At 47.3% G+C, this 144,179-nt stretch overlaps 1 protein-coding gene across 1 annotated transcript; it reads left to right on the plus strand.

The window, feature by feature from the left end:
• Positions 1-16,348: 16,348 nt before the first annotated feature.
• On the plus strand, positions 16,349-114,220 carry LOC138294076 (aquaporin-5-like). Its single transcript, XM_069233315.1, has 4 exons — positions 16,349-16,711; positions 17,130-17,294; positions 113,474-113,554; positions 113,875-114,220. Exons 1-4 carry the CDS (start codon positions 16,349-16,351, stop codon positions 114,091-114,093), a joined length of 828 nt encoding a protein of 275 aa, XP_069089416.1. The 3' UTR covers positions 114,094-114,220.
• Positions 114,221-144,179: the final 29,959 nt, after the last annotated feature.

Consider the following 144,179-nt stretch of genomic DNA (forward strand, 5'->3'; position numbering starts at 1 on the left):
CAATTTTGAATAGTCTAATCATGGCATCCCTTCGAAGGTGGGTTTAACCATGATACAACCTGGCTAATTGATTCAAAAGACTGTCCGGCAGAACCAATCTCCCTTCACTTTAAACCCACAAATCATCTGGTTTCTTCACGCATTGTAATTTGCTCCATGAGAGTTTCTCATCCTTACTAACATTATTTTGTAGGAATTTCAATTCTTCGATTGTATCTACAACTTTAAAAGCAAAGGCTTCACTTGGTTCAAGTTCTGGCTCATTTATTAAGTTCCATTCGTCTCTGAGCAATATACAGTTCAATGCGCAAAACCTTGCGACTTGATCTGCATATCCGTTTCCCAAAGAAACGAAGTTTTGTGATTTCGAGTGTGCACTGCATTTTACCACTTCTACTTCTCCTGGCAACTGGATGGCATGTAACAATTCTCTTATTCTTTCACCATTTTTCACTGGTGATCCTGAAGAGGTCATGAAGCCTCTTTGTGACCACAATTGTTCAAAATCATGCACTATTCTAAATCCGTACTGACTGTCAGTGTAAATGGTGACTTTCATTAATGCGGAAAGTTGACAAGCTCTAGTAAGGTCTACCAGTTCCACCACTTGTGCAGAGTAAACCCCTGAAGCCAAGATGCTTCCAGAACACCTGTTATTGTACATACAGCATATCCTGCTTTCAATATTCCTAGTGTGTCTCTCAAACATGAACCATCAACAAAAATAATTTGATCATTTTCTTCCAATCGGGTGTCTTTGATATCAGGTCTTGGTTTAGTACAAAATTCAGACACCTGAAGACAGTCGTGCTCGATGTCTTCAGCGTTCTCAATTTCGACATTTTCACTGGGAAACAAGGTTGCTGGATTCAACGTAATGCACCTTTTCAGCTGCACATTGGGTGATCCCAAAATTACTGTCTCGTACCTTGTAAGCCTAGCACCGGTCATGTGCTGTGTTCGGGAATGTGTCAAAAGTATTTCGACTGAGTGAGGGACCATAACTGTTAAAGGATGTCCCATCACTATTCCTTCACTCTGATTTAGGCTTATACCAACTGCTGCCACAGCGGGCAAGCATCCTGGTAAGGCTGCTGCGACTGGATCCAAAGTATCTGAAAAATATGCTACTGGTCTGTTTATGCCACCATGGGCTTGAGTAAAGACAGACAAGGAACATGCATCACGTTCATGACAAAACAATGTGAACGGCTTTGTGTAATCAGGCATACCTAAAGCTGGAGCTCTGCACATGCATTCCTTTAATTCAATAAAAGCATCCATTTCATCTCTTTTCAAAACTATTTCATCCAGCGCATCTTTCTGGGTCAGTTTCAGTAAAGGTTTGGCTAGAGTTGAGAAATTGGGAATCCATTGGCGACAATAGCTCACCATTCCCCAAAACTTTCTCACTTCTTTTCTCATCTTGGGTGGACTCCTTTGAAGTATACTTGTTATTCTTTCTTTCATGATTCTTCTCGACCCTTTCTCTATTTGGTGACCCAAATATTTCACTTTCTTCTGGCAAAACTGTAATTTTGGAGGAGACACTTTGTGCCCATTCCTTCCCAAATGGTTCAGTAAGGCAATAGTGTCAACCGTACAGTCATTTTCTGTCTTGGATGCGATCAGTAAATCGTCAATATACTGTACTAAGGTTGATTCAAAAGGTAATTCCAATGATTCCAAATCTTTCTTTAGAATCTGATAGAAAATTGATTGTGACTCCGAAAACCCTTGAGGAATTCGACACCAACTGTAGACTCTGTCCAAGAATTTGAAGCAAAAGAGAAATTGGCTGTCCTCATGAAGAGGCACAGAAAAGAACGCTTGTGACAAATCGATGACTGAGAACCATTCTGCATCACAGGGAATTTGAAACATTATCACAGCTGGGTTTGGTACCACAGGAAAACACTTGACTATTATGTCATTTATTTTTCTCAAATCTTGAACAATTCGGACCTTTCCACTTGGTTTTATTAGTCCCATGATTGGCGAATTACATGGTCGACTTAGTACTTCTTTCAGTACTCCCTGTTTCACAAACTCATCAATGAGTTGGGCGACTTTCATGAGAGTGTCTTGCGACATATGGTATTGCGGAGTCTGAGGAAAATTTACATTAGGTTTTACAGTCACTTTCACTGGTTCTGCTCCTTTAACCAATCCTACTTCTTTCCCTGTCATATCCCACACTTCCTTTTCAATCCTTTCCTGTAACTCAGCAGGAATATCTGCTTCAGTGAGCATCGGATAAAGAGTAATCAGGGGATACTCTTCATCAACAGTTTCCTCTTCGTCCCCTCTTAAACTGTCCTCTTCTTCCTCATCACTGTTTGTCTGAATTTTAATTCCATCATTTAAGCACATAATTGAGCATCCCAATTTGCACAATAAATCTCTCCCTAATAGGGATATTGGACTCGAGTCACACACCACAAATTTATGTGACCCTTGAAAGTTACCAATTCTAACTTGCATTGGATCTGTAATTGGGTTTGTCAGATACCTATTTGCTACTCCCACTACTTGAACTGTTCTCCCTGAAAGTGGCAAATTTGGTACTTCAATACTTCTAACTGTAGAGCGTGTAGCTCCTGTGTCAACCAGAAATGAAACGCTGTGACCCATAACTCTTCCTTCCACATACGGTCCCTTTTGATCAACTTCCAAAGATGCTGCAAGCATACAATTTCCCTCCTCATCTGAACTTTCACTCTCCCATACATTGTTTATTCCATTCTCACTGTGTAACGGGAATTGGTGTACTGTGTCATTTTGATTCATTCCTTGACCCATGACCTGTTGAGGAAGCATTACTTGTTGCTGATTCATTGGTGCTAAGGGTATTTGCATTTGCTGATTAGGTACCATAGGTAACTGCTGTTGCATTGGCTGCAACTGTGCCATTTGTACACGGGGCATTTGCACCTGCTGTTGTTGTATGGGTTGTAAACCCTGCATCTGATTTACATTATTTTGGAAATTTGGTTTGGACCTCCCAATTTCGGTCCTCTCATATTCTGAAATGTATTGACATCATTGTTTTGCTGCCTACACCTTCCTGCACCAACATTGGGCACTCCAGTTTCCAATGCCTGACGATTCCACACCTGTGACATGGCATCACCTTCTTCATTGCCTGTATACCATTTGGAATCAAAATAGTATTTAAATCAGGACCATTATTCACAAAACCTCCTCGGCCTCTGCCTCTCATTTGTGGCTGAAACATAGCATTTCCCTGCTGTTGCTGCTGCGGCAACTGTTGTTGGAAACCTTGCAAACCTGTCTGAGCTGCTCTAATCTGCATCACCATCACTTTTTCTTTCAACCTTTTCTGTTTTGTCTCAATCTCATCACTGCAGTATTTTGCATAGTTCAACACTTCATCGATCGATTTTGACTGCCAACAAATCAAATGCATTTTAATCATCTGGCTGATTTCGGGTCTCAATCCTTTCACAAATGTGAACACAAAATGGAGCATGTCCTTTGTCTCAATAATTTCCGTGCCACTGTAATTTTTAAATGCTTTCAACAATCTCTCATAGTACGCATATATTGACTCTTTAACTTCTTGTGCTGTTCTGTCAATTCTCTGCCAATCCACATTTTTTGACACAACTTTTGTTTTTAAATGCTCAATCACCTTATGGTATAAACTCATTACCGTAGGCGATGGTGCACCTGTGTCCCTATCTCTTTCTGGTTCACTTGTTGGCCAACCTACAGCCCTTTTACAATCTTCCCACAAATCTGCCGGAACTACAATTTCGAATAAAGTATTCAGGTCTTCCCAAATACATTTTGAGAGTTTCACGAATCTATTTGTTTGTTGATACCATTCGATCGGTTTCTCTCTTAATTTAGGGAAGTCATCCGTAAAGGATTGAATATCACACCTGTGCCATGGTACATGGACAAGCTTTCTCCCTGCTGTTTCTCTCATTGGTAACATCGTTATAAGATCATCATTCTGTTGTGCTTTCTCATTCCGATCTGGGGTACTTTCTTTCTTCTTATCCTTTTTCTTAACCCACCTGCTCTCCCACTTGTCTAGACATCTCCAAACCTGCGCGCTTTGCAGTATCTCTTTAAGGTGTGTTTTCATTCCTGCCAACCTCATATGTTCAAAATCTCTTGTCTCAAAGCCTAACCTGTAACTTTTGCTCAAGTGTTTGGTTTTACCTATGTCTACTTTGTATCGATCTGCAATTTCTTGTAACCTCCTATGTATGGTGCTTACTTCTCTTGTAATTCTAGGGCAAATGTATCTCAGCTCTTCTTCTGTGTATGATTCTAACCTGTTCAGACCCATCGTTCCCTCTACTAGTTCATCTGCTTCCATGCCAAATCTTATTTTATTCAAATATTCTTCTCCCTTCCCGCTGGGTGTACTCTGTGGGGAGTTCAGGCTGTTCAACCATTGTGTCGACTGTTGAGCGTTCAGTCCCATCAATGTAGCACTTACATCGACTGCTACTGATGGTTTCTGTAACATTTCTGTTTTTGAAGTCAGCGGTACTATTAGTGGTGGACTTGACCTTACCACAGTTGACGGGGCACAAGCTGGAATTTGACTAAATTCCAACAAAGACCCAGAACTATTTGGCAGTGTTCCTACCGGAGTTGTTTCTTGAGTATTTTCTATGCATCTCCTTCCTGTCTCATTTTGTGTCATTACCCCTTGATCGCATACACTCGGCATTGCCTGTAATTACAATGGTACTGGGGGACCTACAGTGATAGGCAAAGATATGGCATCTGGATTCTGTCTGTTTCCTAAGTTCTGTGTCATGTTAATTCCCGCATTATGGCTCATCATTGCTGGCATGTCCAACTGGTTTTCTGCCGTTTGAATGTAACTTGGCACTTCTTGTATCTGGTTTTGAGGCATCAAAATTTGTGTTGATTCAGTTTGAATCAATTTCGGTTTTTGGTAATTCTGTCCTCCCTGCACCATTAAATTAGAAGTAATTTCCAAATTATGCTCATCATAATAGCGCCTTTGAACCTGTGGCTGATAATCATTGACAGGTTTCAATTTAGGCATGTCAGGATATATTCTCTGAACTTCTGGTATTTCTGGTGTAAAAGGCATATCGGGACTACTTTGCCTCTGCAATGTTCTCAAATTCGGTGTTACAGTACCCTGTATTGGTTCTGGAGGGGCAGTACTAGCGCTTGGGCCATTTTCGCTTTCCACATATGGTGGCGGGCAGTCATTTAGCAATTGCAGAATGAACTCCTCATCGTCTGATTCATCTGACCTTTTCAAATTTCTATTGTTTTCTCTATCTCTGGACTGACTCCTGTTTGTTTTATAGGTAGCTTTCCTTCCTTCCGTCTCTGCTTCGTCAGCAATTGCTGGAAACAATTTAATTCCCTGCAATATGTCTGATCTCCAAACCTTTTGAGTACTATCCCATCCAGCATCCGCTAGTGTATTTTCTACTTTTCTCACTGTCATCTCAAATTTCTTTTGTAGTTGGCTTCTAGCCAATTGTTCCCAAATTGCTAATGCTTCCAACTGTGCTGGTCTTGGAGGTACTTTCATGTTCATATAGCGCAAACCTTAAATTCTCCAAAACTCTTAAATTAAACGACCCATGGATAGGGAACGCTACACTTCCAAGTTTTTCTGTTAATTTGCACCATTGCTTTAACCAAAGACATGGTGCAACTCCCTTTTCCTCAATCACGATGTAAGCTGGTGTACCCTCAGGCAGTGTTTCTTCTCCTACATTTGCTTTAATATATACATCTCCCCTCAAGGCACTCTTAAGTGCTTTGAAAAATGTCATCTTTCCGTCTTTTATTTTTCTAAAAAAATGTAATCAATAAGTGACCTTAATTCCCAGAATACTCTTCGCTTGCCTTTCCCCACCAATTGCGCTTCACGGACCGCGTCCAATCCGTGCACGACCCTTCTCACCAACCAACCTATCCCAGTGTGACTCCTAGTGACATCACACTCACACACTGCAGCTGACAAAGTCTTGCGGCTTGTCCTCCTTCATTCGGCTTCACCCAAAACTAATTTCTGCAATATTGCGAGCACTAACCAAAAGAAGAAAACAAATCTGTCGGTTTACTACAGGAAGGGTAATACAATCACTTCAGAAACCTTAGGGATTTTTCACTAGCCTCTGCAGTTATTCCATCTTTCTCGGTTTCCCACTTTCGCAAGCAAAATTTGACCCGCAAACTTTACTCTCAACTGATCAATGAACTATTCTAGCGCGCCTTAGAATTCGTCAAATCTCAAAGTCGAAAATTTTCTTTTATTCCTCAACATTCGTACTGACTTGTTGACCATGCCCGATCAACCTACTAAACGAACAAATTACAACATCAACCAAGTGTCTCATACACTTTTCAACTTACTCCGGAGTCTCTTGACCTCGCAGGGCCCGTCTCAACATCAACAACCAAGTGAACAATTTTTTTTCTGCACAAAGTGCTACACACATGTGAAGTTCGACGACTTCCCTACTCTCACACTTTGGAGTACCACTGATAGCGCGTCCAGTCTTTATAAATTACTTATACTTGGACACGCCGGAGTTGGGTTCTCCTCATCCAAGAATAGTCGGATCACTCCAATCAATAATCAATAACCATTATAATCAATACCCAATACTCAATTAATAGATCAAACAACACATTAGGAATCAATAACAATCAGTATTTTGACATACCATGACCTCTCAGTCTTGAATAACCACACCTGTTTATTAATGGTTAATGAGTTTATTTTCCCTATATTAACAAAGCTATCACCATATAGGTAAGTCTCAAAATCAAATGGTATACATATACGAACATTACTAGCTGTCCATAGTGACGGAAGAAACGCAATCTATGCAATATTTGGATTATAATGCACTCGGTTATAGCAATGCAAATCATTAATATAAGTAACTGAATTTGACTAATTGCATACATGGGTCAGCATAACAAGATTTCAATTCAACATGGTGCATCAAGTGAATACCTCAACTAACCTCTAATTAGCATTGGCATGTGGGGCTTCATGCAAAACGAATTTTGTCAACACAAGTTTAGAAAACTTCTAGCTTGGGCTCTGTCAAAATAAGCAGTTGGTACCTAAGAAGGAAAACACAATGCATAATACGATTATCCTTTCATAATTACCAAATACAATCAGCATTCAAGGAAAAGTCTTCGTCCTTCAGGTACCGGTTCGATCAGCATGGGGCAGATTTCAAAGGGGCAAAGTTAAAGGCACGTTTTCCTTGCAGCAGCAAGGAAAATGGGGCAAAAGTTACTGCATGGACAAGATGGGGCAAAATTAAAGTAAAAGTCTCTAGGTAGAGAATTCTTTAAAGTCTCTTTCTCTGCGACAGAGAAAAGGCATCAAAGTGTAATTTTAAATGGCGTCTTGAATCTGGCTTCAAAATGGCATCGAAGAAAATGGCTGACTTCTCTTTGTCCGGTGGGTTTAAGTAAGAAACATTCCAAATTCTTCAGGGTCTTCCATTAGAGGGTTCATAGGGTGGCTTCCTTTTGACCAATTAATAGTGTCTTTTTCTTAGTACTCATTTATGCATAAGGTGTCCTTGGAGCCTTGGAACACAAGTAGCAACAAAGTTTGCCAATTATTTCTATATCAGTGTCTTTATTGTCTGCACCTGCAGAAACTGACCTTGCTTCAAAGGGGATGAAACTAGCCTAGCACAAAACCTTGAGATAAGTGTATTAGTCATTTCTACTGGAAAAATACAACCTTAAAGTTAAAATGCGTTTTTGTTAATACAAGTGAAAACCATTGCAGTTAAATTTGAGACCAGGCAACTAGGCCAAAGCCCCTGCTAAATTTAAGCTAAGCATAAAACAGTTTCAACAAGAAAATCATAGAATACATTTGCAATTATGACGGATTACTACATTGTCAATTCTTCATGATTAATTAAGCTTGTTTATAATAATGGCGAACTACCTCGTGGGCACATTTTCCCACATACATTATTTTTCTTTGCTAAAATCACACTACCTTATACGATTTTGTTACATGATATATGAATATTTGTTAGCCTTTCTTTTTCTGCTTCATCACTGGGCTGAGCGATAGGTGCTACAGAGTAGCGCTCCAAAAGATGTCATTCAGTTCTGTTACATCGATGCATGAAACTCATTGAGGGCATATCTAAAGACCTTGACTGAAGCATCAAACGACAAACGCTGTTGCACCTTCAAGCAACCCAAGACCTGAAGGAACCCACCCTGAAGGGATAAAAGTGCTGTACATTCTGGGCTATGCAAACCAGTGCTATTTGGGTCAGACGCCTGGGAAGTCTAATTCCAACTGATACATAGTTCAATGCCTTTGAGGACGCCCTTAAGAATTTCAGGAACCATGCCGACAGCAGGGTTGATTCTCTCTTGAGGCAAAAGTCATTCGCCTCATTGCATGCAAGTATGTTCGTCATTCTAAAGATTGGTCACAGACTAAACTTCCTGAGTGTCGCTGAAAAGCCTGAATCGAAGATTGGGCAGAGCTCTTTATGGCATTTATGTGGCTAATATTTCGACCTCACCCCTAGATATTTATATGCTGACATCCTCTCTAGCTTTTCTTTATTCAAAAGCCAGCAACAACGTTTAATTAATTTACGACCAAAAATCATAACCTTGGGCTTAACTAGGTTGATTAAGGTGTTATTATACTCAAACTAGTGGGCACAAGGGATTTCTGCATGCCAATAAACAACTCATCTATGAGCACTGTGTCATCCGAGTATTGCAGAATTTCAATTTTCTGGCCAGCTATTTGTGTTGGGAAAGCTCTTGCTTCATATAGGTAAGATTTCAGATCCACGAGATATACATTAAAAAACAGGGGATACTCTTTGCTGGCACCTTTTAATTTTTCTCATTGATAGCCAGTAGTTTGGTCATTTCACTAATCTCTTCAATTTTCGGTTACATGTCTTATCTCCGTGACCAGCACTTTGTGCTTCTATCTCAGCTCAGATCTCATGGAGGCCCAGTGATGAAGCTATGATTTATCTGTGAGTACGTTTCTAGAGCTTGTTGCTAAGGTGCTATTCTGCATGTTCCTTTGGTTCCAGCACTCTTCCTATATCAAGCCTCTCCGGACACGTTCGTGACAGACCCACATCTGTCTTGGTTGCAAGCAGCACTTCCCCCTTCTGCCTCGGCTCTGAAGTTCTGACCTGCTACTCTACAGAAGAATTCAGTTCAATGTGCCATATTTCTAAAGCGCTATATCCCGTCTTTAAACTTTGTCAATAGCAGTGTCCTGTTACCTTTATGATCAACCCATTCTCACTCAAGGGAGGGATAATATTCATATCTATAGTGCGGTATTTAAGGCGCATGGTCCTACCACTTATATGGGAGTGTGCTGTTGGAATAGAGAGACAATAACTGTCTGGTGAGCCAGTGGCTTTTACTCCAAACCAAAACACAGGTGTAAAAGCCATTGTCATTTACAACGCCAATAGCTCTAACTCCTGCAAATGTGAGAACTATTGCAAATGCTTGTTTATTAGGCTGTCAACATACAACTTTTATATGTGTTTCACCCAAGTAGCGGGAGCTATGTTAGAGGTGGCTAATTGGGGTATCCTGGCTGATATTTCATTAAATATGCACCAGAGTTGCCTGGAATCTTTAGCTCTTATAACCACATTTAACTTGGTCATTTCCTTTTCTGACATAGTAAAAAGTAACAAGAGAATAACAGTTCAAACTAACCCTTGACTGGAATTATCCCAGGAGACAAACTCTGTGTGAGAACCTTAAAAACTCTTAACAGCTGCCGGTGAGTCTGTGAGCTACGGCACTTTGACCCATCTCCTGCGGGAGTGCACAGGACTCAAGGTGACCAGTCCCAGGGGAAACAGGTTGCAGGGAAAGATAAGGCCCCGACTACAGAAGATTGGCGACATCAAGAGCCATTTCTTGGAGTGTGTAGTGTCGTGGAACTCTATATTTTAATCTGCGCTATCGCATGCACTGAAATGAGCGGCCAACACAGGAGATATACTTTTAGTGGCAGCAGCGGCTTTCACTACTTGACCTCCGCTCCTTCTGACCCCACCCACTGGCCACCATTTATTAATATAAGCTCTTACACGTGACCAGTAGGCCAGGCGCATTGCACATGTATTTGGAGTGGAGTCAGAGCAGCTCCCCTCGGTTTACATGTTATTCATAATGGTAGTGCTCTGCGACCAGTTACATCACTGGAGCGACACCACATTCCTCCCAAAAACAAATAAAACGTTGTAACGCAGAATCACAAACACATGGGGCCTCGGCTCATACCACATGATCTCATAATCATTGTGATAGAGCAGGATTGCCATGTAAACTGTATTTCGTATGGGTGGATCTGTCAATGTTAGGTTCATGTTCAAGAACACCAACAGGTGTTGAACCACCCACATCTGGCTCGAGACCAGGACAGGACAATGATGGAGAGGTTGAGAAACTATTGTCGGAGTCAGGCATGGACATCTGATCGACATCAGACAATGGCCGGTCACCTTCTTCTCTACTGTGGGGGTTGAAGCCTTTTGAACATGGAAATGTTTTGTGTAACGGTGGAGGTCCCTCGCCGGGCCACATCCACGGATCCTTGCCGGCGTACAATGGTCCAAGGATTTATGTCAAATGGAAGGCGAAACTTGCTTCCAGGAGAGTGCTCTTTCAATAGTACAGTATCTCCTACATGTAAATCTGATGCTCTTGTACGACGCCGGCGGCTGGCCTTGTGCTTCACGCAGGTCTGAACCTGGTGAACCTGAAGGTCATCAATGGCTCCAGGCACCCACTGCCAGTGATGAGGAATGGAATCCACCACTGCTCTTACTAGGGAGACATGCCCAGGAGCCTGTCCAATAGTTGAATGTGGAGTCTGTCGATAGTTCCGTAAAAAGGAACAGATGGCATATTAGCTTGAGTGCCCACTGGCTGCAGCAATTTGTACGACCTTGTTTAGAGTCCGCATGAATCTCTCGACCTCTCGTTCATTTGGGGCCACCGCGGTGTGATCCGTCGGTGTCAGATGCCAGTGCTCTCAAAGTAGGAGGCAAGCTCTCTACTCTGAAATGGAGGCCCGTTGTCAGTTTTTATTTCAGAGATAAGGCATAAGTGGCTAGGATTTTTTTGATCCGGCAATCACGACTTCAGCAGTGAGAGAGGGGATGACCTCAACCTCTGGATATTTGGAGAAGTCGTCAATCATCACCATGGTATATTGGCCATCAGGGAGACTCCCAAAATCAAGACTGGTGGAAACCCATGGTTGTCGTGGACCTGGCTCCGTCTCAAAAGGTACTGGCTGGCTAGGGCCCCCGGATGCTTGACACCATTCGCACGATTGCACCAGGTTCTCGACTTGTTCGTCCATTAGGGTAAACCACACTTTTGTCCGCAATCGACTTTTTGTCTTCACCATACCCTGGTGCCCATTTTGTGCCAACTGCACTCTCCAGTCAGTGAGTGAGGACGGAATGACCAGCCTGTAGCCTTGCAGCATACACTCATCAGGATCCACTGATAATTAATTGCGAACATGGTGTAAGCTCTCCAATATTCGTCTGGATACAGGTGTAAGCGAGGGTAATTGCTTCCTCACTGCATGCCACTGGTTAGAACAAATAGCTTGCAAAGCTTTCTGAAGGCAATCATCTTGTGCCGTGGCCTGAATTATCGTGTCAGATGAAACAGGTAATGGTCGAAGCCGGTCAGACAATACCTCACGTACTCTTCGGTTTCACTGGCTTAATGGATCTCGTTCTAAGTGGCAGCTTGTGGATTGAGAGACAGGTAGTCAGTCGGGTTGGTCCGACCCCGGACGGTAATCCAAATGACACCTATAATCCTGCTATTGGTGCATCCACTTTTCCATCCACAGTGGTGGTTTTGATGTAGTCCCGTTGAATAGGGCAATAAGTGGTTTGTGGTCAGTCATGATGAGAAACAGCTGGCCATAGACATAGAGATGAAAGTGCTTGCATCCACAATGCACAGCAATGGCCTCTTTCTCCTTTTGTGAATACCATTGCTTGGTGTCAATCAATGACCGGCTCGTAAGTGCCACCAGTGACCACTCATTATTGTCTTGTTTTTGGAGCAGCATGGCCCCTAGGCCTTTTGGGCCAGTGTCAACTGCAATTTTTGTGTCTTTGTGTGGATCAAAGTATCTTAGGATGGTGTCACTGGATAGGGCCTCCTTGGTGGCTTCAAACGTGGTTTGTTGGGCTGACCCCCACACGCAAGATTCCGAAGACTTCGGTAGGTTTCTGAGTAGCTGTGTCAACGTGGAAAGGTCTTGAATAAAACGGCCACAGAAGTTGACCATCCCAAGAAAACTTCAGACTTAAGTCACATTGGTTGGTGGGGGCGCATTTTTAATGTCCTGCACCTTCTCAGGTTCAAGTGCCACACCATCCGCTGAGAACACATACCCAAAAAACTGAATCTTGCTGGTGAGAAACTCACACTTTCGGCAGGGAAGTGTCAGGCTGGATTCCTTGATTTGTTGCAACACGCTCTTGAGCCTGGCGTTATGCTCTGGGATGCTCGCTGCATGGATTAAAATGTCATCATTGACATTGATAGTGCCAGGCAGATCTACCAGAAGTTTGTGGATGACGTTCTTGAAAACTTCAGCAGTGCTAGAGATGCCAAAGTTGAGTCTTTTGTAACGCCTTAAACCCACATGCATCAAAAACGTGGTTATGTAGCTTGACTCCTTCACTAGAACTAACTGATGGTATCCTGAACGTAAGTCCAGCTTGGAGAACCAACAGAATCTGCTTAGCTTTCCTATCAAGTCATCTATTGTGGGGGTCAAATGTCTTTCATGTTTGATGACTACATTGGGAAGATGCATGTCTACACAAATGCGTACTTCCCCAGGCTGTTTGGGCTTCCTCCCAACCACTATTGGGGACACCCATGGCGTGGGTCCTGTGAGCTGTTCGATGATGCCAGCTGCTTCAAGTTTGTCTAACTCTTTCTCTACCTGTGGTCTGAAGTGGAATGCAATGCCTCAGTGCTAGAGCACCACTGGCTGCATGGTCTTATCAATGTGTAACTTTACTTCCTTATGACGCAGACAGCCTATGCCTTCAAATGCATCGCTGAATTGGTGAAGGAGTTCAGTCACTAACTCTTGGTGTATACCAAAAGCAAAGGTGACGACGCCCAAGTCCTCTGCTGATTGGCACCCTAATAGAATTCCATGCCCTTCTTCAGCCACATATACGTGTGCGTGAACTGACTATGATCCATATACAATGGATGTCTGGAATCTACCCTTGAGGGCGAGTGGCGTGCTCTGGCCATATGCGTTCACCTTCACTTTGGCTGTCTCCAAAGTCGGGGTGGTACACTTCAGCCAGGATGTTTATGGAGGAACCGGTGTCAACAACAGCAAGAGTTGGGTGTGCGCCTACCTTGATCTCGCATTGTGGCAGTTTCTTCAATGATTCGGCCGCATGGCCTATGGTGTACAGGGAGTGGATGACGTTCCTCAGCGTCGTTGTCATCCATGTCACTGCCTCTATCGGACCTGCTTGCTGCGGCGTCGGCAGAGGCGTTCCCTGGTCATGTTTTGCTTGATCTGCACACTTTCACAAAATAATTGAGCTTCCCACAGCCTGTGCAATTCTTAGCTTGGACTGGGCAATTATTTGATCGGTGTGATGGTCCACCACAGTACCCGCACAGCCTTGACGGTGGTCAGTTGCTTCTGGGTTTAGCTCTGTTAGGGGGTATTGCCACAGTGTTGACTGGTTCTTCCTTGATTGGTCTTTGGAGGGCTGTCTCTATATGTGAGGCTCGAGGCTTGGATAACTCTTTAGTACGTCCCATCGTGAGAATGTCAGGTAGGGACCTCCCAGACCTCTGAAGGATTCTCTCCCGCAGTTTAGTTGACACACACCCCTGAATCATTTGGCCTCAGATTTCTTCGGTCTCATTTGCGAACCCACACGTGCTGGCTAGGTCTTTAAGCCTCATGTAGAATGAATCAATTGATTATTCTGCTTGTTGTCTGGCTTTCCTGAACACAAAGCGCTTGTAGTCTGTGTTTGCCATGGGTTAGAAATGCATGTTTAGAGCAGTTATCAGGGTCAAGTGCCTTTTGGGGGTGGCCTCCAGGAGGTTCTTGGCTGTTTTGTAGATGCCTTTTCCCCTGAGGTGCAGGATCATAGCTCTCTTCTGTGCATTTTCGACTTTGGTAGCTTTGAAAAAGAGTAGAACCCTCTCGATCCAGCGTTCTATCGCAGGACTTTGGTGGACTGGACTCCTTTGACGACAAAAGGCTCAACTGGAGGGATGGCAGACATGTTGAGTCAGGGCAGGTATTCCACAAAGTGAGTCTTTCTGATTTGCAGTGTACGAGGTGTGGAGACCTTTGTTTGAATTGGTGTTTTATTGCAAGCACCTCTTGTTTTGTTTGCCACACCCTCCTGAGGATGGCTGTGCAGTGTGTTCTTTAACTCTTAGGAAATATCTATCTGTGCAAGAGATTGCATTCACTGTCTTTATTACTCTTTTCCTTTCTTTTTTTTTTGTCTCCGTAATGATATGTAACACTACGTGCCCTGACCTGCATTAGCCAAGGCTTGTTTCTTCTTCTTCTTTTTTTTTTGCAACTGTGTTGTAGGGAGGATCACAGTACCTTCTGAAAGGCATGATGGTGGATTTGCAGTTGTCACCTGCACTTCTCTTGGTCCCAGCACGCCCGCCTCACTAAGTAGCAGCGTGTGAGTGTCTCCGGTCCTGGAGCCGGCTCGGAGGAGGCGGGGATTGGAAGTTAAATGCGTGCACGCGAGCATGTGTTGAGATGACACGCTACGCTCTTCACCACACACAGGGAGGGCTCCGACAGGCTGACTTGTGCGTATACCGCCTCCGACGACGATCAGACCGAGTGAGGATGGCTGCCGTGGAAACGCACGTGGCACGAGCACCGTGTGTGAACAGCAGCCTCCACTGCGTGATGAAATCAGGTAAGGGTGCGACTCCCTTGTCACCAAAATGTAGTGTTGTGGCACTCTATATTTTAATCTGCTGGATCGCATGCGCTGAAATAAGAGGTCGACACAGGAGATATACTTTTAGTGGCAGCAGCAGCTTTCACTACTTGACCTCCTCTCCTTCCAACCCCAACCACTGGCCACCATTTATTAATATAACCTCTTACACGTGACCAGCAGGCCAGGCGCATTGCACATGGATTTGGAGGGGAGTCAGAGCAGCTCCCCTCAGTTTACATGTTATTCATAATGGTAGTTCTCCACGACCCGTTACATCACTGGCGCGACACTACAGAGTGGTGGGCTGAGGTAAGAGGTAGCCACAGTGATTTAGGGCCAGATGTATGATTTTGGCCCATTGCGATTCGGTAATTGCGATTTTTAAGAAATCGATATTACCGACTCGCAAAGGGCCATGTATCACATTTGCGAATCGGTAATAGCGATTTCTTAAAAATCGCAAATGCAATTACCGAATCGCAAATTGCGATACTGGCCCAATTCGAAGCTATGGGCCTGTTGGCCCATAGCTGCAATTTTTTTGCATTTCCAAAATTGCAATTTCTGAACCAGAAATCGCAATTTGGGAAATGCAAAAAAAGGCCAGGGTGCTGGGGGCCTAAGGCCCCCTCTCCTGCACCCCATATTTTTTTTTTTTAACATGTAAAGTACACACATGCCAAAAGGGCATGTGTGCTTTACATGTTACATTTAAAAATGCAGTTTTACTGCATTTTTAAATTTTGCACCAGGTTACCACCTAGTTGCAGACCATGGTATTTTGCATGTGCAAAATACCATTCTGCGAAAAATCGCAATTTGCGATTTTTTGCAGAATTGCCTTGCGACCTGGATTTTGCGAATCAGCAAAATCCAGGTCGCAACGCAAAAAATTACAATTTTTGCGATTTCTAGTTTTTTGGTCTGCGAATGCCTTTGATGTATTGCAGACCACTAGTTTGATACATCTGGCCCTTAGTCCACAGAGCTAAACGTTGTATGTTTGTAACTTAACAGGAATAGTTCCTAGTGTGTAGTGGACAACGTGTGATACCGATGAGTGACAGCTTGTAGGCGTGCTGAATTAAATAGTGTGCAATAAAATGGTTATTTTCTGTTGCTAACACGGCATGTCACAGCTTAGTGAAGAAAAATGTTGTTCTTCACGGGTGGCCACGCCTATTACAGGAATTGTTTCCCCGTCTGCCAACGGATATAAAGTGCATCCCAGCTAAGAGCGTGGTGTATGAAGCAACTCAGAACGGAGACTTCTCACTTTCAGTGCCTTGAATCACACCATGGCGAACGAGCTGTGCACCGGGGCCTTTGCTCGAGCCTTTCTGGCCGAACTTTTAGGGACTATGGTGTTTGTTTTCTGTGGTCTAGGTTCTGCACTTCTGTGGTCCTCAGAACCACCAAGTGTACTGGAGATTTCTCTGGCCTTTGGCCTGAGTATCGGCACGCTCGTACAGGCAGTGGGGCACATAAGTGGAGCTCATTTGAACCCGGCAGTCAGCATAGCATTTCTGCTTGGGTCGCAGATTTCCCTTTTGCGAGCTGTGGTGTACATCGTAGGCCAGATGCTGGGGGCGGTAGCCGGAGCTGCCCTTCTTCATGCGCTCACTCCATCTAATGCTTACGGGACCTTTGGAGTAAACGGGGTGAGTACTCAGTGGGGAATAACTCAGCCAGTTTTTGCACATTGCACTCTACCCGGGTCAGACTTTATCTGTAGAATGGTCCACAGTGAGCAATGAATGTGACAGGGGATCTGAGAGGGTTCCTCAGTTTGCAGATTCAGAGGGCATTGTGGTAGCCATCTATGTTTACAATATATTAACTCTAGCCAATCAAACGCAGTCTCAGATATAGGGGTGGAAGCTTACACCGAGTTTTGCAAAATTGTACAATTCTGTATTGGATTGTCGTTCCTTGATGTGACAGGGAGATAAAGTCTGGTGGGATGTTGGGTTCCAGCATCTTGAAGAACTTAAAGACTTTATAGAGGAACGCTAGAAAAAGTAGTGTTCCAAATTTCTCTTTAATGTTTTCTATTAAGGAATATTATTCTCTCTTCAGCTCAACAATGACACCTCTGCAGGACAAGCGGTGGGCATCGAGCTTGTACTCACCCTACAGTTGGTCCTCTGTGTTTTAGCCACAACAGACTGTCGCAGAGCTGATAATGTGGGCACACCAGCTTTAACCATCGGCCTATCTGTTACTCTCGGACATTTACTAGGGGTATGTATCCAGCTTTAATTTCTCTGCCCTTTCTCTGTGCTTCCCTTTTTTGTTACCGCTTGCACAAACGAGGAACTGAAAGTGCAAACTCAAATCGTTCTGTCCATGATGTGGCTGAAGTTGGGAATGTATTGTTCATGCTGTCTCATACGATGGGGAATCACCATTTTGTGGTTAGAATATTGACTTCCGACTTTATCGAATATACATAATCGACTACCACTATTTGTATCTCAGTGTTGTGACAGTGAACCTTAGTAACTAATTAATGGCAATTTCGGTAGAAGACAGGATGTGCAGAGGAACATTTCTTTACCATTGGCAGAAGTAGAAGAGATGATGCCAGCCTGGTCCTCATTACATGTGGGCAAGAGATGCCACTATGGTCCTCATTAAAAGTAGACAAGAGATGCCAGTTAGTCCGCATTACAAGAAGACAAGACATGCCAGTCCGGTCCTCATTGCAAGTCGACCAGTAATCCTGTTTTAGGTGAAAAAATTCAAGTAGGTTTATAAGTGGTGTGGTGTTATCGCGATTTGTGTTTCTGAGTGCACAAATCGTGCATATTTTACGAGGAAAAATCCTGTAGTCACACTGGGAGGAGTTTGTTCCCAGTAAAACCTACAACTGTTCGTTTACTGCAGGAATCGATGCAGAAAAAGTAATTCCCTTATGTCATCCCCCTTTTGAATACTTGGCGAAAGGGGATCAACTTGTGATCCTCCGGTAATACTGGGACCAGGTATTTATTGGTATCATTGTATGCTATAATATACCAGCGCCTAGATCTAGTAGATAGATTTGAAAAAACATGAATCTATGTAGGGTCCTAGGCTCGTACTGATAGAAGAGAAAAAAAGGAGCACTGGCAGTGACAAACGATTGGGCTGCATACCTGACAGCAGGCACTGGTAAAGAAGTGTTGTTGGTATATAAACCAAATGGCATGTGTGAGAAAAGCCTCTTTCTAGCATGGATACTCCCATTTTTGGCCTGTTTGTCAGTGTGGTGTGTTTGACTGTGTCACTGGGATCCTGCTAACCAGGACCCCAGTGCTTATGCGCCCTCTGATCCCAAATTTGTTCCTACATACTGGTAACCCAGTATTTAATCCCAAATTGGCATACTGTTCCCCCCTTATAAGTCCCTAGTATATACAACTTAGGTACCAAGGGCATTGAGGTTCCAGGGGATCTCTATGGGCTGCAGCATTACTTTTGCCACCCATACGGAGCCCATGCAAAGACTTCTACAGGACTGCCATTGCAGCCTCTGTGAAATGGTGCATGCACCATTTCACAGCCATCTACACTGCACCCTGAAGGCTGGGTGCAAAGTACCTGTGTGTGAGAGCACCCCTGCACTAGCGGAGATACCCCCACGTTATCCAGGATCATTTTCCCGGACTTCGTGAGTGCGGGGATGCCATTTTACGTGTGCACTATACATAGATCAATATCTATGTCCAGCTTCACAATTGTAACCCCGAATATGGCCATGTAAGGTGCCTAACAACTGGGAATTGTACCCCAATACTGATTCTACTATTGATTGTACAATGCAATGCACTCTGGGGGCTCCACAGTGGACCCCCAGTACTTGCATACCAGCCTTCTGAGGTTTTCTAGGCAACCCCAGCTGCTGCCACCTCACAGACAGGTTTCTGCCCTCCTGTTGCTTGAGCAGCTCAAGCCAAGGAAGGCAGAACAAAGGATTTCCTGTGGGAGAGAGGTGTTACACCCTCTCCCTTTGATAATAGGTGACACAGGCATGGGAGGGGTAGCCTCCCAGAGCCTCTGGAAATACTTTGAAGGGCACAGATGGTACCCTCCTTGCATAATCCAGTCTACACTGGTTCAGGGACCCCCAGTTCCTGCTCTGGCGTGAAACTGGACAAAGGGAAGGGGAGTGACCACTCCCCTGTCCATCACCACCCTAGGGGTGGTGCCCACAACTCCTCCGGAGTGCCCCTGGGTTTTGCCATCTTGGATTCCAAGGTGGTGGGGCACTCTGGAGCATCTGAGTGGCCAGTGTCAGCAGGTGACGTCAGAGCCCTCCCCTCATAGTTCCTGGTTAGGTGACCAATCCCCCTTTCAGGGCTATTTAGGGTCTCTTCTCTGGGTGTTCCTTCAGATTCAGATTGCAAGACTCTAGCAGGAATCCTCTGCATTCTTTACTTCATCTTCTACCGACGGAACCGCAGCTGAACCCTCCAGGAATTCTACAAACTGCAACAAAGAAGCAAAGACAACTTCTGCAACAATGTATCTTCAGCTCCTGCCAGCAACTACAACTGTTTCCAAGTCGTGCATTCTCCGAGGATTGCCTGTCTTCAGCCTGTACCAGAAGAACCAAAGGAATCTCCCGTGGAGTGACGGAGTCACTTCCGTGCTTCAGCAGGCACCTCTCTGCAGCGACGACCAGTGGCGTTGGTCCCTTCTCCAGACAACGAGTGTGGATCCAGCAACATGGATGGTGGACTAAAGTGACCCCGACTGTTCCAGTATCCAGGTGTCCAACTTTGGTGGAGATAGGAAATTGCCTTCCCACGCAAGACAATACCCCCATGCACAACGTGACTTGCAGTTGCCAAGGCTTGTGTGAGACCTTCCAAGAAGTTCTTCATACACAGCACAGCTTAGGCCCCCAGCACTCCATCCTGCAACGCATAGCTTCCTGAGGGGTTCTCCGGCGGCGTGGGATCCCTTTGTGTTGTGCTGCATGGGCCTCCATTTGCACCTTCTTTATCCCGTGCTGTGGGGCTCCTGTGCATGCTGCCTGAGGGCTCTCTGAGTTGCTGAGAGCCCCCTATGCCTTCCCCTCCTTGGTAGAGGCCACCATGTCCCTCCGTGTCCCAGGCAGCCCCATTTTCCACTAACCACGAATGTTGCGTGTGCCAAGGCTTGTTGGCAGAATCCAGCAACGCAAACCAGACTGCAATCATCCATCCGGCGTGGGTCATCTTCTGCACCATCGAGGAACCCGCACCTGTCTTCTTGAGTGCATAACTGACTTTGTCTTCTCACCGGTGGTTCTTCTTTTGCACCTTCATCCTGGTTAACAGGGGCTCCTGTTCTCTCTGGACTCTTAAGTGTTTCTTGGACTTGGTCCCCTTCTTCCACAGGTTGGTGTCTTGCAGTCTCTTCTGGTTCTTGCATAGTCTTCTATCACGACTTCTTGTGTGTTTCAGGAAACTTACTGTGATTTACTCCTGTTTTCCTGGGCTCTGGGGTGGGTTCTATTACTTACCTTTGGTGTTTTCTTACACTCCCAGCGCCCCACAACACACTATTCTTGCCTAGGTGGGAAACTGACTTTTGTATCCTACTATTTTAGTATATGGTTTGTGTTCCTCCTAGGCCCAATGCAACCTATTGTGATTTTCACTATTTGCACTGTTTTATAACTGTTTACTTACCTGTATTTGGATACTAGTGTATATATTGTGTATATTACTTACCTCCTAAGGGAGTATAGTCTCTAAGGCATTTTTGGCATTGTGTCACTAAAAATAAAGTACCTTTATTTTTGTAACACTGAGTATTTTCTTTCATGTGTGTGGGTACTGTGTGACTACAGTGGTATTGCAAGAGCTTTCCATGTCTCCTAGATCAGCCTTGGCTGCCCAGCTACAGCTACCCCAAGACAGCCTGGCCGCTAGACACTGACTACATTTCACTAATAAGGGATAACTCAACCTGGTATAAGGTGTAAATACCTTTGGTACCCACTACAAACCAGGCCAGCCTCCTACAGCATGGCAAGTCATTTAAAATAACACTGGCCTATGCACCTTATCCTACAGAACATGGCATTTGGCACACCATCTAAAAAATACGGTATGGATGAGTGCTGGCTTATTCTTACCCTTTTTTTGGAAGAGTGGCCTTGAAGTGAAATATCAGAAAACAAGCTCCAAAATACAGAGCCTGCAGAGTACTGGAGCCATCATTCTGCAGACAGGTGCTGTGACTAATAAAGAACTAACATCACAAAATGGTAAGCAATTTGATAGTTCTGCCAATTGTCAGTTTACGTTGCCTAGTACGCAACTTGTCCAGACGTAAATAGTCATCATTGTATCCAGATAGACAAATTCAAATTACCTTAATACATTTAAGCCCTCATTTAGAGTTTGGTGGAAAGGGTATTACCCTGCCTGCCGAACTAATGGTACCTCACTCTGCTTAGAGTCAATGGGACCGCCCTGTTTCCGATGCTGGTGATCACGCTGGCTCCATTAGTGGAAACTTTACACCAATGATCTTGTGGCCGTCCATGTACATACCACAGTCCATCCGCCATATTTAAAGCAGATGTTCAGAGTTATTTTTTCTGTTCACGTCTGGCAGACAAAGTCTGGCGGTCCTAGACAGAAAAAATGACCCCCCCAAGTATTGAGGAAAAACTCCCAGGTTGTAAGTAAGTGTAATTTTTTAGTTTTACAAAAGCAAACTCTTAGGGAGTTTGTCCCTCATTATGAACTTGGCGGTAATCACCTCCAACCGCCATGCCGACGGTGAGCAGAAGACCGCCAGTGGCGGTGGACTGCACACCGCCGAATAATGATGCCAAAAAAGACAAACCTCCAAAAATCCTGCAACGTCCACTCACCACCAGGGCCAACGACGGCAGAAAGGCAGTACGCCCTACCCCGCCACTGCCATGTAGAAAAATCCTTCCCCCACCAAATAATGATGCACAAATCAGCTTGGCGGACAGTGAATGCTGAATGACAATTGGGGGTATGGACCCGAACGGCCCGTAATGGGACCCACCAACAACAAATACACACATTGCCAAGTTTGAAACCCACGCACCTGACACACATCCACAACACTATAAAACCCACACATACACACCCCACAATCATCTGCAACGCCAATAGCACAACAGATACTGACAACAAAACACGCACACACTGAACTCAACATCACACAAGTCACACACACTAATACACCACCAAAACCCATGCATACCCCAAATACCATCACAAGCCACACACACAACCACACAGCAGCACCCTCACCAATACACCTACAATACACCACCCACAACACTCACCATGGCACTCCCTAAGCACCCCCGCTTCACAGACAGGGAGGTAAGGACCATGGTGGACGAAATACTCAGGGTCGAGCCACAACTATTCTGGGCACAGGTGCAGCAGACACCCATGGCCAGGAAGATGGAGCTATGGCAGCGGATAGTCAACACGGTCAATGCAGTAGGAAACCATCCAAGCACAAGTGGAAACCAGGAAGAGATGGAATGACTTGCGCGGGAAGGTTCAGTCAATGGCATCCAGGCACAACATCGCCTTACAGAAGACTGGTGGTGGTCCCCCACCTGCTCCCCCCAAATACACAGACTGGGAGGAGAAGGTCCTGACTATCCCACACCCCGAGGGGCTCACCGGACTCACCAGAGGACTTGACTCAGATAAGTCAACTACAATTTCTTCATATCCACCACACCTGCAATGCATGTACCACCCCATCCCCTCACTACCACCAGGACCCCATCCGCTACCCAGTCCACAACACCCACATCCAAGTTTCCTGCATGCCCACAATCCCACAAACAAATCTCCATCCAGCCCCCTGTGCACAGTCACCTACCCCTGCATAGAATCCCAGTGTCACTACAGCACCCACAATGCACCTCCACCCCCCCATAAAATGCAACAAAATGTACAGAAAGGGTCCTTGCATGCCACTACAGGGGAATATCAGCATCAAATAGTGCAGACCAGTGCAGCAATTGACAAAAAAGTACCTGACTCCCACATGTCTATTCCCCCACACACAGGCACCACCACCCATGCCACCCGGACGGAGACGTCAAGGAGTGCCAGCCCTCCATCTGAAGACGGAGGCCCCACTCAGGAGAGTGCAGAGGTATGTCTTGAATCAGAGGAACTCCCTGGCCCATTACACAGTCCTGGACTGTCACCCTCCAGAAGCTCCACCTAGGATACCACTGACACCCCTACCACTCAGCCACCAATATCAGCTCTGGCCTAACAACCCCACACCAGTGTCTCACGGCCACGGACTGGCTACCCACATGTACAGAGGCCAGAGTCTCCACCCACCCACCAACAGGCAGGATGATGATGGGCCAACTGCAAGTGGGACTGCCAGACCTGTGCGGGGGAGATAGGCACAGGGGACCAGGGCCGGTGGGAGGGCATCAGTGGCCCAGGGGGTGGCCAAAGAATGGATGCAGCAGCCCAGGAGGTGATATCTGAGATCCTGGGAGCATACCACCATACCCAGGCTAGGATGGGCCAGATCCTGGCCACCCTGTATCAGATCAGAGGCTGCAGATAGGACACCACCAGGAGGCCATGGAGCAATGGAAAGAGCTCAATGCCACCACGGCCGCCATTGCAGGTGTGCTGCAGCATAAGTACCACAGCCAGCCTGAGCCCTCCACTCACCTGCAAGCCCCTACCACTAGCCAGGACACTGCCCTACCTTCTACATCAGCAGCAACCACTGGACTGGTGGCACTGCCAGAGGACACGCATGAATCTAGCACCCCACCCCTGCAGCCCAGCTGCACCTTCGCAAATGTTCCCTCAGACCCAGATATGCTGCTGAAACACCAGCCAAGCCCAGCGCCAGGAAGTTACTCTGCCCTGAACTGTCTCCCTTGTGTGCCACTGAGCTACCTTAATTACATGCCACTGCCATCACACCATCTTCCAATGGCCACATGGACCAAAACCCAGTGCTACCAACAGCTGAGAATACTGTATGTACCTGCTCCCTTTCACTCTTCCAACACTTATGTGTGTGTTGCCATTTAATTAATACACCTATGCACTCAAATCGTATGTCCCTCGTTAATATGAGATATCAATTGTGATTGTGTATGCATTAGCCAGTTACTATCATATCCACACGTTTATTGCAGGAGGGGATCCAATGCACTGTAGTGTCAGAAGTATGTCACACTGTACCTAATATTGGGTTCCCTGGCACATGCCACTTCAGTCATCAGTTAGCATTGTCACTGACAAACGACACCACAATACTTTTTACTTGAGTGAGACTGTAACTATGCAGTGAAGACATCAGCATCATTGAACAGTACCTTAGAGTCACTGGAAGTATAACCGGATTATCTGGGTCCTGGAGTTGAGGTCTTTCCCCTTTTCTTCCTCACCAACACTCTCATCCCCTCTCTGAGGTTGCGGGGCTGGTTGAACAGCACCCTCCTCTTCCAGAAGTGGGATAGCTTTCCTCACAGCCAAGTTGTGCAGCATGCAGCAGGCCACCAGTATCTTACACACCTTGTAAGGAACTTAGCACAGGGATCCCCCAGAGAGATGGAGACAACAAAATCTTGCCTTCAGGAGACTTATAGTGTGCTATATCACCCTCCTAGTACATCCATGGCATGCTGATTTCGATTTGCCAGCTTCAGAACAGGATCCATTAATGCATAAGGGTCATGGATTGTAGTTCTAATAAGTCTGTAGGTGATAATGATGTGACGTTCCTCCATAGTGTCCAGATCTAGCAGGGATCTGTACACAGATTCGGCCCTCCTTCGCCACATGGGTCTGTACCTATGGGGTAAGAAAGAACACATTCTGAGTGTCAACATACACTTGCATCCCATGATGTCACTGTACTTTTTAAAATGTATCACGTAGGTAACGCACACAAATGGAAAGAATGAGGTACACCGTCAGGCAAATGTGTGCTGAGGTTACTCTGTCATAATGGCATCACAGTGTGGACACACTTCCAATTGATGGGTACATGTGAGGATTATAGAATCTTGTCAGCAAGCGACGAAAGGGAGAGAGAATGGGGCCCTGCACGAGGCCCCCGGCCAGGCTATGGAGACGTGGTGGTAGCAAAATGGCAGCCTCCTGCCATCCAGGTATGATAGAGTGGAAGTGACTTCATTCTGCTGGCGTTAGTCATCATGGCCTAAGGCGGTGTTCACCTCCATGCACCTGATCATTGGATTACATGGTTATCAATGGGGAACCTTGGCAAATCATGATCGCCGCTAGCGGTGGCAGATCACACCGCCACGGTACCTACGCAATTTTGACAGACCCTTGACACTTGACTCCTGATTCACGTGAAGGGTAATAATCCACTGTGTGTGCTGCTGTGTCCTGACTCTGGTCCCCAAGATGGCACATGTTACAGGGGAACGGGCCCGGGTCTTCACTGCAGAGGAGCTGGAGAAGCTGGTGGACGGGGTCCTACCCCTGTATACGAAGTTGTATGGGCGACCAGAGGAGCAGGTGAGTTGCCATCTGTCATCCGTAGATGTGTGTGATTGTGGCGGATGCCTGTATGCATGTGTGTTCGATGTGTGACTGCCCAACCGTAGTTTGTCTGGCACGTTCTGCCTGTAAGGTGATCAAATGCATGTAAACAATGGCCGTTCCATATGGAACGGCATGGCATTTGTATACGGTGCACCCATACTGACGTCTGTTTCTTTGCTCTGTGTGTCCCATGCAGGTCAGCGCCCATCAAAAGAAAGGTCTGTGCAAGCCATCGCCAAGGAAGTGCGGACCCTTTGGGTCTAAAACCGGTGGAGCACCCACTGCAGGAAGCGGTGAGAGGACCTGAGGCACTGGGCCAGGAAGAACAGAGAGGCCCAGCTGCATAAGGCCTCCCAACGAGGAAGGGGTGCCCGTCGGACCCTGACTCCCCCTAATGGCCCGCATACTGGCAGTGGCCTATCCAGATTTGGATGGGCACTTGAAGGCAGCACAGCAACCACAAGGGGGTGAGTAGCAATGGTTGAATTTGAGTGCTGGGGGATGTATGCATTGTAGTGCCAGGCACTTAGACAGGTGTGTCCCTGCAGACCTGCCTCCTCCAAGTCCTTGAGATAGTGTAAGAGCTAGTTTTGACAGGCTCAATAGGCCTATGAGGGGTCCCCTTTCTGTCATCTGGTATTCATTGTGGCCTTATGGACTTGTAAGTGCATTGGCTGGGCATGGTCTCTCATGGGTGTACTTCACACAGTGTGTCAGGGTCGTGTTTCATGAGGGTTATTTGGCGTATTCTGGGGTCATGCCCACTAGTCAGGGGCACATTCATTATGTATGTTGTTTCTGCTGAGGGTACGTGCGTGACTTGGGTGGGAGTGTGTGAGAGCCAAAATTTACATATTTACAGGACTTTACATAGTTATTTCTTGTTTTGTTTCCCCAGCCCTGTGTTCTTGTGTCCTTTGGGTACACTAGCATCATCTGGCGAGGGAGCTGAGGCACCGGTGAGGGGGATGCAGCAGCCCACGGTTCCAAGGAGGCAGAGTCAACCGACGCCAAGGGGAACAGTGGGTTGGAGGGCGAGGGGAGTCTCTGATACCTCCTCCAATGGCAGCCCCCTGGTGGTGGTGGACCCAACTGGGCCCACCCATTCTTTGTCATCTTCCGCCAACCCTCATACCATCACTGCCCTCCCAGTTGCACCCCACCAAGTTAGGCGTGCCAGCTCACCCAGGAGGGTGGGCATCTCCGTCGCCCCAGGCACCTCATCCCCTGCCCCAATTAGCTCTGCTGCCTTCACAGAGGAGACTATTGACCTCCTGAGAACCATCTCTGTAGAGCAGACAACCATTGTGAATGCCATTCAAGGGCTAGCATCCCAGATGCAGTAATGCAATGCTTACCTGAAAGACATTCACGGTGCCATGTCTGGCCTACAGAGATCTTTTCAGGCTCTGGCCTCCTCTTTGACGGCAGTCAGTCCCTAGTCTTTCCGTCCCCCCTCCCACCACCTCTACGCTTTCCAGCACCCCACTCCCTTCACCCATCCCAAGCACACATGCAGACAGCCATGCACACAGATCAACACACAAGAAACACACTGAAAAACACAAGCACCACACTTCCCACCACAGGCATGCACACACCCAACATACCAAAGCACACACAACAACATCCACTTCCCCCAGTGTGTCAACCTCCCCCGCCACTCTGTCTGTCACCTCACCATGCACACCCACACACACTGCACCCTCAGCCACTGCTGCTGCTCCCATTCATGCAGTCACCACAACATCTGACATCCAAACAAGCACCCCTGACACCACACCTGCACCCACCACGACTACATTTACAGACATGTGCAGCACACTCACCAGACCTGCAGACACCCAAACAACATCCATCTACACTAGCAGCCTGTCTTGTCCCACTGTGTCCACTCCCCCTCCTCCCAAAACACTCAAACATTCTCACACATCCACACCACACACATCCACCACACATAAGCATACTATATAGACACCTGCATCCATGTACGGCACACCTACACCTGATACGAGCACTCCCTCAACCTCCACTCCCAGACCTGCCTCCAAATCCCCTCCAACTGCACCTAAGAAGCTTTTCCTATCCCATGATGACCTGTTTGAACCTACTGGCCCACCCCGTCTTGTCCCTAAAAGTGCCCACATCCTTGCCCAGTCCACTCCTTCCTCGTCCAAGTCTGCCCCAGTCCTCCCTTCCCATTCCTGTGCCCCTTCCCCAGGTAGGAAGAAGCCTTGTGTTTCCCCAGGTCCCTCTGCCACACCCCCGGTCCAGGCCCACTCCGTCTCCTTCTATGGGCAAGCCCAAACCCCCTCCACCTCCCAAAACTAAGCCCAAGACCCCCCCTTCCAGACCTAAGTCCCCACACCCGCCATCCCGTGCCCCTGTTCCCTGAGGTGCCTGGTTGACCCACTAATGCCCCTTTCCAGTGAAGTACCCATTGCACACGTGGGAGTCAAATTCGGGCTATATTGGCCCTTCAGGGACTTTAAAATGGACTGGCCAATGGCCTTATTTGGACATTACTTTTTTTCATTAAAATAAAATTTAAGTGCCCGGTAGTGCTGTTGGCACAATATTGTGACGTTGTTCAGCGTTTCACTGTGGTGGTGTGGTGTGCACATGTGTGTACATTGGTGCAGGTCTTTGTTGCCTTGTGTCTGGTAAGTACATCTTGTTATGGTATGTATGGCTTTGAATGTGGGAGGCGTTGGAAGTGCGTTGCGGGTGGTTGGGGTGGGTGTGTAACTGTGCCCTTTCTTCCCATGTGTACTAGGCTGCCGTACTTACCGTTGTAGTCTTTGTCGTCAGTCATGGTCCTGGAGGAATATGGCAAGGAGTAGCAGTGGCATTATTTCCAACTCTCACTCCATGTCTGCGTCGGCGTGTTCTGTGTACCTCCAGTGAGTGTTTCCTTTTATATTGTTTGTTCCCGCCACGCTTTGCCTGGCTGTGGTTCCCGCCCTGGAACTTCTGGCGGTCTGGTGTTTCATTATTTGGTAGGCGGGTAGGGCCTTTCCACCAGCCTGTGGGCAGCTTCCTCCGTCCTCATCAGGACTACAAAGATGGCGGTGTGTGGATGGACCACTGCTTGTTTCTCATGTGGTTCATTATTTGGAGGTCTGGACCGCCAGCCTGTTGGCGGTAGTTACCGCCACCGCCGGTGGTACGGTGTTTACTGCCATGTTCATAATGACCACCTTTGTTTTTGTAAAACAAAAGAGTTTGCTGAGAGCCGCATGAAACGTGGCAGTTGTTCAATTAACTTTCAGAGCCTTCAGAGAAGCTGCCAAGGCTTCCCAGAAAGCATGGAGCTCTCCGACCAGGCAGGCAGAGCTTTCTAAAAATGGAAACGGCAGAATGCCAGAAAAGCAGAGGTTATTACCTCTGCCCCCTTGCTGGACATCGGCCACCCGCAAAATCTCTAAATGAGGGTAATATACTCTGTGTTTTTAAACATGCAACTGCATGCATAAAGGCCCGTATTTATACTCCGTTTGCGCCGAATTAGCGTCGTTATTTTGGCGCAAAACTAACGCCATATTTATACTTTGGCGTTAGACGCGTCTAGCGCCAAAGTATGGGCAAATAGCGTCATTTTTTTGCGTGAACGCCTTCCTTGCGTTAATGAGATGCAAGGAAGGCGTTCCCGCCTAAAAAAATGACGGCGACGCAAATGCGTCGTATTTATACTCCCGGGCAAAAATCACGCCCGGGAGTTGGCGGGTCAAAAAAACCCGCATTTGCGCCACTATTTAACGCCTGGGTCAGGGTAGGCGTTAAGGGGCCTGTGGGCTCAAAATGAGCCCACAGGTGCCCTCCCCTGCCCCCAGGGACCCCCCCTGCCACCCCTGCCCCCCCCAGGAGGACACCCAAGGATGGAGGGACCCACCCCAGGGACATTCAGGTAAGTTCAGGTAAGTATAATTTTTTATATTTTGTAATTTTTTTTGGTGGCATAGGGGGGCCTTATTTGTGCCCCCCTACATGCCACTATGCCCAATGACCATGCCCAGGGGACATAAGTCCCCTGGGCATGGCCATTGGGCAAGGGGGCATGACTCCTGTCTTTACTAAGACAGGAGTCATTTAAATGGCGTCTGGGCGTCGAAAAAAATGGCGCAAATCGGGTTGAGGCGATTTTTTTGCCTCAACCTGACTTGCCCCATTTTAAGACGCCCTAACGCCATTTTCCCCCTACACCGGCGCTGCCTGGTCTACGTGTTTTTTTTCCACGCACACCAGGCAGCGCCGGTCTGCTAGCGCCGGCTAACGCCATTCCATAAATACGGCGCCCGCATGGCGCTTCAGAATGGCGTTAGACGGCGCTAAATTTTTTGACGCTAAACTGCGTTAGCGCAGTTTAGCGGCAAAAAGTATAAATATGGGCCAAAATGTGCACTAGTATGCTCCTATATCGCACAAAGAGGGGTCATTTAGAGTTAGGTGGAGTGGGAGCCATGCTGTAGCTCAGCAGGACTCCCTCTCCACCAAACTTGCAGTTCCTTCACCTCATTTAAACACACGAACACGATTTGCCACTGAAAATCTCAGGCCAGGGGGCCCAGTCCTCAAAAGGCTGTCAGTCAGTGCATGGAACGACCTAGCCTATTAACTATTGCCGTCCAACGCACATTTTCCTGGCAGTCCACCACGCCAATCAAATAAACCTCTTCTTTTGAGTTTTGTGTCTGCAAAGCCAAAAATGATGCTGACCGGCGGAAGAATTTACAGTAAAACATTCTATGTAGACACAGGAAGGATTTCTTTGCATGGCGGGCGGTTCTCTACCAGAAGGATGGTGGCAAAGGGCTCCTCTAACATGACAGGATGTTGCCCTTTTACTATACTGTAATGCATTACCTACCTAACTGTTGCAAGAAGCGCTGTGCATATAGTGCCTGTTTCTAAGCAAGAATGTCAATCTTGTTTAAAAATATCTGTTGCTTAAAAAAAGAAATACATAGGCCCTCATTCTGACCCTGGCGGTCGGTGATAAAGCGGCGGCCAACCCGCCAACAGGCCGGCGGTCCAAAATATGCAATTCTGACCCTGGCGGGAACCGCCAACACAGCCCGCCGCATTAACACTCCGCCCGCCACGGCGGAACAAACAAACAGCGCGGCGGTCCCCGCCAACAGCCAGGTGGCAGACAATGTACCGCCCACCCTATCACGACCCACCAATCCGCCACCTTTTCCGGGGCGGGAGCACCGCCGATAATAACACGGCGGAAACAGACTACGAACGGGAAAACGCTCACCTCCACATACTCCACGCGAGATTCCGGCAGTATGGAACCCGAGTTGCAGGTCATCCCCGCACTCCTATACCTGCTCCTGTACCAGGAGCACGCCCGGCGGCGCGGAAGACATCAGTGAGTACTGCACCTACGACACAGGGGAGGGAAAAGATTACCGGCACACACCCACCCACCCACACCCACTACAACACACACATCAATGCATTCCCACAGATCACTGTCACAACCCACAAACCCCCCCCTTCCGAAATAATGCAAAGACCAAAAGAAGAGATCTCAAACGGGCAGATATATTGAAAAATGGACAGCAGTAATCCAAATAAATAAATAAACTATATACAAAATATATACAGCTACTAAATGTAGTCCAACCACTGTCCGTGGACCACAGGGGTCCTGAGCAAAGGGGCAAGGCCCAGTCCCACGACAAGAACTCCACGGAGAGAACACTGCAGGGGCATCAGAAAGAAAAAAGGACAGGCACCTCAGGGGGAAGGGAAGGGGGGGCACCTCAGCCACTTGAGTACACAACGCCAGATCCACGAGGGGACTCCATGACCACTGGCCCATCCTGGGGAGAGCAAAGCCACAGTCCAAACAGTCCATACAGTGGGTGGCCTGCCCACTGGGCCATCCTGGGGAGAGCAAAGCCACAGTCCAAACAGTCCATACAGTGGGTGGCCTGCCCACTGGGCCATCCTGGGGAGAGCAAAGCCACAGTCCAAACAGTCCATAACAGACTCCACTGCCACTGGAGGAGGCATGTTGGCCAGAGGACATCCTGCAGCCCTGCCCGAGACAGATCCTGCCCTGCCACGTCTGCCAAAGGGCCAGCGGTTCCTGCCTGGAAGGGCCCAGTTCAGCGGTTCTTGCCTTGAAGGGCCCAGTTCAGCGGTTCTTGAGACGGCGGTCCCCAGCGGAGCGGTGCTGGAGACGGCGGGGCCCAGTTCAGCGGTTCTTGCCTTGAAGGGCCCAGTTCAGCGGTTCTTGAGACGGCGGTCCCCAGCGGAGCGGTGCTGGAGACGGCGGGGCCCAGTTCAGCGGTTCTTGCCTTGAAGGGCCCAGTTCAGCGGTTCTTGCCTTGAAGGGCCCAGTTCAGCGGTTCTTGCCTTGAAGGGCCCAGTTCAGCGGTTCTTGAGACGGCGGTCCCCAGCGGAGCGGTGCTGGAGACGGCGGCCATTCTATGGCCAACTGCTCATTGCCTGGTGGTGCCCTCCTGGGCAGCGGGGATAGTGCTCCTTCAATGCCCACCTGGGCTGTGGGTGGTGGGGCCCTCCTGGCCAGCTGGGCTGGGTCCTCCCTGGGCAGCGGCTATGGGGGTGGTGGGCTCTCCCGGGGCAGCTGTGCCGGTTCCTCCCGGGGCAGCGGCTATGGGGGTTGCGGGCTCCTCCTGGGCAGCTGTGACGGGTCCTCCATGGGCAGAAGGCCTGCTGCCTGACTTCTCCGCCTTGCTGCCCTTGCCCTCCTTAGTCGGGAGTCTGTGGCCCTTTCCTCCCTTTGGAGCTGTGGCTGTTGACGGTGGCTGGCTAGTGTCCTGGGGGGATATCGAATCCGGGCTCCGGCGGCGGCCCTTCCGCCTTCTGCTCCTCTTCCCAGGGGGTGGGCTGGCTGTCCCCTTGCTGCTGGGCGAAGATCCAGACCTGCGGGCTGGTGGGCTCCAATACCCCTGCACCCTTGTCAAGGGGGCTGCAGGGCTGGTGGTGGCTGAGGTGCTCTTTTTACCCCGACGAGAAGGAGGGGGGGGCTCAGGGTCCGGAAAGAAGGTAGCAGTAGAGAGATAGATTTTCTTGGGACAATGGAGAGTGGTAGGTACAGTGGGTATGGGAGTGGAGGGAGAGGATGTGGTTGTAGGCGAGACAAGTTTGCTGTCTTTGGGTGCAGGTGCAGGAGCGGGAGGCTGTCGTGATGTGGATGGCTGTTGGGTGGGTGGGTGGCTGCGTTTGTGTGGTGTGGAAGAGGGGGTGACAGACACAGTGGGAGAGGACACAGGGGACGTGTAAATGGCAGTGGGGGTGGTGACTGCACGTGTGCGGACTGTAGTGGAGGGTATGCTGGTGATGGAAACACTGGCTGATGGTGAGGTGAATGAAGGTGTGAGTGTAGACGTCACAGGGAGGGAGGAGGGAGACGAGGAGGTGGGGGTCACAGAGGTGGTAGTGACTGTTGGCATGTCTGCATCGGAATGTTGCTTGTGTGAATGTCTGCGTGATCTGTGGTGCTTATGTTTGGATGAGCTGCTCTTGGGTGTTGAGGTGTGTGCAGGCTGGTCTGATGGTGTGGGTGGGACAGGCAGAGGAACAGGAGACTGGGAGGAGGGAGTTAGTAGAGGGAGGCAGGAGACAGGGACAATGGCTGCCGTCAGTGCTGAGGCCAGAGCCTGGAACGATCGCTGATGGGCAGCCTGACCCGAATGAATGCCCTCCAGGTATGCATTGCTGCGATGAACCTCCCTCTCCACCCCCTGGATGGCATTCAAAAGGGTAGTCTGCCCAACAATGAGCGTTCGGAGGAGGTCAATGACCTCCTCACTGAGGGCAGCGGGGGTAACAGGGGCAGGGCCTGAGGTGCCTGGGGCGAAGGAGATGCCCGGCTTCCTGGCAGAGCGGGCACGGGGCGAACGCTGAGGGGCTGCTGGGAGGGCGGAGATGGTGCGCTGGGTGGCGGCTGTACCTGTAATGGCGGGGGGCACGGATGGTGCCACCCCCGCAAGGGAGCTCCCTTCCGAGGACGTGTCCGTGTCGCTGCAGGGTCCAGTCGTCCCCGTTGTGGAGCTCCCCTCGCCCTCCGTCTCACTGGTCCAGTCAGACTCTGTGGCATGGCCCTCCTGGGCCATGTGAGATGCAGCTCCCTCCTGCCCCGATGCCACTTCTCCTCCGCCTGATGATGCTGATGCACACAAGCACAGAAAGACAAACAAAAAGGGGGGGGAGAGAGAAATAAAGAGATTTTGAGTACATGGATCACCGGTACAGTTAGCGGACATGACAGACACAGATGCCCCCTGCACTAAGTTGCGCACTTGGGGTCCCCTACGCATTCCGTGGAACATGCCCTACACGCCTAGAGTTGACAACTGCACCCATGGATGACACGGCCCAGGGATGGCTGTACTGACACACTACTGAGGGTGGTGGCTGGGGACACAGGGGCTTACAGGGGTGCCCAGCCTACAGATATCGCCCTGGCCCAGGGGGACCCACAGCCCTCCTCCCCCACCCAGACACCTCCACTGCGCGACAATAGAGTAGATAATGCTTGTACTCACCCCCTTGTGTCTGCTGTGCTGCCCTCACGCGCCCATCCAAATCAGGGTAGGCCACCGCCAGGATCCGGAACATCAGGGGGGTCAGTTGACGGCAGGCACCCCGCCTACGTTGGGAGGCCATCCCCAGCAGAGACTCGGCGGACTTCTTGGTCCCGCGGCGGATGTCCTCCCACCTCTTGCGGCAGTGGGTGCCCCGTCGATGGTGGACCCCCAGGGTCCGGACTTCCTTGGCGATGGCACGCCAAATCCCGATCTTCTCATGGGCGCGGACCTATGTGACATGTACAGGGAGGGAGAAATACCACGTTCAAGTTTGTCTGCATTTTCGTTGCCAGTGGCCCAACGCCCCCCATCCCCGCCAGGCCCCCCGCCAGGCCCAACATGCCCCCCATCCCCGCCAGGCCCCCCGCCAGGCCCAACATGCCCCCCATCCCCGCCAGGCCCCCCGCCAGGCCCCCCGCAAGGCCCAACATGCCCCCCATCCCCGCCAGGCCCCCCGCCAGCCCCAACATGCCTCCCATCCCCGCCAGGCCCCCCGCCAGGCCCCCAAGCCAGCCAGTGGCCCCAAATCCATATTGAATTAAACTCACTTGTTGGTCTGGAGGACCGTAGAGTAGCGCATACTGGGGGAGGACCCCATCCACAAGTTTCTCCAACTCCTCTCCAGTGAAGGCAGGGGCCCTTTCCCCAGTCGCAGCAGCCATTGTCCCTTCCAGACCGAGGTCACAGCAACACTTGCAGTATAGGTCCTCTCCTGTGAAAGTTCAAGTCGCAAGTGGATAAGTAGATAGAAAATGGCGGTCACGTCCGCGGCGGTGCGTACCGCGGCGGTGCGTACTGCCACCGCCGGCGCCCTTCGCCATTGGCTCCTGAAACCCATATGCTTCAATGTTAACCAATGCGGCTTCGCGCCGCGGTCTTCGACCGCCGCGGTGTGCCACGCCAGCGCATTGACCTCACATCCCATTGTCACACTTCACAGGTCAGGCAGCCGCCATTTCGAGGGTCCACATGGCTCAATTTCAACTGCGTCACACAGGCCTAGGCCTTGCATAGCCACTCAGACACGCCATTCACTGCATAGAGAATCGTTTACTGTGCAAGCTGTGAGTACGTACCTGTGGGTTGCTTGACTCTGTGCTCCATGTTGTCCTTCCTAGGCACCGTCCGCTGGGTTTGGCGAGGAGACGGATGAATCCTCGCGTGTACCGACCGCTGGTGGACCTGTCGACAATGGAAGAACGCCACATTATCCTGACCTACCGGCTTGACCGTGCCACTATACATGAACTGTGTGCCCAGCTGGAGCCCGACCTGATGTCCCCCATCCGCCAACCCACAGGGATTCCCCCTCTGGTGCAGGTCCTGTCAGTACTCCATTTCTTGGCAAGTGGGTCATTTCAGACAACAGTGGGAATTGCTTCTGGGATGTCTCAGCCCATGTTTTCGAAGGTGTTATCCAGAGTGTTGTCTGCCCTGATGAAATACGTGAGGAGCTACATCATTTTCCCTGAGGTGGGCGAATTGGCTACAGTGAAGGGTGATTTCTACGCCCTTGGACATATTCCCAACGTCATTGGTGCCATTGATGGGACCCATGTGGCTTTGGTTCCCCCAAGAGACAGGGAGCAGGTGTACAGGAACAGAAAAAGTTACCATTCCATGAACATCCAGGTGGTGTGTTTGGCTGACCAGTACATCTCGCATGTAAATGCCAAATTCCCAGGGTCAGTGCATGACGCCTACATCCTGAGGAATAGCAGCATCCCTTACGTGATGGAACAGCTAGAGAGACACCGTGTATGGCTATTGGGGGACTCTGGGTACCCCAACCTGTCGTGGCTACTGACCCCAGTAAGGAATCCCCGGACCAGGGCAGAGGAACGGTACAATGAGGCCCATGGGCGTACTATATTCGGGAACGCAGCCGCGGGGGTAGGTGTCTCATTGCACGCCGGTAACCTCACAAATTCATTGTGAACCGGGCAACAGGCCTGCGTGATCCCATGAAACACTTCCTCTAAATAGAGATGGGTGACTAATAGGAAAGGGAAGCCAGTCCGGTTTACCTCTAGTAAGTGACCAATGACGTCTTGACTGTGAGCGTTAGGTTGCAGGAGCTGATGAATTTTCCTTTGTTTTCAATTGGAGAAGTCCAATGAATAAATAGGTCCTGAAGAAGCGTCAAGGGATCCTGTTGGACCATGAGAGACGCGAAACATGTCGACCGTATATTGACCTTATACTGAGGGAATTCGGATAATTACCGTCTTCCTTTGTTTTGATTTTTGTACGAGTGTCTGAGCATTACCTCTTGTTTCACTCCCTTGCTACTTTTTTAATCTTGACCAATTCCCAACAGCGAACAATAAATTATTTAGTGAGGGTTTTGAGCCAATTTTATCCTCTTCTTGTCTTTTTTCTTTCCTCTTTTTCGGACCCACATGTGGTTCCGCGGCTTCATCATTAACTAAAAGATCTCCGGCAAAGAGCCCCCCTTCGGGGGGTGCCCGTCAGGCATTGCAGTGCCGGCCTGACGAGGAGCTGTCCTATGATGAAGCATGACACCAAATGTGGTGTGTGAGGACTTGTGCTCCTGATTATCAGGACTTCTCCCCTTTCCCGTTCACCAGTTTTGGAACAGTGTATTATATTATATTATCGGTGTGTTTGGCTGACCAGTACATCTCGCATGTAAATGCCAAATTCCCAGGGTCAGTGCATGACGCCTACATCCTGAGGAATAGCAGCATCCCTTACGTGATGGAACAGCTAGAGAGACACCGTGTATGGCTATTGGGGGACTCTGGGTACCCCAACCTGTCGTGGCTACTGACCCCAGTAAGGAATCCCCGGACCAGGGCAGAGGAACGGTACAATGAGGCCCATGGGCGTACTAGGAGGGTGATCGAACGCACCTTTGGCCTCCTAAAGGCCAGGTTTAGGTGCCTGCATATGACAGGTGGATCTCTAATGTACTCACCTAAGAAGGTGTGTCACATCATCGTGGCCTGCTGCATGCTTCACAACCTGGCTTTGCGCCGCCAGGTGCCTTTCCTGCAGGAGGATGGTCGAGACGGTGGTGTTGTGGCAGCTGTGGAACCTGTGGAGAGTGACGAGGAGGAAGACGACGGGGCTGAAACAGACAACAGGGACAGAATAATTGAACAGTACTTCCAATAGGACACAGGTAACAATTCAAACATAATTTAGTAAATGTGAACTACTCTCCTGCATCTCTGCTGCCTGTCTATTTGCCCCAGTGTATGATGACTGAGTTGTGGCTTTTCCCTCCCTATTTCAGATCTGGGGTCCTCACTACGAGTCCTGTGCTTCGTTTCCCCATGGACTACAGCTTTGTGGCAGCTGTTTGTTGACTTCACTATGTACAAGGACATAATTGCACTGTCATGTCAATTACAATATTTTGAAATCACAGCCAGACTCCAGATAGTTTTGTGCAAAATAGGTGTTTATTTCAGTGCTCAAAATGGGATGGGTGGTTTCAAGTGGGTGGGGGCTATGGTGAAGGAATGTCCATGGCAGAGTCCAGAGTAACAGTCACACAGGTGCATTGTCCAGAGGCCTGTGGAGAGATGGAGCATGGGCAGTTCAAGGATGGACAGGGTGACAATGTGGGACAGTGGGATGACATCAGGTGGTATCCTTTGCTGGCGTGGGTCTTGACATCCTACTCTGTCTTCTTGCGAGATCTCATGGCCCTCTTGCGGGGTGGTTCTTCTCCTGCAGGAGGTGGGGGTCTGGTGGGCTGCTGTTGTGCGGGGGTCTCCTGTCCACTAGCGCCGGCGGAGGTGGTTGGCTGTTCTTGGTCCAGGCTAGTGGCAGGGGCCCTTTGTTGTTGTTGAGTGTCCGTCCTGGTGTTGATGAGGTCCTGCAGCAGCCCTACCATGGTAACCAGGGTGGAGGTGAGGGCTCTGATGTCCTCCCTGTACCCCCGATAGTGTTCCTCCTGCAGTACCTGGATCTCCTGGAACCGGGCCAGTACCGTCGCCATCGTCTCCTGGGAGCGGTTGTATGCTCCCATGATGGTGGTGAGGGCCTCGTGGAGAGTGGGTTCCCTGGGCCCGTCCCCCCCCTGTCGCACAGCTGCCCTCCGAGTTGCCCTGTTTCCCTGGGCCTCTGCCCCCTGGCTGGTGTGCCCACTACCACTGCCCCCAGGTCCCTGTTGTTGTTGGGGTGGTGGGTTATCCTGGGTGCCCTGTAGTGGTAGACACACCGCAGATTGACGCGCCCTGGAGACAGAGGCATGGGCCCGCTGGGTGGGAGCTGTGCTGGTGTTCCCAGAGGGGTTTGGGTCTGTAGTGGCCTGTGCCTGTGTGAGGGGAACCGACTGTCCAGAGGTCCCCGATGGTCCGGGCTGGTCATCGGTGTCCAGGTCGACAGAGCTGCTATCATCGCTGACGGCCTCTTGGGTGGGGGGTGTGGAGAATTCTGGGCCCTCCGTGGCGGTGTGTTGACGGTCGGGTCCTGCAGGGGTATAGAGGTATGGTTATAGTTTCAATGTGTGGCATATGGGTGTATCTGTGGGTTCCCGTGTCCCCAAGTGCTGGCATTCGTGTGTGGGGGCTTTGGTGAGGGTGGCTTGTGGGGGGGATGTGTATATGCATTGGGCATGCTTTGGTGATGGGTGTCCATGCTTAGTGGACGCATGCAGGCCTAGGTTTTGGGATGTGTGGGTTGTGATGGTGAGACATTGGCAGGGAATAGGTGTGCTGGGGTGGGGGTGAGGATGGTGGTGGGGGTGAGGATGGTGGTGGGGGTGAGGGTGGGGGTGAGGATGGGGGTGGGGGTGAGGGTGGGGTTCGAGGATGGGGGTGAGGGTTGGGGTATGATTTGGCATGCAGGTGGGGGGGAAGCAGTAGTGAAGCTTCAACTTACCAGTATCCATTCCTCCGCCGACTCCTGCGAGGCCGTCAGGATGCAGGATGTTCAAGACTTCCTCCTCCCATGTTGTAAATTGTGGGGGTTGAGGTGGGGGTCCTCCGCCAGTCTTCTGCACGGCGATGTTGTGCCTGGATACCATGGAACGCACCTTCCCCCGTAGGTCGTTCCATCGCTTCCTGATGTCTTCCCGATTTCTGGGGTGCTGTCCCACAGCGTTGACCCTGTCGACAATCCTCTGCCATAGCTCCGTCCTCCGGGCAATGCTGGTGTATTGGACCTGTGTGCCGAAGAGCTGGGGCTCTACCCGAACGATTTCCTCCACCATGACCCTGAGTTCTTCGTCTGAGAAGCGGGGGTGTCTTTGGGGTGCCATGGAGTGGTGTGTATGATGTGTGGGGTGGAGTATGTGTAGTTAAGTGTGTTGAGTGTGGTGGTGTGTGTTGTTTTGTGTGTGGATATTGTGTGGGTGATGGTGTAGTGTGCCTCTGTGTGATGGTATTCTGTGATCGCTGATGTGTCTCTCAGTGCTTCTTTCTGAATTTTTGGTCGTAGGGGTTTGTGGGTGATGTGGGTGTGTGTTTTATATTGTATTGTGTGTGTGGGAGTGGTGTGTGTATGTGTATCAGGTGTGTGGAATTCAAATCGGCCAATGTGGCTGAGTTTTGTTCGTTTGTGTGTATTCTGACCGCGGCGGTGTGTACCGCCAATGGAAAACCGCGTTTGAAAGACCGCCGCGTGGATTCGTGGGTCGTAATGGCATGGGCGTATTTCTGTTGGCGTGACGGTGGAGGTTTGGTCACCTCCACTTTTCCGCCGACCGCTGGTCTGGCGGTCTGTTGTGGCTGTCGGATTTTCGGAGGTTTGGCTGCTGCAGGTCAGAATGACCGTGGCGGGTTACCGCGACCGCGGCGGAATTATGGAGGATTTCTGACCGGCGGTAGGCGCCTTTTACCGCCGAGGTCAGAATGACCACCATAATTTAGAAAACAATGATGTAGGTTAATCTTTTAACAATTGAAAACACAGTCTAGTTCGCATATGTACTTTCGGTCATGTCTCCATATTAATCACAAAACAAATATTCTTACGGGTTGCTACTCAAACCCGCTTTGTTGTAACCTGCAACTTCATTAAAGATTCTTGCGATGGCTTTTTAATATTAAAATTTTATTTAAATGATTTTTTAGGTGGTTCTTTTTAAGTTGATATGCAATATAGTCGTCTAAGAAACGCCTATAATACAAAATTGAGGAAAGACACTTGCATATAAACAGTCACAAACTGCATTAGGATGAGACTTTTTGTTAGGGTTAATGTCCTAGTTAGGGCTGAGAAGAGACAGAGTGTGAATTAAAGCTTCACACAATAAAAGACACAATAACGTTTGACGGTTAGTAAGTACAATTACTATTTTTCTATGATGGCCAAATTTTGCCTCGGTTATCCTGATTAGCTAAGATTGAGAGCTGGCGCACAAAAAGTTATTTTTGCCTTGGTAGTAATTGCTCCCCTCTCCTCACCAAGCTGCACCAATCATTTCATTACAAAATTCCGGTAGCTCATTTATATTCTGGCACATCTGGTGCAACAGTAAAGAAGGGTGACCACAGATACAGAAGAGGGCCTCAAAGAACCATTTATGTATTTATTTCGTGTTTAAAGAGCACACACTAAAGTATGTTTATTTCTAGGCACTATGGCCATACAAAATAAGTTTCAAAAATATAGTTAACAGTAAGGAATGCACTCTTTAGAAATGGTAGCAGAATTGTGTGAAAAGGAGAGTTGTCATTGTCTTCCGAAAGCCAATTAATAATGAAGCGTTGTTTTCTAATCTCCATGGGTAAAGCTTTCCACTAAATTGGGCTCACAACCGAGAGCTTGCGTCCCCTGTGGATTTTGGCACCGTCACTATTCTAAAGCTAGCTGTTCGCCTGCTAGAGCAGTGTACAGTCATTCTGTCGTGAAGGTATTTTGGGGCAAAATTGTTAAAACACTTGTATATTAGGCACAGGAATTTGGAATGAACCCGTTTGACCATTGGTAAACAATGTAAAGGCTGAGGGACATCATAGCTAGGTTGTATTTTCTTGACGTCAAATAGCTAACGTACAGCAGCGCTTTGGATCAGCTGAAGGCGAGCTAATTGATACTGATGGAGATCCCTCGATAACAATTTAACGTAATGTAACTCACAATAAACGCTCCTAGTAACATTTTATGGTGTGTTTTGTCAAGGCCAGGAACAATTTGTTTTAGTTTGGCATTTAGGAGCTGACTATAACTGTTGAGCCTGTATGTGCTTTGAGGGATATTTCAGCATCCCAGATGATCCCTAGATTTCATGCTTGTTTGCTAAAGGTGGTCAAAAGTCCAGACATCTGTGGAAGATGTGTCACTTTCTCCGAACTGCGTTTCTTAAATAATGTGCCTATCAGAAATTCTACAGCCTTGACTCTGTTTCGCTTTATCTCCTTAAGCACAACCCACCTGGACATCTCTTCTAGGCCTTCCTTAAGGATTGTAAGTGCTTCCTGGGGTTCATGGACACAAAGATATGAGTGCATGCCAACAGCAAAAGTTTAAAAGAACACTTTCTGAGAAAAATTGGAAAAGAGGTTTGATGAAAATATTGAATAGTAGGGGAGACAACTGAAATATCTGTGGAACCCTGTAATTCAGGTCCATATCTGTAGTCTGACAAGAAGAACAACTTAACTTCAGTAATGCTCTTTCTGGTTAATATTTACTGCAAATTACTCACCATGTGAATTTCTCCAAGTGTCAGACTGGATCGGGAGAATTTCTCACTCGGACGACATTATTATGTTTCTAGATGAAGAACGTATCTCTCAGGCAGCAGATTTTAATGGATTCACTGAATTTGAGCAAATTGGTGGCCATAAGATTAATAAGAGTAAGACCGATATTATTTTGTGAGGCACCCCTTCTATTAAACTGCTTCCTGAACTAAGACACTGTGTGAATGCCAGGCCAAAGAGATACCTTGGGATTTATTTCTCAGCCGATATAGGAGACCTGTACGATCTTAATTATGCCCCATTGCTCGCAAAAACTCAGGCTTTGCTGGCTCGTTGGAGGTCTCTCCCCCTTTCTATATTAGGTCGAATTGCATTAATTAAAATGTCAGTTCTGCCATTGTTTAATTTTCTGTTTTCGGCCATTCCGTGTGTTTTAACACAAAACGTTTTCAAAAAATTGGAGTCCATACTACGCCCATTTATCTGGCAAAATCGGAAAGCTCGAGTTGCACTAAGTATATTGTATGCGGATAAAGAAAAGGGGGGGGTCAGCCCTGCCTAATTTAAAAGAGTATTATTTTTTTTCTTTTGCGCATTATTTCACTAGCTTTAAAATAGATCAATCAGCAGGTTGTGGATTCTTCAATGACTTTCGTGAATTAATATGTAGGGAGCATAATATTGGAATCCAGCACTCTTGGCGAAATCTCCTAAAAACGTTTGTTATAAGATTCTCAAATGGCTCTTTAAGAGAAAATCCATTTTTTAAAAGAAAATATTCAATCCCATTTGTGCATTTAAACACCCCCCTTACACAGATCACGTTACACCCTGGTGTTCAGCTTAATGCAGACTTAGTAAGGAGATGGGAACACACAGGGTTCAGTAAAATAGGGGATTATCGTGTTAATGATAACTGGGAAACTCCCTTAAATATCCTAAATGCTGTCAAAAATGACTTTCTTTTGGTGGAATCCTATAATTTTTTGCTACACAGTTTAAGGGATTTGGATGTCAATTCTATTATTTACGCCCAGATGTTGATTTCAGAACTGGTGGATCCTCCAGGGATAAGGACTGTGGGGACATGGAGAAGGCTATTGACAGACAGGGATAAGGCCGATCTTGGGATAAAAGCGCAAAGGAAATGGGCTTGTCAGGAGGCCCTGAATCTCTGAAGTGAATGCTGGGAGAGAATTAATCATCTGAATTTCTCAGTTTTCAGAGGGGCAAACTGGCATCAAATGATATTTTTTAGTAAATGGTACCGAACCCCACAGGCCCTATCCCGCATGGGGCCCAGCTGTCCTGATTTGTGTTTTCGTTGTAAGGAAGTAGGGGTGGTGGGCTGGACGCATGTGGTTGCAACATGTCGATGTATACAGGAATACTGGGCTGGAATATTTAAGATGTTAACTATGGTGCATGCTTCCTTAACTCCCAGCATTTGGCTGATGTGCTTAGGGTTCGATCCTGAGGCAAGGCTCCCTTCCAAGTGGGAGAAACTCGTATTTATCGCCACTGTGGTCGCTAGATCTCTTTTGTTAAGAAACTGGTGATCTGAGCTGTCTCCCACTTGTCAAGAATGGCGGAAAAAAATGACGCAAGTCAGGAATCAGGAAATGAGATATGCTAATAGTGTAGGAAGCGGTAAAACATTTTCACTGATTTGGGGTGAATGTTTTTTAGATAAGCCTGGGTGAATCTGTCTATGGTTAAATTTACTATTTATTACTGAAAGAGCATGCATAGTTATTTATTTTCATTGTAAGTGGCAATGATTATTTTTGTTACTAACTTGATCGATCCTGAAATAAAAAAAAATTAAAAAAAGAAGAACAACTTAACTTCAGTAATGATTTTTCCGGTTAATATTAACTGCGGATTACTCACCATGTGAATTTCTCCAAGTGTCAGACTGGATCGGGAGAATTTCTCAGCAATTCCCATGTGTGGCAATAGGTGGTGTGATGTGGCTCTATGTTGGGGTTGAATCAATGCAGAAGTGAGCTGCGGCACAAATATAACCCCCAAGTTCACGTGTCAACACCAGTTTATTTCTGATATCCTTCCACACCATTACCATTCAGATGAGGAGGCCTTAGGAATCAAATTGTGCCAGTGTGCGGATCTCTATTTTGAAATCCTTTTAGTATGCATCAAAAGATCCCATTCCACTTAATGGAGAGAGGGGTGGGTCACTGATTAATCTGCAGTTAGATAGAGTATACACCAGAAAGACCATTACCTATGGTAAGTAACTTGTTCTTCTGAAGGATACCTCTAACTGTAGATTCCTTACCTTTTGAATAGACAACTGAGCAGTAGATCCCCAGGTGGTGGGTCTGTACAATGTCTCACACCAGGAAATCCTGTAGGACCAAACCGGCAACGTACTCCTACCACTGTACCTGATTATCCAGGCAGGAGTGCTTTGTGAACATATGAATTTAGGCAAATGTTACAGCCCGGCAAATTTCCAGAACAGGCACTCAGAGCACCAACATGATGGTAGCAGCTTTGGCTCTAATGGAATGAGCCAGCAGGCTTCCCAGATTCTGTCAGTAGCAGATCTTCATAAAAAGAACAACCCATCTGCAGATGGCTCAATTCTGCACAGCTCTTCCCTACTTTGTTCTAGAGAAACCCCAAAAAAGTTGATCACCGACCTAATGGTCCTTGGTGCAGTCAATGTAAAAGATCAGAGACCTGTCTTCTGATCTAAGGGATGAAGTCTTACTTCTTCCAGGAATGGATGGGGATAGAGAGAAGAACACTAGCAGGTTGATAGACTGCCCACCGTGGAAAGGCATTACAAATTTGTGATGGAAAGAGGCCTTAGTCCTTAACACTAGTTTGTCTTGGAAGAAGGTAGGATACGGTTGCTGAACAAAGTGCTTTCAGATTGCTCACATGACAAGCTGATGTGATAGCAATGAAGAACACTGCCTTCAATGTGAGCAACCTCAGAGGACAACTGTGCATCGTTTGAATGGTGTACACATCAGGAATGAGAGTATCAGACTGTAGCCACTCGAAGCCCCACAAATGGAGGATCAAGCTGAGCAGGCTCAGATGCAGAACTTTGCCTTGCTGTTGTAACATGAGGCCCTTCTGAAGAGAAAGCCGAGTCAGAAGACAGGGCTTATGGCCAGCAGCTCTGAGTACCAAAGTCTTCTGGCCAAATCCAGAACTAATAGGATTAATTGGGCGCAGTCCTTCCTGACCTTCTTCAGAAAGCCAGGCAGGAGAGGCAGAGATGTGAAACCGTACAGGAGTCCAGAGCCCCAATCCAGATGGAAGATGTCTCTGAGCAAGAACCGCCTTAGAAACTTCAACGCCCAGAAGTGTCGAGACTGCACATTCTTGGGTCAAGCCAGGACCCCAGCATCACTGGAAGTCAACCATTGCCACAGATGAGTGCAGCTGCCATTCCTAATTCATCAGCCCTTGCGTTTAAAGATCCTGTCGTGTGCCGTATGACCAGTGCCTCTGCAAGTTCCAGAGGTACAGAGCCTCCTGGAACATGAACCCCCAACTTCACTCCGTCCTGCTTGTCGCAGCCCCACATGGCAGTGATGTTGTCCGTGAGAACCTGCGTTCTCCATTTAATGGATGGGAGGAAGGCTTACAATGTCAAGTTATATGCCCACAGCTCCAACAAGATGATGTGGAGGTGGTAGTCTTCTGATCTGTCTAGCTCTCCCAAATGACCTCCCCAACCCATGCAGAGATTAATCTGTCATGACCATCATCTCTGCGTGGGGTGAGGAGGGGGGTTTGCCACAAGTCCAACTGAGGTCCAACTGCCGTCACTGCAGAACTTTTGCAGTCTCCTCAAATGTTGTAGGGCCCGCACTTAATCTCCATTTTAGATTTCAGTTTTAGCTTGACATCTTTTTCTAACAGTGATCTTTTTTATAGTTTCCACTATCATGAAAATGTGCTGCACATGCATTTATTCTTGGTAGGCACTGTCACCCTGTAGTCTTCACATTTAGTTCAGGGTCATGCAATCATAACGCAATGCCCTTATTTTTTTTCCTGTGTTCATTAGGAGACAACTCGTTTATGCTAGACAAACCAAAGTAGATGTTCTGCACCTCTGTCACAGTGAATTAAGGACAGTGTGTTATTATATAAACAATATCCATGCTTGGTGAAAGGAGCACTTCATGCTGGGATTATCATGGAACCACTGTGAACTGTGACTGGCATTTTCGTATCTTTATTTTGTATATGTTTGACATGCAAGACTAACAAACAAAAGGATTAGATGTTTTTGTTCAAATTCCTTGGGAGTCAGCGTGGTAACTTTGAGATTACCCCAAAAATGTATTACCCTGGTAGGTTTAGGGGTTTGCATGTGGTACTGTGAACTAGCCAAAACAAACCAACATTCACTGATGATATATGTAGACTGCCTCTCTTTATTATGAAGTTCTTGTTTACATATACACAGTCCTACTAAACTTGTAGGAACCATATAACATGGTGCAACTAACATTCTAGGTCAGGTACTTATTTAATGGGTCTCGTGAATAGTTGTCTTTGTGTGCCCAAGACTCTTTTTTCATCTCTATACAGAGATGTCAGTTGTGAAAATAATTCATCCTCCTCAGCTTAAACGGAAGTACCTATTAATGTCAACAGGTTGTTCTAGCTTGAATGTTTGAAAAGATTACCCAACTATAGTGTTTCCTTTCTTTGAATTCCATTCACTAAATAGGGTGCAACCTGTGAATATTCCTGTTAATTGTAGACAGACAGTAAATGCACATTTATCTGCACATGGGCTCACCAATGGAGGTGGAGATATTACCTCAGTGGTTGAAGCTTGTAAATGAAAAGATTTTTATTGCTGGGTTAATTTTCCTGCAGTCGATGTCAATACACAGACATTTCACACATACACTGTAGCCCCAGTTCCAACTGGTTATAGACCTAATGAATATTTCGAAACAGCCTTAACTTATTAGGAACATCAAAATTAGTTCCACGGTTTCCTCCCCCATGCTCTTCAAAATGAGAGACCTGGTCTTCTCAGCAACGAGGGGGAAACCTGGCCAGTCTTGGCATGATAGACAAAATTCCCAAATGCACGAGCATTAAACCAGCATGATACACTTGCATTTTGAAGCCACTTAGGTAGACTATAGATGTCTGTAAGATTGAGTGATATGGGGTACTGTTTTGCTGCCATACATACTATCACACATGGTACCCCATCAATTACTGTTTTGCCTGAAGTGCTTAAGCAAATTCAAAATAAACACGGGGCAGCCTCTGCCCTGGATTTGGGGATGAAGTTAATTGGTAACTTTGCCATGGTGTCCTCAGAATTTTAAGTAACTTTAAAGGGGCGGCAGCTGCTTAGACAATATGCCAATTTCTTGTATTGGTTCCCTTTGTAGATCAAAAATGTGAGCTACCTAAATTTATTTCTGAGACCTATACATCGACAGGTCGGGATAGTTTGTCAACCAGGCCTAGTAGGCCACAAATAAAAAAAAAATGATACAGATACAGCCAAGCAGTCATCAGAGTCTTCGAAAACATGCTGGGATAAAAATAAAGATAAAACTAAAATATGGACTGGATCTCCGCAACCGGGGTCCTCTGAAAAACATAATTTACGTAAATGTGATATAATTAAACAAAACAGCCTGATATGTATCAGTATTCTGGTATATGTTATTCTCATTCCTTTCAGGACTCTTCAGACACAAAGTCAGAGAGGAAAACGCAAAGAGGAAGAGTATGTGTAACCAAAAATGGACTGAAAACACTCCTCTGACCTCATCATAAAAAAGGAAGAAAAAATTCCACAACTAAAACCAAATTTAAAAAGAAGAAAGTAGGAGGAAGTTCGAGTAAATAAGCCACAAATACTCAGAACTCTTTTTGTTGACAAGACATGGGTGAAAACCCTGCTTGACAGCAAGGCAGAGGTCACACTAGTTCTCCAGACTCTTCTAGAGTTTTTTGCGGCGAGACCAACTAATGACTATATACAAGTTAAGCTACAGATCAGCAGCTAAGCCCTTTCTGATAGACTTAAAGATCCTGGCTTCCAAATCGAGGGTGACATACCACATACTATTAAAGTAATATTCTGGCAGACATGACAAATTCATATGGCTGAGGTAGATTGGCTGCCTGTGTTTGTTAGAAAAATCCCAAAGGGAGAAAATAAAATATTGCCATCCTTTTCTGTTCTTGTTCCTGATGAAGTTAAAGGAGCATATGCTGCAGAATGGGCTCTTGCACAAGCCCAAGCAATATTTCGCAATCAAGCAGGCTGGGATAAAGACTCACCTTATCACGTTAAACCAATAAAGCCCAGCCTGCAAGTACAACCAAAATATCATATTAAACATGAATCTAAATGCCATGTGAGGGAGATTCTATCACAATTAGAAGATCAAGGTATGATTGATTCTTGTATCTCTCCTACGAATATTCCTTTACTTCCTGTATCTAAACAAGATCATTCCTATTGCGTAGTCTTAGACTATAGGCACAGTCAACAAGACGTTTGCTATGCAAAATGAGGAAAGGTGGCAGCTCTTAAAGATGCTCTGCCATGGGCTCATGTCAATCCCACATTGAGTCATCAGCTTGTTGGTTTACACGTTGGAGGGAATATATTGGCTGATGAATCTGCCAAACCAGCTATTCAGACTGTGTTAGTAGCTGCAATCATTCATTCACATCCAAGAATAGCAGATGACAATTGTCCACTGTCACTGCTTTGGCTCGTGGCATGCCGCTACCAAAAAGCTGTCCAGCAAAGTACTCCTGTTTAGCACCCAAGATATTCCTTTTGTCTGCATTCCCGAAATGGGTAATCGAGTGATACCCAACCAGGACTGCATGTTAGAATTAACAATTGCTGCTCATGAAGGATTAGTGTTTGCCCATGCTGGTGTGGTGGCTACAGTTTTCTTGTTACAGAAATGCTAGTGGTGGCAGAGTCTTCTAAACGGACTAAAAAATATGTCCTTTGTTGTGACATTTGTCAACAAACTAAAAGCTCCACTGTTGCACGCCCACTGCAGGCACTTATTTTAGATTCAAAGAAGCCATTACAATGTGTCTATGGAGATCATTGCAGACCACTCCATAGGTATGGTACATGTAAATTTATCTTGCTGGCTGGCGATTCATGTTCTAGATTTCCATAGGTGTGGCCACAGAGATTGGCTGATGCTCAAACTGTTATTAAAGATTTGCAGGTCTTTATCGGTACATATGCAGTGGCTGCCCTCCACTTAGACTAGGGCTTTGGCTCTGAGGCTTACTTGGATATCATGGGCACAATGGGTGTTGGTGTGCATTATTCTGCCCCCTGTCATCCTGAGGGAACATTGTTAGGGGAACAGAAAAACTGTGACTTAAAGCAGTCCATAACAGCTAGAGTATTAGGTTCAGGTCGTAGTTGGACCCATCACCTGTATGGAGTCCAGACAGCCTTAAATGTCCTGCGCAGAAGATCCTTGGGTGATCAGACCCCCTATGAGGTCTTTTTCAGGGTCCAAATGTATGTTCCAGATCTTGATAAGCCTGGCACAGTGGCGGCAGATGCACCCTTTAAAATCAATGAATGTCACTGATGAAGTAAAGGAGCAACTAGCAACATCTGGCTAGATTCCTAAATTTGGCAATCTAGACCAGGAGAAGACTGCAGACAAGAGAGAGTTTGGCCCATCCTACCATGCACCATTGCCTGTCATTGCTGCCTTGCTGTTCAAGGTACTCAAACTGTGGTTTTCCTACAGCTTGCTGGTTGTAAACAGAAACAACAACTTTCTCTTGATTTGGTCAAGTTACATCATGTGGCTAGTCCTACACAGTAGTCCATGACAGCATCAGGGTAGTTCCTTGTCTCCCCTTCCAACCCTGCAAGATGTCCCTCTACATGCATTAAGCAGTCTTAATATTTTTACTGCCCGCCTGGGGTCTCCTGATGCTGAACTTTCACTAGTGCCCGATACTACTGCCAATGCAGGATAAGTTTCTGATGTGAGTTTACAATTTTCTACTGCTGTTCCTGGCAATGAAATTATATACTATCAACCGCCTTTGGAGGTACCAACTTGCTCTCCTTTGCCTTATGATGTCAGTTTTTTGCACAGACTGCCCCTGGTTACTTTGCCAACTTTGATGATTTGTCTTCAAATTCTTCACATACCTCCTTGCATGGTGCATGTGCACTGTTATTTTGTTTGAAAAAGACTAATATGATTCCTCCATGGGCCTACCTTTGGATTATTCTTTAAATATTGTTTCTCTTCATCTGAAATGGATTTGTTACAGTCTTCTTTTAGCTGCTGAATTGACACTCTCTTCCAGATCGCTCTTCTCCAGAACTGGTAGCTGAAGTGCTTAAGCCCCATTCTCTATCACATACAATCCGAAGAGACTTGTCCCTTGGGAACATGACTGCATTTCCTGTCCACTATACTATTGTTTGGAATAAGGTTCCCTATGACATTTATGGTCCAACAGAAACTTAGCAAATTCCTTATTCTTTTAAGATTACTATGGACGACATTGTCATCCCAGGATCCATTTCTGATTAATGGGGTGTTGCGACTGTTCCTTATACACTGTGGGATGCTGTTTGACACAAGCTGTGTGGGTAGTCCACAAAAATATTTGAAAAAGTTTCCTTATTTTTCTGGTCATGTCCCCACAGGTCCAGTTCCATTTCATTGTAGACTCAAACCTTCCCAAGCAAAGAAAATATGCAGACAAAAGCAAAACTGATTTATTGTAATTCTTTTATTTTCCAAGTGTCCAAAAAGGTTATGAATATTGGAAAGGCAATATTGATCTAAAATCAATTTGGGCACACAACACTGGCAAGCCCAGGGAATCAATGCTTTATTTAATGCTTAGCTGATCCCTTGAAAAATGAACTTCTTAAACAAAACAGAACAACACACAACGTGTTTTGGGTTAGCTAATATTAAAAATTTGAATACACCTAGCATTCAAAGTCTTTTGAAAGTCTCAACATTTATTGATAGATCAAAAATACAATTTCATCATCAAATATGTGCAAAAAAGCTAAATAAATATGTTAAAGAAACCACCATTGATTAATTGATTAGTTTAAAAAAGTATAAAAAACATTGCATAAATAGTTAGAAGCTGAGGATTAAAACCCGCAAATCATTACTGTGAACCCCAGATAACTGCAATTGTGTTATTACAGTTATTGCCTAACAAACCATGCCACATAAAGAAATGTATAAACTGCCACAACAACCAAAGATGAGGAATTACTCTTGCAGATTCTTTGGGCATTTATACGATTTGTCAGGGATAAATACCTCCAGAGGGATACAATCCACCTAGGTGTGGGGATGACATACTCAAGGAAAAAAATCTAGTTTTCTCAAAAGAAATGCAAAACCTGCAATTTGTTTGCCCAGACTTAGACAAATCCCATAATTGGGAATAAACAGCAACTGGCAAAGACCCATATCTGAACTGCAGAAACAGTGTACGTGCATGCACTGGGCAAATGTAATCAAGGTATTCCCCTGCTTTGGGCACACAATTGGCATTGGAAAGCACCTGGTAAGTCTCCAATGATGGGCAGACTGCTATTTTTTTTCTAGCTACCCTCTCCCTGTATCTAGATTTTACCACTTAGCTGCATAAGCTGAGATGGACGAAGGGTGTTCCCAAAAACTAGATAGAACCAACTCCATCCAAGCTCTATTTACATAACTTAGTCACTTGATCTTGTGGGATGAATGAAGTGTGATAATACCAGTAAGACCCACTGTATAATCTTATAGATTCCTGGTGGTTCAAATATGCACCCAATATAACAATGGTCCTATTGATGCCAATTCGGTAAAAGAATCAATGCCAATATCAAATGACAATGGCACCAAAGGAGTTCCTTTTCCTAGGCCAGTAAGGGCTCTAGTAAAATTATTCTCTTTAGTACCCAAAGAGCCCAGGTTGCAGTAGCACCATAATTCTTCCCCGTATAATGCCGCCCCTACACCTGTATCTTCTAAATTTCTATTGTGGGGAGAGTTGGGCACCACACAGCCTTTTTTGGCCATCCACAGGATAGCCCCTTCCCTTTGGGTTACCTTATGCAAGCTTTTAGTTATCTGTGGTGCCCAGGAGTGTAAGTCCACCAATCAGACCCCCAAATAATCAGATTCTGTGACCCTTTCCAATATTTTGCTTCTCAATTTTACTGTGCCCCTCACTCTCTTCTTTCTGGTGTAGATCATCTATTTAGTCTTGGAGCCATTAACTTTGAGGTCATAAATGGCACAGAATAAATAGAAGTTATCAAGAAGATTTTGGAGGCCCACCTTCTTTTTTGCTCATAAAAAGGGTATCACCAGCATAGAAAAGGCCCACAATTTTCTGGCCTGCAAGGGTAGGGGAATCATTAGCGCACTTGGTTAACTACTTCGCACAGTTATTGATGTAAAAAAGAAAAAGAGTGGGAGCCAAAGCACACCCCTGATGGACACCCTTGTTAACACAAATTGGATAAGTCAATTCTCCCTTTGTGCTGCATAGGATCCTGGCATAATTTCCCTCGGGGAGGCAGTATTGCCATCTTTAACAAATCACCTGGGGTCCCCATCTCCCATAGGGTCTCCCAGAGCGTTTTCCTTAGTACCAGATAAAAAGATGCATGAAGGTCAACAAAAACCACAAAGATGTCATCCCCATTTATGTCAACTGTTTTCCACTTCACCTGGAGGAAGAGGAAAACCTAGTCAATGGAACTGGTCTTAGTTCTATATATCCTGCTTGCAAGTTGGACAGAACATGTTTGTCATTAATTCACTCCAACAACCTCTCCAAAACTGGATTTATAAAATACCTTTTGGAGGGTTATCCGTGAGGATGATTGAGTGGTAGTTGGACTGAACACTGGGACTCCACTTCTTGAAAACAGGATCAATCTCTGCCATGTGGGTGGTATCAGTGTCCCTGCTGCAATTGCATTAGCAATGGTATTAATATAGATGACTGTCCAATTTGTAGAGGTTATCTGGGATTTTATCTAATCCAGGGGGGCTTGACTTGTTTAAGTGATCCAATTGCAAGAGCAGTCTCTGATAGAGAGAACACTACCAGAATGGAAGGCTCATTCAGATTGAATACATCAACAGGTTCAGTTAGGGACAATTCAGTATCTGACGTACATGAATAATGGTTTCTAAAGTGGGCAACCCACTCACAAGGGAGCATAGATGACTCAGCTGTAATGCTATAGTCCCCACCGCCACACTAAATAAACGCCAATGGTTTTTCTGATTGTTGGCTGATGAGGCCCCCAAGAGGTCAGCCCAAATTTTGCTTTCCCAAGCCTTACTGGGCTCAATGTACCCTGATCTCCTGGTTGTTTTCACTTTTGATTGCCTTCAGCCGGGTGTTCTTAGCCTCTCTACAGACTTGGGTGAACCACCCATTCATGGTGCTCTCCCTCCCTGCCCTAGGTGGCCCAGCAACAAAACAATCCCTGAGCATGTCAAAAACTTTAATATGTTCAGCGATGATCACTTCATAATTATCGTGCATGACCTCCATCTGTGCAGCAGTTGGTTGAATAGATGTCCAATATAGCATTCGTAGAGGAATTCACTGCCTCCCACTTCACATTTCTACTGTTATGTATAAACTTCAACAGCTCCTCGTACGTTCCAGATGAGGTTGGAAGGACTGGAGAAAACAACTGTCGAAAATATAGTACTGAGGGATCATGATCCCTCTCATCCTGTGCTATTACTGCCATATCCTCCATTTGTCCCCATTGTCTAATATGTAACTTAACATAGTCAATCAAGCTTGCACAAACCCCAGATCTAAATGTATGGGCGGGGTTACCATGGTCCCCATTGGATATCTGGAAGGGAGAGGGAGCTAGCCCAGGGTGGCCCATGTAGGTGGGCTGCCCTGTAGAGGGATGGTCCCTGAGGTTGATGGTATAGTGGCTGACCCTAAGGAAATCATTACCTATGTATAAATGCACATATATCGGAGAGGGGTGCAAAGGTTTGGTTGAGTGAACTTTGGGTGTGGAAGGGAAAGCCCCCGTACACATGTCATGTGAACACATTGATCGTTGGGAAATGTATTAACTGTGTTTGTTAGGACCAGTTTGCTTTTTTTTAAATGTGATGACGGGGTGGGCCTTCACACACAGTATTCCCACTAGAGTGTCATAGACTATAGAGTATCCTTTGAACCCCAGCACTATACAATGGTCCTGTATAAGGAGGATTCTTCTCTATAGGCTTAAGGGCTACAAGAGGGACCCACACCATAGATTTGAGTGCAGGGGTGGGCCTGTTTCTTGGAGTGTGGGAGGTGATTGGGGGCTCCAGTCAATTCTTGTGCTCCCCCTGGGCAGTGCAGATTTCTTGCAAGGCAGCCCACAGTGACTCATTCTTTTTAGAGTTTTTCCTGCCATTGGTACAGGCCAAAAACCACTGGAAGCATGGGGCAGTAGGGTGCCCAGGAGTAGGTGACCCCCCCAGGGGTTTCCGTCAGGAGGGTGGGAATTTCCCAATAAATCTTCCCACGGTGGGGGTGCAAGGAAGTTTTAGTTCCCATCCTTATCTGGTTGGGAGGAGAAGCTAATGCACGGTGACCCATATAGGTGGGTGGCACTTTGGAGGGATATTCCACAAGTTGAAGGTGTAGTGGCTGACCCCAGGGAGAACAGAGATGGGGGTAGGATTTCCAAGATTCCCAGTGATGGGTTAATGGTAGACTTTGAGATATCGGATCACAATAGGCAACTGCCAGAGAGCAGATGTCATCCTAGGACTGTTTTTCCGGGACCTGCATTGGTGGCTGGGATGATACCCAGCTGGATGTCCAGTCAAGTAGGTCATCTGGGGTCAGATATCAAGACTGAGGTGAGAAGTAGCTGGTGGCTTTAGCTCCCAGCGTGGTGTGAGGTTGCACAGGAGATTCTGCCTTAAGCAGGCCCTGTTGTGTGCATTGCTAGTATACCAGCCTTGGGTTGAATACTCTGGGGCTCCTCAAAGTCTTGGCTCACAAGGCACTGGTTTGGCTGGTGGGTGCAGCTGCCAGCAAGTTACAAAAGGTGGTTCTGCCCACAGTGACCCAACTCAAGAGGCCAGGTGGGGCCAATCTTAAGTGAAGGGACCCTGCGCTTCAGACTGGATTAGTGTAGTCACTTCTGTCTAAGACCTTTACTCTGAGCTGCCAGTGAGGCAGGCTGTGGAGGACTGTGTCTTGCCAGACTTCTGGTGGGTGCCCTTTAGGTGTGCAGGAGGTACTGCCTAAGAAGGCCCCTGCCTGGTGCATTATTGGTGTACCAGCCTTGGGATGGATGCCCTGGGCCCCCCTCGAAATCCTGGCTCGCCAGACAAGGACTCAGTAGGAAGGGACAAGCCCTCTGCTGGGTGTGCTGAAAGGAGGCAGTGTAGGTCTTACTGTGCCCTGTTGATCCTTTCACTGGGGATCTATGTAGCAGCCCCTGGGTGTTTTTTATTGTTGTGAAATTGGAGGCTGGTAGGTGGCTTCAGCAGGGCCTGAGTCCAGCATGTTCCACTCAGTGTCCTACAGCACTGCTGTTGACCTGGTGGGCCTGAAAGAAGCCCATGGATGAGGGGTTCCTGTGGTGGGAACTGCTAGGGGGGTCACTTATCCGGAAACACCCAATGATTGAGCCGGGGTCCCTTAAGGGACACAGTCAATCCAAGAAGGTATGGGTAGAGCCTAGACCCCAGAGTAACTACTGTGGGCATGGGTCAGCAGCTCATTAAAGGGGCTTGTGTGAGCTAGTTGAGTGTGGGTACTGGGTTGTGTGTTCTCGAGAGGGGGACAACCTATTACCCATTGGACAGGTTCTGGACCTGTCGGCTGTGTTGATGTCAGTGCAGAGGCACTGAACAATTGCCTGAACCTGCATGGTAGCTGCAGCGTTACAAGTCCCTGGGCTAGAGTGGGCCTGGACCTGCTCAGTCCATAGAGAGGGTTAGTGTCCTGGATGCATCTGTTCTAGCAGTAGCAAAGTTCCTAAATCAATCTAGGTACCTGTAGGGATCTGCAGCCACATGATTGAGTGAGGTGGGTGGCCTTAGCATAGGAGGGCCAGTGGAAGTTCTCAGTGACAGCTGACAACTGGCGAATGGCGTGTCCGATCAGAACACACTTCCACTTGATACCACTGAGTAGGTAAGAGTACCCATGAGTGATGGCCATCCCTTCCCTACTTTCGAATGGTAGCAGAACATATTACAATGGGGTTCCATTCATTCAGTACACCCAGATTTCTTGCTTTTTTGATCACCTGTGTTTGGACTTTCTAGTTTAAGTAAGTCTCACTACCGGCGCCTCACCCACTGTAATCACATGGCAAACTGACTGCACATGTTTACTGACAGTGTCCACCTTTTAAGATAAGGCCACTGCGATGCAGCAACGGTAAGGGACACTTGGCTGGTTACACATAAACGTGTGCAAGTGGGAGACTATGGTCGCGCACAGCCCGATAACTGTGCAAAGGTAGCTGGGCACAATGGGGACTGTGCAGGCTTAGATAATTACCTGGGATAGGCCTTATAATGTTATCGTACACTAATAACAAAAGTCAGTGTGATTTAGTGTTTTGTCTTTGGTGACACTTTATTATACACATAGAGAGAGCACTGCCTCAGAGTGCAGTATCGCTCCCCTTTGGCCTACAGAGACCATTGATGTCTTCAATTGAAGTGTAACCTGTGCAGGAAAATCAATTATGCAACTTCAAAAATTATATCCGTACATCTTTTGGGTCATCCAGAGTTTTCATATTTCCTTGGCTAAGCTCAGGATCAGAGCACAGGCATTATGTCACTCTGCTGTGCACAGTTAATTACATTTCTCTCCAGTAACAGGAACAAAACCCCCCCACACCAAAGGAGCAATCATCAGTCCTTCTCCCAGCTACTGAGAAGGAAAGAGGTGGGACAAAGTGATCTACCTCAGTCACTCAGCTGTCACACTGTAGCACAGATGGGCCTGCCTAAGCCCAGTGAACAAAGGAGCGTGCCCAAACAACTGGAGCCAACCCAGAATGGGGCTCGCATGGAACCTTTGGTGTGGAGGACCATGGCAATGATATCAGCGAGGGGTGGAGCTGAGACCCCAGGAGCTGACGTGACCAGTGCTGGGACAGGGTTCGAGAGGTGATGTGGGACCCTAGGATTGGCCAGGGGTGCCTGATGTCTGGAACCTTCCTCTCCCATTTAAAAACTCTTGCAAAAGGGGGAGATTCTCTCCTGCCAGTGGATTTTTCTCCACTATGCTGCTGAATCCTGGGGCTGCCACAGAGAAATGGAAGGAGGAACCAGCTCTGCCTCTTCCCATCTTCCAGCACAACTCTAAACTTTCCACTTCCATGCGCGGCTCCTCTGTTTGGGCGGAGGAGCGTCATCCCCGCCACAAGCAACCAATGCAGATCCATTTACAAAGAAAGGAAAATAAACTCTGTTTATTATCCTTTCCATCTTTCCTTGTGAAAGGGGCGGGGCATTGGGGTAGACGAGCAGAGGGGAGTGCACTGTACACTTCCCTCAGAGCGCATGTGTGTTTTGCCGGCCATGGCTGGGCAGTCCCACCCAATCCTGATGCTGCTGTGAGCAGCATCAGGATTGGCACAGGGCAGGCAACGGGAGAGGAGTGGAGTGGTAGCAAAGCAGGTAAGTGATTTTTAATTGTTTTATTAATTTTCTCCCATGCCCCTCTTACCCCCTTGTGCCCCTTCCCCACCCCGACAAAGCCCAGCGAGCCACTCCTGTCCAGTTCTACTCACTGTCTTTAATCCAGACCACTTAGATAAACCTTTCTTTATTCCACCCATCAATCTACACCCTACATAGTCTCCTTCCTTAAAAGTACCATCCCGATCCCATGTCGAGCACAACTGTAGATCTTAAAGTTCACCTACACCGCTTTGGTCCTGACCACTTAGATAAACCTTTCTTTATTCCACCCATCAACCTTACGTAGACTCTTTCCTAAAACATACCATCCACATCCTTTAATTCTTCAGATCTATATGTAGTATACTTCCCCTGTTTTTCCTGCACGTTTCTTCATAATTCAGTCTCACTGATACGACACTCCACACCATGGCTCATCTATCCAGGAACACCCTTTGTACATGGCTTGCATCCATTTAACAGCACAAATAGCAGTACATCAGTGAATTTATGTGGGGTCGCTCTATAATTCCATACGCGTTTTTACATTTCTCCTTTTCAGTCTAAACTATTCTGCAAGGATAATGGCACATTTCTCCTAATACCATGTTAAATCTTTCTCATAAACTATTTTCATGTGGATGTCCAATGGCAATTGTCTGATGTCTCACACCATGTCATTCCAAATTTCTCTTGAACTCCTCCAACACAAATTGAGGACTGTTCAAGATATCTCTCCCTAGTGAATACCTCTTCACAAAACTGAATTCCTAGATCGGACCTCACTCACTAGACCCACCTCTGGCCATTTTGAGTTATAATCCATGAGGACAATGGTATATATCCTCCCTGTATTCAAGAACTCAAAAGGACTACACACATCAATTGCTACCTTTTGTAATGCTCTTTCTGGAAGCGTAATAGGTACCACTACAGTTTCTTTTGCCCTATGAGACGTGTGACTGCATGAACAGCTCACACAACCTCTCACAAACCTTTCTACATTCCGATTCAAACCGGGCCACCAAAAATCTTGATGCACCTTCCTTTTCATAGGTGACATATCACCATGCCCCTCATGTAGTATCTCCAATATTCTACCACACAATTCCAATGGCACCACCAATCTGTTACATCTCCTCAAAACACCTCCTTGATAAGAAAGTTCATGCCATATAAACTTATAATCAACCACATCTAACATATTCCCACAATATGATGACCAAGATTGTAGCAACATCTCAATGATCTTCTGCATCACATCATCTATGGACAAAGTAATTTTCCATTCCACCTCTCATATGGCTTTCAGTCCATCACATTCCACAACTGCTACCATCCTATCCTCTTCATGCTCATCATCCTTCGCTTGTACAAGTAATCGAGAAAAGCAGTCAGCATTTACATTACTGATCACAGGTTTGTTTTTAGGGGCAAAAGAAAACTCTTGAAGATGGTGTAACCATTTTGTAATCAGTGGACTTGCCTTCCTCAGTCCCTTAGTTGTAAATAAATCTATCAGAGGTTTATGATTTGTTCTCAACTCAAACTCAATACCCTACACATAGTTCGTGAAATGTTTTACACCCTACACTTCTTAAAGCACTGGCAGCAAAATCTATTACTTTTTCATGCCCCTTGTTTGACTGCATTAGCACTGCACCCAAACCATGCATGCTGGCATCCATGGCCACGGTGGTACGCTCATGTGCACCAAACAGCCTGCATTCCACATAATTAATTATACCTTCCTTGACAATATACATTTCTTTTCATTAACACCTCATTGGTTGGACCTTGTCAGAAAAATGGTCAACAAATTTGGCGTAGTATTCTGGAAGACCCAAAAAAGATCTCAACTGATCCTTGTCCTGGGGAATTGGTGCTTTTTCAATGTCCTCCATGAGTTTAATTTTTGGTCTTATATCAAATCTGAAAATATTATGTCCCAAATACTCTACTTCTTTAACTACAAACTTGCTTTCCCCAAACTCCATGGTTAGTCCTGCTTCTTCCAAAACGTTCAGTACTTTCATCAACAATTGATAATGACTTTCCTTACTTATTGCCAATACCAACACATCACCCTGGAAAAACATTAAGGGGGTGATTCTAACCCTGGCGGTCGGTGATAAAGCGCCGGCCAACCCGCCAACAGGCCGGCGGTCCAAAAAATGGAATTCTGACCCTGGCGGGAACCGCCATCAGAGACCGCCACATTAACACTCCGACCGCCACGGCGGTACAAACAAATAGCGCGGCGGTCATCGCCAACAGACAGGCGGCAGACAATGTACCGCCCACCCTATCACAACTCACCAATCCGCCACCTTTTCCGGGGCGGGAGCACCGCCGATAAAAATACGGCGGAAACAGACTACGAACGGGAAAACGCTCACCTCTACGCACTCCACGAGGACAGAGAACAGCATGGAACCCGAATTAAACATCCTACCTGCTCTCGTCTACCTGCTAATCTACCACGAGTACGAACTCCGGCGCAGACGACAACGGTGAGTACTGCACCTACGACACAGGGGAGGGGGGAGGAGGAAAGCTTACGGCACACACATATGCGACCCCCACCCCCCCAAACTATGTACACACCAATGCAGAGCAACAAGTCACAGTGACACCACCCAAACCCCTGCGAAAAATGCAAAGACATAATTAAATTGTGAATCAAAATTTATGTAAAAAATAGCCTCTGATAACTCATGGTCAAATAGCAATTAAAAAATCACAAAAAATAAAATAAATATTTTCTTCAATCGAGAAACCGAGGCAATTAGTCCTGCACATTTGATGGCCAAAGTGTATAAACACAAGGGCAAAGCCCACACAGGAGACCTGAGTCCTTTGGAGAGAACACTGCAGGGGCATCTGATGACAAAACTACAGGCACCTCAGGGGGAAGGGAAGGGGGGGGCACCACAGCCACATGAGTCCACGACGCCAGATCCACGAAGGGGCCACCATGCCCACTGTGCCATCCTGGGGAGTGCAAAGCCACAGTCTCTCAATGTCTCTACAGTGGGTGGGTTGCCCACTGTTCAATACTGGGGAGTGCAAAGCCACAGTCTCTCAATGTCTCTACAGTGGGTGAGTTGCCCACTGTTCAATCCTGGGGAGTGCAAAGCCACAGTCTCTCAATGTCTCTACAGTGGGTGGCATGCCCACTGTGCCATCCTGGGGAGTGCAAAGCCACAGTCTCTCAATGTCTCTACAGTGGGTGGCTTGCCCACTGTGCCATCCTGGGGAGTGCAAAGCCACAGTACATCAGGTGGATAACAGTCTCCACTGGTCAAGGAGGAGGCATGGTGGGCACAGTGAACCGTGAACAGTAGCTCGACACAGATCCGGCACTGTCATTGTGCCAGTGGTGCTTGACAGGAAGGGCCCAGCGGAGCGGTGCTTGAGACGGCAGGGCCCAGCGGAGCGGTGCTTGAGACGGCGGGGCTCAGCGGAGCGGTGCTTGACAGGAAGGGCCCAGCGGAGCGGTGCTTGAGACGGCGGGCCCTGTTCAGCGTGCTTGACAGGAAGGGCCCAGCGGAGCGGTGCTTGAGACGGCGGGGCCCAGCGGAGCGGTGCTTGACAGGAAGGGCCCAGTGGAGCGGTGCTTGAGACGGCGGGGCCCTGTTCAGCGGTGCTTGACAGGAAGGGCCCAGCGGAGCGGTGCTTGAGACGGCGGGGCCCTGTTCAGCGGTGCTTGACAGGAAGGGCCCAGCGGAGCGGTGCATGAGACAGCGGGGCCCAGCGGAGCGGTGCTTGAGACGGCGGGGCCCAGCGGAGCAGTGCTTGACAGGAAGGGCCCAGCGGAGCGGTGCTTGAGACGGCAGGGCCCTGTTCAGCGGTGCCTATCTTCACGGCGGGGCCCTGTTCAGCGGTGCCTATCTTCACGGCGGGGCCCTGTTCAGCGGTGCTCTTCTGCACGGCGGGGCCCTGTTCAGCGGTGCTCTTCTGCACGGCGGGGCCTGATCAGCGGTGCCTATCTTCACGGCGGGGCCCTGTTCAGCGGTGCTCTTCTGCACGGCGGGGCCCTGTTCAGCGGTGCCTATCTTCACGGCGGGGCCCTGTTCAGCGGTGCCTATCTTCACGGCGGGGCCCTGTTCAGTGGTGCTCTTCTGCACGGCGGGGCCCTGTTCAGCGGTGCCTATCTTCACGGCGGGGCCCTTTTCAGCGGTGCCTATCTTCACGGCGGGGCCCTGTTCAGCGGTGCTCTTCTGCACGGCGGGGCCCTGTTCAGCGGTGCTCTTCTGCACGGCGGGGCCCTGTTCAGCGGTGCTTGTCCAGTAATTCAAGGGAGCCAGGCCTGGCCTGGACTCCCTGCTCAGCCGCCCTCCGACCGTGCAGTTGCAGGACCCTTCGGTGACGGAGTCCTGGGCCCTTTGGTGTCCTCCCTTACAGCCGGGATGGGGCTTGTGGGGCCCTCCTGCTCCGCGCTCCTGCTGGCTGACTTCTCCGCCCTGCTGGCCTTTCGCTCCTTAGAAGAGGCTCTCTGGCCCTTGCCTCCCCTGGATGTTGTGGCAGGTGAAGTGGCCGAACTTTGGTCCTTGGGGGCAGCCGTGTCAGTCCTCTCACGGCGGCCCTTGACTTTCCGGGTCCTCTTGCCTGGGGGGGGGCTGGCTGTCCCCTTGCTGCTGATAGAAGTGTCACTGCTGGCAAAGGGTGGACTCCAGAACCCATGCACCACAGTGACACTCGAAGCTGGGCTGGTGGTGGCTGAGGTGCTCTTGGGACTCTTAGCAGATGGAGGGGGTGGGTCAGGGGAGGGAAAGAGGTTAAGATTGGAGAGGTAAAGTTTTTTAGGACCAAGGTAAAGGGTGGGAGTAGTGGTGATGGGAGTGGAGGAAGAGGAGGTGGTTGTAGGAGTCAGGTGTGCTGTCTTTGGGTGCAGGTGATTGTGCCGTAGGCTGTCGTGAAGTGGATGGCTGTTGGGTGGGTGGCTGCCTGCGTTTGTGTGTCTTGGAAGAGGGGGTGACAGACACAGTGGGAGAGGACACAGGGGACGTGTAAATGGCAATGGGGGTGGTGACTGCACGTGTGCGGACTGTACTGGAGGGTGTGCTGGTGATGGAAGCACTGGCTGATGGTGGTGTGCATGCAGGTGTGTGTGTAGACGTCACAGGGAGGGAGGAGGGAGACGAGGAGGAGGGGGACACAGAGGTGGTAGTGACTGTTGGTATGTCTGCATCTGGGTGTTGCTTGGGTGAGTGTTTGTGGGATCTGTGGTGCTTGTGTCTGGATGAGCTGACCTTGGGTGTTGAGGTGTGTGCAGGCTGGTCTGATGGTGTGGATGGGATAGGCTGAGGAACAGAAGAGAGAGACAGGGTGGAGGCAGTTAGAAGAGGGAGGCTGGAAACAGGGACAATGGCTGCCGTCAGTGCTGAGGCCAGAGCATTGAACAATCGTTGATGGGCAGCCTGACCCGAATGAATGCCCTCCAGGTAGGCATTGCTCCGATGCACCTCCCTTTCTACCCCCTGGATGGCATTCAAAAGGGTAGACTGCCCAACAATGAGTGTCCTGAGGAGGTCAATGACCTCCTCACTGAGGGCAGCAGGGGTAACTGGGGCAGGGGCTGAGGTGCCTGGGGCGAAGGAGACGCCCGCCTTCTTGGGTGAGCAGGCACGGAGTGTAGGCTGAGGGGCTGCTGGGAGGGCGGGGCTGGTGCGCTGGGTGGCGGCTGTACCTGTAGAGGCGGGGGGCCCGGATGTTGCCGCCACCGCTAGGGAGCTCCCATCCGAGGACGTATCGGTGTCGCTGGTGTCACCACCGGTCCCCGTTTTGGTGCTCCCCTCGCCCTCCGTATCACTGGTGCCCTCGGTGTCTGTACCACGGCCCACCGGGGCCTTGTGACTTGCAGCTCCCTCGTGCTCCGATGCCAAATCTCCTCCGCCTGATGATGCTAATGCACACATGCACAAGAAGATGAAGAAACAGGGTGGGGGGAGAAATAAAAACAGGTTGAGTGCATGCATTGTCAACACCGTTGGCAGAGAGGACAGACACAGGAGCCTCATGCACTAAGCCGCGCAATCGGGGTACACTACTCAGTACTTCTGACTAGGCCAACAGGTATAGGGACAACAAACGCGCACATGGGTGATGCAGGACCATGGATAGCTGTACTTGGCACCCTACAGAGGTGGGGGGCGGGGGCACAGGGCCATGCCTAAAGGAGAGGCCTACACTACAGAAAGCGCTCTGGCCTAATGACACCCACAACCCTCCTCCCCCACCCAGACACCTCCACTGCACATAAAGATAGCAGAATGTGCAGATACTCACCCCCTTGTGTCTGCTGTGATGTCCTCAAGCGCCCATCCAAATCAGGGTAGGCCACCGCCAGGATCCGGGACATCAGGGGGGTCAGGGTACGACTGGCCCCCCTCCTAGGTTGGGAGGCCATCCCCAGCAGTGACTCGGCGGTCTTCCTGGTTCCGCGGCGGATGTCCTCCCACCTCTTGCGGCAGTGGGTGCCCCGTCTGATGTGGACCCCCAGGGCCCGGACTTCCTTGGCGATGGCACGCCAAATGTCGACTTTCTGATGGGCGCTGACCTAGTTGACATGTACAGTGTGGGAAATGAAATTCCATCATTTTTCTGCATGTTAGATGTGAATGCCCCCCCCTCCCCAACTTTGCCATGTGGCACATGCTCTCATCTGTCGTGCGTTGCACTCCTCATTCGCTCCCCACCCCACCAACTTACATCCACCCCACTCCACACAGGCATAGCCCATTCAATGTGCACCCAGTGTACTTACCTGTTGGTCTAGAGGACCGTAGAGTAACGCATACAGGGGGAGGACCCCATCCACAAGTTTCTCCAACTCTTCAGACGTGAAGGCGGGGGCCCTTTCCCCAGTCGCAGCAGTCATTGTCACTTCCAGACCGAGGTCACAGCAGCACTTGCAGTATAGGTCCTCTCCTGTGGAAGATCAGGTCTCGAGTGATTAATCAGATAGAAAATGGCGGTCACGTCCGCTGCGGTGCGTACCGCGGCGGTGCGTACCGCGACCGCCGGCGCACCTCGTCATTGGCTCCTGAAACCCATAGGGTTCAATGTTAACCAATGCGGCTTCGTACAGCGGTCTTCGACCGCCTACCGCCACGGTGTGCCACGCCAGCGCATTGACCTCACATCCCATTGTCCCACTTCACAGGTCAGGCAGCCGCCATTTCAAGGGCCCACATGGCTTAATTTCAACTGCGTCACACAGGCCTAGGCCTTGCATTGCCACACATACACGCCTTTCAATACAGGGAGTGCAGAATTATTAGGCAAATGAGTATTTTGACCATATCATCCTCTTTATGCATGTTGTCTTACTCCAAGCTGTATAGGCTCGAAAGCCTACTACCGATTAAGCATATTAGGTGATGTGCATCTCTGTAATGAGAAGGGGTGTGGTCTAATGACATCAACACCCTATATCAGGTGTGCATAATTATTAGGCAACTTCCTTTCCTTTGGCAAAATGGGTCAAAAGAAGGACTTGACAGGCTCAGAAAAGTCAAAAATAGTGAGATATCTTGCAGAGGGATGCAGCACTCTTAAAATTGCAAAGCTTCTGAAGCGTGATCATCGAACAATCAAGCGTTTCATTCAAAATAGTCAACAGGGTCGCAAGAAGCGTGTGGAAAAACCAAGGCGCAAAATAACTGCCCATGAACTGAGAAAAGTCAAGCGTGCAGCTGCCACGATGCCACTTGCCACCAGTTTGGCCATATTTCAGAGCTGCAACATCACTGGAGTGCCCAAAAGCACAAGGTGTGCAATACTCAGAGACATGGCCAAGGTAAGAAAGGCTGAAAGACGACCACCACTGAACAAGACACACAAGCTGAAACGTCAAGACTGGGCCAAGAAATATCTCAAGACTGATTTTCTAAGGTTTTATGGACTGATGAAATGAGAGTGAGTCTTGATGGGCCAGATGGATGGGCCCGTGGCTGCATTGGTAAAGGGCAGAGAGCTCCAGTCCGACTCAGACGCCAGCAAGGTGGAGGTGGAGTACTGGTTTGGGCTGGTATCATCAAAGATGAGCTTGTGGGGCCTTTTCGGGTTGAGGATGGAGTCAAGCTCAACTCCCAGTCCTACTGCCAGTTCCTGGTAGACACCTTCTTCAAGCAGTGGTACAGGAAGAAGTCTGCATCCTTCAAGAAAAACATGATTTTCATGCAGGACAATGCTCCATCACACGCGTCCAAGTACTCCACAGCGTGGCTGGCAAGAAAGGGTATAAAAGAAGGAAATCTAATGACATGGCCTCCTTGTTCACCTGATCTGAACCCCATTGAGAACCTGTGGTCCATCATCAAATGTGAGATTTACAAGGAGGGAAAACAGTACACCTCTCTGAACAGTGTCTGGGAGGCTGTGGTTGCTGCTGCACGCAATGTTGATGGTGAACTGATCAAAACACTGACAGAATCCATGGATGGCAGGCTTTTGAGTGTCCTTGCAAAGAAAGGTGGCTATATTGGTCACTGATTTGTTTTTGTTTTGTTTTTGAATGTCATAAATGTATATTTGTGAATGTTGAGATGTTATATTGGTTTCACTGGTAATAATAAATAATTGAAATGGGTATATATTTTTTTTTTGTTAAGTTGCCTAATAATTATGCACAGTAATAGTCACCTGCACACACAGATATCCCCCTAACATAGCTAAAACTAAAAACAAACTAAAAACTACTTCCAAAAATATTCAGCTTTGATATTAATGAGTTTTTTGGGTTCATTGAGAACATGGTTGTTGTTCAATAATAAAATTAATCCTCAAAAATACAACTTGCCTAATAATTCTGCACTCCCTGTACATATATAACCGTGTGCTATGCAAGCTGTGGTGAACGTACCTGTGATTTGCTTGACTCTGTACTCCATGTTGTCCTTCCTAGGCACCGTCCGCTGGGACTTGCGAGGAGAAGGATGAATCCTCGCGTGTACCGACCGCTGGTGGACCTGTCGACAATGGAAGAACGCCATATTATACTACGATACCGACTTGACCGAGCCACTATACATGAACTGTGTGCCCAGCTGGAGCCAGCCCTGATGTCCCCCATCCACCAACCCACAGGGATTCCCCCTTTGGTGCAGGTTCTGTCAGTACTCCATTTCCTTGCAAGTGGATCATTCCAAACAACAGTGGCCATGTCATCTGGGATGTCTCAGCCTATGTTTTCTAAGGTTTTGTCAAGAGTGTTGTCTGCCCTGACGAAATACATGCGGAGCTACATTGTATTCCCTGAGGAGGTTGATTTGGCCACTGTGAAGGGTGATTTCTATGCCCTTGGACATATCCCCAACATCATTGGTGCCATTGATGGGACCCATGTGGCCTTAGTTCCCCCAAAAGATGATGAGCAGGTGTACAGAAACAGGAAAACTTACCATTCTATAAATGTGCAGGTGGTCTGTTTGGCAGACCAGTACATCTCCCATGTAAATGCCAAGTTCCCTGGGTCAGTGCATGATGCGTATGTTATGCGTAATAGCAGCATCCCGTATGTGATGGAACAGCTACAGAGACACCGTGTGTGGCTAATTGGTGACTCTGGTTACCCCAACCTGCCTTGGCCATTGACCCCAGTGAGGAATCCCAGGACGAGGGCAGAGGAACGGTACAATGAGGCACATGGGCGAACTAGGAGGATCATAGAAAGGACCTTCGGCCTTCTGAAGGCCAGGTTTAGGTGCCTGCATATGACAGGTGGATCCCTGATGTACTCACCAAAGAAGGTGTGCCAGATCATCGTGGCCTGCTGTATGCTTCACAATCTGGCATTGCGACGTCAGGTGCCCTTCCTGCAGGAGGATGGTCCAGATGGTTTTGTTGTAGCAGCTGTGGAGCCTGTGGAGAGTGAAGAGGAGGAAGACGACGGGGACGACACAGACAACAGGGACACAGTTATCCAACAGTATTTTCAGTAGCACACAGGTATTAATCACCCACGCCATTTAACATTTCCTGAAAGCCTCCTGCATCTTTACTTTGTGTATTTCCCCCCAGTTCTTTTAAACTGATGTTTGATTTTCCCTTCCCTTTTCAGTGCTGTATGACCCACTGCGTGACTTCTGCTTGGTTAGCCCATGGACTAATGCTTATTGACATCGGTATGTTTTCATCACAAAGTTGACTGAATATTATTGAACAGTAATGTGTTATACATTTGTAAATAATACAGGCTGACTCTTGAATGATTTCAGTGCAATGAGTGATTTATTTTTAGTGCTAGATATTGGTACATGATATGAAAACGGTGATGGGTGGGGGTGGAGTAATGTCCATGGCAGAGTCCAGTTCTCGGTCGCACAGGTGCATTGTCCATATGCCTGTGGAAGGATGGAGCAGGGGCAGTTCAAGGTTGGACAGGATGACGATGTGGGATAGTGGAATGACATCCGGGGGGATCTTAGGCTGGCGGGGGTGTTGGCATCCTACTCTGTCTTCCTGTGAGATCTCAGGTTCCTCTTGCGGGGTGGTTGTTCTTCAGCAGGAGGTGGGGTTCTGGTGGCCTGTCGTTGTGGTGGGGCCTCCTGTCCACTAGCGCCGGCGGAGGTGGTAGGCTGTTCCTGGCTAGTGACAGGGGCCCTCTGTAGTGCCACATGGTCCCGCAATGTGGTTTCTATCCGGTTGAGGGCCTGGACTATGGTCCCCATAGCGGTACCGATGTTCCGGAGTTCATTGCTGAACCCCATGTAGCGTTCCTCCTGCTGTGCCTGGATCTCGGTGAACCTGGCCAGTACCGTCGCCATCGTCTCTTGGGAGTGGTGGTATGCTCCCATGATGGTGGTGAGGGCCTCTTGGAGAGTGGGTTCCCTGGGCCTGTCCTCCCCCCCCTGTCGCACAGCAGCCCTCCCAGTTGCCCTGTTTCCCCGGGCCTCTGTCCCCTGGACGGTGTGCCCACTACCACTGCCCCCAGGTCCCTGTTGTTGTTGGGGTGTTGGGTCAGCCTGGGTGCCCTGTAGTGGCGGACACACCGCTGATTGACCTGTCCTGGAGACAGAGGCATGGGCCCGCTGGGTGGGAGCTGTGCTGGTGTTCCCAGAGGGGGTTGGGTCTGCTGTGGCCTGTGTCTGTGTGTTTGGAACCCACTGTCCAGAGGTCCCCGATGGTCCGGGCTGGTCATCAGGTTCTAGGTCGACAGAGCTGCTGTCCTCACTGGGTGCCTGTTCTGGGGGTGGGATGGACAAATCTGGACCCTCCGTGGCGGTGTGTTGGCGTTCGGGCCCTGCAGGGGTAAAATAGGGTGGTTATTGTTTTTGTGTGTGCCATGGCGTGCATTTTGAGTGCCCTTGTCCCCCAGTGCTGGCATTCCCTTGTGGGAGGTGTTGTGAGGGTGGTTGGGGGGGGTGTATGGGTATGTGCAATGGTCATGCTATGGTGATGGCTGTCTATGGTTTGTGTTGGCATTCAGGGGTTGGTGTTGTTTAGGGTGGGTTGTGCTGGTGAGACATTGGCAGAGAGGATGTGTGCTGGGGGTTTGAGATTGGGGGTGAGGGTGGGGGTGTGGGTTGGCATGCTGGTGGTTGGGGGGGAGGGGTGAAGTAGTTGAGATTCGACTTACCAGAGTCCATTCCTCCGTGTACTCCAGCGAGGCCATCAGGATGCAGGATGTTTACTACCTCTTGCTCCCATGCTGTGAATTGGGGTGGAGTGGGTGGGGGTCCGCCACCAGTCTTCTGCACAGCGATGTTGTGTCGCGACACCATCGAGCGCACCTTCCCCCGTAGGTCGTTCCATCGCTTTCGGATATCTTCCCGATTTCTGGGATGCTGTCCCACAGCGTTGACCCTGTCTACGATCCTTTGCCATAGCTCAGCCTTCCTTGCTATAGTGGTGTGCTGCACCTGTGTGCCGAAGAGCTGGGGCTCTACCCTTATAATTTCCTCCACCATGACCCTGAGTTCCTGGTCCGAGAACCTGGGGTGTCTTTGGGGTGCCATGGGGTGGTGTGGATGAGGTGTGGGGTGGTGTTTGTGGTGATGTGCGTGGTGATGTGTGGTGATGTGTGCGTAGATGTAGTGTGGGTGATGATGTTGTGTTCCTGTGTGTGTTGTGCTTTGCGTTCCCTGTGCTCTCTCTCAGTGTATTGCGCCTTCTCTCAGATATTTGTGGTTGTAGGGGTTTGTGGGTGAAGTGGGTGTGTGTTTTATAGTTAATTGGGTGTTTGGGAGTGGAGTTTGTATGTGTATCAGGTGTGTGTATTTCAAATTGTCCAATGTGGCTGTGTTTTGGAGCTGTGTGTATATTTTGACCGCAGCGGTGTGTACCGCCAATGGAATACCGCGGTTGAAAGACCGCCGCGTGGATTCGTGGGTCAGAATGGCATGGGCGTGTTTGGCGTGGCAGTGGAGGTTTGGTCATCTCCAGTTTATCGCTGCCCGCTGATGAGGCGGCCTTCCGTGGATGTCGGGTTTTTGGCGGTTTCACAGTTGGTGGTCAGAATGACCGTGGCGGTTTTCCGCGGCCGCGGCGGTAGAATGGCGGACTTCTGACCGGCGGTAAGGGCCTTTTACCGCCGAGGTCAGAATGACCCCCTAAATTTTTTAGATCACAGTCACTGCTTGATCCTTTGAACAACTGCAGATGCAGATGCTAATCTAATAGGCACAGGCACAAAACGGAACATACCATCTGCCGTAATAAATGATGTCAAGTGTTCAGAATCAGGATGCAACCGTATCTGATGGTATGTACTAGATAACACCAATGTAAAGTAATACCTTACTTCAGTCACACTGGCAAATATTTCATTGATATTCAGCAATGGGGGATGATCCACTCATATGCTTTTGTTAAGGTCCTTGAAATCCACACACATTCGAATTTTATAATTGGGCTGGCATGCAATAACAACAGGACTTAACCACTCAAAGGCTTCAATTGGGTCAACAATGTTTTTCTTTGTTAACCAATTCAACTCTTCTTTCAAAGGCTCTCTTCAACTAGTGGTACAGCATGTACTTTGTACACAGTCGGTATGACATTACTTTTAAGAATAATTGTATGTAAGAATTGTTTTAGACACCCCACGTTACCCCCAAACAGCTTGGGAAAACAATGTACCCACTTCTGGGCTTCATCCAGATCCAAAATCGAAACTTGCTCTTCCACATTAGGATTTAAAACAATCCTAAATGGCCTTTGCTCGCGCCACCCCAGAAGAATTAATTTTTTAATTACATACACCCATGACAGGCAATTTCGCCCCACAGTAGCCTTCTGATTCAACATCTGGTTTTAACGGATCCAGAGGAGGTAGGTAGAGATCATATGAAATCCGTGGATAGAGTGCACCAAGGAGCGGAAGGAACCGGTAAAGGTCTTAATAAACCTGCCACCTTAGTTCAGGGTGTCTTAGTCTGGGCACAGACTGGGCATGCTGACACATAGGTTTCAGTGTCTGTCTTTAGCGAAGGCCACCAAAAAGATCGCTGAAGCAGCTCCTGGGTCTTCCTGATACCCGATGATCTTCTGCAAAAAAGGAGTCACTTTATCCCATTCTGAAGCAGACAGAAACTGGTACTCAGATTGAATGCGTTCTTGAAAAGATTGAGTATGTCAGATGATCCTGCTAGCCTCAATAAGATGTTTAGAGGAGTTCTGGGCTATGTCAGGATATCTGCGGTATAAGGCATCTGCCACTAAATTCTGGGAACCAGGTATGTACGTGATCACGAAATCATACTGGCTAAAGAAGAAAGCCCATCGAGCCTGACGACTGTTGCGACACTGAAAGCTCTGAATACACTGGAGATTACGGTGATCAGTCCTAGCTTCAAAAGGCTCTCTGGAACCCATCAGGAAATGCCTCCATTCCTTACAAGCTACTTTGAGAGCGAGTAGTTCACGTTCCAGTACAGAATAATTTTGTTCAGGCTCTGATAGAATATGAGAAAGATAAAAGATAGGATGTTCCAATCCATCATTGTCTTGCATCTGCAGCAGAACTGCTCCAATAGCTCTGTCTGAGGCATCAGTCTCCACGATAAATTTCTTGGTATTGTCAGGATGACGCAACACGGGTGCTTGGGTAAAGGCTGTCTTTAATTCTTGAAACGCGCGTTCAGCCTCCTTGGTCCAAATGAAACCTTTCTTCAGGTTCTCTTTCTTAATTGTTAGTGTTATGAAACTTTGTAGGTGGGCAAAGTTATGAATAAACTGACGATAAAAGTTTGATAAACCAAGAAAACATTGCATTTCTTTAATGGATGTTGGAGAAGGCCAATCTAATATGCACTGACCTTGTCAGGATCCATGGATATTCCGTGTTGATTAATACAAAACCCGAGATACCTTACTTCAGATTTATGGAACTCACACTTCTCAGGTTTACAAAACAATTGGTTCTTCTTGAGTCTTTCCAGGACTTGCAGGACATGATCTACATGGTGCTCAGGATCACAGGAATATATCAAGATATCATCCAAATAAATGACTACATATTGATTGAGTACATAAGAGAACACTGAATCCATAAATCGTTGAAAAACAGAAGGGGCATTGGTCAGTCCAAAGGGCAAAACACGATACTCATAGTGCCCAAAAGGGGTACGGAACGCAGTCTTCCATTCATCTCCTTCCTTGATCCGAAGGAGATGATAGGCACCCCGTAAGTCTAATTTAGTAAATATCTTGGCTCCTTGAATGGCATCCAATATATCTCTGATTAAAGGCAGTGGATATCGATCCTTAATCGTTATTCTGTTGAGTTCACGAAAGTCCACACAAGGACGCAGATCCTTAGTCTTCTTTGGGACGAAGAAGAGAGGAGCCCCAGCGGGGGATGTGGAAGGAGCAATCAAACCATTGTGTAAGTTGTCGTCTAAATATTCCCTTAGCACCTTCTTTTCTTGGTCTGTCAGAGAATACATTCGACCGAAGGGGACGACTTCATCAGGAATCAAAGGAATAGCACAGTCATAACTGTTATGAGGTGGCAAAATAGGATTACTAGGTTTCTGAAAAATCCTGATATATTCCTGATAACAATCTGGAACCCCCTGGATAATATTGATAGAGTTAGTGTTATCCTTAGTTGACTGACAGGACCTTTTTGGAGTCCAATAAGAAGTAGTGGAATAACAATTCTGTTGACAAAATGAAGACGTTAGGGATATAGTTCGTGTTTCCCAATTGATATAGGGGTTGTGTCGGGCTAACCAGGGAATTCCCAAAATCATGATGTGATTTGGTGAGGGCATGAGATCAAAGGCAACGTGTTCTTGATGCCCCCCAAATGTCAAACAAAGAGTAGGAGTTGAGGCCACCACAGGTCCTGAGGTTAACGGAGAGCCATCCACCGTGTGAACCTGCTCAGGAGTTTCTTTAGGAATGCGGGGAATTCCTTTACTCGTAGCCCAGGTCTCATCCAGATAGAGTCCACTGGCTCCACAGTCAAGGAGAGCCAGAAGATGTTATTCTTGATCTTGTGAACTTTGTAACTTGACCGAGAGGATAAACAGGGTGGACATGCTTTCTTTGGAGGAACATATTGATGGTACTTCAGCTCCTCCCGTCTCCTTCCTCCTTACAGGGGACGGGAGCTGGTGTTTCCCGCAGGCCTTGAGGGACGTACCGGACAACTACGGATCAGGTGGCCAGCCTTACCACAGTATAGGCAAAGTCCCTTTCGTTGTCGTTCCTCCCTTTCTGACTCCGTCAATGGCCCACGAACCAGATCTATCTGCATGGGCTCTTCATGGGGAGGTGGAGAGGCTTCAGATGGACTATCTTCCGTTGGCCGACTGCTAGCACGGAAGGTACCGGACTGGTATGGAGCTCTAGTTTTACATCTTTCCATCTTGCGCTCTCGAAGTCTATACTCGATGTTCATAGATTGATCCATTAATTCTTTCAAAGAACAAGCTGGAGAAGAGTGTACAAGCTCATCTTTAATTTCTTCATGCAGGCCTCGGCGGAAAAGGGTTACGAAGGTGCGTTCTACCCAGGAGGTTTCAGCTGCCAGCTGTTTGAAGCGGGTTATATACTGCAGTACATCCTGATTACCCTGCTGAATATCACATAAGGCTTCTTCAGCTGCAGCTTCTACCCCAGGTTTCTCAAACATTTGTTTGAAAACAGTCAGGAAAGCGGAATAGTTAGCCAGGACTGGGTCATCTGCAGAAACCAGAGGAGTCGCCCAAGCAAGCGCTGGACCAGACAAGGCGCTGATCAGATAGCCCACCTTAGCCTTATCCGAAGAAAACTGGAGTGGACGAAAAGCAAAGAAAACCGTCAGGGCGTCCAAAAATTCCTTCATCTTTAAAGGATCTCTGGAATATCGAGGAATAGTAGCAGATACGGGTGGTATGTCCATTGATCGGGAAGACAAGACCTGTCGTAGCGCAGTGTTCTCTGCCCGTAACTGTTGTAACTCTTGAACTTGTTGTTGGACAGTCTGTAACATGGTTTGAGCATTTTCTGACGCCTCTCCCTGTGGATCTTCCATGGTGCTTTTGCAACACAGAATCTTTTGGCGTTGCAATCTGTCACGTATTGCGCTGGACTTCTCACCTCTGGATTTCGGATTGGCGAATACACCAAGTCTTCTACAGGTCCTGGATACTCCCAGATAAGGGCGACCCCTTCTAGTAGCCACGGTGCTGTTTGACAGGCTATGCCAAAGCAGACCGTACCCTCCAGAAGGAGTCCCAGAGGGAAAAAAAAACAACACTGGGGAAAAAACCTCTAACAGGAACTCCTGAAGGAAACCAAGAAAAAACAGAACTTGACAACAGGAAACAAAAATAGGCAGTATCCAGAGTAAAAGGCAGGAAAAAAGGAACAGGTAAAAATCTCCCAAGGCAAAAGCAGGAACAAAGAACAGGCAAAAATCTCCCAAGGCAAAAGCAGGAACAAGAAACAGGCAAAAATCTCCCAAGGCAAAAAAGCAGGAACAAAGAACAGGAGCGAACAGCACAACCAGAAGGAAGTGTTTGCAACGCAAGGAGGAACAAGACTGACTGACTTATATACTGAGAAAAGGGAAGTGACATCACAGGAAAGGGAAGTAACACCATCTTGGATTGGGAAAAGCCCATAGACCAGTATAGGAAAAAGGAAGTAGTATAAAAGAAAAACAGAGCATGCTGGGACAAAAACATGAAGAAGACAAGATGGACACAACATGGATAGAGACAGGCAAAAGGACCAACAAAAAACCCACCACCGACAACAAAAGAAGAAAAAAGGCTACAAGTAAGTGTAGCGCGTCCGGAAGCGAAATATATGCTTCCCAGAAAGCAAAGTCAAAAAACGCGGGAAACGGCACTCCGAATATCGGTAGCGCATTCCACCTGCGATGACAGAAAGAGACGCCGCGTCAGAGCGCGGCGTAACAACATGTGCCATTGGTACCTCCCCACAGGAGTGAACAGGTGACCAGAAAGCGGAAGCGTTACCATCTATGAATTTGCAGATGGTGTGTTTGGCAGACTAGTACATCTCCCATGTGAATGCCAAGTTTCCTGGCACAGTGCATGACGCCTACATTTTGAGGAATAGCAGCATCCCTAATGTGATGGGGCAACTCCAGAGGCACAGGGTGTGGCTCATAGGTGAGGCCAAGGACCCAATACAGTGTGAATAGGTGTCTGGATTTGGGGTTGTCCCTAAGGGTTAGTGTGTGTCTAACAGTTGTCCTTCGATATTTGCAGGTGACTCTGGTTACCCCAACCTGTCATGGCTATTGATCCCAGTGAGGAATCCCAGGACAAGGGCAGAGGAATGTTACAATGAGGCACATGGGCGAACTAGGAGGGTGATTGAACGAACCTTCGGCCTCCTGAAGGCCAGATTCTGGTGCCTCCATTTGACAGGTGGTCCCCCTACTACTTACCAAAGAAGGTGTGCCAGATCATCGTGGCCTGCTGTATGCTGCACAACCTGGCTTTGCGACAGCAGGTGCCTTTTCTGCAGGAGGATGGGCCAGCTGGTGGACTTGTGGCAGCTGTGGAGCCTGTGGACAGTGAAGAAGAGGAGGCAGAAGAAGAGGATATCGACAACCGAAACAACATAATCATGCAATACTTCCAGTGAGTCACAGGTAAGAACATGTCACTGCCTTCCACATCTCATACAATTTCTGGAGCTAGCATAAGTCTGTCATTTTCACTCAGTGTATGGACCCTGACTTGTCACTTTGCCTTTCCATTTCACAGATGTGGGTCCCACTTTGTGCCCTCTGCTATATTTCCTCCAGGCCTACAGCTGTGTTACATCGGTATGTGCACAAGTAAATTGACATTGCTCTATTCCATGGTTATTGCAATTACACGTTTGTGAAAGCACAGACTGACTCCAGATTGTTTTCTGATTGAAGTGTGTTTATTTCTGTACAAATAAGTGGAGGGGGTTGTACAATGGGCTGGGGGGATGGTGGAGGAATGTCCATGGCAGAGTCCAGTCTATTTGTTTCACAGGTGCATTGTCCAAAGGGGCATAGGAAGTGGAGCAATGGCACTTGAAGGATGGACAGGGTGACAAAGTGGGACAGAAGGGTGACATTCAGGGGGGTCTAATTTCCTGGCGGGGGTCTTGGCAATGTTCTCTGTCTTGTTCCTCGATCTCAGGGACCGTTTGCGGGGTGGTTCTCCATCTGCAGGGGGTGGGGTGCTGGTGTCGTGTTCCTGTGGTGGTGCCTCCTTTCCACTAGCACCGGCGGAGGTGGAGGGCTTTTCATCGTCCAGGCTAGTGGCAGGGGCACCTTGTTGTGCCACTGTGTCCCTCCTGGTGTTGACAAGGTCTTGCAGCACCCCTGCAATGGTGACCAGGGTGTTGTTAATGGACTTCATGTCCTCCCTGATCCCAAGGTAGTGTTCCTCCTCTAGCCGTTGGGTCTCCTGAAACTTGGCCAGTACCGTTGCCATCGTCTCCTGGGAATGATGGTAAGCTCCCATGATGTTGGAGAGGGCCTCGTGGAGAGTGGGTTCCCTGGGCCTGGCCTCCCCCTGTCGCACAGCAGTCCTCCCAGCTTCCCTGTTTTCGTGTGCTCTGTCCCCTGAACCGTGTGCCCACTGCCCCCAGGTCCCTGATCATCCTGTGTTAGTGGGGTTGCCTTGGTTCCCTGTAGTGGTGGACACACTGCTGATTGATGTGTCCTGGGGACAGAGGGATGGGCCCGCTGGGTGGGTGCTGTGCTGGTGTTTCCTGCGGGGGGAGGTTCAGTGGTGGTTTGGGACTGTGTCAGAGGAACCGACTGTCCTGAGTTCCCTGATGGGCCGGGCTGGTCATCTTGATCCAGCTGTGCAGAGCTGCTGTCATCACTGTGGGTCTCTTCTGTGGGGGGACTGGCTATGTCAGGCACCTCCTGTCCGGTGATGTTGGGTAGGGGTCCTATAGGGGTGCAAAGGCATGATTATTGCATCTGTGTGTGCCATTGTGTGCAATGGGTGAGTGACCCTGTACTCCAGTGCTTGCATTCTTGGCTTGGTCCTTGTGTGATAGTTGGTTTGGGGTCTGTGTGGGTATCTGTAGTGGACATGCTTTGATAATGGGTGCCCATGCTTTGGTGTTGCATGCAGGGCTTGGTATTGGAATGGCTGGGTTGTGAACGTGGGGCATATGTGAGGTGTTGGAGTGATGGGGGTGAGGGTGGGGGTATGTGATGGCATGCAGTCCAGTCCTCCTGCTACACCTGCGAGGCCCTCAGGATGCATTATTGCCAAGACTTGCTCCTCCCATGTTGTTAGTTGTGGGGGAGGAGGTGGGGGTCCACCGCCAGTAGTCTGTACAGCAATCTGGTGTCTGGACACCACAGAACGCACCTTCCCCCGTAGGTTGTTCCACCTTTTCCTGATGTCATCCCCAGTTCTTGGATGCTGTCCCACTGCGTTGACCCTGGCGACAATTCTGCGCCATAGCTCCATCTTCCTTGCAATGGAGGTGTGCTGCACTTGTGATCCGAATAGCTGTGGCTCTACCCGGACGATTTCCTCCACCATGACCCTGAGCTCCTCCTCAGAGAACCTGGGGTGTCGTTGAGGTGCCATGATGTGGTGTGGGTGATGTGTGAGGGGATGTGTTGGTATGTTTTGTTTGAGGTGCGTGGATGTTGTGTAAGTGATGGTGTTGTGTGTCTATGGATGCTGGTGTTGTTTTAGGTAGTGTCTCTCTCTGGCCTGCTTTCAAATTTCTGGTAGTAAGGGTTTGTGGGTAATGTGGGTGTGTGTTTTATAGTGTTGTGAGTGTGTGGGAGTGGTGTGTGTATGTGTAACAGGTGTGTGTATTTCGAATTGTCCAATGTGGTTGTGTTTTGTATATGTGTGTGTATTTTGAGCGTAGCGGTGTGTACCGCCAATGGATTACCGCGGTTGAAAGACCACTGCGGTGATTCGTGGGTCGTGATAGTGTGGGCGTATTCCTGTTGGCGTGATGGTGTCGGTTTTGTTATCGCCAGTTTATCAATGACCTTTGGTGTGGCGGACTTGTGTGGGAGTCTGTATTATGACGGATTCCGAGCTCTGGGTCGTAATAGCTGTAGCGGAATTCCGCGGCCACAGCAGTATGTTGGCGGTCTTCTGCACGGCGGTAAGTGGCATTTACTGCCAGGGTTGTAATGAGGGCCAATGTGTTCAGTTTAACACACAGGACCTAAGCCATCATGCAGATTTGCCAAAAACAAATGCATCGGTCTGCAATATGCTGATAAGAAACACATCATTCAATGAATCAAATGCAGCCAATAGACAAGGGACGATAACTAATGTTAATGAGAATTCTCCTTCATTTGTGGGTCCCACAATGTCATTTTGAATTGCCACAATAATGCTTCTATTCCGTTTTGCAGAGGAAACCTTTTTTGTAGATATTACTTCCGTGATATGTTTGTAAATGCCTTTGTAGTTGACCATAACATCAGTTTTTCATATTTTCTATAACAAAGATACAACTCAATTTTTTCTGACAGAGGCATTTTTGTCGTGGTATATATATCGTTTATCGTATATATAACGTTTTCCCTAAACCAGTATCCTTTTTGTGAAATTGTTCTTAAAATTGTAAACGGAAATGGCCTCATCATACCACTGGTTAGCACTGTATCATGCTCATCTTAATAGTCTTACACTTAATCAAATGCAAACAGTGATCTTTAATATGAGAGGGGCGTGTTGTTAAGGAGGATCACATTATTAGTGTCGATCAGCTTTTAAACTCTTTTTCTTTTAATGGGTCATCTTGCACTCCATTTTCGATTAAGAACTTGGGTCCTCATTATGATCCTGGTGGTCTGGGCCGCCATGCCGGTGGTGGCGGCAAATACCCGCCCTAAACCCCACAGCGGAATACACCGCCACCGGAAACACTGGGGGGGGGCGGTGTATTCCAATCCGATAGGGCAGCGCTGCAAGCAGTGCTGCCCTCGGGATAATGATAACCATTCCACCAGCCTTTTCCCAGAGGTTCACACCGCCAGGGAAAGGCTGGCATAATGGGTATCTTGGGGCGATTTGGGGGCCCTCTTGGGGCCCTTGTACTGCCCCTGTACTTGGCAAGGGCAGTGCAGGGGCCCCTGTGCAGTGCCCCATCGCGCAGGTCACTGCCCAATTTACGGGCAGTGATCTGCGTGATGGGTGCAGCTGCACCCGCCACACACCAACATTGGCGGCGGCTCCATTTGAAGCCGCTATCAATGTTACAGCCCTTTTCTCCGCTGGGCTGGTGGGCGGAAACAATGTTTCCTCCTGCCGGCCCAGCGGGGATAACATTATATGACGGGCAGAGGGGTAGTCGTGCTGGCGGTCATCTATTGACCGCCAGCGCAGATCTCGGCGGTTTTAACCACTGAGATCATAATGAGGGCCTTAGTCAGGGACAACAGGACAAAAATGCTGAATAATGGTCACCAAATTTGTTAAGTATACAGTGTTTAGTTCCATTTTGCTCTTTTTACTAGTTTGGTGCATTTTCATTCAGAGGCTGGGTATAAAATCCCTAAAATGTAGCTGTCTAGTTCATATGTGTGATCTGTTGAGATGCTTGAAAAGGTCTGGAAAATTCAAAAAAGGAACCACACCTTCTACTTGATTATGTTTTCCTTATGTACCTGAAAGAAATACAACATGATTGATTAAAAAAAGGAGCCACATGCTTGGCTGAAACCCTCTGAAATGTCTGAAGGCATCCATCTTGGTTTCCAAGCTTTTGACCACAAGCATGAAGATGATCCCTACCAGAGAATAAAATAAGGATAAAGGGCTGTTTTATAGGTCAAAAACAAAGTGCACCATTCAAAAGTGAGTGACATTGAGTAACATATTCGATTTTGAGAGAGGAAGGAGAAAGCTGTCTTAACTAAAAAAAATAAACTCTCCTGATGTTCGCTAACATTGGAAGAAGATGAAGAAAGGTTGCAGCACAGAAGGAGATCTGCTGAAACATAATGCAACCGTTGGTGAGTCAAAGGTTTGTTCATCTTTGCTCATTCTTTCCTTCGCTCGCTATGGTGGTAGGGGAGAGATTAATACTAAAATTGGCTTCATACCACACCACTTGAATGTATGGGATCAATGGCTTCCCTTCATGGAATGCAATTCTGTATCCTTGATACCTTGCCCAAGTGATCGGGACGAACACATTTCCTTCCACTAATGCCACTCCCCATCTTAGCAGAATGGTCAAGAGTGCTGAAGCACCCCTTGATTAATTCAACTCATGCAAGTCTTTTCTACTGTCACCCCCATCATTAATGTCTGTGCAAATATCTACTTATTAAGTATGCACACGTAATATTGTGTCTGTTAGGGCATCATTAAAAGCAGTGCAGTAACTGAGGATCTGCCAAGAACAAGGATTCCATCATCTCAAGTAGGTTTAGCATCCAATTTACACCTCTGAACAAGGCAGCTGTGCAGTTAACATAGTCACCTGTATTTTTAATATCAGGTCCGCCAAGCAGCAGTGCTAACTTCACCAAACATGGTAGTGGTCAGTCACCCCATTTGTAGCAGAGACCTGCTTCCATGTTTGGAAGAATTTGCACTATGAAAGACATAGGTTGAGGACATTCACAAGAAGGGCAGTATCATGCCCCTAGCATGCTGGGAAACGCCCCATGCATGTTAAGACAACAAGCTATATGGTTACTGACTATGTACCCTATTTCATGGTGAATTGCCTGTGTAGAGTGGGTGACACAAAAATTCCACGACTGTACACCTGCATTTGTGGAATATACTTCAGAGTCATCTGCCCCTCTCCTAAGTTGTTCTTCACATATAAGAGGCAGACACTTTGGTGGAAAAACGCAGACCACATAGCTGAAATGGGGATGAATGACCACAACCCGTGTGGCAGAGGACCTAAACTTACTGCAAAGGCACATGGATATTTTGTCAGAGAAACTCTAAACCATGACCAAGGTCTTTCCCTATACTTCTATATGTTGACTGTTGGAGGTAGAGTAACAGAAGAGTCATTTCATGTCCATTATGTTTAGTGCAAAGACATCTAGATGAGAAGTCCTGCTGATGGCACTTGGGATGAGAACTTGAGCTCTGGGTGGTATTTGAGCCTAAGGAGCATGCCACAGCCTCTTCTTTTCACTCGGTCACAGTCATTAAGTATTCAGTATCCCAGCAGCCATTGCTTTTCCCTCAGTCAGTTCACTTAGTGAACCATAAGGTGAGAAACAGTTCCTAGACTATTGAGGATATACCTAATTATCTGGACAGAGAAAAAACAAGTTACTTACCTGCACACTGCAGTTCTCCAGAATTGATAACTTTCATAGAATGACATGCTTGAATCTTTCCTGACTTCATGCCTGGAGTCTGCTTTGAACATTCGGAGGCAGCCCTGCTGTAGTGCCCTGCAGCAGGGTTGGCACCCGGGATTTCAAAAGTGACTCCATGGGCTAGTTTAGCTGGTCTACTGTTCTGAGCCACAGGGACATAACAGACTCCCCCCATTTTGAACCTGCACCTGGACCCAGCCTGTGTGAGCCCTGAACTCCCAAGAGGTCTCCATCCACTCCTGGACCCTTGGTTGTGACATTAAAAGTGGCCAGATGGCCAATTTCCAAAAGTGAAGACTTGTACAAAATATGCCTCAAAGGTGCCCTGAGAGCCAGGAGGAGACCGGGACCAACTTGCTCTCCTATCCGCTTGAGGTGCATCGCCGGGAAGATTGACTTTGCGGCTTCTCTCACTATGTTCCTCTCTGCAGCAAAGAATCATTTTCAGCGGCTCCTCACGAAAGGTGTATCAGACCCTGTGGAACTGTCTTCAGCTACAGCCTTCTGCTTTGTCCTGCTGGAGATTTTTTACTTCCATCTTGATGGCTAAGTCCGAAGGTATAAATCTTCACTGCGGCTTCACTCCATAGCTATCCAACGACGTTGCTTCCTTCTCGGACATGCCTGCAGCCTTGCCTACTGAACATCTACGTTCTCAGAGACTTTTTCTTTAAAAGTTTTCTTAGTCAGAAGGTAAGCGCAGACCGGTCCCAATCTACTTTGTTTATCCGAGCTGCGGTCAACCTTAACTTTTGATTTTGCCCCGGTCTAGTGCGACCAGATGTCCTGGTTGGCGCTTTTCATTTTTAAGCACTATCTTACACTTAAAACTTTTTAAATGTATAACTCAAGTTCTACTAATTGGATTTTGATGGTTTTGGTATCAAACAATTTATTAATATTTTATATATTTTTCTAAATTGGTTTGGGAATTTTATTGTGTTTTGTTTTCACTGTATTGTTGTTTGTGTACTGCAGAAAATACTTAACAAATTGCCTTTAAGTTTAGCCTGACGGCTTTATGTGCCAAGCTATTCAGGGTTTAACACAGGTTAAATTAGTGACTTTTTGAGGTTCACCCTGCAAGGGATTGTGGCTGTTGCTTGACCAGGGCTCACACCCCAGCCAACCACCAACCCAATTTCTCACAACTATTTTCATAGCACCCTCATATGGACTCTGTCTACTGTTTGTATCCAAACCATAAACCAAAGGTTTGCAAACATTGCAAAACATTTTCTGTGAAAACCTTAAAAGACACAGAAGCCAAGCTCCTCCTATGGCTTCAAAAGAAGGGTTTAAGCTGCTCACCAGCTGGGCATAAGCACAAAAATGAGGAGTCTACCTCATCTGACACAGACCCCAAGAGGCTTAAAGCAAAGACATCTTGAGAAAAAACAGTCTCTAAAGACTCGGGCCCGTATTTATACTTTTTTAGCACTGCATTTGCGTCATTTTTTGAAGCAAAAGTGGTGCAAACTTACAAAACACAATTGTAAAAAATGGCACAAAAGTGGCACTAAAAAAGTATAAATATGGGCCTCAGTTTCTTCTTACAAGAAACTCTCTGCATCATCCTTCGGTCTGTTACTCTTCTCAAAAAATCTTTGTCGACCAAAATAACCCCATTGAAGCACCCTTCATTGACAACGGAATTAACAAAAAACACCATCAATGGCACAATCACTTTCACTGCCAGCCTGCATATTGACAATGACTGTAAGAAAGTCGATGACCGGTTCGTCTACAAGAATTGTGTTGGTGACCACATCGTCAACAATGCCACCAATGACCATCCAGTCGATGGACACTTTTAAATCTACAGCGTCCATGCCTGCTTTAGTGGCAATCACCATAAAGAGAATACTACTCTATTCATCATCAACTCCATCGTTGGTGCAAGAGCAAAAATCAGGATTTTTGATTCTGGAATAGACATCACCAAGCAAGGTGTCTCCATTTCCTCCAAATTCCCTCTTAGAAGCTGAGGAACCAGATGATGAGTGAATCTTTGGTGCAGCCTATAGCCCCTCACAGTTGAGGGTATTGTGCCAGGAAACTGATGAAGAAGAAGGCTCTCATATAGACACTTCCACCGACCTTCAAGGGTATTATTCCTTCAGTGGTAGCCAGTAAGCTCAATGTTACACATATGACACCTTCCAGGAAAACTATCCATATGAGGAACCCTTCGAAGAGCACCAAAGTGCAAGAGAGGACACTATCTCAGTGCCTATTTCCTTAGTCACAGACTTGAGGCATTTGCTCAAGGATTATTATAAATGCTTTCCAGAGGGAAATATGCAGTTGCCTTTATCTCTGGGTCATGCAGGAGTTACCGGATCAGCACCACTATCTAGCAGTCCAATACCTGTTCTCTCTCAAGGGCAGATGGTATTACCACAATCACCACCTATCACCATCAGAGATGATTATATAGATAGCAAAGCTGATGATCAACCTGAAGAAGGAGAACTAGTTCAGGACCCGATTACTCCAGGTAAGAAATGGGATGACTACATTATCCCTTTGTCTCCCTCCATCACCTTCTCCTTCACCAGCAAGCTCTCCTCACAAAGACATCAGAGGTTTCACAAACCACTGGAAAGAGCCACTATGAGATTTGAACTAGCTCTCCTGGTGAAACAGACAGAATGTTTTCTGTATGATTTCAAAGACTCTGCCACAAAATCTGTATGCTCTATTCCCATTATCAATCATGTTTGGGAAAAGGGCTTTAAAATAATGAAGAACCCAGTATTTGTCGCTGCAGTCCCAGATTGGAATAAAAAATATGAAGCTCTGGAGGATGCACAGTCCTGTCTGATAGGTCATTGTAAGGAAATGCCTCCTTGGCATGGTTGCCCCCTGACTTTTTGCCTTTGCTGATGCTATGTTTACAATTGAAAGTGTGCTGAGGCCTGCTAACCAGGCCCCAGCACCAGTGTTCTTTCCCTAACCTGTACTTTTGTATCCACAATTGGCAGACCCTGGCATCCAGATAAGTCCCTTGTAACTGGTACTTCTAGTACCAAGGGCCCTGATGCCAAGGAAGGTCTCTAAGGGTTGCAGCATGTCTTATGCCACCCTGGAGACCTCTCACTCAGCACAGACACACTGCTTGCCAGCTTGTGTGTGCTAGTGAGGACAAAACGAGTAAGTCGACATGGCACTCCCCTCAGGGTGCCATGCCAGCCTCTCACTGCCTATGCAGTATAGGTAAGACACCCCTCTAGCAGGCCTTACAGCCCTAAGGCAGGGTGCACTATACCATAGGTGAGGGTACCAGTGCATGAGCATGGTACCCCTACAGTGTCTAAACAAAACCTTAGACATTGTAAGTGCAGGGTAGCCATAAGAGTATATGGTCTGGGAGTTTGTCAAACACGAACTCCACAGCACCATAATGGCTACACTGAAAACTGGGAAGTTTGGTATCAAACTTCTCAGCACAATAAATGCACACTGATGCCAGTGTACATTTTATTGTAAAATACACCCCAGAGGGCACCTTAGAGGTGCCCCCTGAAACTTAACCGACTATCTGTGTAGGCTGACTAGTTTTAGCAGCCTGCCACAAACCGAGACATGTTGCTGGCCCCATGGGGAGAGTGCCTTTGTCACTCTGAGGCCAGTAACAAAGCCTGCACTGGGTGGAGATGCTAACACCTCCCCCAGGCAGGAATTGTCACACCTGGCGGTGAGCCTCAAAGGCTCACCTCCTTTGTGCCAACCCAGCAGGACACTCCAGCTAGTGGAGTTGCCCGCCCCCTCCGGCCAGGCCCCACTTTTGGCGGCAAGGCCGGAGAAAATAATGAGAAAAACAAGGAGGAGTCACTGGCCAGTCAGGACAGCCCCTAAGGTGTCCTGAGCTGAAGTGACTCTAACTTTTAGAAATCCTCCATCTTGCAGATGGAGGATTCCCCCAATAGGGTTAGGATTGTGACCCCCTCCCCTTGGGAGGAGGCACAAAGAGGGTGTACCCACCCTCAGGGCTAGTAGCCATTGGCTACTAACCCCCCAGACCTAAACACGCCCTTAAATTTAGTATTTAAGGGCTACCCTGAACCCTAGAAAATTAGATTCCTGCAACTACAAGAAGAAGGACTGCCTAGCTGAAAACCCCTGCAGAGGAAGACCAGAAGACGACAACTGCCTTGGCTCCAGAAACTCACCGGCCTGTCTCCTGCCTTCCAAAGATCCTGCTCCAGCGACGCCTTCCAAAGGGACCAGCGACCTCGACATCCTCTGAGGACTGCCCCTGCTTCGAAAAGACAAGAAACTCCCGAGGACAGCGGACCTGCTCCAAGAAAAGCTGCAACTTTGTTTCCAGCAACTTTAAAGAACCCTGCAAGCTCCCCGCAAGAAGCGTGAGACTTGCAACACTGCACCCGGCGACCCCGACTCGGCTGGTGGCGATCCAACACCTCAGGAGGGACCCCAGGACTACTCTGATACTGTGAGTACCAAAACCTGTCCCCCCTGAGCCCCCACAGCGCCGCCTGCAGAGGGAATCCCGAGGCTTCCCCTGACCGCGACTCTTTGAACCTAAAGTCCCGACGCCTGGGAGAGACCCTGCACCCGCAGCCCCCAGGACCTGAAGGACCGGACTTTCACTGGAGAAGTGACCCCCAGGAGTCCCTCTCCCTTGCCCAAGTGGAGGTTTCCCCGAGGAATCCCCCCCTTGCCTGCCTGCAGCGCTGAAGAGATCCCGAGATCTCTCATAGACTAACACTGCGAACCCGACGCCTGTTCCTACACTGCACCCGGCCGCCCCCGCGCTGCTGAGGGTGAAATTTCTGTGTGGACCTGTGTCCCCCCCGGTGCCCTACAAAACCCCCCTGGTCTGCCCTCCGAAGACGCGGGTACTTACCTGCAAGTGGACCGGAACCGGGGCACCCCCTTCTCTCCATTCTAGCCTATGTGTTTTGGGCACCACTTTGAACTCTGCACCTGACCGGCCCTGAGCTGCTGGTGTGGTGACTTTGGGGTTGCTCTGAACCCCCAACGGTGGGCTACCTTGGACCAAGAACTAAGCCCTGTAAGTGTCTTACTTACCTGGTTAACCTAACAACTACTTACCTCCCCTAGGAACTGTGAAAATTGCACTAAGTGTCCACTTTTAAAACAGCTATTTGCGAATAACTTGAAAAGTATACATGCAATTTTGATGATTTGAAGTTCCAAAAGTACTTACCTGCAATACCTTTCGAATGAGATATTACATGTAGAATTTGAACCTGTGGTTCTTAAAATAAACTAAGAAAAGATATTTTTCTATATAAAAACCTATTGGCTGGATTTGTCTCTGAGTGTGTGTACCTCATTTATTGTCTATGTGTATGTACAACAAATGCTTAACACTACTCCTTGGATAAGCCTACTGCTCGACCACACTACCACAAAATAGAGCATTAGTATTATCTATTTTTACCACTATTTTACCTCTAAGGGGAACCCTTGGACTCTGTGCATGCTATTCCTTACTTTGAAATAGCACATACAGAGCCAACTTCCTACATTGGTGGATCAGCGGTGGGGTACAAGACTTTGCATTTGCTGGACTACTCAGCCAATACCTGATCACACGACAAATTCCAAAATTGTCATTAGAAATTGATTTTTGCAATTTGAAAAGTTTTCTAAATTCTTAAAAGACCTGCTAGGGCCTTGTGTTAGATCCTGTTTAGCATTTCTTTTAGAGTTTAAAAGTTTGTAAAAGTTTGAATTAGATTCTAGAACCAGTTGTAGATTCTTAAAAAGTATTCCAACTTTTAGAAGCAAAATGTCTAGCACAGATGTGACTGTGGTGGAACTCGACACCACACCTTACCTCCATCTTAAGATGAGGGAGCTAAGGTCACTCTGTAAAATAAAGAAAATAACAATGGGCCCCAAACCTACCAAAATACAGCTCCAGGAGCTTTTGGCAGAGTTTGAAAAGGCCAACCCCTCTGAGGGTGGCAACTCAGAGGAAGAGGATAGTGACTTGGAGGACAATTCCCCCCTACCAGTCCTATCTAGGGAGAACAGGGTCCCTCAAACCCTGACTCCTAAAATAATAGTCAGAGATGCTGGTTCCCTCACAGGAGAGACCAACACCTCTGAAATCACTGAGGATAGCCCCAGTGAAGAGGACATCCAGTTAGCCAGGATGGCCAAAAGATTGGCTTTGGAAAGACAGATCCTAGCCATAGAGAGGGAAAGACAAGAGATGGGCCTAGGACCCATCAATGGTGGCAGCAACATAAATAGGGTCAGAGATTCTCCTGACATGTTGAAAATCCCTAAAGGGATTGTAACTAAATATGAAGATGGTGATGACATCACCAAATGGTTCACAGCTTTTGAGAGGGCTTGTGTAACCAGAAAAGTGAACAGATCTCACTGGGGTGCTCTCCTTTGGGAAATGTTCACAGGAAAGTGTAGGGATAGACTCCTCACACTCTCTGGACAAGATGCAGAATCTTATGACCTCATGAAGGGTACCCTGATTGAGGGCTTTGGATTCTCCACTGAGGAGTATAGGATTAGATTCAGGGGGGCTCAAAAATCCTCGAGCCAGACCTGGGTTGACTTTGTAGACTACTCAGTGAAAACACTAGATGGTTGGATTCAAGGCAGTGGTGTAAGTAATTATGATGGGCTGTACAATTTATTTGTGAAAGAACACCTGTTAAGTAATTGTTTCAATGATAAACTGCATCAGCATCTGGTAGACCTAGGACCAATTTCTCCCCAAGAATTGGGAAAGAAGGCGGACCATTGGGTCAAGACAAGGGTGTCCAAGACTTCAACAGGGGGTGACCAAAAGAAAGGGGTCACAAAGACTCCCCAGGGGAAGGGTGATGAGACAACCAAAACTAAAAATAGTCAAGAGTCTTCTACAGGCCCCCAAAAACCTGCACAGGAGGGTGGGCCCAGAGCCTCTTCACAAAACAATGGGTACAAGGGTAAAAACTTTGATCCCAAAAAGGCCTGGTGTCATAGCTGTAAACAGCATGGACACCAAACTGGAGACAAGGCCTGTCCCAAGAAAGGTTCCACTCCAAACTCCCATCCAGGTAACACTGGTATGGCTAGTCTCCAAGTGGGATCAACAGTGTGCCCAGAGCAAATCAGGGTCCACACTGAAGCTACTCTAGTTTCTGAGGGTGGGGTGGATTTAGCCACACTAGCTGTCTGGCCGCCTAACATGCAAAAATACAGACTGCAACTCTTAATTAATGGGACTAGAATAGAGGGCCTGAGGGATACAGGTGCCAGTGTCACCATGGTGACAGAGAAACTGGTTTCCCCTGGCCAATACCTGACTGGAAAAACTTACACAGTCACCAACGCTGACAATCAGAGAAAAGTACATCCCATGGCAATGGTTACTTTAGAATGGGGAGGGGTCAATGGCCTGAAACAGGTGGTGGTCTCCTCAAATATCCCAGTGGACTGTCTGCTTGGAAATGACCTGGAGTCCTCAGCATGGGCTGAAGTAGAACTAAAAACCCATGCAGCAATGCTGGGTATCCCTGAACTGGTGTGTGTGAAAACAAGAGCACAGTGCAAGGCACAGGGTGAACAAGTAGAGCTGGAGTCTGGAAGAATGGCCCAGCCTACCAAGAGAACAGGAAAGTCAGTTGGGAGACCAACTGCAACACAGCAAAAGAAAGGGAACCTCTCTTCTCAGGAAGAAGTTCTGCCCTCTGAGGGAACTGAGCCTTTGGAGCTTGAACCTTATCAGGTTGAGCTCTTAGGCCCAGGGGGACCCTCAAGGGAGGAGCTGTGTAAGGGACAAGAAACCTGTCCCTCTCTTGAAGGCCTTAGGCAGCAAGCTGCTGAAGAGTCCAAAGGCAAGAAAAATGGAACGCATAGGGTCTATTGGGAAGATGGACTCCTGTACACTGAGGCCAGAGACCCCAAACCTGGTGCCACTAGGAGAGTGGTAGTGCCTCAGCTGTTCAGGAAGTTCATCCTAACATTGGCCCATGACATTCCCCTTGCTGGACATTTGGGACAAACCAAGACGTGGGAGAGGTTAGTCAACCACTTCTACTGGCCCAATATGTCCAACATGGTTAAGGAGTTTTGCCTCTCCTGCCCCACCTGTCAAGCCAGTGGTAAGACAGGTGGGCATCCAAAGGCCCCCCTCATTCCACTTCCAGTGGTGGGGGTTCCCTTTGAAAGAGTGGGTGTGGACATAGTTGGTCCACTAGAACCTCCCACAGCCTCAGGAAATATGTATATCCTGGTAGTAGTGGATCATGCTACCAGGTATCCTGAAGCTATTCCCCCTAGGTCGACTACTGCCCCTGCAGTGGCCAAGGCCCTCATTGGTATCTTTACCAGAGTGGGTTTCCCTAAGGAGGTGGTGTCTGACAGAGGTACCAACTTCATGTCAGCATACCTAAAGCACATGTGGAATGAGTGTGGAGTGACTTATAAATTCACTACACCATACCATCCACAAACTAATGGCTTGGTTGAGAGATTCAACAAGACATTAAAAGGCATGATCATGGGGCTCCCAGAAAAACTCAAAAGGAGATGGGATGTCCTCTTGCCATGCCTGCTTTTCGCTTACAGAGAGGTGCCACAGAAGGGAGTAGGATTCTCACCCTTTGAACTTCTGTTTGGTCATCCTGTAAGGGGACCACTTGCCCTTGTTAAAGAAGGCTGGGAGAGACCTCTCCATGAGCCTAAACAGGACATAGTGGACTATGTACTTGGCCTTCGCTCTAGAATGGCAGAGTACATGGAAAAGGCAACCAAAAACCTTGAGGCCAGCCAACAGCTCCAGAAGTTTTGGTATGACCAAAAGGCTGCACTGGTTGAGTTCCAACCAGGGCAGAAAGTCTGGGTTCTGGAGCCTGTGGCTCCCAGGGCACTCCAGGACAAATGGAGTGGCCCTTACCCAGTACTAGAAAGGAAGAGTCAGGTCACCTACCTGGTGGACCTGGGCACAAGCAGGAGCCCCAAGAGGGTGATCCATGTGAACCGCCTTAAGCTCTTCCATGACAGGGCTGATGTCAATCTGTTGATGGTAACAGATGAGGATCAGGAGGCAGAGAGTGAACCTCTCCCTGATCTTCTGTCATCAGACCCGAAAGATGGCACAGTAGATGGATTGATCTACTCAGACACCCTCTCTGGCCAACAGCAAGCTGATTGTAGGAGAGTCCTACAACAGTTTCCTGAACTCTTCTCCTTAACCCCTGGTCAGACACACCTGTGTACCCATGATGTGGACACAGGAGACAGCATGCCTGTCAAGAACAAAATCTTTAGACAGTCTGACCATGTTAAGGAAAGCATCAAGGTGGAAGTCCACAAGATGCTGGAATTGGGAGTTATTGAGCGCTCTGACAGTCCCTGGGCTAGCCCAGTGGTCTTAGTCCCCAAACCTCACACCAAAGATGGAAAGAAAGAGATGAGGTTTTGTGTGGACTACAGAGGGCTCAATTCTGTCACCAAGACAGATGCTCACCCAATTCCAAGAGCTGATGAGCTCATTGATAAATTAGGTGCTGCCAAATTTCTAAGTACCTTTGACTTGACAGCAGGGTACTGGCAAATAAAAATGGCACCTGGAGCAAAAGAAAAGACAGCATTCTCCACACCTGATGGGCATTATCAGTTTACTGTTATGCCCTTTGGTTTAAAGAATGCCCCTGCCACCTTCCAAAGGTTGGTGAATCAAGTCCTTGCTGGCTTGGAGTCCTTTAGCACAGCTTATCTTGATGATATTGCTGTCTTTAGCTCCACCTGGCAGGATCACCTGGTCCACCTGAAGAAGGTTTTGAAGGCTCTGCAATCTGCAGGCCTCTCTATCAAGGCATCCAAATGCCAGATAGGGCAGGGAACTGTGGTTTACTTGGGACACCTTGTAGGTGGAGGCCAAGTTCAGCCACTCCAACCCAAGATCCAGACTATTCTGGACTGGGTAGCTCCAAAAACCCAGACTCAAGTCAGGGCATTCCTTGGCTTGACTGGGTATTACAGGAGGTTTGTGAAGGGATATGGATCCATTGTGACAGCCCTCACTGAACTCACCTCCAAGAAAATGCCCAAGAAAGTGAACTGGACTGTGGAATGCCAACAGGCCTTTGACACCCTGAAACAAGCAATGTGCTCAGCACCAGTTCTAAAAGCTCCAGATTATTCTAAGCAGTTCATTGTGCAGACTGATGCCTCTGAACATGGGATAGGGGCAGTTTTGTCCCAAACAAATGATGATGGCCTTGACCAGCCTGTTGCTTTCATTAGCAGGAGGTTACTCCCCAGGGAGCAGCGTTGGAGTGCCATTGAGAGGGAGGCCTTTGCTGTGGTTTGGTCCCTGAAGAAGCTGAGACCATACCTCTTTGGGACTCACTTCCTAGTTCAAACTGACCACAGACCTCTCAAATGGCTGATGCAAATGAAAGGTGAAAATCCTAAACTGTTGAGGTGGTCCATCTCCCTACAGGGAATGGACTTTATAGTGGAACACAGACCTGGGACTGCCCATGCCAATGCAGATGGCCTTTCCAGGTTCTTCCACTTAGAAAATGAAGACTCTCTTGGGAAAGGTTAGTCTCATCCTCTTTCGTTTGGGGGGGGGTTGTGTAAGGAAATGCCTCCTTGGCATGGTTGCCCCCTGACTTTTTGCCTTTGCTGATGCTATGTTTACAATTGAAAGTGTGCTGAGGCCTGCTAACCAGGCCCCAGCACCAGTGTTCTTTCCCTAACCTGTACTTTTGTATCCACAATTGGCAGACCCTGGCATCCAGATAAGTCCCTTGTAACTGGTACTTCTAGTACCAAGGGCCCTGATGCCAAGGAAGGTCTCTAAGGGTTGCAGCATGTCTTATGCCACCCTGGAGACCTCTCACTCAGCACAGACACACTGCTTGCCAGCTTGTGTGTGCTAGTGAGGACAAAACGAGTAAGTCGACATGGCACTCCCCTCAGGGTGCCATGCCAGCCTCTCACTGCCTATGCAGTATAGGTAAGACACCCCTCTAGCAGGCCTTACAGCCCTAAGGCAGGGTGCACTATACCATAGGTGAGGGTACCAGTGCATGAGCATGGTACCCCTACAGTGTCTAAACAAAACCTTAGACATTGTAAGTGCAGGGTAGCCATAAGAGTATATGGTCTGGGAGTTTGTCAAACACGAACTCCACAGCACCATAATGGCTACACTGAAAACTGGGAAGTTTGGTATCAAACTTCTCAGCACAATAAATGCACACTGATGCCAGTGTACATTTTATTGTAAAATACACCCCAGAGGGCACCTTAGAGGTGCCCCCTGAAACTTAACCGACTATCTGTGTAGGCTGACTAGTTTTAGCAGCCTGCCACAAACCGAGACATGTTGCTGGCCCCATGGGGAGAGTGCCTTTGTCACTCTGAGGCCAGTAACAAAGCCTGCACTGGGTGGAGATGCTAACACCTCCCCCAGGCAGGAATTGTCACACCTGGCGGTGAGCCTCAAAGGCTCACCTCCTTTGTGCCAACCCAGCAGGACACTCCAGCTAGTGGAGTTGCCCGCCCCCTCCGGCCAGGCCCCACTTTTGGCGGCAAGGCCGGAGAAAATAATGAGAAAAACAAGGAGGAGTCACTGGCCAGTCAGGACAGCCCCTAAGGTGTCCTGAGCTGAAGTGACTCTAACTTTTAGAAATCCTCCATCTTGCAGATGGAGGATTCCCCCAATAGGGTTAGGATTGTGACCCCCTCCCCTTGGGAGGAGGCACAAAGAGGGTGTACCCACCCTCAGGGCTAGTAGCCATTGGCTACTAACCCCCCAGACCTAAACACGCCCTTAAATTTAGTATTTAAGGGCTACCCTGAACCCTAGAAAATTAGATTCCTGCAACTACAAGAAGAAGGACTGCCTAGCTGAAAACCCCTGCAGAGGAAGACCAGAAGACGACAACTGCCTTGGCTCCAGAAACTCACCGGCCTGTCTCCTGCCTTCCAAAGATCCTGCTCCAGCGACGCCTTCCAAAGGGACCAGCGACCTCGACATCCTCTGAGGACTGCCCCTGCTTCGAAAAGACAAGAAACTCCCGAGGACAGCGGACCTGCTCCAAGAAAAGCTGCAACTTTGTTTCCAGCAACTTTAAAGAACCCTGCAAGCTCCCCGCAAGAAGCGTGAGACTTGCAACACTGCACCCGGCGACCCCGACTCGGCTGGTGGCGATCCAACACCTCAGGAGGGACCCCAGGACTACTCTGATACTGTGAGTACCAAAACCTGTCCCCCCTGAGCCCCCACAGAGCCGCCTGCAGAGGGAATCCCGAGGCTTCCCCTGACCGCGACTCTTTGAACCTAAAGTCCCGACGCCTGGGAGACACCCTGCACCCGCAGCCCCCAGGACCTGAAGGACCGGACTTTCACTGGAGAAGTGACCCCCAGGAGTCCCTCTCCCTTGCCCAAGTGGAGGTTTCCCCGAGGAATCCCCCCCTTGCCTGCCTGCAGCGCTGAAGAGATCCCGAGATCTCTCATAGACTAACACTGCGAACCCGACGCCTGTTCCTACACTGCACCCGGCCGCCCCCGCGCTGCTGAGGGTGAAATTTCTGTGTGGACCTGTGTCCCCCCCGGTGCCCTACAAAACCCCCCTGGTCTGCCCTCCGAAGACGCGGGTACTTACCTGCAAGTGGACCGGAACCGGGGCACCCCCTTCTCTCCATTCTAGCCTATGTGTTTTGGGCACCACTTTGAACTCTGCACCTGACCGGCCCTGAGCTGCTGGTGTGGTGACTTTGGGGTTGCTCTGAACCCCCAACGGTGGGCTACCTTGGACCAAGAACTAAGCCCTGTAAGTGTCTTACTTACCTGGTTAACCTAACAACTACTTACCTCCCCTAGGAACTGTGAAAATTGCACTGTGTCCACTTTTAAAACAGCTATTTGCGAATAACTTGAAAAGTATACATGCAATTTTGATGATTTGAAGTTCCAAAAGTACTTACCTGCAATACCTTTCGAATGAGATATTACATGTAGAATTTGAACCTGTGGTTCTTAAAATAAACTAAGAAAAGATATTTTTCTATATAAAAACCTATTGGCTGGATTTGTCTCTGAGTGTGTGTACCTCATTTATTGTCTATGTGTATGTACAACAAATGCTTAACACTACTCCTTGGATAAGCCTACTGCTCGACCACACTACCACAAAATAGAGCATTAGTATTATCTATTTTTACCACTATTTTACCTCTAAGGGGAACCCTTGGACTCTGTGCATGCTATTCCTTACTTTGAAATAGCACATACAGAGCCAACTTCCTACATTGGTGGATCAGCGGTGGGGTACAAGACTTTGCATTTGCTGGACTACTCAGCCAATACCTGATCACACGACAAATTCCAAAATTGTCATTAGAAATTGATTTTTGCAATTTGAAAAGTTTTCTAAATTCTTAAAAGACCTGCTAGGGCCTTGTGTTAGATCCTGTTTAGCATTTCTTTTAGAGTTTAAAAGTTTGTAAAAGTTTGAATTAGATTCTAGAACCAGTTGTAGATTCTTAAAAAGTATTCCAACTTTTAGAAGCAAAATGTCTAGCACAGATGTGACTGTGGTGGAACTCGACACCACACCTTACCTCCATCTTAAGATGAGGGAGCTAAGGTCACTCTGTAAAATAAAGAAAATAACAATGGGCCCCAAACCTACCAAAATACAGCTCCAGGAGCTTTTGGCAGAGTTTGAAAAGGCCAACCCCTCTGAGGGTGGCAACTCAGAGGAAGAGGATAGTGACTTGGAGGACAATTCCCCCCTACCAGTCCTATCTAGGGAGAACAGGGTCCCTCAAACCCTGACTCCTAAAATAATAGTCAGAGATGCTGGTTCCCTCACAGGAGAGACCAACACCTCTGAAATCACTGAGGATAGCCCCAGTGAAGAGGACATCCAGTTAGCCAGGATGGCCAAAAGATTGGCTTTGGAAAGACAGATCCTAGCCATAGAGAGGGAAAGACAAGAGATGGGCCTAGGACCCATCAATGGTGGCAGCAACATAAATAGGGTCAGAGATTCTCCTGACATGTTGAAAATCCCTAAAGGGATTGTAACTAAATATGAAGATGGTGATGACATCACCAAATGGTTCACAGCTTTTGAGAGGGCTTGTGTAACCAGAAAAGTGAACAGATCTCACTGGGGTGCTCTCCTTTGGGAAATGTTCACAGGAAAGTGTAGGGATAGACTCCTCACACTCTCTGGACAAGATGCAGAATCTTATGACCTCATGAAGGGTACCCTGATTGAGGGCTTTGGATTCTCCACTGAGGAGTATAGGATTAGATTCAGGGGGGCTCAAAAATCCTCGAGCCAGACCTGGGTTGACTTTGTAGACTACTCAGTGAAAACACTAGATGGTTGGATTCAAGGCAGTGGTGTAAGTAATTATGATGGGCTGTACAATTTATTTGTGAAAGAACACCTGTTAAGTAATTGTTTCAATGATAAACTGCATCAGCATCTGGTAGACCTAGGACCAATTTCTCCCCAAGAATTGGGAAAGAAGGCGGACCATTGGGTCAAGACAAGGGTGTCCAAGACTTCAACAGGGGGTGACCAAAAGAAAGGGGTCACAAAGACTCCCCAGGGGAAGGGTGATGAGACAACCAAAACTAAAAATAGTCAAGAGTCTTCTACAGGCCCCCAAAAACCTGCACAGGAGGGTGGGCCCAGAGCCTCTTCACAAAACAATGGGTACAAGGGTAAAAACTTTGATCCCAAAAAGGCCTGGTGTCATAGCTGTAAACAGCATGGACACCAAACTGGAGACAAGGCCTGTCCCAAGAAAGGTTCCACTCCAAACTCCCATCCAGGTAACACTGGTATGGCTAGTCTCCAAGTGGGATCAACAGTGTGCCCAGAGCAAATCAGGGTCCACACTGAAGCTACTCTAGTTTCTGAGGGTGGGGTGGATTTAGCCACACTAGCTGTCTGGCCGCCTAACATGCAAAAATACAGACAGCAACTCTTAATTAATGGGACTAGAATAGAGGGCCTGAGGGATACAGGTGCCAGTGTCACCATGGTGACAGAGAAACTGGTTTCCCCTGGCCAATACCTGACTGGAAAAACTTACACAGTCACCAACGCTGACAATCAGAGAAAAGTACATCCCATGGCAATGGTTACTTTAGAATGGGGAGGGGTCAATGGCCTGAAACAGGTGGTGGTCTCCTCAAATATCCCAGTGGACTGTCTGCTTGGAAATGACCTGGAGTCCTCAGCATGGGCTGAAGTAGAACTAAAAACCCATGCAGCAATGCTGGGTATCCCTGAACTGGTGTGTGTGAAAACAAGAGCACAGTGCAAGGCACAGGGTGAACAAGTAGAGCTGGAGTCTGGAAGAATGGCCCAGCCTACCAAGAGAACAGGAAAGTCAGTTGGGAGACCAACTGCAACACAGCAAAAGAAAGGGAACCTCTCTTCTCAGGAAGAAGTTCTGCCCTCTGAGGGAACTGAGCCTTTGGAGCTTGAACCTTATCAGGTTGAGCTCTTAGGCCCAGGGGGACCCTCAAGGGAGGAGCTGTGTAAGGGACAAGAAACCTGTCCCTCTCTTGAAGGCCTTAGGCAGCAAGCTGCTGAAGAGTCCAAAGGCAAGAAAAATGGAACGCATAGGGTCTATTGGGAAGATGGACTCCTGTACACTGAGGCCAGAGACCCCAAACCTGGTGCCACTAGGAGAGTGGTAGTGCCTCAGCTGTTCAGGAAGTTAATCCTAACATTGGCCCATGACATTCCCCTTGCTGGACATTTGGGACAAACCAAGACGTGGGAGAGGTTAGTCAACCACTTCTACTGGCCCAATATGTCCAACATGGTTAAGGAGTTTTGCCTCTCCTGCCCCACCTGTCAAGCCAGTGGTAAGACAGGTGGGCATCCAAAGGCCCCCCTCATTCCACTTCCAGTGGTGGGGGTTCCCTTTGAAAGAGTGGGTGTGGACATAGTTGGTCCACTAGAACCTCCCACAGCCTCAGGAAATATGTATATCCTGGTAGTAGTGGATCATGCTACCAGGTATCTTGAAGCTATTCCCCCTAGGTCGACTACTGCCCCTGCAGTGGCCAAGGCCCTCATTGGTATCTTTACCAGAGTGGGTTTCCCTAAGGAGGTGGTGTCTGACAGAGGTACCAACTTCATGTCAGCATACCTAAAGCACATGTGGAATGAGTGTGGAGTGACTTATAAATTCACTACACCATACCATCCACAAACTAATGGCTTGGTTGAGAGATTCAACAAGACATTAAAAGGCATGATCATGGGGCTCCCAGAAAAACTCAAAAGGAGATGGGATGTCCTCTTGCCATGCCTGCTTTTCGCTTACAGAGAGGTGCCACAGAAGGGAGTAGGATTCTCACCCTTTGAACTTCTGTTTGGTCATCCTGTAAGGGGACCACTTGCCCTTGTTAAAGAAGGCTGGGAGAGACCTCTCCATGAGCCTAAACAGGACATAGTGGACTATGTACTTGGCCTTCGCTCTAGAATGGCAGAGTACATGGAAAAGGCAACCAAAAACCTTGAGGCCAGCCAACAGCTCCAGAAGTTTTGGTATGACCAAAAGGCTGCACTGGTTGAGTTCCAACCAGGGCAGAAAGTCTGGGTTCTGGAGCCTGTGGCTCCCAGGGCACTCCAGGACAAATGGAGTGGCCCTTACCCAGTACTAGAAAGGAAGAGTCAGGTCACCTACCTGGTGGACCTGGGCACAAGCAGGAGCCCCAAGAGGGTGATCCATGTGAACCGCCTTAAGCTCTTCCATGACAGGGCTGATGTCAATCTGTTGATGGTAACAGATGAGGATCAGGAGGCAGAGAGTGAACCTCTCCCTGATCTTCTGTCATCAGACCCGAAAGATGGCACAGTAGATGGAGTGATCTACTCAGACACCCTCTCTGGCCAACAGCAAGCTGATTGTAGGAGAGTCCTACAACAGTTTCCTGAACTCTTCTCCTTAACCCCTGGTCAGACACACCTGTGTACCCATGATGTGGACACAGGAGACAGCATGCCTGTCAAGAACAAAATCTTTAGACAGTCTGACCATGTTAAGGAAAGCATCAAGGTGGAAGTCCACAAGATGCTGGAATTGGGAGTTATTGAGCGCTCTGACAGTCCCTGGGCTAGCCCAGTGGTCTTAGTCCCCAAACCTCACACCAAAGATGGAAAGAAAGAGATGAGGTTTTGTGTGGACTACAGAGGGCTCAATTCTGTCACCAAGACAGATGCTCACCCAATTCCAAGAGCTGATGAGCTCATTGATAAATTAGGTGCTGCCAAATTTCTAAGTACCTTTGACTTGACAGCAGGGTACTGGCAAATAAAAATGGCACCTGGAGCAAAAGAAAAGACAGCATTCTCCACACCTGATGGGCATTATCAGTTTACTGTTATGCCCTTTGGTTTAAAGAATGCCCCTGCCACCTTCCAAAGGTTGGTGAATCAAGTCCTTGCTGGCTTGGAGTCCTTTAGCACAGCTTATCTTGATGATATTGCTGTCTTTAGCTCCACCTGGCAGGATCACCTGGTCCACCTGAAGAAGGTTTTGAAGGCTCTGCAATCTGCAGGCCTCTCTATCAAGGCATCCAAATGCCAGATAGGGCAGGGAACTGTGGTTTACTTGGGACACCTTGTAGGTGGAGGCCAAGTTCAGCCACTCCAACCCAAGATCCAGACTATTCTGGACTGGGTAGCTCCAAAAACCCAGACTCAAGTCAGGGCATTCCTTGGCTTGACTGGGTATTACAGGAGGTTTGTGAAGGGATATGGATCCATTGTGACAGCCCTCACTGAACTCACCTCCAAGAAAATGCCCAAGAAAGTGAACTGGACTGTGGAATGCCAACAGGCCTTTGACACCCTGAAACAAGCAATGTGCTCAGCACCAGTTCTAAAAGCTCCAGATTATTCTAAGCAGTTCATTGTGCAGACTGATGCCTCTGAACATGGGATAGGGGCAGTTTTGTCCCAAACAAATGATGATGGCCTTGACCAGCCTGTTGCTTTCATTAGCAGGAGGTTACTCCCCAGGGAGCAGCGTTGGAGTGCCATTGAGAGGGAGGCCTTTGCTGTGGTTTGGTCCCTGAAGAAGCTGAGACCATACCTCTTTGGGACTCACTTCCTAGTTCAAACTGACCACAGACCTCTCAAATGGCTGATGCAAATGAAAGGTGAAAATCCTAAACTGTTGAGGTGGTCCATCTCCCTACAGGGAATGGACTTTATAGTGGAACACAGACCTGGGACTGCCCATGCCAATGCAGATGGCCTTTCCAGGTTCTTCCACTTAGAAAATGAAGACTCTCTTGGGAAAGGTTAGTCTCATCCTCTTTCGTTTGGGGGGGGGGTTGTGTAAGGAAATGCCTCCTTGGCATGGTTGCCCCCTGACTTTTTGCCTTTGCTGATGCTATGTTTACAATTGAAAGTGTGCTGAGGCCTGCTAACCAGGCCCCAGCACCAGTGTTCTTTCCCTAACCTGTACTTTTGTATCCACAATTGGCAGACCCTGGCATCCAGATAAGTCCCTTGTAACTGGTACTTCTAGTACCAAGGGCCCTGATGCCAAGGAAGGTCTCTAAGGGTTGCAGCATGTCTTATGCCACCCTGGAGACCTCTCACTCAGCACAGACACACTGCTTGCCAGCTTGTGTGTGCTAGTGAGGACAAAACGAGTAAGTCGACATGGCACTCCCCTCAGGGTGCCATGCCAGCCTCTCACTGCCTATGCAGTATAGGTAAGACACCCCTCTAGCAGGCCTTACAGCCCTAAGGCAGGGTGCACTATACCATAGGTGAGGGTACCAGTGCATGAGCATGGTACCCCTACAGTGTCTAAACAAAACCTTAGACATTGTAAGTGCAGGGTAGCCATAAGAGTATATGGTCTGGGAGTTTGTCAAACACGAACTCCACAGCACCATAATGGCTACACTGAAAACTGGGAAGTTTGGTATCAAACTTCTCAGCACAATAAATGCACACTGATGCCAGTGTACATTTTATTGTAAAATACACCCCAGAGGGCACCTTAGAGGTGCCCCCTGAAACTTAACCGACTATCTGTGTAGGCTGACTAGTTTTAGCAGCCTGCCACAAACCGAGACATGTTGCTGGCCCCATGGGGAGAGTGCCTTTGTCACTCTGAGGCCAGTAACAAAGCCTGCACTGGGTGGAGATGCTAACACCTCCCCCAGGCAGGAATTGTCACACCTGGCGGTGAGCCTCAAAGGCTCACCTCCTTTGTGCCAACCCAGCAGGACACTCCAGCTAGTGGAGTTGCCCGCCCCCTCCGGCCAGGCCCCACTTTTGGCGGCAAGGCCGGAGAAAATAATGAGAAAAACAAGGAGGAGTCACTGGCCAGTCAGGACAGCCCCTAAGGTGTCCTGAGCTGAAGTGACTCTAACTTTTAGAAATCCTCCATCTTGCAGATGGAGGATTCCCCCAATAGGGTTAGGATTGTGACCCCCTCCCCTTGGGAGGAGGCACAAAGAGGGTGTACCCACCCTCAGGGCTAGTAGCCATTGGCTACTAACCCCCCAGACCTAAACACGCCCTTAAATTTAGTATTTAAGGGCTACCCTGAACCCTAGAAAATTAGATTCCTGCAACTACAAGAAGAAGGACTGCCTAGCTGAAAACCCCTGCAGAGGAAGACCAGAAGACGACAACTGCCTTGGCTCCAGAAACTCACCGGCCTGTCTCCTGCCTTCCAAAGATCCTGCTCCAGCGACGCCTTCCAAAGGGACCAGCGACCTCGACATCCTCTGAGGACTGCCCCTGCTTCGAAAAGACAAGAAACTCCCGAGGACAGCGGACCTGCTCCAAGAAAAGCTGCAACTTTGTTTCCAGCAACTTTAAAGAACCCTGCAAGCTCCCCGCAAGAAGCGTGAGACTTGCAACACTGCACCCGGCGACCCCGACTCGGCTGGTGGCGATCCAACACCTCAGGAGGGACCCCAGGACTACTCTGATACTGTGAGTACCAAAACCTGTCCCCCCTGAGCCCACACAGCGCCGCCTGCAGAGGGAATCCCGAGGCTTCCCCTGACCGCGACTCTTTGAACCTAAAGTCCCGACGCCTGGGAGAGACCCTGCACCCGCAGCCCCCAGGACCTGAAGGACCGGACTTTCACTGGAGAAGTGACCCCCAGGAGTCCCTCTCCCTTGCCCAAGTGGAGGTTTCCCCGAGGAATCCCCCCCTTGCCTGCCTGCAGCGCTGAAGAGATCCCGAGATCTCTCATAGACTAACACTGCGAACCCGACGCCTGTTCCTACACTGCACCCGGCCGCCCCCGCGCTGCTGAGGGTGAAATTTCTGTGTGGACCTGTGTCCCCCCCGGTGCCCTACAAAACCCCCCTGGTCTGCCCTCCGAAGACGCGGGTACTTACCTGCAAGTGGACCGGAACCGGGGCACCCCCTTCTCTCCATTCTAGCCTATGTGTTTTGGGCACCACTTTGAACTCTGCACCTGACCGGCCCTGAGCTGCTGGTGTGGTGACTTTGGGGTTGCTCTGAACCCCCAACGGTGGGCTACCTTGGACCAAGAACTAAGCCCTGTAAGTGTCTTACTTACCTGGTTAACCTAACAACTACTTACCTCCCCTAGGAACTGTGAAAATTGCACTAAGTGTCCACTTTTAAAACAGCTATTTGCGAATAACTTGAAAAGTATACATGCAATTTTGATGATTTGAAGTTCCAAAAGTACTTACCTGCAATACCTTTCGAATGAGATATTACATGTAGAATTTGAACCTGTGGTTCTTAAAATAAACTAAGAAAAGATATTTTTCTATATAAAAACCTATTGGCTGGATTTGTCTCTGAGTGTGTGTACCTCATTTATTGTCTATGTGTATGTACAACAAATGCTTAACACTACTCCTTGGATAAGCCTACTGCTCGACCACACTACCACAAAATAGAGCATTAGTATTATCTATTTTTACCACTATTTTACCTCTAAGGGGAACCCTTGGACTCTGTGCATGCTATTCCTTACTTTGAAATAGCACATACAGAGCCAACTTCCTACAGTCATTCAAGACCAGATTCTGTTGTTATGCAAATTGCTCATCGAAGATCTAGGAATCCTTCTGCTCCCTGCTCAGCACCACCAGACAAGGAGGGCAGAAGTGTGGACAACGTTGGAAAATGTATTGCAGCCACGCCACCTCATTCACTAGGGTGGCAAATGCACTGGGAATTCTCAGACACTATGACCGCCAAGTGTGGTTTGATTTATCCCACCTGCTGGAGTTCCTACCAGAAGACAAAAAAAAGGAAGCAAATTACATTTTGCAGGAAGGGGATAGAATATTGTCCGAAATTATTGACACTGCTATGGACACCTCTTCAACTGCATTTAGGCAGATGGCTGGTGCAGCGGTACTACGTCGGAAGGGATGTCTGAAAGAGACCTCCTTCCATCCTGAAGTCCAATCAGAAATATGAGACATATTCAATGGGGAGAATTAATTCAACAAACATGTGAATGACGATTTGCAGACCATCAAAGTACAGATACTGCTGGCTCCCTAGGCACACTCCAGCAACAGCGTGTTCAGCTTTTTCGTGAAGCCTGAGGACGAGGGCAATACAGTCAAAGACCTTCACTTCAGTCCTATCAATATCAGCCGTATTCACAACAGGGATATTGACCACAATACACTGGACAGCAATCTTACAGAGCCTCCAATACTTCTGTGTACTCAGGACAACTTACACAGGGACAATTCCCAGCCGCCAGGAAATCCCAGGGCACCTCTAAAAGACAGCGACAATGTTCAGGCTCCTGTAACCTCGCCACCCCAAAAACCAACAGTTAAGCCACTACCTCTCCAACTTTTATAATCAATGGGAGAGCATCTCTTCTGACAGATGGCTCAACCATTCAGGATGCTGTCACTCCAAGAAATCTTATTAGTGGTCAACCAGGAGGTTCTCATGATGTCTCTCAATCTCTTAGATGCATACTTCACCTTCCCATCTACATGAAGCATCAGCGATTCCTCAGGTTTGAGGTGGCAGGATGCCACTATCAATTCAAGGTTCTCTCGTTTGGCCTAAGATCAGCTCCCAGAGTCTTCACCAAGTGCATGCCACTCGTGGTTGCTTTCCTAAGAAAATTGGGACAACTCTAGACAACTGGTTGATCAAGGGTCCTACATTTTTCTCTGCAAGAAATCCATCAGGGCTTGTCAGCAGCTCTTTCAGTCTCCAGGGCTCAAATTGAACACAGAAAACTCCTTAATGACCCCTCCTCAATCGCTGGTCTTCCTAGGAGCCATACTGGACATCACGATCGCCACCTGACTGCAGAACAAGTTCAAAAGATAGTAGAGAGGGCCACTTTCCTTGGTAGAAGAAAGTCAGTTTCAGTACAAGTGTTCAAGTCAATGCTGGGAATGCTACCTAACTGTTGCCTGCACATCAGACCCTTGCAGGAACAGCTGGATGCACAGTGGGTGCAGGTTCATGGTTCATTCGAAGACATCGACATCACCCCTATGATGAAGGAAAGCCCTCTCATGGTGGGGAAGAGAAGTGAACATTTCACAAGGTCTTTCTTTCAAGGCACCTCAACTAAGCTCCTTAATGACAATGGATGCTTCCCTAGAAGGTTGGGGGGGCTCTTCTTCAGGAGTTGGAGTTCAACGGGAAATGGCCCCTTCAAGAATCTCAAATGCACATCAATCTCCTGTAACTCTTGGCCGTTTTTCTGGGATTGCAGGCATTCCTGCTCAGAATTCACAATTACTTGATCCTGGTCAGAACAGACAATACCACTACAATGTTCTATCTAGCCAAACAAGGGGGAATACGATGAGAATCTTCTCCTCCCAAGCCCAGCTTATATGGAAGTGGTTACTAATGAATGACATCTCCCTGCAATTTGAGGTGTCAACAATGTCTGGGCAGGCTCTCTCAGCAGAACATTGAGTCAATGCCATGAATGTGAACTAAATCAGACACAGTTGTCTCGGAGCTTCCAAAGTTGGGGTATCCCAAAGCTGGACCTCTTCACAACTCTCCTAAAAAAAAAATGCACAAAGTCCGCCCTTTCCTCTTACTTCCAGGGTGATACACAAGATGAAGAAGGAGCCATGCAGTCTCATTCTAATAGCCCCAGCATGGCCAAGACAGTATTGGTTCAAGGAACTCCTCCTTCTGTTAGTGTGTCCGCACATCCAATTTCCACCAATAAAGAACCTGCTGTCAATGAGCAATGGCCAGGCCGTGCATCCTCAAATCTCTCAATTTGTCAGCATAGCACCTCAAAACAATGAATCTGGATCCCTAACGATACCACCAGGAACAGTCAAGAGCCATGTCTACCAATAAGTCTTATGTTGCAAAAAGGACGAGATTCTGCTGCTGGTGTATTAAAAATGATAGACACCTGTTTCTTTCTTCTCCTGAACAGTTATTGCCATGTCTTCTTCACCTAGCGAAGTCAGGCTTGGCTCATTCTTCTATAAAGGTGCATTTGGCAGTGAACGTCAGGTTTTGCAGAAGGACAGGTGAAATATTGCGTGGTCAACCAGGCTAGTGAAATAATTTATGAAGGGTTTATTTAGAGGTTTTGCCACAAATAAAGCCTCCTGCAGTATCCTGGCAGCTGAACACGGTCCTTTCCCAGCTCATTAAGGCACCGTCTAAATCAATCCATAAAGCATACATGAAATATGCCTTATGGAAGAGAGCACTACTATTGGCCCTCACGTCAGCCAAAAGAGTCAGCAAAATTCAGGTCTTTACAGTCACTGAGCCTTTTCTACAGTTCAAAGAAGATAAGGTGTTGTTAAGGACAAACCCTAAATTCATACCTAAGGTTTCAACTTCTTTCTACTTAAATGAACCTATTGTTCTCTCCACCTATTTTAAGAACCCTTTGCCTGCTGCAGAAAGGTCTCTTCAGTCTCTAGACGTTAAATGTTGTTTGAAATTCTATATCCACAGAACAAAGGCCTTCAGAAAAGTGGATCAGCTTCTCATATCTTATGCTCCAGCCAGGAAGGGTTATGCATCATTCTTAAGAAGCAGCATAGCCCATTGAGTATTTGTAGCAATAGAGGTTCGACATGTCGAAGCAGGAAGACCTCTGTCCATGAAGGTTGCTGCACATTCCACCAGAAAGATGGCTACATCTGCTGCTTTGTTTGCCGGGGTATGACTTCCAGACATTTGCAAAGTGGCAACATGGATGAATGCACATACCTTCGCCAGACACTATTGTCTGGATGAAGCATAGATGGCAGATGCTGCGGGTAGGCAAGCGGTTTTGCGTCACATCTTTCATCAAGTTTCAGACTGTTTTCATTATTTAATTACAGTTTCTTTTGTATAACGTGTTATTGCTCTGTCACTATTTTTTTTTTATTTGGTCTATTGTTCCTGGATATTCAATTCTTATTTGTTTAGTACCTCTTTTGCGAGTGGTTTTGCCCAACCCTTTACCAATGATTCTACACTTAACTGCTCCCTATTCTGATTTTAACATGTGAATCTAAAAATTATTCAATACTGGAGAAAAAACAATTTAACTGCACACTGTGGTTCTCGAGTATTGATATCTTTCGGAGATTCACATGCGACCTGCCCACCTCCCTGTTTTTTGGCTCACCACCTCTATACCTCACATATATATCTCATCATACTTGTGCTTGAAATCTGAGCTATGGTGGCTCTGCAGGAAAATGGTGGTCCAAGGTCTTGCCTCTGATTGGCTGGAGTTTGGGTCTATCATAACAATGTAAATTAGTTAACAATAGCAATTGATTTTTCTATTGTGGTAATGTACTAACATTGTTCTGCTTATTTTGAATACCGTAGGACTCCCACCATGAGGACGGGGAAGATTCAAGTATGTGAATCCATGAAAGATTCAACACTGGAGATTATAGCAGAGGCTGCTGTCCATCTAATTATTGTTAGCATTCTCCCACAGTGAGAAGGGGTCAGAAGAAGGAATAGGAAAAAAAGGAAAAAGAAGAGGAAGAGCTGTTGCTACATTAATACTGTGCAAGAGACATTTTAACATAGACAAAGTGGGCAACTGACCAGGCTGCCCACCTTGAAAGGGGGTGATTAGTGCAGTGAATGGGACAGTCTGAAGTTCTTCTTCTTAAAAACAGATTTTTTAATTGTGTAATCAGGGCATACACACTTCACAAATGTTTAGTGTGTATGTGATGCCTGCCTATCCTCAATCCTCATGATCTCAATTAGCAACAATTAAATTAAGAAGTAATATTTCTGTCTCATGCCTCTCTGTTTTACTTCATGCCACCTCTTCTACCTCAACCCTCACTTTTTACCCCTTTATTTGTGTCTGCTTATTGCTACATACCTTATCCTTTTCTCTCTAGCTCAACTGTCTGATTAATTTATGTTGTCTACCTCACTGAATTCTCAATATCTATCACTATGGCATCCTTTTACTTCTCTCATGACCTGACCTCTTGCGTGCCACCTCGACATCTCTGTGTGTCTATCACCTCTCTTCCATAACACACTCTGTACCTCACTCCTCTCTCTGCATCCCTCAGATCTAGTTCCATATCATCTCCCTGTAGCTCTTCTCCATCTACTTCACCTCTGTTTCCAAACCTCATCTCTCTTTTCCTGACCTCCCTATCACTTCACCCATTCCTCTATGCCTCATGAGTCTCAGCCTCTCTCAGCTTCTCTTTCTGACCACTTCCTACATCACCTATCTCATCTCTCTTATTCACATCTCCTTCACTACTTCATCTCTCTGCCCTTCTCTTTCTACAAAGCGTGTCACTTTATCTCACCATTCAGTCACTGCCTAACTTATCCCACTGCACACTTTTTTAAATCTCTGTGCCCTCGACCACACCCCTATGACTAACTTACTCCTTTCTTGCCAAATTCTCTTTCTCTGCCTTTGCTTCCTTCTTTATGACGTTAAAAAGAAAACAGGCATTCTGGAAATATGTAAGTATAAATAATTAAATACATATAGCAACAAAATTAAAGCCAATGGACCAGAACATTGCTGTCTGAAATACTGGAGCACGTAATGATAAATTCCATACATTGTGCTATACTTTTATAAATTTTCTCCAATACAGAAAGCAGTGGAAGTCACATGATGAAAATGAAATTCAAAATAGGCACGAACAAGCAGGTGCCGATTTCTTCTCATAAGGAAAATGTGAGAACACGTTGGGAGGAAGATACAGTGGGGTACAGTAGAAAGCAGCCCACTAAATCTGCAATTCTTGCTTGGCTATTCCAACTTTAAAATGAGGTTACCCTTACAGTAAAGCTAAATGTGTGGGTTACAACACTAAAATACACAAGCATTTGCAATGCAGTGGGTCTCGCGTTTGCTCGAGTTAGAGCTATTAGCGTTTTAAACTCCTAACCGGACTTTTCTTGCCACATAAACTGAAAAGTAAAACAGTTTCACATAAGCGAGACGATAGACGCCATGAGCCCGAAGCAGACACACAAAACGAAAAAGAAGTTTGCTTGCAGTGAAACATATTGGCAAAAGTGCAATTATCCATGTAGCAGGGTCAATGTCATGCAATGCACTCGATTACTGCCCAACGAGATCGCGCTGCCTATGAAATAAAAAGATACAGTAATCCAGAAACCATACGGAAAATATTGAGCCTCGTATGTTTTCAATAGTTAGCCGGTGCGCTTGAGGAGGGCTAAACACCGGAAAAGGCATGACATAGGCATGACTTTCACTAATTAAATCAAGCAATTTTTTAAAGGCTGGCCCACAAACCAACGAAAGTGATGGGCATGACTTGGGCGTGGTTAAAAGCCCATTGAGAGATTACACCAAGGACACAGCGCTTTGCGTGCTCGACCCTAAAAATGGCAATATGTTTAAAATGTGTGTTAATGTGCACATATGTAAATGCTTTGTTAGTACTTTAAGAAGTATAAAAACAATTCACGTTGTTACAAGCAGAGGAAATAAAAAAGAGCCTCAGTGGTTTAATACCCTCACTCCCATCTAGCGCCACATTTTCTTTTCCCTAACCCTTACTTTCTTCATTTCACTCATTTCAAAGCCTTACCTATCTCTTGCTACCTCTCTTTCTCTATATATCTCTTCCTAATTTTACTTCTCTTCATCTTCCTTTCTTGTGAGCCAACCTTTTTAAATTACATTTCATCTTTCTTTTTTATCTTACGTTTACCTATGTTTCTACCTCAGCTCTAACTTATTTGCTTTATCTTTCCACTCTCTTGCTCTACCGCACTCTTTACCCTTTGCGTCTCTCGTGTCTCTAATCCCTTCCTGTATTTCCAACTCATTGTACTCTAGGGGCCAGATGTATCGAAGGGTTTTACCCATTCTGTGTCTATGGGAAAATGTGTTGGTACATATGGCCCTAGGTCACTGCCTCTCTAGATTGGTGTACTCATATAAACATGCGATACAATCATCATGTCAGATTTCACTAGATGGAATGATCCAAATTTCAGGGGCATTGCATTAATTTTCACTGTTGCAGTGAGAGTGCCAGTTGTGAAAAGCATCAATTTGTAATTACAAGTATCTGACAATTAAAGTTACGTTACATTTTTAAGTACTGTGTGTATGTCTTATCTTAATATTATGCACTAGTCCACTTAATATAACCCAAGTAGCACTTACAGTGTTTTGCCTACAGTGGGGGAATTGCTGATAGTATATTCCCTGCAAAATATTGTTGTCACAAGAAAAATATCTAGATCAAGGCACAAAAGAAATGGGTTTACCAATACTTCTTCAAACTTTGCTATTGTTTAGTTGGTGGACGGCAGGCACCTTGTGCTTTCTTGTGTTTTGCTCGCCCCCTTTTTCTGAAAATTTGGGGGCAGATTTATTGGAAAGTGGCGCAACGCGGTGCTGCGCCAAAATGGACAGCGCTGCGCTGTGTCACTTTAGAAACACAGGGATGCGCTGTATTTAACTGAATACGGCACACCCCTGTGTTTCCCCCTGCGCTGGGGCTAAATTTAGCTGCCAACGCAGGCATCCTTGCACCATTGTCACCATTGCACAAGGATGTCTGTGTTGAGGGGTGTGATTGTTTATGTGTGGGAAGGTGTCCCTTCCTGTACATAAACAATGACTAATGGCGCTTTGGCACTTCTGTGTGTGCTGCACAATGCAGCACACACAGAAGTGCCAAAGCGTAATTTTCAATGATTGTTTATGTGCAGTAAGGGACACCTTCTCTCACATAAACAATCATTTCTGGCATTTTGTTGTTTCTATGCATGCGGCAGAATAAAGTACGCATAGAAAAAGCAAAAAATGAGGAGGAATAAAAGTATTCCTCCTAGTTGCGCCTGGGGGTGGAGTTAGATAACCCACGGTTTTTTAGAATTACATGGATAATACATTCAAAGTGGTCGCAGCAGGGTACCCCAAACTACGTCTTGCGCAGAGGTTTAAATAATCTTTACGAGTGTGGGTCATTATTTATACCTGGATGTCAGTTAAAACTTCACATACTTTAGCATCAGGCAAATTCGGAAACCACACCGATAATTCTATAACAAGGCTTGATTTAACACGATTAGTAACGCGGGGTAAATGAATCACCACCAGGCATAACTGATGCAAAAATCCCCTTTTACATTCACATCGACACTTAGGAGCTTTCTCTAAACCACTTTAATTTGCCAGAAAACTCTTGGAACGTGTTTGCTGCAGTTACACCATTTGACGGATTTTCCGCTGAAATTATCTTTCGAGCAGCTGTAGGTGAAGCTCAGCCTTTTTGCTTTTAGTCCATTATCTCATTGTGTTTTTGGGCCAGATGTGTGCACAATCATGGTTATCTCTGACTCCCGCAGAGTGCTGGGGCCACTAGCCACAATAGACCGTAGTAATGCACCACTTTGTGATTGTCTGCAATCTAGCTACGGCCTAGGCTATCTTGCTTTTTACACTGCAGACGCATTTTAGCCGTTAGAGCAGTGGTCGTATTAAACCTGAGACTGTTACAACTTTTCGTCGAAATATGGTAAGAGACTGGACCAATTTAAGGGCCGCGGATCCCGGGCCGAGTACTACAGGGCTCTGCTCACCACACTGGATCCACATACGCTCCTCAGTCCTGTCCCGGACAGAGCCGCGCTGCCCCGCAGGACTCGGAGCGGGCTGCCTGTGCAGCCCCACCACGGTTCTGACCCGGCCCCTTGTTCATTGAGCACTAGTCTCGTCCGACTACTGGAATGCAGTGCGTCTTCCGCAGTCACTGCCTGTTTAATATAACCAGGCTCAGCGCGCACAGGCGGTCTTGGCACTAAAAACGTGTGATAATTCATTTGAATGCAGTGATGCACACCACCACATTAAAATGTGTTAGTCTAACGCCTGATGTGTGGTACTGAGCAAGGCTGCAAGAGAGATTCACAGCGTTGCTCCTTTATACTTTAGTTTCTGACACAGAGAGTTACTCCGTTTGTATCCTCTAGGAAGACACTTTTTGAAAACTTACTCTAAGAGTTTTCCACGTTTGACTCACTACATCTTTACATCCCAGATGCAGTGTGAATGCATGTGTTTTCAGTGTACACATGCACTGTAGATCTGTTCGATTTAGAGACTATTTCTAACTGTCTACCTATAAAGTGATAATGGAGAAATGAACTGAATAACCCTGATCTTGCTGTCTTCTTCATTTTAGGTTCAAGAAATAGAAAAATACTTGGCTTACTATAAACTTTTGTGTACCTTCCCCTCATATTATTTGGCATCCACTAACACTTCCATGCATATTCTAGGTTTCAATTTACTGTAGGAAGATAGGTTTGGGGGGACTCTCCGGTCCTGAAGAATGTCATTGACCCCGTGTGGGGCTTGAATAATTCGCAGAAACATTATGACCTCTAGATACGAGGGACACATTGTAACATTCCCCATTTGCATCAAGGAAAAATAACTCCATGTCAAAAAGATCTCGGTCCAAAACTCATTTCTTTGGATCCTGGTTGGCAAAGACTACTCTTTACTTGCCCAGTGAGTGGCACAGGGAGCCTGCCACTCAAGTGGGTTAGAGTCCTTTTATTAAATAGAAATTCCAAGCAACAGCAAATTATATGATTCTATTCCATTTTATACTACCAAGTTCCTCTCTTCTTTTTCTCGTGGACGTTACACATTGTTGTTCATTGATGTAAATGCACGAGAAGATGTACAACATGCAAGTAAAATCTCCTCTCACTCCCCCTTTATCTTTTGGCCACATTTTCCCAGAGTCTGCACCTAGAGACCTCAATGGAAAGGCACGTGGTGCAGCCCCTGAACCCATTTTTAGCCAAGCATGGTAGCATAGCATGGTCAAGGACAACACCATGCGCGCTCAGAAGGAGCTGTGCCCTGTGGGGAATGACTCAGAAGGGTTTCAATGACTGGATGCAAGCTATGGTCGAAGGCCAGATTCGTGCTAGGAGCTCTTACAGCATGATCAAAAACTGTGGCCAGTGGGTTAAGTACAAGCAGACAGGCCACGCATGTGGTTTTCAGCCACGACCAGTGCCTACATTGCAGAGGGCATTGCTGAAAGCCTTGTCCTCCGGGTTCTTTAAGTAAGGTGAAGGGCTCATAGCAACGTTAAAAAGCACACCCATCACCCCGAGGTTGTTGGTGACACTAGAATGCCACGCCCTTGGAGTTCTGGGAATCGGTGGACTGGGCACATAATGTGGCTGAAGGCCACATTCTATTCAGAGGGCTGCTAGGCTAGTCAACAGACCGAGCACAGCAGGGGGCACATTTACAAGACTTTTACAGACACTTGGTAAAATATGTAAAAAAAAAAAGTATTCAATGAAAATAAGCAAATATTCAAAATTAGAAAAAAAGCAAAAAAATGCAACTGTATGATTCCTTGTAACAGCCAAGATTAGACAGAAAAAACTGCTCGCTTGGATGTTACAGGCGGCATCTTATATAAAAATGAATTACTTCATCCTTGTCACAGGCATCATTCTATAGAAACAATCTGCTTGCTTTTCTGAAACAGGCAGGAGGTGGGATTCAAAAACATACTGCATGCTTTTCTTAAGAGGTACCACTACATTGAAGCATGCTGTCTGTTTTCCTATAGCATGGAGTACTTTAAACAAGCTAACAACAATTTTACTTTTGCAGGCACAGTTATACTGTTTCCTATGCTGTAAGGAGCAACTTTATTGTTACATAGAAACATACTCTCTGCTTCTCTGTAATAGGACAGATAATACCACCTACTTCCACGTAGCAAGCAATTACGTATAAAAGCATATTGCCTGATTCAATGTAACAGGCAGAATGGTTAGGAGATAGCTATGAACCGAAACAATAACAATGACTCTGCTTCTCAAATTCTTGATACATTAGGCTTTATAGCTCCCAACAATGTATCGAGAGCAGCTTGTTGCAAGGCATTAACAAAGACGATGTTTCCTTCTTTTGAGAATGGTGAAAGGAAAAGCAATGGCTACATAATGTCCTCCTTATGTGTAATTTACAAAGGAAAACTCTCCAACAGAGGGGTTAACACTCGTTTGCTGTAGCATGGTGGTAGTAAATCCCACAGCAAAGAATATTCTGATGAAACATACATGTATGGAGGAATTCACTCTAATCGTGCATTTCAAGGTTTTAAACCTTACCAACCTCTTCTAAATCAGGCACTGGAGCAACTCTATTGAATGGACTGATCCTTGCCAAACAGGTGCCATCTTTGATGCGCTCTATTGGATAAGTATTTTGTTCTGCAAGAACAAGCTCCCCAAGTTGGAGTTTGGCCTTGCAGAACAAAATAACAGTGGGCTGATGTTAACAGAGTTTCCCCAAGGGCGTGTGAGGGGCCAAGCTGTACATTTCCTATAATGGACGGCCATGTCTTGTACAGCAGTCCTGGTTTTGGAAAACCAGTGACAGTAACTCTCTCTAAATAGGGCAGGTGGCTGCCACTGTAGCTCAGCCACATGTAGTGGATAGAGCAAGGGTTTCCACAGGCAGAGACAGTTTGCTCTGCCAGCAGAACACTATCGGCTCCTCCACCTCTAAATGGGGCGGGGGATTGAGAGGTTGCTGAATGATGAGAGCACCATTTTATGTTGGGTTCACTGTTCTTTCAACCCTACATTATTTCTTTAGTATTAACATTGAGTTCTGCAACCAGAAGCTGTGATATTTGATTTCTGGTTTTTTACTCATTTCTTAGATATACTACACTGGCTGCTCTATGAATCCTGCTCGATCCTTTGGAGCATCGCTGATAACAGGAAACTTCCCTGTCCACTGGGTAAGTTTTGGCTTTGAAATTCACATAGTTCATTCATAGTTCATTCTTAGCTGCGAAGTGAGAATATGGCCGAAGAAAAGACAGCTCCAGGCGCGGGAAGTAAGCTGTCCCGTGAGTGAATATTAATCTGCATGAAGCAGTAAGACTGTAGGTGTGTAGTGAAGACTTCAGTGTTAAGTGAGTAGTATGAAACTAGGAGAGTTTTAAATGAGGGGTGAAGGAATGGTAAATTTGGAAGATCTAGAAAATGAGTGTGTGATAGAAACACAGATTGGGGTCCTTTGGGGAGTCCAGAGCTAATGCTCAACCTTTTCCCACAGATCTTCTGGATTGGACCTATACTAGGTGGAACTATTGCGGTTTTTATCTACCATTACCTACTTTCGCCACGTGACATGACTACATCTGAGAAGTTGGATGTTCTGTGGGGCTGCACAGATCGGCGGGAAGAGAATGAACACCACCAGCATGAATGCAGGAAAATCTCTGTGGACCTCCAATCACTGTACAGTACATCCAGAAGCTTGGATGAAGTGTGAGGGCTACCACCTGAGCAAAGATATTACTTTTTTATTGCTCCAACATGTTGTCAGTAGTGTTAAGTGTGAATCGTACATGTAGATGAATGTTTTCTGGTCTTCACTTAATTTGGTGATGTTGCAATTGTCTAAGAAGTTATACACTTTATTTTCAATTTATTTATTTCATGATTTGGAACTCCAAAGAGGTCCACGTATACAAATAATTAATCAAATACAATACATAAAATGAGAATAAAATATAAAACAAAGTATGAAAGCTGAGTTATCTATAAAATTCAATACATCCAGGTCGCTGCCCAGCAATCATGTATTACAGTGTTGTTACCGTTTAAAACCTTGATTTATAAAAAGCAGCAATCCTAAAAGAATAACTTTTATAAAGTGTTTTTGATTCTCAACCCCTCAAGCCTATTTCACAGTAATAATCCTATGCATTGTAATGTGTAAAATAGTAGTTAAATTAGGAAAATACATTTTCCTTACACCCCTAAATAATGATAAAATCAATATTTATTTAGAAATGACTTAAAAACCTTGAAGGTCCTAAATCAGAGTATTTCATTTAGTGACCTATGCAAAGATTACAAAAGAAGACGACCTTCATTCAGTATGAAAAAGATTCATCCATTACAACAAATAAACACCAATACAATTGTTAATATAACAGTAAAACCGTATAACGTAAAAACATCCATCAAAAATATAAACATATAAAACCTCATTCATAGAAAACAGTAAAATCATTGTAAAAACTCTACATTGTTACGCCAAGTAATAGCTCCCTTCAGGAATGATCCCAGGCCGTTCCACACCAATACATCAGAGGCCATTTGCAACCACATGAAAGCAGGATGATATTGCACGAAACCCTTGGGCCTTAGGATAGGTAATAGAAATCGAGTTCTAAATGGTGCATAAAAAACACAAAACAATGTAAAATGGGACAGGGTCTGTTGGGACACCCCATCACAGGGGCGAAGTCTAATAGATTTTTCCCCATACTGACCTAGTGGGAAGCATAGATCACTTCTAATGATCCCCAAACGGAATCGAGTTATAAGAGACCTTTCCCTCACATCCTTTATCTCTAAGAGATAGCGCTCAGGACCCACCCACATCTTCAACATGATAAAATCCCTGATTGATTTTTTCCCTAAGGTCTCCCACTCCCTCTTGGTCTCCTGGATTCTCAAAAAATTGTCCTTAGCCCATTTCTTATCACAACTAGTCAGGCTCTCAGGGTAGTCAAACAAATCAGGGCGCCCCAGATCATGAGCCATCTTCCTTATATGCGTCAACCAGGGAATATTCTTTGCATTGTCGCAAGCCAAACAATCCCTTACGATATCCCTATTAAGAGTGGCATGTTTGTTACTCCAGATTGAGATCCATAGCAGAAGGAGAGCCAACTGGATAGTGTCCTGCACACACTCAAGATCCAGTTCCAGATGAAGGCAAAAAACAGGGATATTTTGTCCAACTCCCAAAAGCCTTCCACAGAACCGATTTTCTTCCACCGTGAGGGCTCGGGTATCCCTATACCCCCACAGTGCTGCACCATACAGCAGGACAGGGAGGCATTTCCGCCTATAGGTTTCAAGCAAAGGCTTGATAGGTTTACTACCTACCCTTACAGCAAAGTCAAAAGTCGCACCAACTGTTGCATGAAAAAGCACCCCCCTTCTGGCAATACAGGGTTTCCAAGATCCTTTCTCATCAAAAATGACTCCAAAGTATGGAAACTCATGGACCCTGCTGATAATTTGATCCTCCACCCTTAGCTCCCCCACCCTGCTTAAGGGTCTTCCACAAACCATAAAATGTGATTTCTTAAAATTGACCTCTAACCCCAAAGCTGACATAAAGGAGGCATAAGCTCTAACTATTTCCCAGAGACCATTCATAGTGCGGGTCATGAGGACCGCATCATCAGCGTACGTCAACACAGGGATATCAATACCATTCACCTTTGGGACATCCCTACAATTTTCCATCAAAAATCCAGACAGTCCATTTGTATATAGGAGGAACAAAGTAGGAGCCAGAACACACCCCTGGTGAACACCCCTTGAAAGCTTAAAAGCCTCTGAGCATTCCCCATTTGGCCCCACCCTCACATTTGCATTCATCCCAGAATTGAGATATCGTAGCAGCTCTACAATATTAGGATCCAACCCTAACTGATTTAACCTCTCCCATAGAATGGACCGGTTCACCTTATCAAAGGCACAGCTAAGGTCCATAAAAGCAAGATAGAGGGTACCTTTCCTGGCTTGCGTATATTTACCAATCATCATTAATAGGTTGAGACATTGTTCTCGCGTGCCGAGGCCTTCCCTAAACCCATACTGGTCCCGGCTTAGAATATAATTTCCTATCATCCAGGCCTCCAGATGCCTTAAAATAATCCGTCCCAAAATCTTCCCAGAAGAGTCCAGGAGAGAAATAGGGCGATAAGACTTAGGATCATTTCGGTCACCCTTTTTAAACACTGGGACAATACATGCCAGTCTCCAAGAAGCAGGAATGCCCACAGTAACTGCTGCATTGAGGACATTTAAGAGAATAGGTGCCCATAACGGGGGGTTAGCGTTATACAGATCCATAGGGATCGAATCCGGGCCCGGAGCTTTACTACTCGCACTACTCTGTATCGCATCCAGAACCTCCTGGAGCGAAAACCTAATTGCTAGATTCGGAGCCATATCATATTCGTTCTCCCGGTTATTTCTTAGGGGAGTACCCTCAAAAATTCTACAAAAGTGAGTTACCCATGCCTCTGGGGCAATGTTACAGCCAAGGCCCTCAGAAGTTACTGTTCCAAAGGAACCTCTTTTCACCACCTTCCAGAACAGACCAGGATCCTTCAGAGCTGTGGCACGCTGTAACTCTTCCCAAGCTTTATCTTTTTGTTTTAGCTTGCTATCCCTCAGGACCCTATGTACTTCATTCTAGCTTCATTTACGAGGACCCAATCTCTAGGATGTTTCTTAGTGACCATCTTCAGGTTTGCCATTGCATCATAGCAGGCCTTATCATACCAGCCACATTTACGTTTACTGGGGTGGCTGCCTATTGAAAGAAGGCAGTCTCTCACTGCTGCATTTACTATTGTTATTGCATCCATAACAGCCTTAGGATTAGGGGCCTCTGTCAAGAATATATCCATAAATAAATGTAACTTTTCCCCCACCACCCTTCCTACAACTTTTTGGGGATCCACTTGCTTCCACCCAAGCCGCATACCCTGGTCCTTTATCTCCACTGCAACAGGCCTACCTCGTCCTAATTTACGTAGAGCCCCAGGGAGTTTAAAGGACACTATAAGGGGATTATGATCACTGAAACACTCCCCTAGCACCTAACCCCCAATCACCAGGTCTTTCATAAGTGGATACACAAAAATATAATCAATAGTGGATCCAAATCCTCTTCCCACTTAGGTTGGGAATTGATGAGTGCCTACTGCTTCTATATCACAAACATTCAGAAGGCCCATCTTCCTGAGTTCCTTAATTAGAACCCTGCCTCTGGAGTCCTGCAGACCATCCTCTAAACAATCCTCGCAGCCCCAGATAAAGGGATTAACCACAGTACTGAGCCTTCCCAATTTAGCATTAAAATCTCCAGAGACAATAGCACAGAATTCTCGCCCCACCTCCTCCATTCTATATTTCAGAACCTGAAGAACAGAGAACAGGGCCCCAATTTGGCACCCCTCACCCCACACAGCATTATAGAAGTTTACCAGCAAAATATTAAAATTATTAGAAAAAATCACCCATACCAGTAATATACCTTGGTGGTTGCAATTAATTTGAAAAGCACCCACTATCTTAGAGAGGCGAATAAGGGTAACCAGGCCGCCTTTCTTGTGGCCACCAAGAGACTGCACAGCTGGAATCGCAAATCTGTCATACCCGTCCCACACAGACAACCCCCTCTGACCAGGTTTCCTGAAGCATGATGACATCATAGTTAACGACACACCTAACCCACGCCTGATCAAATAACTTAGCATCATAGCCCACAATATTCCATGAAATAAGATTACACTGTGGGGGCACCTCTTCCTGTATAGCCAGGGTCTCAGCGCATAGTCAGTCCACCCCTTCCAAGGATAAATTACTGTTAGTAACAGTTCTTCTGCTAGTTGCCTGTAGGATATTTTGACCCAGGGGGGGATTCCTACCAAAGCCAAGAGACACCCCGGCACTCAGTCAAATGTGGTCATAAAAATAACCCAGAGGGACCACACCTATTGTACCAGCTCTAAGAACAGCAGGACGATAAGTAGAGAGGAGCCTTTGAGCCAGGGCAGGATATCTAACATTTATGATAATACAATCTTCATACCCCACCTTATTTTTGGGCCCGACCCAGCCAATTCTTCTGGCAAACAGAATATCCTTGAAATCCTTACATGGAAAATCACAGTTCTTACTCAACCAATATCCACCCTTATTTATGAGTTCGGCCATAGACTTGGTTGCCCCAGAAGCAAGAGCAGGTACATTCGTCTACACCACCACGTAAGGGGCACAGGCTGGGGGGAGATCTAAACAGGCCAATGAAGGCCTGGTTGTTGACGGATTCAGATTGTCGTTCCCAACCAGCTGTTGGCCGACCCCCCCAGCTGCCACAGAATCAGGGTCAGGCTGCCTACTACAACTAGGCCTATAGGCAGTCCTATCTACCCTTGATAGGGGAGTCGGTGCAGCCGGAGCAATCTCAACACGATCGCTCCGCCCCCCAGAATTTCCAGGATTAACCAATGACTGAGAAGTTTTCCCCAGAGGCCCCAGCGACCCCGCAGCTTCCTCCAGCTGGAGCAACTCCTCACTGGGATGGGATTGCCTGGTCGGGGCCACATATCCACCTACACAGTGCCTCCCTTGACTACCTTGCACAGATAACAGGGAAACTGCTTTTTCTATGGCTGATAGTTTTGCCACAATGGGGGATACAATCTCCTGTATCATTTCGCGAAGTTTTGACAATAAAATAGTAACATCACAACCCAGATGCTGGCAAGGTGCAGGGTCACTGCTCGTACCCTTAGGGAGTCCCAAGAGAGGTGTTTTCGTTTTGGGCATCAATTTCTTTAAGGCCTTTTTTTTCCTCAGGGGAGGGCTACATTTATCTGTGGAGCAGGCCGGGGGAGAGGATAATAAAAGTCTTTTACTTCTTCTGGAGGGGCCTTGGCCACCAGAACCCTCTATTATCTCTGTTGGCTCAGTCTGGGCAGGCTCAGCAGCAGCCATAACAGCACCTTGGTCCCCCCCCGGATAAGCCACCTCCACATCCACAACCTCATGGGGACCACTATCTATTGGGGCCTGACGCCAGTCCTCCAGTTCCATAGATAAACTCCTCTCTGCCAGATCAATTTCCTTCGTTACAACCCAGACAGCTCTTGCGAGGAAGGAATCCAAAGTAGTGGTGCCACTTCCTTGTCTACTACCACCCCACCACCCCCCAATGGACCAGTTATCAGGCCTCTTTTCCTGCCCATTTATAAAAGTTTTCAACAACAAAACAGCAAACAAAACAGACTAATAAATAAGAGATTAAAACTATTAAAAAACCCACTAAAATACTCCAAAATATACTCCAAATATCAGTGGATATAGTCACCCTCCACTGAAGATGAAAGAGGGGTGGCCCAGCCCACCCTCTGACGGGCGAAAGACGGGTGCGGTAGCGCGAGTTCAGTTTAAAGGGCTCCTGCCCTGAAAGTACAGGACGCCGCCGCCACCTGCGCCAATGCGCTTCCCGCGGTAGCGGGAGCGCGAGTTCAGTTTAAAGGGCTCCTGCCCTGAGGGTACGGGCCGCCGCCTCCACCTGTGCCAACGCGCTTCCCACAGTAGCGGGAGCGCGAGTTTAGTTTAAAGGGCTCTTGCCCTGAGGGTACGGGACGCCGCCTCCACCTGCGCCAACGCGCTTCCCGCGGTAGCGGGAGCACGAGTTCAGTTTAAAGAGCTCCTGCCCTGAAAGTACGGGACGCCGCCTCCACCTGCGCCAACGCACTTCCCGTGGTAGTGGGAGCGCGAGTTCAGTTTAAAGGGCTTCTGCCCTGAGGGTACGGGACGCCGCCTCCACCTGCACCAAAAGCTCTCCTGCTGAGTAAGTATCAAAATTCAAGTAAAGCTGTTTAGGTTGTTTTCCTCAAAACAGCTAAAGAGGGACAGACAAAAAACATATATCAAAAACAAAAATCCTTTAAAAAATGGGTGGGGGCTTAATACACTTTGACTGACCGCTCTGAATTATGTTTCCCATAAATTCAGAAAAGCATTTTAGCGCATCTCCATTCCATTCATCAATATGTCTCATGGTCATTTCAAGCATTTCTTTCACAGATAACATTTTCGAAGGTGACCAATGAATTCTACCTGTTTTTCCATTGAAGTTGATATCCTGGCCCTTAACATTCCATGGCTCTATTGAGGACAAATTAACTCTTAGCGTAAGGTTAAGGATCTTATGGTCACTAAACGGGGTATCGACAATTATCATGTCCTCCACCAATTGGGCTATAGCATTAGAGGCCAAAAATAATCAATAATGGAACTACTCTGTTGAGATTTATGTGTGAAGGCTGCTGGGGAGTCCGAGTGAAATTGTCCATTTAAAATTCTGTAGCTGAGTTCCCTCAGACCTTTTAATAAGATGTTCCCCCTTTTGTCCATCCTTATTATTGGGGTAATAGAATGGGAGGAATATTGAGCATGGATTCCATCCCTATATTACAAAAAATGGATAGCGATAGATTAGAAATTTTACAGTTTAGGTCCCCCATTATCAATACCTCATATTCACTTTCATGTGAATTTGAACAAATGGAGGAAATGCAATTAAACATGTGTGATAACGTTTTAGAATGATCCTTATCAGGGGAATATAAACATTTAATATTAACATAGGTGTTCTCCTACCATCCTCCATTGTTGGATAGACTCTATCCGGTAGAGGTTTAGTGGGACAAAAAAGTTATGATACTTCAATTTATGCTTATTACTTAAAAGCATAGCAATTCCCCCTTTTGCATGCCCTTTCTTAGATGGCTGTGCCTTTTGACAGAGTACCGTGTACCCAGGACAAGAGAAATGAGTTCACTCCAGGTCTCTTGGATGCAAATTAGATCAGCCTGTAGGGATCGTATTATTCTATGTTCCGGCGGCACTCCAAGAGACCACATGAAATTTAGGATTAATGACCTGATTGTAGTAACTTACCCTTTGCTCAAGTACTTTTTAAAGCCCCCGCCAACCAGCTCCAATTTTCCTGCTTAGAACTTGAATGTTGAAAAGGGACATCTTCCACAAGCTTCACCACACTTTCTCCATGGAAAAGGGAATCCTTAACGTTTTCCAGAGAGGAAGAGCTAGAATCACGCATGTGGTGAAGGCTGCTTCCATTCAAATACTGTGCAGAGGAGGACTGCTGTCTAATAAAAGGGGATTCTTTTTCCAAAACTGGGACTACATCTATGCCTCTACGCTGTATTTGCTCACAGTTAACTAAAATCAACTTTGCGATGGTTTTAGAATAAAACTAGACTTTTGTCTTTACTGCTCCTAAGCCTTGTACTACGTACACACGGGAGATTTCACTCTTTCAATTAATTTTAACTCATCTATATCTGTAAAACAGGAAATTAAAAGTAAGCAGTTTAAAATTAAATTAAAATCAAATAATACAGAAAAACAAACTCAAGACATGCAGTAGTCTCAGTATACTGCAAGATATCCTCCTCCTTACAGTTGACATCCCCATCACTTAAAGTGTCAGATATTAAGTTCAGGAACACTGAATTTGATTTCATATTGCAAAATGGATCTGCACATGGATTTAAGGAAGATGAAACCCTCTTTACAATGAGTGGATTCTCCTGATGAGGACCCCACAGGGGGACCTGATCCAATTCTTCCCTAGAAGGGGAGATTCCTACTTTTCCCAAGTATTGAAACCTATCCTTCCTTGGGTCCTTGGTTCCTACGGATTCCAAGTCCTCCCAAGAGTTTTCTTTGGCTCTTTTTGGAAATTCGCCGTTTGCCCTTTCTTCTCAACTTTTTCCCTCTTTTTTATCTTTCTCGTTTTCCTCTCTTTATCTACCTTAGTGACCGCGTTCCCATTGTGCTCCACAATCGAAGAGTTAGAGCGTACTTTAGAAAGAGGTTGAAATATAGAGAAAGGGGCCACTAGGGAGTTCGGCTTTTTTCAGGTTGACATGAGCCAAAGAACTCGGAAGAAGGAGGGGACTTGAAAAGAGATTTTCCAAAGAATAGTCAACACTAACTTGGTGGAGGATTTCCTTGGAGTTCGGAAATTTAAGGGACGCTTGGGACTTACCAGCCTGAGTTCCCTGGTCTGCGCGATGAGGGTGTTTGGATGAGTTCACATTCAAGTATGTATCCACGATATACAGAGGTAAACTGGGACCTCGGCACCCCAATTTCTTATGAACTTCCTTTGCAGCCATCAAGACTTTCTCATCCAGGACTGGCCCGTCCTTCTTTTGGTCCATCAAAACTTTCAATATGATTAGAAGTGTATCTTGGGTATGATCAAAGCTATTTATTGATTTTTCTAAGAAGGCCAAAATGTATGACAATATTCCCTCTAGGCATTTAATGGACTCTGAGATTACTGCATGTTGATCCGGAGGATCACTTAGAGGGTTCTCAGGGCGCACAAAATCGGGGATCAATGAAGACAGTAATTGAGAGAAAGCTTGATCAGAAGGAGTACTACTAAAGAGCCTTAGAACAGGCAATTTATTTCTACCATCCAAAGGTGTGGTCACACAACAGGCGGAAAGACTCCTTGCACCTTGAACGCCATTCACCTTAATATCAGGTAGGGTAAAATCCACCGCTCCTGGAGCGGATACCACATTGGTTAATGGCAAAATGTTGTTCGCGGAGTCCTTCTAAAAAAGGAAGGTTTCTAGCCAAAGAGTCCTTTCCACCGGTATCTAAAATTCTAATAATTGAACCAGCTTCTTCCTTGGAGGCCGGTTCATCAGGTAGCTCCTTTTGAAAAAAAGGGAGAATGGAGTTTGAGCTTTTTGTATTCAAATGAGGAGTACCCTTATTTCTTAAGGGGTTCGACATAGACGTTTTGCATGCCTGGTTGAAAAAGCCCTACCCATTTGGAGGCGTTTGGCGATCATGGCCAAAAGGGGGGAATGCCTTAAAGGATTAGCCAAAAAATAGATATATAATATAATGAAATGAGCTATTAATCATTTTAGTCTTTTCCAGAGGAACAAACGCTCCAAGCACCAGGCCAATAAACTCTTAGAAGAAGTCATAGAAGGGCAGCCCACCGAGAAGAACAGACCGCACTGGTCTAATTTCAGCCCCGTCCGCTCCACCTGAGGGATCCGTAACTCTGAGCTTTTACCTTCTCAACCCCTATTTCAGTTCTCTAAAACTCCTTATCAGCTCTTGTTCAGCCCCTTACTTGCAAACTTGCAAAACTTTTGCAGACCAAAATTAAAGACTCCGGGCTAGAAAACAATATGGACTAAAAAGCATGTGAAGCATGTGGAGCGACAAGCTGAAATTGCCAAGCGGGCGGGAGCGGGGAAGGCTAGTTTGCTGAAAGTTACTTATTGTTGATTTAGTGAGGACGGACCGAAATTCCCACCTATCCACTCTCCATTACTGCTACAGTACTGCTCCGCCACCTTGCCTCTCTGTCCACCATTGGCCGCTCCCTTTGTCTTTGCTTTTGCCTTTTGCCTTTACCGCTGCTGCCAGCCCCTTCTAGCTCCTCCTTGGGGGGTAGCACCGTACAGCAACGTACCGTACTGTATCCCTACAAAGGTCTCTGCTGGTGTTGGGCTGGTGTTGGGTTGGTATTGGGCATGGGGGTGTGGCGCAAAGCAGCTGGGCAAGGCAACTAGACGACAACGTCTGCGCCAGGAGGTCACCAGTGGTCTTCGCAAGTCTCCAGGGGTCTCCTCCAGGTCCGGGTCCGGTCTCGGGTCTCCTTTGGGTCACCTCCGGGTCTACTCCTCCTCCGGTGCGGTTGTGACGGGGGCGAGCACCACAGTAGACGTTTTTGGTTCTTGGCTCCGGCAAGTCTTGGTTCTTGGCTCCGGCAGTCGTATGAGTGTAGGACCCGGCTTCGTGTTCCGAGTTCCAAGCTCCGCTCCTTCAGCTCCTTCCGCTTCTACAATGTCTGCAACATCTGCTACATCTCTCAGCGTCACAAGTCCAAGTCCTTGGATCTGGGAATTCCTTGACCTGATCCTCCAGGTACACGAGCCAGGAGACTGGAGAAACTGCAGGCACTGTCTTTTACAATGCTTCTGCGCATGCGTGTCTCGGAGGAGGTTAAACATATACTTTATACATCTCTTAAATATATTTTTTTAATTTATTAAAATGAATGCTTTTGAAGACATTTTACTATTTGTTATGTACTTAAAGGAAAAAGCCAAGAGCATTGACTTTTAAACATTGTTTCTGCTCAGGATGAAAAGCGAAAGAGAAATGGATATCTGAATAAACACATGATGATGTCTGAGACAGGAATCAGTTATATGTACCCTTATGAGAGGTACTACGTGTCATGAGATTACCCATTGAACCAACTTCCACAGAAGCAGATGCCTTTTACCAAACTCCCTCCAACAGATGCGTGCCCAGACTTTACTGATCATCTGAACCCTGCATCCTCTAGGGTGAAGGGGGTTGGAAATAGAAAAAGAGAGACCGCCTCCGGATTCAGTTTCAGCCTGTGCTTCCCACTTGAAGATAGGATATTCAGTGGGTGCTTCTGTAACCTGCACCTTTCTTCTTATTGGGATGTCTTTAAAGGAAGGACCTGCAGTCGGGTGATAAGAGCATAGATAAGTACATTCCTACTGCGCATTCAACTGTTCAGCTATTCACATTCACCCATTTCTATTGTTCTCCTAACCTGAATCTTTTGAGAGACTGGCCTCTCTCTAAGAGAACAATGTTAACTTAATATCTTCTTTTCTCCAGGAGTCAGAGGTATCCAAGGTTCTCTGGAGAACAGTTCAAAGGTTCACAAATACACAATCTACTAATGTCTTTTACAGGAAACGAAAACTCCTTCTCAAGGTTCAGTTTTCTCAATCTAAGTCTCTAGGAATTAGTCTGAGCACTGAGGTTTGTCTCTAAGACTAGCAAGTCTGCAAGGTGGAGAGTTTTCGAATATATATGTACATATGTATATAGTCAAGTCTGGAGTTGCATGAAGTTCTGTTAAGCCAAAACACATTCTCCTCAGAAAGCCAATAGCTAGTTGTTGGAAGAAGAAAGAAATTCAGCTTCTCCAGAAAGGAAAAAGTAGCTGGTGTGCACACTGTAACAAGAAAAATAATTATTCACTCAAAACTGGAAGAATTCTCTATGAAATGAAGCGCCTCAGGAACACTGTTCATTCTCCTCAGGATGACAGTTGAAGTGCACAGATCCCAGGGAGAAACAGCTGGAGGGAAGCTTCAGCACGAGACTAAGGTAGAAACACTAGAATGCTGACCTCACAAAGATTTGCAGCCACCATCTTGAGTGGCAGTTAAACCTGAAGAAGCTAGTTCTAAGAACAGCCTCCGCAAGAGCCACCGGGAGTGAGGACGCCGCTGCAACCAACATGGGTACAAGGAAAAGGGGAATCGTTTTTGCTGAGGGAAGAACTTAACAACACTCGCAATAGTTTTCCTGACAGTAGGTACATTTGGATTAAAAAATGAGGTAAAAAATCTATAAGAACTGTATGCTATCAGCTTTCCTTTGAAGGACTTACCATGACATAGCTTTCCAAGTACCCCTATAACTTGCATCATAAAAAAACATTTCATACATTCCATTTTTCTCTATCAAGCAACATTAGGCCAGATGCACACCATACAATCCCACCCGACACACACCTATGTGCACACTGCTTTATGCACCCTTATGGAAACTGGGTTATTGATTGACAGGAGTGGGAGCCCTGGTCAAGCAGCAACCACAATCCTACTCAGGGTAAGGCACAAGCAACTCTGAATTAACCTGTGCTTAACCCCCTGGTAGCTTGGCACAGAGCAATCAGGCTTAACTTACAGGCAATGTGTGAAGTATTTGTGCAAATTTTCAAACAGTAAAATGGTGCAGACCCAATACAAAAAGATCACACACCAGGTAAGAAAAATAGAACTAAATGTAATAAATAAAACAGGACCAAAATTACAAAACTCCAATCAGTAGAACCGGAGTTACACATTTTTGAAGAATAAACCAAAATATAGGGGGTTATTCCAACTTTGGAGGAGGTGGTAATCCGTCCCAAATGTGACGGATTTACCACCAGCCGTATTACGAGTTCCATAGGATATAATGGACTCGTAATACGGCTGGTGGTATATCCGTCACTTTACCGTCACTTTTGGGACGGATTACCACTTCCTCCAAAGTTGGAATAACCCCCATAATGCCTTCAAGCATAAAGTGCCAATCACAACTTTCTGGTTGTGCTAAACCAGGTTAAAGTCAAAAGTTCAAGCTGACTGCAATGGAGCGCAGTTCGGATACAGTCCCAGGTTAGTCCGCTGAAGCTTTGCCTTCTCAAGTTTTGTGCCACGAGTCCAATTTGTGCAGAAGATGTTTGCCGGAAGCAAGGAGAGTGTCTCTAGCAATGGTCTGCGTGGCAAAAGAGGAGGCCAGGTGTCACAGGTGGGCAGGCTGGAACCTCCGACTGGCGATCCATGCAGGCGGATGATGCTTGCTGTGTAAAGAGACAGACTTGAGGTGGTTTGCGCTGATTTTCGGTGCGAGCAGCTTGGTTCTGGTGCGAACGGGACCATTAGTGGTCGCAAAAAGCACAAAGGCTAGACTTTAGGAGCCTCTTGGGGGTCAGGAACTTGTTGGAGACAAGTCCAGGAGCAGTGTGGAGACTGTTATTACCCTGAAGCTCAGAACAGGAGCCCTTTAAGTCACTCTGCTGACCTGAGTTCAAGATGTGATTGCAGGTCCAGTTCTTCCTCCGCAGGCGAGGGAGCAGCAGGTGACCACAGCAAGGCAGCAGCTTCTTCAGAATTGCAGTCCAGCAAAGTGGCAGTCCTTTCAGCAGCACAGCCGTCCTTCTTTCTGGCAGAGTATCCATAGATCCAGAAGTGTACTGAAGTGGTGGTGTCTGAGTTCTCCTTTTGTACACAGTTGTGTCTTTGAAGTGGGGAGAAGCTTATAGGGGCATGCATTTGAAGTGCACAGATGCCCTGACTTCCCTGTCCTGGCAACATACTAACTACAGGGGGTATGCAGCCCTTTGTGTGGAGACACAGCACATCCTATTCAGGTGTAAGTGAGGCTGAGCACAGCTCCTCCCTCCCATCCTGCCACTGATGGCCCATGAAGCAACACCTAAGCTCCCATTGTGTGTGGCCGTCTAGGAGGAAAACACAAAACCCAACTACCAACTATACCCAGTCATGTGACAAGAGACAGACTGCAGGCGCCAAATGGCTAAGGAAAGAAAATGCCAGCTTTAAAAAAAAGTGGCATTTTCAGAATTGTAATTTAAAATCAGACTTCACCATAAGTTAGTATTCTAAGTTAAGATTACAGAGGCACCAAATATGAACCAGTGATCTCTTCTTAATTTACACTTATAAAATGTAATAAAGCATCTTCAATTTTATCTGATGGGAGAAATAGGCCTTGAAGTGGTGGGAAATGAATTTAAGAGTTTTCCACTACCACGACATGAAAAACTTAAAAGTACATGTCCTATCTTCTAAACACTTTGTACCCTGCCCTCTGGTCTGTTCGGGGTGTATTGCTTTCACTTAAACTAAGAGGACACAATTCCAAAAGAATGCAGCACTCTTAGTCTGAATAATGAATTTATTAATGCACTTCCCAAATATCAAAAAAAGGTTATACAAATATATGAGAATAAGAATATACCTCAAGTGCAGCAGAACATGTGTATATACAAAGATGAATGCATAGATCAGGTGGTCAGGACTTAAAAAGAAATGTGCAATGCATTAACAGAGTATGTATACATGAGCTAAATAATCAAGATTTAAAATACTTCACCGATCGAGTTGAATTCATCATCCTCACCAGCACAACTGAGGGAGCCCTCAAATCAGTCAGGAAGGAGACCCAATCGGGATCACAAATCAGATCCTGGGCAGCCCATCTGCTTCACAGGCAAGCTTCTACCTGAGCGCCAAGTCTCCCCGTCTTTTATACCTCAAGACACCTCAAGAACAAGATTCTAGAAACCCTCTCCCCTCTGTTATGAAATTAAATGCCGGCTGTACTTCATCTGTGTCAAAACCACCCATAGGAGCTGGCCAGGCTCCCAATGTTTGTTCTGAGACAAATTCGTACATTCCTCTGGTGAAAACAGTCTCAGCCTTGTGAGCTCTTATCAAGTCCTCATCACACATAATATGTTCTAGTACTGTCTGACTCTTCGATGGTGAAGATAAATATAAGTTTTGTAAGGAAAAACTCCTGCGCTGCCTTGCAACTGCAGCAGGACACAAAATGAAGCCACTCACATGAAATGGAGTAGATAGTCAAATGATGGTCAGATCTAAATAGCACCACACGGAGCTTACCCTAGGGGTTTCTAATATGTACTAAAATAGGAAGGTTTGGGCCTGACAAAAGGTTTGTTTTGCCAAGTTGACAGGGCAGTTTAAAACTGCGCACACAGGTTCTGCAACGGCAAGCCGAAGACATGTTTGGGTAGCTACTTAAGTGGGTGGCACAATCAGTGCTGCAGGCTCAGCAGTAGCATTTAATTTACAGGCCCTGGGCACATGAAGTACCTCGTTACAAGGGACTTACAGGTAAAATAAATTTACCAATTGGGTACAAGCCAATTCTACTATGTTTTAAGGAAAGAGCACACAAACTTTACCAGTGGTTAGCAGTGGGAAAGTGCAGTCTTAAGGCTAACAAAAAACAAATTTAGCAAAAAGGGGAGGTGAAAGGGCCATTACCAACAAACCTATAAACATACAACATTCAAAAACAATGTTCACCCCACATCCAAAGAGACTATGCACCTGAAAAATGCAAAACCCTGCTCCCTCTTTCCATCCCACCATGTTGTACCTAAAACTCTTGACACCACTATGGAATATCCGAAAACAAATACACGCTGTAGCGATCATTCTAAGATACCATCTATGTCATTCTAAGACTCCTCATCCTACTACTCTGAGTATCCACCAGAAACAGCGTTTCTGAAGGTATGTAACTTGTTCTTCTGGTCAATACTTCTAACCACAGATTCCTCACCTTTGGAATAGGTACTGAAGCAGTACCTCCCCAAGTTGAGGGTCTGTGTAGTGGGCTCAAACCAAAGGGTATTGCACGACCAAATGGGTGACACACCCTTCCCATTGGAACTGGGTGTCAAGTCAGTAATGCTTCATGAACATGTGCGCTGATGCCCATGCCGCCTGACAGAAGTCAAGAACAGGCACTCCATGTGCCAGCATAGTGGTAGCAGTATTGGCTTTGGAGGAAGGAGTTATAAATAAACAAAAACTTCTACATCACACACCCTATACCAAATATTGTTTTTACTGAATATCATAGAGTTCCTATAGGGTACCCAACTATAGAAAATCTACCCGCTCTGGTACAACTCAGAATCAGGTAATCATAAGGGTGCATATGAAAAAATGAGGAACGGGTGCCATGAAACACAACACCTCATATAGTATGTGTGTCTCTGTCTATCATGGGTGTATTTGGTGAACTAGATGAATTCTAAACTGTTGCATCAATGTGTAAAGTAAAGTGGTTCCAAGACCAGAGATATCACAATCAATGTACAAATACATCAAATGATCAATTTATTCAATTATATGTATACACATTAAAAACAATGTGATGACACAGTGGGTGTGTGGTGAGAAATGTGCTCTCATACAAGTAATACACGTATGGAAATACATGATCTAGAGAGTGTATCAGGTAAGAACAATACAGCCCATTTTATTCTTATGTACAGTCAAAGTGGGTCCGTGGAACTAGACCACAACCTATTGATCCTTTAGACAGCCAAAAGGATCATCAGGACACTAAGAATACACGAGCCTGAGAAAAATAGAGGAACAGCAATAGTCAAACATTACTGAAGGCACCAATGGGCTCAATTCTTCTACACCTAAAAAAAGGATTGTATAGACTCCCAAAGATCTCACAAATTGGCAGACTAGTTTGGATGGGGTCCAGGGGGATCTGATAATGTAAACGGGGCAGAGTGGGCCACTTATAGAATGTAAAAGGGCCTCTAGAGGATTACCGCAAGATCTTCTTCTACAGCAGACAATACTGGGCCCAGGAGAAGCAGTCATCTTTTGAAGCACACCCAGTCAACTTCACTCAACTCTCCTCTCAAACAGTGAGCTGAAGTAATCACAATGAGGAAAGAGATTTTGAAATACAGAAAATAAAATGAGAAGCTGCACATTGGCTCAAAGAAGGAACATATGAGGAAAGTCAGGACCAAACTTGGGGGGTGATTCTAACATTGGCGGGCGGCAGAGGCCGCCCGCCAATGTTCCCCCGTCAAAATACCGCTCCGCGGTCACAAGACCGCTGAGGGTATTTTGAGATTTGCCCTGGGCTGGCGGGCGGCCGCCAAAAGGCCGCCCGCCAGCCCAGGGCAAATATACCTTCTCACGAGGACGCCGGCTCTGAATGGACACTGAAATACTTTGTGGGGCCCTCTTACGGGGGCCCCGTGGCACCCCCTACCGCCATCTTGTTCCTGGCGGGAGACCCGCCAGGAACAGGATGGCGGTAGGGGGTGTCAGAATCCCCATGGCGGCGGAGCGCGCTCCGCCGCCATGGAGGATTCTGTAGGGCAGTGGTAAACCGGCGGGAGACCGCCGGTTTACCCTTTCTGGCCGCGGCTGAACCGCTGCGGTCAGAATGCCCTTGGGAGCACCGCCAGCCTGTTGGCGGTGCTCCCGTGGTCGGTGACCCTGGCGGTCACCGGCCGCCAGGGTCAGAATGACCCCCTAAATTCCCATTGTGGCATGACAACTGGTTTGTGAGGGAACGTGTTCATCAAATCTTCAAAGAACCATACTGCAAAAAGTGAGTTAAACAAGGACAGTTGGCCCAGTAAAACACAAAAAGACCTGAAAGGATCAACAAATAACCGTTAATGTTGTCCATAGCAAGATTTTGATGAATAAAAGATAAACCAAACAACAAAACATCTGATAATTTGGCTTGAATGTGGTCCCTCTTGCAGACTCCACACCACAAATGTGTCCAAGCTCTTTGCATGAATAGATTTTGTAGTGGGACCCCTGGCTTCAAGGATAAAAAACACAACCTCAAGAGTCAAACTGAACACATTCAACTGTTGCTGCTCAGTCTCCAATCATGGAATGGTAGACTGCACAGGCTTGAGTGCAGAAACCTGCTCTGCTGCTGCAACAGAAAATCCTCCTGAAGTGGTATCCTGATCGGATAACATGTGGTCATATCCAGAAGTTTGAGGTACCACACTCTCCTGGCCCAATCAGGAGCCACTAGGATGACTTGGGCCCAGTTGTTCCTGATCTTCTTCAGAACTCGAGGCAGGAAAGTCAGTGGGGGAAAAGAAGTATAGGGGTCTTGCACTGCAGTCTAGCACAGAATGCATTTCTAGAGAGATTTTTTAACTTCAATGACCAGAAGTTTTGACACTGCGTGTCCTCAACTGTGGCAAAAAGATCTAGCCACAGCTCTCCACACTGTCAGAAGACGTCCTTTGCCACTATGGGATGTAACTGCCATTAGTCACCCAGTAGGTTGAGCTCAAACCCTCCCTGACATTTAAAGATCCCACAAGGTGATACACAAACAGGGAGATGCCCTGATGCTCCAGCCAACACCAGAGGCACAGCACCTCTTGACTAAGTACCCATGACCCACTCTGTCCTGCTTGTTGCAGTGATGCATGGCAGTGGTATTGTCAGTGAGAACCCACACAGGCCTTCCCTTGATGGGTTGCAGGAAAACCTCCAATGACAGGTGGATGGTCTGCAACTCCAACAGAGTTTTGTGGAGCCGGGTTTCTCCTGGTTATCAGAGTCTTTTGATCTCCATCTTTCCCAGAATATCTCCCCAGTCCAGTGAGAAGCACTAGTCACCACCGTCAGCTGAGGAAATGAGAGGGGTTTGCCACTGGTCATGCTGTGGATGAGCAACCACCACTGCAGATCTTGTGCAGTCTCCTCTAAAACCTGGATAATGTCTGACAGGGTTTCTTGTTGTTGGGCACAATGATTCTTCATATCCAATTGCAGAGTTTGTATATGCCATCTGGAGAAGGGGACAAGTATGATGCATGAGGCCAGCCTGCCAAGAAACCTCAGAGCTGCTCTCACAAAGTTCCAGGACTGAGGCTGAAGCATTAGGATCATAGCCCAAATGTCCTGGACTCATTCAGAGAGAGGAAAGACCCAGAACTCCACCGTGCCCAGAAGAGGTTTGATAAAAGAAGTGTCTGAGAAATAGTTAGTTGTGACTTAAGCTCGTTGATTGAAAACCCCAAAGATGTCAAAAAGTTCAGAGTCAACTACCTGTGGGGAAGCGCACCTTCAACAGTCAATCATTTAAGTAGGGGAAAGTGTATCCACGAACTTTGAAAATGGGCAATAACCACCTCCATGACTTTCGGGAACACCAGAGGGGCATTGATAACAACACTGAAGGGGAGTATACAAGCTGGAAATGCCTCTGGCCTACCTTGAACCACAGGTAACATCCGTGGGACTGCAGGAGAGGTAGATGAAAGTATGTTTTTTGCAGGGCCAAGTCAACTATCCAGTTGCTCTGATTCTGGACAGAAAGACAAAGTAGTGGGAACATTTTGAATTTATCCTTCTACAGGAGGGTATTCAGAGGGAGAAGATCTAAAATAGGAAGAAAATATCCATCCCTCTTTGGCACAAGGAAATAGCGGGAGTAACAACCCATCCCTATTTCCAAGGCCAGAACCCTCTCAATGCCTCCTTTGGCCAGTAGAGGCTGTACCTCTGCATCAAGATTGATAGGTGCTCCTCTGAAAGCTGCTCTGACATGGGAGGATGTAGAGATCAATCGGAAAGGAATGGAAGGGCATAGCCCAGTTGGACGATCTGGAGGACCCATCTGCTGGATAAAAATGTCTGATCCTACCTCTCACAGGGTGACTGTGCATCATTAAGGGCAAAGAAAAGCATCATGGAAGAACAAGTTACTTACCTTCAGTAATGAATTATCTGGTAGAGACAATATCTATCTGCAGATTCCTTACCTTTGAATTTCCCAGGCGTCAGGCTAGATCTGAAAGATTTTTCGTTAGCCGCACCAATGCGCACCAGTAGGTAGTTTCATTTGGTTCCACACAGCATCATACATGCCAGAAGTGACGTCATGGTCACCTATATAGATCACATCTCCGAGCGAGGATGTCAGTTGCTTTTCAAACTTTTCACGCCAGGAGGGCTGAGCCATGAAGTGCACTCACATTGTTGTGTCCAATCTAGGGCTCTGAAAGGGATTGTTCCCAACCCTAGAAGTCTATCTGCAGAGCAGGGAGGAATGGGTGGGTCTATAAGAAATCTGCGGCTAGATATTGTCTCTACCAGATAATGTTACTGAATGTAAGTAACTTACTCATCTGATAGAGACATCCAGCCACATATTCCTTACCTTTGTATAGATACCCAAGCAGTACATTCCCCAAAGGTGTGCTGCAGACAAATCTAGTAAACTAGGAAGTACTGCAGGACTGAACAGGAGAAATGCCCGTCCCTGAGAACCTGACTTTCCAGGCAAGAGCATTGGGCAAACATGTGCAGGTATGCCCAGGTTGCTGCCTGACAGATGTTCAGGACTAGGACTCCACGTACTAACACTGTGGTGCCAGCTTTACCTCTGATAAAATGGATCTTTAAGCCCTCAGTAGGCTGATTTTCATACAGAGAATGACACAGCGTGAAATGATTCACTTCTGTACTGCCTGACCTTTCTTTGCTGCAACATACCCCACAAAGAGTTGGACATCCACATGGAACTCTTGTGCAGTCAAGGTAGAATGACAATGCTATTTTGGGGTCTAGACAGTGGAGTCGCTCCTTTTCTTTAGAGGGATGTGAAGGAGCATAGAAGGTGGGCAGGGTGACTGATTGTCCCAGATGGAATGGAATAACCACTTTTGGTAGGAAAGAGGACCTAGTGAAAAGCACCAGCTTGTCTTGAAACACAGACAAGTAGGGAGACTTGGATGATAAAGCAAACTGCTCATTCACCCTCTAGCCACTAGAAAGGCTGTCTTGAAGGTACTTACACCTTATAGTGGGTCCAGTTATCCCTTATGAGTGAAATGTAGGCAGTGTTCTAGCAGCTTAGGCTGTCTAGAGGTAGCTGTAGCAGAGCAGCTTAGACTGAACTAGGAGATATGCAAACATCCTGCAATACCACTATAGTTACACAGTACTTATACACAATAAAAGACAATACTCAGTGCAAACAGAAATAAAGGTACTTTATTTTAGTGACACAAGGCCAAACATATCTTAGAGGCAATACTCCTTCTGGAGGTAAGTATTATACACAATATGTACACTAGTAACCAAAATCAGATAAGTAAACAGTCATAGAATAGTGCAAACAGAAAATACAATAGATTGGAATAGGCCCAGGGGCAACACAAACTGTATATTAAAATAGTGGAATGCGAAAAACGAATTTTCCCCTAGGCAAGTGTAGTGTGTAGAGGGGTGCTGGGAGTGTAGGAAAACACCAAAGGTAAGTAAAGTACCCCACCACAGAGCCCAGGAAAGTAGGAATAAAGTACAGAAAGTTTCCTCAGGACACACTACAAGTCGTGATAAGAGATTTTGCAAGAACCAAGCAAGACTGCAATCAACAAACGGTGGATTCCTGGGCCTGAAGACCTGTGGAGAGAGGACACCAAGTCCAGAAGTCGAAGAAGAGTCCTGGAAGGACAGGAGCCCCTGCCAAACTAAAAGATGGTGAAAAAGTGGATTCTCCGGTAAGAAGAAGAATACAGAAGTGCACCAAAGAAGATGGCTGCGGGTTCCTGCATGGTGCAGGAGTTGTCCCACATCGAGTTGCAGGCTGTTTGCATCGCTGGATTCTGCCAACGAGCCTTGGTTCACACGGTTTATGTCAAAATGAAGCTGCCTGGACCCCAGAGGGACCTGGGGGTCTCAACTCAGACTGAGGAGACAAAAGGGGCTCTCAGCACCTCAGAGAGCCCACAGAAGACAAGGCAGCACCCTCGGCAGTACCAGGACACGGGGACAAAGAAGATGCAAAGTGCCGTCATCGCGGCACAACAAAGGAAGGTCCCACACCACCGGAGAACAACTCAGCGAGTTTTGCGTCGCAGGATGGAGTGCCGGGGATTTGGGCTACACTGTGCATGAAGGATCCTTGGAAGAAGTGCATAGAAACCCAAGGAGCTGGCGAAGACGCAGTGCACAGGGGTACTGTCGCACGACAGGGAGGTAAGCTCTTACCTCCACCAAATTTGGAAAGTTGGACCTTAGGACAATCTGAGCCACGTCGGTCCACCAACTGTGTTCCAGAGAGCACGCTCGCCATCAGGAGAGTAGTCCCAGAGTACCAGTCGTCGTCACAGAAGGGTGCCTGCAGAAGAAGGGAAGTGACTTCGTAACACCAGGGGAGATTCCTTTGGTTCTTCTGGTGCATGATGAAGACAGGCAGTCCTCAGAGCATGCACACCTTGGAAACTGTTGCAAATTCTGGCTGGAGCTGAAGTTGCAGGTCACAGGAGTCGTCCTGGATACTTTGTTGCAGCTACAGTGGTTCCTGGAGCAGTCTGCGGTTGATCCGACGGTCAGAAGCTGAAGCAGAGTATGCAGAGCATTCCTGGAGAAGTCTTGCAAGCTGAATCTGAGGAAACACCCAGAGGAGAGACCCTAAATAGCCCTGAGAGGCTGATTGATTGGCTACCTACCCAGGTAAGCAGCTATCAGGAGGGGTCTCTGACGTCACCTGCTGGCACTGGCCACTCAGAGGTCTCCAGCGTGTCCCCACACCATGGAATCCAAGATGGATAACACCAGGGACAAACTGGAGAAGCTCTGGGCACCACCCCTGAGGTGGTGATGGACAGGGGAGTGGTCACTCCCCTTTCCTTTGTCCAGTTTCACGCTAGAGCAGGGATTGGGAGTCCACACACTGGTATAGACTGGCTTATGAAGGGAGGGCACCATCTGTGCCCTTCAAAGCATTTTCAGAGACTCTGGGTGGCTACCCCTCCCAAGCATGTAACACCTATTTCCAAAGGGAGAGGGTGTAACACCCTCCTCCCAAAGAAAATGTATTGTTCTGACTGCCTGGGATTGAACTGCTCAGTCTCCAGGAGGGCAGAAACCTGTCTGTGAGGTGGCAGCAGCTGGGGCTGCAGTGGAAACCTCAGAGAGCTGGTTTTGGGAGTACTAGGGGTCCATGGTGGAGCCCCCAGGATGCATGGGTTTTCCCCCTAATACCATATGTGGAATGGGGAAACAATTCCATGATCTTAGACACCTCACATGGCCATGTTTGGAGTTACCATTGTAAAGCTACATATATGTATTGACAAATATGTAGTGCACATGTGTAATGGTATCCCTGCACTCACGAAGTCTAGGGAATTTGCCCTGGACAGCGTGGGAGCACCTTTGCTAGTGCAAAGGTGCCCTCACACTTAGTAACTTTGCACCTAGCCTTCAGTAAATAAATGTTAGAGATATAGGTGACTTCTAAGTTACTCAAGTGCAGTGAAAATGGTTGTGAAATAGTGTGGGCACTGAAGAAGGGTTTGTCTGAGCTCCTTATGGGTGGCAAAAGAAATGCTGCAGCCCATAAGGATCTCCTGGAACCCCAATGCCCTGGCTACCTAGGTAACATGTACTAGGGACTTATAAGGGGGGTCCAGTGTGCCAATTGGAATTCGAACATGGAGTCACTAAACTATAGTGACTAATTTGGTAAGTAGAGAGAGCATAATCACTGGAGTTCTGGTAAGCAGGACACAGTTAAGCATACTGGCAACACACACTTTAGACCACAAACTATGAGCACTGGGGTCCTTGCTAGCAGGATCCCAGTGAGACAGACAAAACACACTGACAAACAGGCAGATATTGGGGGTAACATGCCAAGAAAGATGGTACTTTCTTACAGATGGGAAGCAGCTGGAGGGGACAATTATGCAGAGGCTGGAAGGGAGCACACATGAGGTAGATGAGCACCAAATTAAGGTCCCAATGTGGCATGATAAATGGTGAATGGGGAAACATATGTACAAGCCCTTTGAGAACCTATTAACAATAGAAGACTTAAATAGAGAGGGTTGATTTGGTTGCTATAGAGGGAGGGGAAGATCAGAAGGGGAGAGAGTAGCCACTCCGAGTGATCTACAAGACCGATTTGTACGATGTTATTGACTGCCAGTGGTGGAGATGATGGTGGATTCTCCCACCAACTGAACACCCCTGTTTTTGCAGAACTTGTTTAGGAAGGTTTGGAAGCTTGAGCTGCTGGGGAGTGGTTGGTGGTTGTGACAGACCTCTGGCTACCTGACCAACGGGTCCTGTAAACACTGCACTTTAGCTTGCACAGACCTCGGGAATCTTGTCCAGGATGGTGGCTGGCATAGGGCTGGTGAGGTGGTATTTCCCTTATCCATCCACCAAAGGGGTGAAAAGCATAGTGGGGAAGTGGGGCAACTGAGAGGCCCGAGGACTTGACCGTAGCCCCCAAGTCCTTAATGCACTCCAGCGCAGAGTCTGCCATCTCTTCGAAGAGACTAGTCCCATAGAAGGGCATGTCCAGGAGATTGACCTGGATATCCCCCAAAAGGCCTGATGTTCTCAGCCGGGTTTGGCATCAAAGCACAGCTGTAAAGGAAACCACTCTGCCTAGAGAGTTGGTCATATCCAAACCACACCTGATGGTGAATTTTGCTGCATCTTTCCCTTCTTTTACCACTTTGGAGAGAATGGCCTGGGCCTCCTCTGGAACATGTGGCAGCACCTGTGTGTGGGAACAGTGGCCAAAATGTTATGGGGTGTTCACCGACGGCAATGCTATGCAGCTGGAAGAAAGCATTTTCTTGCCTAAGGTGTCCAGCCTTTTGGAATCCCTGAACGGGGGTGCAGTAGGGAATGCGCCATGGGAAGTGGAGGTTTGGACTACTAAGCTCTCCACGGTGGGGTGTTGGGTGAGCAAACTTGGGTCCCCAGGTGCGGGGTGATGGTGGCAGGTGATTGTCCTTTTCGCAGGAGCCCCTGTGCTGGGTTTGGACCAGGTTCCCAGCAGGACATCAGTAAGTGATTCACTGAAAGGGAGCAGAGGTTCTGAAGTGGAAGCTCCTGGCTGAAGCACTTCTGTCAAGAGGTTAGTCTTGACCACCACAGAGGGTAGTTCAAGGTCAAGGACCTCCACTGCCCTCTTAACAGCCATTGCACAGGACGCTTCCTCCTCCATAGTCACGGTAGGGAGAAAAGCAAACCAGTTTCTGGAGATGTGTCCAGTCCACTGGCATCTCCCAGTTCCTCACATCAGTCCATAGACCCTTGAGTGTCTAACTGGTATTCTAAAGGGTCCAGTGACCCCTCTCATTTTCACCCCCATGCCTAGCTGTTCAGTATAAGGCTCAGGCAACAACCTAGGACTAGTGGGCCCTGCCAGCACTGGAATCGGCGATTGTTGCAGTTTTGATTCTGAGCCATCGGGGATTAGAATGCTGCTGGCACCACTGGGAGCATCGGTGTCGGAACCAACATCGAGGAAGGTCGTGTTGGCATGGTCGACACCGGTCCAGATCTGTGATCGGATTCGCGAAGGCCCATCAGAGCGGAAGCCAGCGCCACCCGTGGCAGACCCCTAAAGGGCCTCCTCCGCCCCCGGGGGACCCGAAGGCGCTCCAGAGGGGTTGGGTCGATTGAATATGTTGTGCATTGCCTCATCGAACTCTCTCACCTAAGAAGTGGGTCACTCTGGTTCCCGGAAGCATGGGGAGGTGTGAAGTTGAACCTGGAAGCGACTCCGCAGAACTGTGCCTTGAACGTTGATGTTCCGATGTCTTCGCATTGGCCGACAGATGAAAAGTCGAAGCATGTGTTAATTATGCCTCTTCCCTGAATGTCCGTGAAGTTAGAGTGGGACAAAGAGGACTTGATGCTCCTGGAGCAGTCCCATGACCTTCCCCTCTACTCGGACCGAGACCTCTGAGGAGTCGTGCAATGCCGCATCACCTGCCAGGCTGGAACTAGCTTTAGGGTCCGCTCCCTCAAAGGTTTTGGTGCCATGGTCCTGCAATCCGAGCACGACACGGAATTGTGTTCACGCTCGAGACACTACAAACAGACTGGATGGAGGTCTGTAACCAACATGGCACAGTGACAGGCGCACACGGTTTAAATCCTGTCTTCCGCAAAGATATTTCTCGGTACACCAAAGAAATACTTGACAAAACGTCTAAAAAATTGTATCAAAAACTGGCGGAGGGGTAGCTCTTCTCTGGATCAGCCCTAATTGGCACAGAAAGAAAAGAACTGACATCTGTACGCCAAAGTAGCAGCTATATAGGTGACCCGTTGTAGGAGGCTGGACTGGCTTGTAGTGAGTACCAAGGGGTACTTGCACCTTGCACCAGGCCCAGTTATCCCTTATTAGTGTATAGGGTGTCTAGCAGCTTAGGCTGATAGATAATGGTAGCTTAGCCTAGCAGCTTAGGCTGAACTAGGAGACGTGTGAAGCTACTACAGTACCACTTAGTGTCATATGCACAATATCATAAGAAAACACAATATACAGTTATACTAAAAATAAAGGTACTTTATTTTTATGACAATATGCCAAAGTATCTTAGAGTGTACCCTCAGTGAGAGGATAGGAAATATACACAAGATATATATACACAATAGCAAAAATATGCAGTATAGTCTTAGAAAACAGTGCAAACAATGTATAGTTACAATAGGATGCAATGGGGAAACATAGGGATAGGGGCAACACAAACCATATACTCCAAAAGTGGAATGCGAACCACGAATGGACCCCAAACCTATGTGACCTTGTAGAGGGTCGCTGGGACTATTAGAAAATAGTGAGAGTTAGAAAAATAACCCTCCCCAAGACCCTGAAAAGTGAGTGCAAAGTGCACTAAAGTTCCCCTAAGGACAAAGTAGTCATGTTAGAGGAATAATGCAGGAAAGACACAAACCAGCAATGCAACAACTGTGGAACAAGGGGACCAAGTCCAAAAGTCACAAGCAAGTCGGAGATGGGCAGATGCCCAGGAAATGCCAGCTGCGGGTGCAAAGAAGCTTCAACTGGACAGAAGAAGCTGAGGTTTCTGCAGGAACGAAAAGGGCTAGAGACTTCCCCTTTGGTGGACGGATCCCTCTCGCCTTGCAGAGTCGTGCAGAAGTGTTTTCCCGCCAGAAGGATGCCAACAAGCCTTGCTAGTTGCAAATCGTGCGTTTGGCGTTTTTGGACGCTGCTGGGGCCCAGGAGGGACCAGGAGGTCGCAAATTGGACCTGAAGAGAGAGGAAACGTCGAGCAAGACAAAGAGCCCTCACTGAAGCAGGTAGCACCCGGAGAAGTGCCAGAAACAGGCACTACGAGGATGCGTGAAACGGTGCTCGCCGAAGTTGCACAAAGGAGTCCCACGTCGCCGGAGACCAACTTAGAAAGTCGTGCAATGCAGGTTAGAGTGCCGTGGACCCAGGCTTGGCTGTGCACAAAGGATTTCCGCCGGAAGTGCACAGGGGCCGGAGTAGCTGCAAAGTCGCGGTTCCCAGCAATGCAGCCCAGCGAGGTGAGGCAAGGACTTACCTCCACCAAACTTGGGCTGAAGAGTCACTGGACTGTGGGGGTCACTTGGACAGAGTCGCTGGATTCGAGGGACCTCGCTCGTCGTGCTGAGAGGAGACCCAAGGGACCGGTAATGCAGCTTTTTGGTGCCTGCGGTTGCAGGGGGAAGATTCCGTCGACCCACGGGAGATTTCTTCGGGGCTTCTGGTGCAGAGAGGAGGCAGGCTACCCCCACAGCATGCACAAGCAGGAAAACAGTCGAGAAGGCGGCAGGATCAGCGTTACAGAGTTGCAGTAGTCGTCTTTGCTACTATGTTGCAGGTTTGCAGGCTTCCAGCGCGGTCAGCAGTCGTTTCCTTATCAGAAGGTGAAGAGAGAGATGCAGAGGAACTCGGATGAGCTCTTGCATTCGTTATCTAAAGTTTCCCCAGAGACAGAGACCCTAAATAGCCAGAAAAGAGGGTTTGGCTACCTAGGAGAGAGGATAGGCTACTAACACCTGAAGGAGCCTATCACAAGGAGTCTCTGACGTCACCTGGTGGCACTGGCCACTCAGAGCAGTCCAGTGTGCCAGCAGCACCTCTGTTTCCAAGATGGCAGAGGTCTGGAGCACACTGGAGGAGCTCTGGACACCTCCCAGGGGAGGTGCAGGTCAGGGGAGTGGTCACTCCCCTTTCCTTTGTCCAGTTTCGCGCCAGAGCAGGGGCTAAGGGGTCCCTGAACTGGTGTAGACTGGCTTATGCAGAATTGGGCACATCTGTGCCCAATAAAGCATTTCCAGAGGCTGGGGGAGGCTACTCCTCCCCTGCCTTCACACCATTTTCCAAAGGGAGAGGGTGTCACACCCTCTCTCAGAGGAAGTTCTTTGTTCTGCCATCCTGGGCCAGGCCTGGCTGGACCCCAGGAGGGCAGATGCCTGTCTGAGTGGTTGGCAGCAGCAGCAGCTGCAGTGAAACCCCAGGAAGGGCAGTTTGGCAGTACCAGGGTCTGTGCTACAGACCACTGGGATCATGGGATTGTGCCAACTATGCCAGGATGGCATAGAGGGGGCAATTCCATGATCATAGACATGTTACATGGCCATATTCGGAGTTACCATGGTGAAGCTACATATAGGTGGTGACCTATATGTAGTGCACGCGTGTAATGGTGTCCCCGCACTCACAAAGTTCAGGGAATTGGCTCTGAACAATGTGGGGGCACCTTGGCTAGAGCCAGGGTACCCTCACACTAAGTAACTTTGCACCTAACCTTTACCAGGTAAAGGTTAGACATATAGGTGACTTATAAGTTACTTAAGTGCAGTGTAAAATGGCTGTGAAATAACGTGGACGTTATTTCACTCAGGCTGCAGTGGCAGGCCTGTGTAAGAATTGTCAGAGCTCCCTATGGGTGGCAAAAGAAATGCTGCAGCCCATAGGGATCTCCTGGAACCCCAATACCCTGGGTACCTCAGTACCATATACTAGGGAATTATAAGGGTGTTCCAGTAAGCCAATGTAAATTGGTAAAAATGGTCACTAGCCTGTCAGTGACAATTTGGAAAGAAATGAGAGAGCATAACCACTGAGGTTCTGGTTAGCAGAGCCTCAGTGAGACAGTTAGTCACTACACAGGTAACACATTCAGGCACATTTATGAGCACTGGGGCCCTGGGTTACCAGGGTCCCAGTGACACATACAACTAAAACAACATATATACAGTGAAAAATGGGGGTAACATGCCAGGCAAGATGGTACTTTCCTACACCCGTGACGTCACTTTCGGTGCATAAGAAGCTGACAAGGACGCACGGAACCGAATAAAACCACCCACCGGCGCACAGGAGTACTGCTTGCAAAAAATCTTCTGGATCCAGTCTGATGCCTGTGAAATTCAAAGGCAAGGAATCTGCGGCTTGATGTCTCTATCAGATGCTTTCTATAAAGGGGCAAAAGACTGGATGGAGCGATCTTCATGGAGACCTGCATGAAGTCTTCTTGAACTTCCTTGCCAGACACAAAAGGATTGGGGTGACTGCTGTGGTAGTGGTGGAGCCTGGCGGTGTCTATACGCCAGCCCTCTTGAGTAGCCTCAAAAGTGTCAAGAGTGCTGAGGAAACTGTCAGGGGAAGTTCAAAGTCCCAAGGAATGTGCAGTGGGTCTGCTTTCTTTAAAGCGTCTGAGGACAGAATCAGCCTGCACTTCCCCAGAGAAGCCAGTGGACCACGTTCATGCATGGCTGCAGAACATCTCACTAGTGTCTACTGCATACCCCAATCAGTCAGCAGTATCCAAGCCAGCCATAATGACATTTAGCTGATTGTTGGATGGTCTAAGCCAAAGTGGCCCAAAACTTCTCTGGGAACGTAGGCCAGGTCTCACTGACCATGTACCAAATGGTATGCGTTTAACAGCCCAAGAAGCAGACTGCATAGGCTGACATCACTGCCAAGCTGGCGAAAGAGAGCATCCACATCATGAACACCTCAGTCATTTTCGTCTCCCTGTGAAGTGAGGGGGAACTTACTGTTATGGGATTTTCTTTTACACCACTAAACTCTCAGGAGACAGGTACTACATACGAAAATCAGGGTTGCCTGGCAAAGGCCTGGGGTGCCTGGTCACCTGCCTGTTCACCGCTGGGCAAGGGCAAGGCGTCACCCAAGTACCCACATGGGTAGACGTCTGGGCTTAATTTAGTGAAACAAGGGCTGAGATAAGGATGGCTGCCCTCAGTGAAGTGATTTGTTTTTACTTCAACTGAAGGCAGCTGTAGTCCAGGACCTCTGCTGCTCTTCCAATATCTCCAGCAAATGATGGATACTCCTCCACTGGGGGTCCAAGTAAAACCAGCCCTAACCCAGGGAAGGTATCCAGACCAATGGCCTTCTGTAAGTCCAATACAATACCATCAGCGTAGTGTAGGGGTAAATCATCCCCATCATCTGGATTGGACTGGGACAAAAAATACACCATGGCCCAAAATAAAAGTGGTCCCACTAGCAAATCAGATAGCTAAAAAAAGACATCCTGTATTGATATTTTGTAACATATGAGAGACTGCATGCATTTGTGTTTGCTGCAGAAAATGTGTGTGGTAATACCAGGAATATCAGTAGTGAAAACTGGCCCACCTGGACATAAAACAGGCCCACAAACTGCTTAAAAAACGGCCCACACACTGGTGTATCAGACAAGCCCATTGCACACTGCCTGATTGCCCTATAGACCAGTCCGACACTGTCCATCATCACCAC

Source organism: Pleurodeles waltl, chromosome 4_2, assembly GCF_031143425.1.
Source record: "Pleurodeles waltl isolate 20211129_DDA chromosome 4_2, aPleWal1.hap1.20221129, whole genome shotgun sequence".
Taxonomy (NCBI): Eukaryota; Metazoa; Chordata; class Amphibia; order Caudata; family Salamandridae; genus Pleurodeles; species Pleurodeles waltl.

Coding starts and splice junctions, on each gene's coding strand:
- LOC138294076 (XM_069233315.1), top strand. CDS start 16,349: ATGGCGAACGAGCTGTGCACCGGGGCCTTTGCTCGAGCCTTTCTGGCC. Junction 16,712..17,129: donor GGACCTTTGGAGTAAACGGG/GTGAGTACTCAG, acceptor TTCTCTCTTCAG/CTCAACAATGACACCTCTGC. Junction 113,555..113,874: donor GAAACTTCCCTGTCCACTGG/GTAAGTTTTGGC, acceptor CTTTTCCCACAG/ATCTTCTGGATTGGACCTAT.